General features: G+C 38.9%; 11 protein-coding genes and 1 long non-coding RNA gene across 23 annotated transcripts; 6 read left to right on the top strand and 6 right to left on the bottom strand.

Annotated features, from left to right (window-relative positions):
* Nucleotides 1-2,435: 2,435 nt before the first annotated feature.
* si:dkey-238c7.16 (uncharacterized protein LOC559078 homolog) lies at nt 2,436-6,474 on the top strand. Its single transcript, XM_036584937.1, has 2 exons — nt 2,436-2,936; nt 5,134-6,474. Exon 2 carries the CDS (start codon nt 5,144-5,146, stop codon nt 5,954-5,956), a length of 813 nt encoding a protein of 270 aa, XP_036440830.1. The 5' UTR covers nt 2,436-2,936; nt 5,134-5,143; the 3' UTR covers nt 5,957-6,474.
* A 1,007-nt stretch (nt 6,475-7,481) lies between these two features.
* terb1 (telomere repeat binding bouquet formation protein 1) lies at nt 7,482-24,517 on the bottom strand. The gene is given in 22 exon segments (XM_036584934.1): nt 7,482-7,554; nt 8,424-8,581; nt 8,755-8,825; nt 11,214-11,255; nt 11,571-11,720; nt 11,910-12,005; nt 12,158-12,222; nt 12,477-12,613; nt 12,615-12,785; nt 12,940-13,184; nt 13,266-13,391; nt 14,578-14,703; nt 14,827-14,958; nt 15,042-15,194; nt 15,942-16,070; nt 16,284-16,381; nt 16,999-17,059; nt 17,327-17,455; nt 17,663-17,791; nt 17,896-18,006; nt 18,590-18,642; nt 24,475-24,517. Coding segments are annotated over 21 exon segments (2,412 nt in total). The 5' UTR covers nt 18,600-18,642; nt 24,475-24,517.
* On the top strand, nt 19,494-22,044 carry pdp2 (putative pyruvate dehydrogenase phosphatase isoenzyme 2). Its single transcript, XM_036584936.1, has 2 exons — nt 19,494-19,559; nt 20,208-22,044. The coding sequence occupies exon 2, from the start codon at nt 20,259-20,261 to the stop codon at nt 21,852-21,854; it is 1,596 nt and encodes a 531-aa protein (XP_036440829.1). The 5' UTR covers nt 19,494-19,559; nt 20,208-20,258; the 3' UTR covers nt 21,855-22,044.
* A 109-nt stretch (nt 24,518-24,626) lies between the features above and the next one.
* On the top strand, nt 24,627-34,942 carry si:dkey-30c15.10 (uncharacterized protein LOC559353 homolog). Of its 3 annotated transcripts, none has more exons than XM_036585622.1 (23): nt 24,627-24,706; nt 25,108-25,193; nt 25,511-25,693; nt 26,727-26,813; nt 27,448-27,620; nt 27,788-27,880; nt 28,366-28,507; nt 28,652-29,112; nt 29,237-29,331; nt 29,561-29,690; nt 29,854-29,989; nt 30,070-30,234; nt 30,340-30,466; nt 30,798-30,846; nt 30,975-31,040; nt 31,123-31,155; nt 31,256-31,277; nt 31,364-31,473; nt 31,594-31,647; nt 31,955-32,041; nt 32,941-33,048; nt 33,187-33,323; nt 33,438-34,942. In XM_036585622.1, exons 2-23 carry the CDS (start codon nt 25,115-25,117, stop codon nt 33,601-33,603), a joined length of 2,703 nt encoding a protein of 900 aa, XP_036441515.1. In that variant the 5' UTR covers nt 24,627-24,706; nt 25,108-25,114; the 3' UTR covers nt 33,604-34,942. The 3 variants fall into 3 exon arrangements, with proteins under 3 accessions (XP_036441515.1, XP_036441517.1, XP_036441516.1); XM_036585623.1 differs by having other exon boundaries at nt 24,657-24,759; XM_036585624.1 differs by lacking the exon at nt 31,594-31,647.
* A 962-nt stretch (nt 34,943-35,904) lies between these two features.
* Nucleotides 35,905-39,555, bottom strand: syt1b (synaptotagmin Ib). Its single transcript, XM_036584783.1, has 8 exons — nt 39,360-39,555; nt 38,527-38,702; nt 38,276-38,389; nt 37,990-38,157; nt 36,997-37,164; nt 36,553-36,670; nt 36,286-36,419; nt 35,905-36,112 (listed from the first exon to the last, which is right to left on the bottom strand). Exons 1-8 carry the CDS (start codon nt 39,553-39,555, stop codon nt 35,909-35,911), a joined length of 1,278 nt encoding a protein of 425 aa, XP_036440676.1. The 3' UTR covers nt 35,905-35,908.
* A 4,847-nt stretch (nt 39,556-44,402) lies between these two features.
* Nucleotides 44,403-47,979, top strand: bbs10 (Bardet-Biedl syndrome 10). Of its 2 annotated transcripts, none has more exons than XM_036585552.1 (3): nt 44,403-44,474; nt 45,414-45,610; nt 45,814-47,979. In XM_036585552.1, exons 2-3 carry the CDS (start codon nt 45,420-45,422, stop codon nt 47,468-47,470), a joined length of 1,848 nt encoding a protein of 615 aa, XP_036441445.1. In that variant the 5' UTR covers nt 44,403-44,474; nt 45,414-45,419; the 3' UTR covers nt 47,471-47,979. The 2 variants fall into 2 exon arrangements, with proteins under 2 accessions (XP_036441445.1, XP_036441444.1); XM_036585551.1 differs by having other exon boundaries at nt 44,421-44,611.
* A 1,193-nt stretch (nt 47,980-49,172) lies between these two features.
* Nucleotides 49,173-55,666, bottom strand: si:dkey-30c15.17 (cAMP-regulated D2 protein). Its single transcript, XM_036585550.1, has 8 exons — nt 54,272-55,666; nt 52,739-52,940; nt 52,188-52,321; nt 51,564-51,691; nt 51,360-51,478; nt 51,136-51,276; nt 50,449-50,621; nt 49,173-50,088 (listed from the first exon to the last, which is right to left on the bottom strand). Exons 1-8 carry the CDS (start codon nt 55,064-55,066, stop codon nt 49,636-49,638), a joined length of 2,145 nt encoding a protein of 714 aa, XP_036441443.1. The 5' UTR covers nt 55,067-55,666; the 3' UTR covers nt 49,173-49,635.
* A 789-nt stretch (nt 55,667-56,455) lies between these two features.
* On the bottom strand, nt 56,456-61,113 carry glipr1b (GLI pathogenesis-related 1b). Of its 2 annotated transcripts, XM_036585148.1 has the most exons (6): nt 60,763-61,113; nt 58,555-58,803; nt 58,265-58,380; nt 57,484-57,569; nt 57,293-57,319; nt 56,456-56,910 (listed from the first exon to the last, which is right to left on the bottom strand). In XM_036585148.1, exons 1-6 carry the CDS (start codon nt 60,937-60,939, stop codon nt 56,777-56,779), a joined length of 789 nt encoding a protein of 262 aa, XP_036441041.1. In that variant the 5' UTR covers nt 60,940-61,113; the 3' UTR covers nt 56,456-56,776. The 2 variants fall into 2 exon arrangements, with proteins under 2 accessions (XP_036441041.1, XP_036441042.1); XM_036585149.1 differs by lacking the exon at nt 57,293-57,319 and having other exon boundaries at nt 60,763-61,112.
* A 1,550-nt stretch (nt 61,114-62,663) lies between these two features.
* Nucleotides 62,664-71,164, top strand: caps2 (calcyphosine 2). Of its 3 annotated transcripts, none has more exons than XM_036585232.1 (16): nt 62,664-62,786; nt 62,893-62,933; nt 63,519-63,564; nt 63,643-63,732; nt 64,069-64,254; nt 64,571-64,638; nt 65,307-65,390; nt 65,540-65,614; nt 66,657-66,752; nt 66,860-66,938; nt 68,449-68,564; nt 69,121-69,197; nt 69,373-69,524; nt 69,674-69,793; nt 69,896-69,992; nt 70,341-71,164. In XM_036585232.1, exons 1-16 carry the CDS (start codon nt 62,715-62,717, stop codon nt 70,502-70,504), a joined length of 1,563 nt encoding a protein of 520 aa, XP_036441125.1. In that variant the 5' UTR covers nt 62,664-62,714; the 3' UTR covers nt 70,505-71,164. The 3 variants fall into 3 exon arrangements, with proteins under 3 accessions (XP_036441125.1, XP_036441126.1, XP_036441128.1); XM_036585233.1 differs by having other exon boundaries at nt 64,075-64,254; XM_036585235.1 differs by having other exon boundaries at nt 64,114-64,254.
* A 372-nt stretch (nt 71,165-71,536) lies between these two features.
* On the bottom strand, nt 71,537-81,053 carry cers3b (ceramide synthase 3b). 5 transcript variants are annotated; one of them, XM_036585237.1, is made up of 13 exons: nt 80,922-81,051; nt 80,646-80,761; nt 79,705-79,831; nt 78,657-78,824; nt 77,362-77,479; nt 77,150-77,268; nt 75,857-75,914; nt 75,451-75,501; nt 74,385-74,477; nt 73,495-73,623; nt 72,418-72,524; nt 72,175-72,328; nt 71,537-72,052 (listed from the first exon to the last, which is right to left on the bottom strand). In XM_036585237.1, exons 3-13 carry the CDS (start codon nt 79,734-79,736, stop codon nt 71,945-71,947), a joined length of 1,137 nt encoding a protein of 378 aa, XP_036441130.1. In that variant the 5' UTR covers nt 79,737-79,831; nt 80,646-80,761; nt 80,922-81,051; the 3' UTR covers nt 71,537-71,944. The 5 variants fall into 5 exon arrangements, with proteins under 5 accessions (XP_036441130.1, XP_036441129.1, XP_036441131.1 ...); XM_036585236.1 differs by lacking the exon at nt 80,646-80,761; XM_036585238.1 differs by lacking the exon at nt 79,705-79,831 and having other exon boundaries at nt 80,922-81,050.
* LOC118818106 lies at nt 71,730-74,230 on the top strand. The gene is made up of 3 exons (XR_005008063.1): nt 71,730-71,770; nt 72,421-72,486; nt 73,501-74,230. It is a non-coding gene; the product is annotated as an uncharacterized LOC118818106 (long non-coding RNA).
* A 4,204-nt stretch (nt 81,054-85,257) lies between the features above and the next one.
* LOC118818200 (anoctamin-1) lies at nt 85,258-112,581 on the bottom strand. Of its 2 annotated transcripts, XM_036585395.1 has the most exons (27): nt 112,423-112,581; nt 110,723-111,028; nt 106,705-106,797; nt 103,823-103,974; nt 103,658-103,712; nt 103,454-103,505; nt 103,254-103,309; nt 102,047-102,094; nt 101,584-101,648; nt 101,295-101,429; nt 100,094-100,254; nt 98,818-98,900; nt 98,694-98,717; nt 96,892-96,903; nt 95,450-95,527; nt 93,859-93,924; nt 92,003-92,077; nt 91,700-91,901; nt 91,372-91,483; nt 91,113-91,170; nt 90,932-91,032; nt 90,625-90,776; nt 88,918-89,070; nt 88,285-88,337; nt 87,732-87,913; nt 87,009-87,114; nt 85,258-86,874 (listed from the first exon to the last, which is right to left on the bottom strand). In XM_036585395.1, exons 1-27 carry the CDS (start codon nt 112,558-112,560, stop codon nt 85,600-85,602), a joined length of 3,993 nt encoding a protein of 1,330 aa, XP_036441288.1. In that variant the 5' UTR covers nt 112,561-112,581; the 3' UTR covers nt 85,258-85,599. The 2 variants fall into 2 exon arrangements, with proteins under 2 accessions (XP_036441288.1, XP_036441289.1); XM_036585396.1 differs by lacking the exon at nt 98,694-98,717.
* Between the last annotated feature and the right edge of the window lie 3,607 nt (nt 112,582-116,188).

Below are 116,188 nucleotides of genomic sequence, written 5' to 3' on the forward strand. Positions count from 1 at the left end.
GACTGTGATTTTTTGTCTCTTGGTATCATATCATACTACTAATTTTAAAGAGAGGTATATGTGCAAATGAGAGACAAAGCTGTTGATTATTAGGTAGGTCAGTGGTTCTCAAACCGGTTCTCAGGACTCCCCAGATGGTCAGTACTTTTGCTCTGCCCCAGCTCCCATCATGTAGGAATAGCGCAAAAATGAGGACCATCTGGGAGGCCTCGAGGAATGGTCTGAGAACCACTGATGTAGGCTACACCATTATTAGCAGTACCAAAAGCAGTAGTGGCTACAGCACATATGTGATGTGCCAGGACACAAACTGTCCACAGTAGGCCACAAGTCCCTCACTTTCAATCATTTACTTTTTCAAATTCCTTTATTATCTTATCCTCATCAGTGGAATATTCTGTTAAATAAGACACGGTGTCATGGATACTGTAATTAAAACACAGCGTGTTTATTTTAAACGAAAGATTTTGAAGTAGCACCGAGAGTGTTTTTTTTTTAGGTTTCTCTAATTTAGCATTCACTCAGAACTCTGCAGTCTGTTAAGGTCAGCTCAGTCACACAACTGAGAGAGAGAGAGAGAGAGAGAGAGAGAGAGAGAGAGAGAGAGAGAGAGAGAGAGAGAGAGAGACCTTTGCTGCTGTCTCAAATTCACCCTCCCTTCCTCTTGACACAGATGTTTCCAATCATCCCTGGGTATTTACTCTCTCTGCCAAAACCTCCTCCTAAAACAACACAGAGAGATGGGGAGAGAGAGATGGGGGAGAGAGAGAGAGATGAAGGGATGTAGAGTGTTAGGACTGATCTGAGCCTCATCTCTCCCAATCACTCTCATTACACAACCACACACATCCTCTCTGCTCTGGAGTTACAGCCTCACAAACCAGCAGAATCAACAGAGAGATTAAGCAGGAAACAGGGGGAAAAGAGTAGTTTGGAAGAAAAAAGGCACAAAAGCAAACCAATCAAACATGGGAATTGTTGAAATCCAACAAGTGGGGATTTTTGTTCTGCAGTATTGAGAAAAAGCTCCATATCTCCACCTGGTGGACACTCTAATCATGCTGCAGCAGTCAGTGCAGAGTAAACACATAAGGAAGTGAAAGATGATGTGCATCGATTTTGCACATTTAAAGAATTTCTACAATCTATTACAATTTAAAAACAAAATAAGGAGAAATTACACTATCTCACAGTGCTGGGTGGTTTTAAAGAAATAAGATGATGAAATAATGATTTTGCATTAACAAAGTTAATGAACCCATGGTTGCTGGGTGCTGGTAGTATCTTACAAGCCTCACATAACTTGCTTTGATTGGACCATTTCATTATTTAGAAACATCATCTCATATTCTTTTCACACCAAAGGGAAGATTATAATACAATGTGTTAACTAGGCACAATCCACATTTACAGAATTTACAGTATTTTAGTTTTCAAGTATTTTGACATTCTTTCAAAGAAATATGACACCCTTCGGTTGTGGTTACCTTAAAGCAGTGGTCATCAGCCCTTCTCCTGGATATCTACGTTCCTGCAGAGTTTAGTTCCATCCTACATCAAAAATGCTGCCTCCTTCTTACTAATGCATCTGATCCAGCCGATCAGGGACTTCTGATGAAGGTATACTTAGCTGGAGCAGGTGTGGCAGACTGTGGTTGGAATCAGACTCTGCAGGACAGTAGATCTCCAGGACCAGGGTTGGTGAGTGCTGCCTTAAAGAGATACTTAGCTGAACCATCACTACATCTGTTGTAAACATCCCTACTCACCTCCTACAGTGGTGCTGCAGTAGTCTCTAGAATGAGATTTCCAGGTGCAAAAACTAAGAAAACTCCCTTCTGATGATGCATCTTGAAGGTGGAACTTTTAAAATACTACGATTTCTTTGGAGTGAATAATTGAGGGGAAGGCTGAATCCCCCTACCCCCACACAAGAGCTGTCTAATGAGGAAGAAAGCCAGAAAGTCAGATATAATATCTGTATAGCTTTATTGGAGGATATTTGTTGTACGGTGTATTTTCGTAATGCACGCTGGGTATTGTAGTGACAGAACATTGATAGACGAAAGCATAAAAAATCATGAATTCTGTGAAACCGATGAGGCTGAAGGATGCTTACTGTGTCATTATATTACAAAAAACATTGAATGTTAGTTTAAGGTTTGGATGTCCCTTTATTAAAGTGGACAACATAGAAAAAAAGAAAGGAAAAGAACACAAGAACATCGCCATTTTATAGGGATTAGGCTATATTATGATTGACCAATTTTCCTAAAATATCAGTAAAACTGAAAAAGCAGCGTGAATATCACGGTATACTCAACAGATCATCCTGCACTGCTATCATATAACTAAGGCTGAAAGTTTTGCGCCCGTCTGCTCGCAGCATTATGGGCGTGCAGCTGTAGCACGCAGTGCTGAGCATGACTGTACTGTCAGCGGTCATCTGGTATGAAGTCTTTGCCTACTTCTGCAATGACAGCAGCAAAGTGGAAAACCACAGTCTCAGACTCACCCAAAAAAATGGGCTCCCGGGCGCTTCTGGTTCAGCTGGAATATTGGAAGTAATGGAAGGGAAAAACTCCATTTTCAGAAACAGCTCCAGTCTGTCTCCCCAAACGCTGAAGTGCATTAGCAGTAATTCAGCCTGACACTTTACCAAGGGTTGAACTTCAAGTTAACGCAGTTAGAGAGTTTGCTTGCAATCAGTTAAGCACTTAATGATAAATAGGGGTTAGAAAACGATAAAAAAGCAAGAAGTTGGTCTTGTTTAAAGGGCAGGGCTGGTGGAGCCTATAAAACGCGCACTCTTGGACAGGACCGCAAGGAGGGAGGGGCAGCTGGACTCAACTCATCTCATCTCGGACAGTCAGTCAGTCTGTTAGTCTGTCGAGAGAAGCCACGGAGCAGCAGTTCCTTCAGCGTTCAGCAAAAAAGGTGGGTAACATTTAAACACATTTACTCAGTTTATATGTAGCTGTTTAAGTACCAATGTGACAGAATTATGCTTTTCTGTTTTCAAACGCTATCACTTCTACTAAAGTATATTTGTGAGCAAAGTAATGATAACTGAGAAAACATTTTATTCCTTTTTCTTTAGCTTTTTTTCATATGGACTGATGTGCTGTTAAGAGCTTTAGCCTTTTTTCATCCCAAAAGTTTGAGCCTTTATCTCACTTAAGTTACAAATCTTTGAGAATTGCTTTCAGACTTGTTTTAAATACGTGTGTGTTTATCGTGTCCGTCTGTCCAGAAGTGCGAATGCTAAAAAGAGTGTGGTTGGCAAAAACACTAACAGTAGCTCAGCCTCTGTTCTCACCGCTCTTCTGCCTCACTGATCACACCCGCAGCAGTTCAGCGCTGTCTGTCCAGTCTAACGAACAGTCAGTCAGCTGACGGGCGTCTCTGTGATAGATGTGTAAAAACCGCTTAACGCATTTAGTATCTGCCTTGTTTACCTTAACTTAAGCGGAATAATTAATAATCGGCTTTAGGCTAAAGCACTCCTGAGAACAGTGCTCTCTAACGGCACTCCTGTTCAGCGCGCTGGAAGAAGGCGTGGTTCACTGCTCTGCTTTGTCTCTTTAACTCAGCCTCGAAGAAGCAAGAAGTCTGTCTTGGTATCAGAGTTTGAAGATCTTTTTCTATCCTTAAAATTACTAAACACTTTACCTTAAAAAACTCAACACAGTATACACACAACGTGCACGAAAGACACATTTTTTATTTTATCTGCACATAATACGATATTATCGAACACCAGAGTAAATACCTTGATACTTTGAACAGAGCATAAATATCGATACATCCGATCCTGATCCAATTGCTGATTCTAAGTGGTTTCTTTAAGAAATAAACTGTATATCTCCATTTTTACATCATTTAAGCACAGCAGATGTCCATTAACATTGTGTAAATCTTTCATGATGAACTGACCAAAAGAAATGTTCAAATCACTTGGAATAAAAGCTTACATTAAAAGTGAAGTTTTTGCTTTTTCCTGTAAAGTTAACATTTTGGACATTTTTGTTTGTTTTGTTTTGTCTTATCTTGGAATTATTTAACTCCACTAAACAGCCTGTTTGCACTTTGCATATTAAAGCAAAGACTTTCAAATATTTTTTTGTGCTGTCCACTTTTACAGGTTTGCACTGTAGAAATACAAAGATTTCTCCTTTTTATGTGCACAAGAACAGTTTTAAAAGTGTCAGTATTGGGATATTAGCCTTGGCATTACTTGATATGGTACCAAGAAGAAAATGATTGGTATTGCCCATTCATAGAGAAAAAGCAACTCCATTAACTCTAGGAATTTTATCCTGTGTCTAACATCTCAGTAAAACTCGCTTACTACTGACCATGGCAGGCACCTAGTGCAAGATTACATGACAGTGATAAAAAGAGAGCAGTTCTAATTAAATATAATGAAAACATTTAGCTTGACTTGGTAGATTGTAATTTATGCTAAGTCGTCTTAATCAGAGACTGCGGCAGCAGATGAAGTTTGTCGGAAATGTTAGGCCTATGCAGTGACTAACTGTATAATCACATAGCCTTTCATATATAATAGGCCTCTCTTTTACCTGTCAAAAAATCTACATGCTTTGTGTCTGTCCTGTGCTCTACTTGGGCAGTGTTGTAAATGCTTTGAAATGAAACATGCCAGAGTCTTGCACATGGAGATTCTCACACACAGTGTATTTCCCTAACTGGCATGCAGAAAGCTTACGGATGTTTTCTTTCTATCTGGTCTGGTCCTTCCTGCTGAGGCCACTTCCTGTTGCCCGCTTCTTACGATGTCATACTCATTCCAGCACAAAATGGTGCTGGTGCCTAAAACATTTTCCCCCCTTTTTTCTTCTTAATGTCTAGTTCCATTTGGGAAACTGTTGTAGTTGATCACTTTGTCAACGTGTGCTCCCAAGTCTTGTTTCGGGTCTTGGGTCACTATTCTGCCATTAGCAGGGAATGTATATATTTTGTAATTCTGAAGTCATAGCAGTTTTATTGTGTTTTAAGGCCAAGTGCTGAGTCTTCATATTAGTGAGGGAGTTCAAACATTGGACTGTACCTTGTTTTGCACTGCCTTGAATGAAGAAACAAGTTCTCTAAAAGATGTCCTGCATGTTTTATAGTGAGAAGAATGGGAGCAAAGTTGAGTCGGAGAAAGAGTGAATGTGCTCCAGCAGCAGAGGGAGTGGTAGCGGAGAGCACAGCCACAGAGCAGCCTGAAACAGCAGAGGCTCTAGCCACGACTGAGACCAATGAGCAGAAGCCTGATGAAGCTGAGAATGCAGCTGAGCCCAAGGCCTCAGAAAAGGCTCCTGCTGTGGATACAGCATCCAGTGAGCAATCCTCTAATCTTGGAGCTGTGGAGACCATCACACAAGCTGTAGAGGAAATAGTGAGCTCTGTTAGCGAACAAATTGCTGTCCCGGTTGACGATATGGTAAACAAGGGCATGGGAGCAGTAGAAGCCATGATGGCAGCAGTCAGTGTGAAGGATGACCCCACAGAGCCAGCTACAGAACCCAAAGCTGAGCCCCTGGTAGATCTTTCAGAGGAGGCCACACCCAAAATTGATCTCTCCATCCCTGAACCTCCGGAAGAACCTGCACACTTGCCATCCGAACCTTCAACCTTGGATGAGCTGCTATTGTCGCAGCCTAATGCAGAGAGCCTCCTTCCAGATCATGTTTCTGCAGCAGTGGCTAAAGACGTTTCACTTGTGGCAGTGGAGGATGAAGGCATCCCCATTCAAAATGAAGCTCAGGCACCATCTGAAAGTGAGGAACCACTGGTGTGCATGAAACAGGATGCAGCACCAGCAGAAGACCTTCTGAACTGTGAAGCAAGCGCTGACCCCGCAACTCTGAACTCTGATTCACTGGTTGACTTGGGAGACATGGAGCAGGCGCTGAGCAAGGCTGTCAACACTGTCAATGACCTTATATAAAACACATGGACATGCTTTGAGTAAATGACTGTTACAGGGACAAGCACTTCATACCTAGACAACAATCTAGATAGTGAGGAAGTGTGCCTGAATAATAAAGTGAGGTTTTTTGTTTTGGGTTTAAGAGAATATATTCTCTAAACCACTGATAATGTAACAGAAATGAAATGTATTAACTACATACGCTAGCTCCAGCATCAACCACCTCAGAAGCATAATGAATAGTTAGTCATATAAACAAGAGACAAACCCATATTTTAAAATGTTAGCTGAAAGGTTGTGGTAACATGTCTTTCTATTCTGAGTATGTAACAATCAAGTGGCCTTAAATGTGACCTGTCACAAGACAGAAAAGAATATCATGCTAAAGCAATGAGAGCAAATGGAGAAAATAAAGTAAGATGAATCACAAAACCTTCACTAGTAATCTCTTTTATAACCTACAATGCCTTTATGATATTTTAGCCTGAAACTAGTTTGAAACAGTTGTCATACTTCATTAAACTGATCAGAATGAATCATTGTCCTCGCTGTAATTTCTGAATATAATGTTTGACAATCTCACATTTGCGTTTGTAGGAATACTGTGGAAGAAAGCCAAGAACTAAACATCTGGGAAGTATGTGGAGTGTCCCAGTGCTCAAAGACTTGCTCATGTAGTACTCAGATTTCCATCTACTATACTGGGAGCTCACCATTTCTTTGTTAGAACAGTTCGAACATTTTACACACTCACACATACTTGAGCTTTCAAAGATGGACATGAAGGGGGAAGGGCAGCATTCTTTCCAGAGGAAAGGGGTTTCAGGGGCCACAGAGGGGGACTCCAAAATCCGGGACCTAGCCTGAGAAGCCTCCGTCCCACATAAATAAATCTGTCTCTCATTCCTCTACGTCTAGTAAAGAATGTGAGTACCAGATGAGGTTCTCACAGTCATAGATTCTCATGTGTTCCAGACATACTAACCAGACAACATCCAGTTATTATTATTATCCACACTATTATAAATTATAAATAAAATTAATTTGTTCTTTTTTTATCCTTCTTCTCATTTAGTCTCTTTGAGGATGTGTGGTAACAACAGTCATAACAGTTTTGTATACTACTGAAATACAAGGAACCCCATTTGTAGGAGCCTATGTGGACCACATAACCAGCAGTGGGGACTTGTTTTTGCTGCTGCACAGGGCCTTTTCTCACAATCATAGTCACAGAAATCTAAAGCCCTGTACTGGTTAGGCAAAATAATTTCCTGGCATAATTAAGTCAACTAGAAAAAACTTTAATTCAACCAAAGTTCAACAAATGATTCCTTTGAATTATAAGCACTACTGTGTTTAAATTAACATCTCACTTCTCTTTCCATATGAAGACAACCATCACCTATTTTAGTGAGCACTAACAAATAATTGTTTGTAAATATTCCATTCTACTTTTAACAGTAAAGAGTTACACACTGTGACACCTCTCCAACAGTCTGACGGCCAACTCAAGTGCTGAAACGGTGTAGACCATGTCGCCTGTTTAATGAACTCTTTGTTCAGCAGAATCCAGTGTGAGATGGTCTGGTGCCTGAGCTAAGCCCTGCTTTAGCTTTCTGCGAATGAGAGAGAGAGGGGGGGGGAGAGGGTTCAACAGAGAGGCAGCACACAGAAATATGATGGAATGGAAGAGATAATTATACATGTTCTCCTTTTTGACTGAGCTTTGGTGGACTTCAATAAAAACCACTGTTGCACCAATAATACTAATTGCTGACCTGTCAAATTAGTAGTTGGAAAGGATTACAGGGGTCTGATTCTATAAAGCAGTAAAGGCTTTCCACAGTACAACATAGCTGCAGACCATTTACTGTGTTTACAGCTATATATATATATATATATATATATATATATATATATATCACTCATGCTACTGTGTTCATGACTTATAGCTTTTTTATCTATGGGCAGTAATATGATCTAATATGTATTAGTGCATATGTGCGTGAAACTGCTTGCACACAATGATTTGACTGGAAAACTAAATCAGCCTCAGGTAAAGGTGTGTATGCTTCAGCACAGTGTGAAGACAAACTGGTTAGGATTTGTGCAAATCTCAACAATCAATTCATAGATGCAGATTCCACGAATGGGGTGCCATTTTTATCCCAATGATTTTACATTTACAAATATCTATGTAAAAGTTAAAGACATTTTAAACATAGGTAAAGGTTTCTTTACAACAAGCAGTAACTTAAAATATTAATAAAACCTATCTACAGCACTTCAAAAACAATATTTTTGTCTGTCCCAGCCAACTATCCCTACACTTTACCTTGAAATATAATCATTAAAATACTTCAAAAATCTTATTTAGAGAATTTAGAGAAAGTAAAAGATAAGCAATAAAATGACAGATTACTCTACAAGTGCACTGTTAGACTGCAGGTAATACTTTGAATATTTGATGCTCTCTGTGTCTTGCCTATATTTCTTGGCCAGATCTATGTTAGTGCGTCCATGCTGGAAGGGGTAGGCCCAAAGTATAGAGTTCCAGGAGTTACCAAAACGCCTTACACCCTCATTGAGGAAGGCCAGCTCATCTGCAGAGTAGTTCTTCCTTATCTTGTGACTGCCTGAGGACTGAAGGGTCAGGTAGTTACACGTAGAGTGCTGTGCAGAAAAAGAAAACATGATGAAATGAAAGCTAACTGTATGGCATGAATGATAAGTTAAGCCATTAATATATTTTCTTAGGCGTACCTCAACTCAACCACTAAAATAATAAAATTCATATAATGGTAATAAAATCTTACAGTCTTTTTGCCATGCCCAAGGCTCGTTTTATACTGAAGACTGGAAACATTTCTCTTTTCCATATTTGAGCCTAAGAAGGAAAGAACAAAAAGAGAGAGGTGGCGCAATGAAACTAAACAGAACTCTCATTTGCATTCAGCATTGTCCCTCCTCTTGATATGAATGCCAGCGAAGCATATGTGTTGTGTTACAGCCATATTTACGCAGAGCAGATGTGGCAATATCTTTAGAATAACAGACTGCAAACTGAGAAAATGTAGTCAACACACAGTAGCAATATATAGAATCCTGTCTTTATAGTACCCTGCCTAATATATTCTCTATGCCGCAATTTCCTATAGCAGAGCATTACACTCCATATGGAGAGCTTTTGTACAGTATAATAGAGCTGCCTGACCAACTCTAAGAAAAAAAATTAATTGTTTACTGTGTGCATATATATATATATATATATATATATATATATATATATATATACTATATATATATATATATATATATAAATTCACACACACACACATGTGAATTTGTGTCTGCACATAATGATTTGACTGGAAAAACCTAAAACAGCCCCAGATAAAGGCATGCATATTCTAGCAGAACCACACTGGATAACTGAAGCAAATCTCAATAATCAGTCCACAGATGAATATGGGATGCCATTAAATGAAACATTAAATATGTCAACTAAAAGACGTTTTAAACATATATCCATCTTTTAGATACATAACTTAAAACATTAATAAAACCTATTTACAGCACATAAAAAACAGTATTTGCCTGTCCCAGCTCAGTATACGTACACTTTACCCTGAAATCTAATCATTAAAATATCATTTAAAAATCTTTAGAAATTTTTGCATCAAAGCGTGAATCCATTTAACAGTAGATTATGAAGAATGTATTTTAGTTGTGTCCCTCACTATTCATTCAACCCTGTTAACTGAACACATTCACCTCTGTGAAATACCTGAAAGTAACATATTCAACGGCATTTTGCATTATCTAAATCACCCAAAAATAAGTACGTTTTCTCTTTCCTTTTTCTTTATGTTCAGTGATACTGTGATTAAAAATGACAAGATTACTCTGAAAGTTCAACCCTATTCCTCTAATTATTGACTAAAAGTAAATTATTCATTAAAAAAAAAAAAACAGTTCAAGTAAAAATCAGAAGAATATCCTTCAGGTCCTTGTGCCATTAGCATGGATGCCAGTTATCAGTCTTTGCTAATTCTTTGCTAATAAAAAAAGCCCTAGATCTTGTAAAAATTGATACATTGCTCGAAATTGGTTAAATGTTTTGAACTGTTAAATGTATGCTTTCTTAGACCGAACACGACAAAAAGCTAAAAAAAATAAGAATATTTTGATTTTAAGAGTTACGAGGGCCAAATGTTATCATGAAATTACCAAGAGATTCTTTATATTTTGCAGAAAATAAAGAGATGTGTTCACAAAGTGTGTATGAGAATATGAGTATGGGTCATGGCATGTCATGTCTGGTCATTTCCTGTGTCCTAATGAATGTGTGTCCATAGTAACTGCTCACTGAGCAGAGGTCAGATCCAACTGGGACACAGTTAATTTAACAAAACCTACACTTCCTTTCTCCCGTTTCTCAAAAACACACAATTTCCCTCCAATGTTCTTCCTTATCTCACCAGCAATTCAATGCATTACATCTTCCTTGTTTCCCCATAATTTACACTATAGATGCTTATTAATCACAAATGTGTTATATTCATTCTCTATCCCCCTTTACCCTCCCTTCCTGCCATTCCTAGACACAAATATCTGTCTGTCCATAGACGGATTTACATCACTGGTTACACTTGTTCAGCTACCAAGTGCCAACTGACAGGATAATTAAGGGCACACCAAAATACATTAACCTCTTCATATGAAAAAAGGAGAGTAGGATAGAATGACTTCGAACAAACCATAGACAACTCAATAAAGTGTAATGGTGGACTTCAAAGGATAAAAAGGAGTGGAGATAAGCTAGAGAACAATCATAACTGTGATAAATAACATCATATTACATCACAATTTGTGTTTCTGAGAATATCATGGATATTGTCAATACTGCATGTTTCACTACAAAGTGAGCATGATTATTCCCTTTATAATATACTATCATTTTGAGCATTTTATACTATGAATTAGCATTTTTATGCAGCCTTTTTCATCTGTTCCAATGTGTCAAACTTCTGAAAAACTAAACACTGCGATGCATACTGAGTATCATGAAGTCTTGAAATATCATAATGCTATATTTTTGCCATATTGCCCTAGCAATGGTGACATAAAGTAAAGTAAGGGACAGATGTTATATTTTTGCCATACTGCCCAAGCAATAGTGACAAAAAGTATAGTAAGGGACAGATACTTCAATTTTTTTTTTTATAGCAATTTATAAATAGAAATGACTAACTTCCAAAAAAACATCTCTTACCCTCTGCTTCACATGGCCTCTTCAGTGGGGTGAGATTTATGACTGGAAAGTGACAGAGTGAGAGGGAGAAGGAAATTTCAGGGAGAAAAGAAAACATGAGTGTGGGGGGAAATCTTTAGGCTGAACTGGACAAGAAAATAAGGAAATGGTTCAATCTTCAATCCAAAGGCTTAATTCCAATTTCCCTAAGTATCAACACTCATATTACTTCTTGCTAAACAATTCCCCTCCTTCATGGTCTCTTACATTTCATAGCGTCCCAATGGTTCGGCCTGTTTGTGTACCCCAATCTCATTTTCTTTTCCATGCTGCCATGTTTGGAGGTGCTCTCAAATGCACAAGCATCTCTGGCCCTGCCTGTGTGCATGGAATGCTCATGTTTCAGGCTTCTCTTGAAACGATCCTCCGCCTGCTGCAACACCTGGTGAAACTCGCAAAGACATCTGCAGCTATGCAGCATAGCACCAACAGAACGGCTGTTCACCTCATCCACTCCACTCATGCAACCTGAAACACAGAACCAGCAACAAAAAAGTTGCATTATACTGGGAGTAAAATGAGCATGGATAACTAACACAAGGAAGCAACAATGGGAACTTTAAGGATTTTGCATGAATTAGTTAATGAATAAATGTCTTTGTTTAGACATCGATTATCATTCTCTTGGAGGTAAAAGCATGCATTAACCCAACATACCTACGCAGCGTAGCTTGCTGGGTTTGGATACAACTGGAGTGATGAGGATCCTCTCAATCTCACTCTCCAATATCTCAGAGCACAGAGACAGCTCATCTAAGCAGAGAGCACAACATACAAGGCTACAGGGTGCAATGACAGGGAAATGATTTCATTACATAAGACAACTTTAAAGAGATTTATGCTTATGCTTTTTAGACCGTGTTCTCAGCACTGAGGACAGAGAAGCTTTAGACAGTGTTTTGTACCATCAGAGGGAGGCTGTCTCTGCTGGCGTCGCTTCATGGGAGCAGGATATCTGAAAATATCTGGGCTGAAACCCAACAAAAACACAACACAGAAAAAATGTCACTGTAGTGACAAGGCAAACCCTACCAACTGTGATGGAGAGTCACATAAGCTTGATATGTTCAAAGCTGTTTTTAACATATTTTGGAACTGAATTATTATATACTGTAGGTTGGTCTGTAAGTTACTGGACTGTAAGGACGGAACAAAATTATCTTGCATGGTAGCTGTGTTTTTACGACTGAGAAATGGATTTTTCAATGTTATGTCATATGTTACCGCTGCATGCCTCTGTCGCCTTCTGCTGGTGGCTTACTGCAAGTGGCTTTGTCTGGGTTTCCATTAGTCCAGTCAACAGTGTCTGTGCTTCGGCTGAGGTGTGCTTTCATTTTTACCATCCCTTCCCTTTCATCTCTATCCATTTTCTCCACATCTCTGTTTTCTCATCTCCTCTCTTCTCATTTGTGGCTCACTTTTTTCTGTTACCTCCCTCTTTTTCATATTCTCTCTGTCCTCTGGTTCCTCTCTCATTTGGGAAGGATTCAGTGACTTATCAAAGTCTCTAAAGATCTGTCTCCGAACATGAGGCTGCAAACACACATCTACCGTGAAATGCATATTTTTTTAACAGCCTGTCATATAACCACATCAGACTGTCAGCAGACCTCAATGTAAGACTGTTGCTCTAACTAGCATTTAAACTTGTCACACTAATTTACATTTTAAATATATAGATTATCACCATTGGCTCAAAGTTTTTCATTCTCTGGGTTGTGACTGGCTGAGCCTGAGGTTGTGTAGGGGTCATGTACATGTGCAGAATGTTCTCTCTGTCCAACTCCTCCTCATATACCCAGCTTTGACCTTTCACCTTTCGCACCACTGAGCCCTCCCACAATTCCTCTCTGCATTCCACAGGCCTTAACAAAACTGGCTGTGTGTGCCGAGGTGGGGAATTTTCCGTATCCTTTACCCACTGCTTTTCGTCTATCTGAGAAAAACAAACAAGTTCACCATTTTCTCTAACAATCACAGAAAACATAAAAGTTGTCAATGTCACAAGATCACATAGACAAACCAGCTGTCGTTTTTCTAGGCGCTGGATTCTCTGTAGTATTTCCTGGGCTGACTGCCAGTGTCTCTGCAAGTCACACTCCTCGCTCTGACCCGATACATCACCACCCAGTGCCTCTGCTAGAATACGGAAAGAAAAAGGGACAAAAAAGGGAGACAGAGAAAATAAATGTTTATTGAAAGCCCTGTTGTAATTACACCTAACACAAAGGTAAATCATCAATATGTTATTTGAAAGGACAGTTAAAAAGACACTCTAGCCAAACTGAAAAATTTAACTAGCGCTACACCTATTGCAAACATGCTTATTTGCATCTTACAGCAGAGCTGTAGAGTTTTCTAGAGTGACATTTTCTGGTTTGAAGACTAAGAAAGCTCCCTTCTGATGAAGTATGGAAGTAGAAAGAACTTTTGAATATCTACAACTGCTTTGGGAGGGAATTTTGAGGGTAGGCTGTTTTGAAATCATGAACTGTTCGTGCAAGTGAACATTTAAAGGTCAGAAGGTGTTTCCAAATGGACGATGTGTATTTTTTTCGGGGGGTTTGGGTTAGCAGATGAATGCACATTGCTAATGTTATTGCTAGGAAGCTAAATATCTTGTTCCAGCCACATGTTTGTGTTACTGCGTTTATGGATGTATACATTGCCTTTGATGCAGGCAGACAGTGTTCTGATGATGATAGTAGCAATTTTACAGACCCCAGCATTGGCTTTGCAGTGTAACCAGTCCTCCAATTATAAAAAGATCCTGAGCAAATGCTGCAGGAAAAACTAAAACTGACACTTATTATTATTTTGCAATAACCTTACCATCTGTGTATTGGCCTCTTGGAAACACCTACTGCAAATGACATTCCTGAGCATCTAATGAATTTATTATTTTTAGAATAACAGCTGATGAATGCTGACAGCTAATGTTATTGCTAGGAAGCTGAATATCTTCTTTCAGTTATGTAACTGTAGTAACTGCCTCAAATGATCATTACCACTGAGAGAATTCATCAGTTGAGAGGAGTGCACCAAGTTAAAAAGTACCTGGCAATCTATACCTAACCTTATACCTTCCCTTGAGTAATGCATACTGGGTATTGTAGTTAGAGAACACTGATGAACAAAAATTAAAACATGAAAAAATATAAATGTAAATCGCAACATAACGCTGCAAGACAGAATATCGAATCACATGACAAATAACACACTCAACTCAATTTTAGGCCAGAATACCCCCTAAAAGTTACTGATGACAACTTTGTATCTTATAATGATATGCATTACAAATCATAGGACAGGGTATGTAACTCACTTATCTTTTTACAGGTTTGTAGCACAAAAATAGCTGCTTTTCTGACTTCCTCATCATTCGCATCTGTCAGTAGAGAGATCATCAGAGGCAGTCCTCCACCAAGCATCAACTCTGACTGATGCTCCACTAGAGAGAGAGAGAGAGAGAGAGAGAGAGAGAGAGAGCCAGACGATTAAAATGTTAGTTTGCTCAATTTCTTTACAAAATTCAACAAATAAAACATGCACATATCAATTTATCCACACTCACCACATGCATCCGTACAGTGCCCAAGTGTCAACACCACAGCCAGCTGGTCTTGTGGACTAAGGTTTGGGCTGGAGAGCAAGAGGAGGAGGTCTGGTACCACCCGCAGCTCAGACAGAACAGGTGCTAAAGCCTCTGGGTAAGAGAATGAAAGACGCCCCTTGTATCACTGTGTTTACACTCATGTTTCACTGTGTTTGTGCATGTGTATATTTTACCATTGTCTGCGATGCAGGCAGACAGTGTTCTGGTGATCATAACAGCAATTTTACAGGCCACAGAACTGTCTTTGCACTGAGGCACCACACTTGCTAAAGTGCCAGTGAGCGTAACCAGTCCTCCAACCAATGCGAAATACTCCTGAACACATGCTGAAGGACAAACAAATACAGACATTTAGCATTATGTTGCAATAACCTCGCCATCTGTTTATCGGCCATTTGGAAGTACCTGCTGCCCTTTACATTATGTAAACATTTTCAATTACTTGGGGAAAAAATCCTGCTATGTTAATATACATTAAAGAGTTCATATCCTTATTCTTACATTTTTATTTTTTCCCTGATATCCACTCATAATGTTTCGTGAGGTTTTATGTATCTAAGACAGTTCATTTTCCCATGACCTTTTTTCAATCTCTCTTTACCCCTTAGAATTAAAAAAGCTGTTTTGGTTACTCTGTCTTAATGAGCTTTGTTCTGATTGGCTTTTCTGCATTTTGATTAATTCAAAAAAGCAATCCGAAAAAGCAAAACTTCTGTATGAATGGGCTAAAATGCTAAAGGCTGAACAGGTGGATATATGTGAAATCACAAAAACAGTGAACTTAGTTTTCATATATGGATTGTATGGACTGGGGAATGTTTTGAAAATGTAACAATGTTGACATACTACATTAAACTCTGATTTAAAAAAAAGTGAATTTTTATTCATTATATATCCTTCAAAGTTAAGAATGTTTATTTTTTTCTGCTCTTAAAATAACCATTGTAAACTTGTTGGATACAAGTTTTTTCTATGACAACGAAATACACTTGAAAAATCACATTCAATAGGTATAACTACAGCATGCACCTCTACTACATTGTTTCATGCTCAATTCAGGAATTTGTACTCACTGTTATTGGCCACAGCCATGCCAATGAAAGAGCAGATGGGTTGTGCCAACTCTGCCTTGGATACAGATACCTGCTGCAGCCATGTTTTTACTCGGGGAAACATGCACATGCATGCATTCTGGTTCTCCTCTGGTACAGAAATATAAAACAGGAAAATAAACGTGTGCCCAGTATGTTTGGTACCTTAACTCTGTTTCAATGATGTCAACTGTTTTACTGCAACTGGTTACAAATTTGATGAGAGGGCTTCAGTCTGAGTTAATGACCCTGCTTCTTATCCTACTGCACTGATTAGGTTCCATTACATCAGCAGTTCTGATGCATAACAGTGTGTGCATGTACCATTCTGAGGGTTGTTGACACAGCCACAAAGAGCACTGGACACTGAAGCCCACAGTGGGAGCATCTCATTAGGCCCATCAGAGACTGGAAAGCTATCCCTGACAACAGATACAGAGAACAGTCCTAAACATTCAGAACGCTAAACGTGTGTATTTATGAGTCCTTAATTTTACACAGACACCTCTGTATTATTTAATCAGCAAGCTGTCAGTGTTAGATATGCTTACAAATTAGTTTTGCCATGCCTCTACTTTTTGTCTTCCTCATGTCCTTTAAAATACAAGTATCTCAGACCTGGTCTCTTTATTTAAAGGGGAGCTCTAGCCAAAATGAAAAAGTAACTATTGCTGCATCTGTTGTAAACATGTCTACTTGCCTCCAACAATGGCACCACAACAGTTTTGAGAGTACGATTTTTGGTTTAAAGACTAGGAAACCCCTCTTCTAATGATGCAGGGGCATAGCCTCGGGGGTGGGAGGAACATAATTGCAGTACTGCAGTTATTATATAATATGACTAATTAGCACACGAAGTGTTAGTTTTGGGCCAGAATACCCCTTTGACAGTCATATTTTATTCTCAAATATGGATTCAAACCATACAGAATCTTTTAAGCCACCATGCAATTCTGATACTGTAACCTGAATCATTTTCAACAACTACGATTATGAATAAGAGCAAGAGACAGAGAAAAACACTGAAAAGTTAGTGTACCTGAATAATGTGAGTAGAATATCAATGCATCCAGACGCCTTTGCAAGGCCTTGCCCCCGTCCTAAAACACAAAAGTAAACTTAAAACAATCTATTTGGGTCTAGTAGGATATTGGAATTAATTAGAGAGAGAAGTCAGTGAGGATTAGAATCCTCAGAACTTTGGAATTATTGGAATGTCTGGTGTGCAAACTCTGAAGCAGCAGCGTACAAAACAAAGGCCATCTATGGATGATTAGCTCTCATTCTGTCTGATTACAAGACCAATGACTACTTGAAATGCTTAGTACCATGTGACTGGGTATGATGCAACTAGCAGCAAGTCTTACTGTTGTTGGAAACCAATACACAGAGCATATATACTGCCACCCTCTTCTGTGTGTGGGACACTCTGTGTTTCATGCACTCTGCCAAGTCACTGAATGTCTCCTCCCTACAGAGGGCCTGCTTACAGTTCTCTACAAAGAAAGAGGTAATCATCTTTCAGCCTTATGACTGCAGAGGTATTGGAGTTACAGTGGAGAGAAGTAAATTCAAAATTAAAACGTTTCTTCCATTAAAAATTGTAATCATAGTCTGTTATTCTGGACCATCATAAAAATAAAACCTTCCTATCTCTATAAAATGCAAACAGAAAGTTTGCAAAGACATTCACAGACACGCACCATTAAATTCAGCCAAGGACCCAAGTGTGAAAAGAGCTGTCTCTTTAACCTCAGGGTAATGGCTCGACCTGGAGAGGTTATAAATGAACCTCATGCCTCCTATTTCTTTGAAGAACTCTGTGTTGTGCTCTGTGGAATGAAAAAGAAACATACAACACTACATAAGACAGACACTTTGTGTCTCTGAATAAGTGATACATTCTGGCGATGTGTGAATATGATGTGAAACTGACCATTCTGTTGACAGATTGAAACTATAGTAAGTAGAGCTTGTTTCTGAGAGTCCGGACATTTCATCTGGTACTTCAGACACTCAAGTAATAAGTGGAGATCTGTTTTGATTGCTGGGAAAAAAAATGTTTATCACACATAATTCATCACACTGTACATCACTTTTATTGCCTATTATTGTACCCGCATTAATCCTGCCCATGTGATTTTTACTGAGAAAGCTTTGGCTACACCTGTGCAGATATATGATTTGGTAGAATAACTGTCAGACATTTTTTCCTTATAGAGATATCTCAGTCTTTAAAAAAAAACAAGTTGTCTGAACAATTTTTTTAAGTAGGCTAGTATTTAAAATTCATCCATCTGCACAAAAAGTTCAAACAGAATATCATATTAGTCATTCCAAGCATTTAAAGTATTCTTACCTAGCAAGATGGATTTCAATTTATTCAAATCTACTTTTGGTTAGTCTTAAAAAAGATTAACAAATGGTGCTTGTAAATTAAACGAAAAACCATAGTCAGGCACTTGGCATAATCTGTTTGGAACAACAGTCTTACATGATCTGATATGGCTGAGCATTAAGAGGGGCAAAAGAAAAGAAAAAAGTATTACTGCCTCGTAGAGGGGTATGTAACCTACATTATTAGTACCTGATACATGCAAAGTCTCTCTTTGACATCATGACTGACTTACCATGTAACATTTTTAACAGGGACTCTACGTATTTCCTTGTTCTGTGTCACCAACTGCAGAGATCAAGATCACAGTAACATTATTTGCTGACCCAAGTGTCATAAAAATTAAGACAAAACTAAACTTGATTTACCCTAAAGCTGGAAAGCTATTCTCTGTGAACAGCAGCAGCTAGCTAGCTAGCGTTAAGTAGCTAACAGATTCTGCACCAAAGGATAATTACTGACATACTAACGTTAACTTGCCTAGTAAGTTTACTTGTTATTTTGTTTGTTATCGCGAAATGCTTAACTAATATAATTTGTTACAGAAAACGAACAAAACAACAACTAAAATTACATTTATGCATGATTTCTCTGTCTAGCTGTTAGCTAACCTAGCTAGCTAGCTAGCGTAAGTTAACATCACGCGCTAGCTAGCCAGATAACTTAAAATTTAAAATAAACGAAAACAAAACTAACAGCAAATGATCAGTCACAGGAGTCTGGACTAATATCAACAAGACAAAAGGCGCTGCTACTATTTCGGTCAGATAAACGTGAGCCAACTATTCTAAAAACATTTTGGGCAAAATCTGCCATCGGAGTCACAGTCACAGATCGTGTTTAACAGCATTATTTGCTAGTGAAATATTCCCGCCGCCACTCTGGTTGCGTGACTTAAGGCATTTTCTTTGCGTTGAATATAAACTGCTCCGTAAAAGGATATCTTACAGAAAACAGTGTCTGTCTGGTCACTGAATATCACCTTAATGCATTACTGGTCCCTAAAACAACCTAACTAAATGTTGGCCATTTAGCTTGCAGGTTTTAATAAATTCACCTAAGGCCTCCAAAACTACACTTCCCGGCGTGCACTTTTGAGGACACGTCACTGACTACGCATGTCCGTTTGGACCATTAACCCGTAAACGAAATGTAGAGCGAGAGACGCTAGACCCGGGGCGGAAATCATTCATTGATTTTGACAGGTGTTCTGTGTTTTCCACTTGTTTGCTTGTTTTTCTGACCTGTTTTATTTAGAGAGCAAGCGATTTAGTCTACAGTAATACTATTCGATAGAGTTGAACACTGTATTTGTTGAGTTTTAAAGCTGCGGTTAAGTGTAGCAACTTTAGCTAGCTAGCTGGCGAACGTTTGCTGACTTGATAATCGTTAACCAGATAGGTTAGCTAACTTACAGAAGTAGTATATAGAAATCGGCAGCTTCATATTGGAATTTTTTATTACTAGTTTTCTAGGCCGCATCAAATCAAGGCTATGAAGATAACGAGTTCTGTGCAAGACGTGAATTGAGTTAATACAGTTTGCAGTAGGGATAGAAACACTGAAAGCATCACGTCACTAGGCTTAAATTATAACTACTACTAAGTTAGACGTTAACATCAGCTAACTTAGCTCTTGATTTCACAGGCTGAATTCCATGTAAACAAACCAGTATAGTATAATATTAATTCTCTTACTGACTAGTGTACAGAGACGATGCATAAGAAATGAATAAGACCTCTTTAATTGTAATTCTAATCAAAATGTCAGTAAACTCTAATTGTCCTGAAAGACTTGTTGTAAGAGAATGGTCATTAACGGTTTGTGCATGTTTCTTTGTGTATTTTTTCCAGGATTTCCAGATGAAGGAGCTCCAGACTTGCTTTCTGTAAATACAGGCAGTGATGTCTTCTAACATGTGCACAAGACTTTTGTGCCATGTTGGCAGTGGCAGACTGTCTGTCTGTTTCTCAGCTGGCTGGTATGCTCTTTCTTCCTTGTCCTGCCATTCTAAAGTCTTGCACTCCCAGGCCCGGGCCAGCTCCTCTCATGGTAGAAGGTCAGATGGTGACTCAAGCCAAGGCAGAGTGCAGGGACTGTCTACTCCTATACGAGAACTGGACTTCCAGTTGAGCAGGCTGCAGATTGATGGAGTACTGCGTGCTAATGAGCAATCTGTGCGTATTCCAGAGTTTGACAGGCGTGGTGGTCCAAGCCCTGTGCTGAAGTTTGAGAGTAATCAGCTTGCAGCCAATTCTCCATTAGAGGACAGGCGCAGCACTGCCACTTGCTTGCAAACTCGGGGCATATTATTTGGTGTGTTTGATGGTCATGGTGGTCATGCATGTGCTCAGGTTGTTAGTGAGCGGCTGCATTATTATATTGCTGTGGCGATGATGTCTGAGTCTGGCTTGGAAGACCTGGAAGCTGCAATGGAGACCCTACGCCCTGTGCCCCCGATCCTGCAGTGGTACAAACACCACAATGACTATAACTACCGCGAATCTGCTTCTCTGTATGTCAATCACTTGCGCGTTTACTGGCAGGAACTGCTTGCAAGTGAAGAACACGGTGATGGAATGAGCCCAAGTGAAGCCCTTAGTTATGCTTTTCAGCGCTTGGACACGGATCTCTCCTTGGAAGCTCAGGTTCCACTGGCGAGTGATCTTATGCGTAACACGGCTGTCCAGGCTGCTTTTGCAGGCTGCACAGCATGTGTTGCTCACGTGGGACCCGAGGGCATATATGTGGCGAATGCTGGAGACTGCCGGGCTGTGTTGGGGGTGCAAGAGAGTGATGGGAGTTGGAGTGCTCTGCCTCTTTCACAGGACCACAATGCTGCCAACACAGCTGAACTACAGCGGGTACGTTCACAGCACCCATCGAGTGAGCACCAAACGGTCATCGTAGATGATAGGCTGCTGGGGGTACTGATGCCATTGCGTGCATTTGGGGACGTTCGCTTTAAGTGGTGTCGTGAGCTGCAGCAGAGCGTGCTGGAGAGTGGAGGCTGTGACTTGGAGGCACTGAACCTCTATCAGTACGCTCCGCCGAACTACCTCACACCACCTTACCTAGAGGCCACACCAGAGGTCACCTATCATCGTCTCCGGCCACAGGACCGTTTTATGATCCTGGCGTCGGACGGTTTGTGGGATGAACTGGACAACGAGGAGGCAGTCAGGCTGGTGGCAGAACACTTGACAGGCATTCACCTGCAGGCACCGGTCTCTGCCAGCCAGCGGCAAATCAGTCTGGGACAGATGCACCAGTTGTTGCTACGCCGACGGGCACGTGCGACGCCGGCCCTTGACGTGAATGCAGCCACTCATCTGATTCGCCATGCTCTTAGCACCAATGAGTACGGAGAGATGGACCAGGAGAGGCTGGCAGCCATGCTCACACTGCCAGATGACCTGGCACGCATGTATCGAGATGATATTACAGTCACTGTTGTATATTTTAACTCCAGTCTAAACAAACCATCCCGGAATAATTAGTACATTTATGAAGTCCACTGATTAACATTAATCATGTCAGTTTATTTATAGAAGCTAATGTAACCTAAGTAGTGTTTATTAAAATATAAGTATATGTTTCCTGTTATGTCATTTACTGGTATGTTCAGTGTTTCTCTGTGATCTGTTGTGAGCGTTTAGGTTGCTGTTTTATCACACACACGCACGCACATACATACATATATATATATATATATATATATATATATATATATATATATATATATATATATATGAGTCATAATACATGCCATGGGTTTGTTTGAGCCAATTGTTCCTTTTCATACACATTCCTTATGTAAACTCTGACTGAAAGGGGTTGGATTTGCCCTGAACAACGGCTGTCACTTTAAAACCTTGTTTTTTTTCTGTCTCTCTTTATATATAGATACTTCCCTTATTGGACACAATATTATTGTGGTGATCTGATGAGTTGTTTAATTTGTTGTCTGTGATATTGAGACCTTCTCAAGCAACATTTCTAGAAGATGGAAGATGTATATTCTTACAGCATATGTGTTTAATTTGTGAGTGTTACATGGTCTATATAACCTTAAAGCAGGTCTTTCTGATTTTTTTTTTTCAGCAACCTAATTCTGTTTACTTTACTGGACTTTTTCCAAGAAGTTGTTTTCACTTTGCACTTTAGTGAAAGCTCACTGTATGATACTGTGTCCATGCAGCCAAAACAAAACGCTAATTATCAGTTGGTAATCTGATAGTGGTCATAGTTATTATCATCTTTATTGGTACAAGTCATATTTGATGCTGTGAACTTGTGACATTCTTTACAGTTTGCTAATAGTAGAATGGTATTATGTTGTTTATGAATTTGCACAACTCATAAGAGCTTCATTAAAGTTTTTTTAAGAAGTAAATCACTCATATAGCACTTAGAAGAAAATTCTTTATTTTCAGTGAAGGTATTTGTTGAGTTAATTTTTGAACTAATTTCAAGTGTGTCCATTCTTTTATATGCTATCTTTCTTTTTTTGTTTCCTTAACCCTCAACTGTTTTAAACCCATATACATATTCATGCAAGATTTGCCTTTCTGGTTATTAAAGAGTTTTTATTATCAAATATATATATATATTGTTGTTGTTGTTCTCTCTCTGTCATACATTTAAAACTAAATCAGCCACAAGGCTACTGAACTACATTTAGGTGTTTGAATAGTTCAGTCTTGCATGGCTTTGCTAGACTTTATTTTTTATTTTTATTTTTTATTTTACCTTTATTTAACCAGGGAAATCACATTGAGATTACAAATCTCTTACAAATGAGCCCTGGCCAGAAGGCTGCACACAAAACAATCAACAAAGGAACAACATGACCACAACCAACAGAATCAAATCAGGGACAAAACCTAATTAAAAACAAAAACAAACAGAATGATAGTTCTTTAACAATTATCTTAAATTCACTTAAGGAAATAAACAGCTCCAGTTTCAAATGTTTCTGCAGATCATTCTATGCAGATGGAGCACTGTAACTAAAAGCTGCCTTGCCACATTCAGACCGTACTATAGGAACATCCAACTGAATATAACTACTAGAACATAAATTGTATCGAGACTTGTTTGTTGATATGAATGCAGGCAAATATGAAGGAAGCTGACCAAATTATTGCTTCACAGACAAAAATTAACCAATGAATTTGTCTTCGCACTGAAAGTGAAGGCCATCCAACCATTTCATAAAGTTCACAGTGATGAGTTGAAAATCTAGCGCCTGTTATAAATCTTAATATTGAATAATAAATAGAATCCAGTGAGTGCAGTGTTGTCTTTGAAGAATACCTCTAAACAATATCACCATAATCTAAAATAGGAAAAAAGGTAACTTCAACTAGCTTTTTTCGTGCCTGTTGATTAAAGCAAAAACTGTTCCTAAAATAAAATCACAACTTCAACTTTATTTTAAGATGAAACTAATTCTATTCGTCTGCCCTGCAGTGTGTAAATTCGTGGCAAAGATAATCTCTGTATCAAGTTTTTAGAAAATAACATCTATTTTGTTTTTTGATCATTAAGAACAAGCCTTAGAGAGCTAAGATTGTGCTGAACAGTCACGCATACTTCCTGTAAATTTGAAAGAGCCTCTGCTGGTGATGAAGCAGAACAATAGATAATAGTATCATCTGCATAAAAATACATATCAGCGTTTAAACTTGATATCTGAATTCCTTATATTCATCTCGCACTGCCCTGAGGTGAGCAGTTACTAGTTACACTTACTCAGTTACATGTATTCAAGGAAACAGTTGATGGATTTGTAGCATTTAGTAAAGGAGTCTGCTTTTGAATTACATTATAGTCATTGACATTTTGTTGCTAATTCCTATTGGGGTTTATTTTATGAGGCTAACATTTGATGTTTTTCATTTTATTTTATATCATCACAGGTACATCAAAATGGTATAGTGGCACCTAACAAGCATTTTCTATGCTGAGAGGTGCTGGATGTTTTAAGCTTTACTGCAGTTCTATAAGTTTGTCATTACTTAGGTTTTTTAACTTTTATACTTCTGTACACCTTTCAAAAACCGTCAAAAGTAGCAATATTTTTCCTTGAACATGGGATTAGGTTACTCTACTCACCTCTGCCCTTTTACCTATTTTAAAGAGCCGCTGTGAACGATCGATCGTTATCAGTCACAGATGCAGTTTTGGCAACAGTATTATAATCTCAACAGGAGTCACCAGAGGGCCTTGTTAAGCCAGGGTGGCGTAGTACGCATGCGCCCAACGCGCTGAAATTCAAATGTTTGAAGCAGCTTCGCGGAAAACAGCCGTCTGTTAGCCTGTAAGCTATATCTGTGAAATCGCGGAGGTAAGCCAAAACAAGACGGAAATTCGCTAGTCTTCCAACAAGACATTAGTAAAGTAAACGAGTTTATTTCATAATTTTCCATGGTCATTTTCGTGTATGAAACTTGCCAGCTTAGCCATATTAGTTACGTTAACTACGCTAAAGTAAACATCCAACTGACAAACGACCGGACTGTCGATAGCTTGAATCATTTCGGTTTAATAGAAGCGCAGCAAGAGAAATCAAAAAGTAGGCGTTTGTATTACTTTGTATTAGTTTAAACGCAGTTTACAGAGTAAAGTTATTCTAGGGTCCAGCTAAATGTGTATAAAGTTAGCTACGAAAATACCACAGTTGTGGTTGAGCGCAGTAGCTTAGGTAGTTAAACCTAAATGTTGGCTAATGTTCTTCTGTGTTGCCAGTAAGAGAATGGACAACGACGGGCCGTCGGACAAAACCCAAAAGAGGCAGAGAGAACCCTTGGAGGAGAATGTGTTGGCCTCGAATGGTGTGTATATTTGTCGCCAAATATATTTCACACTGGTCTCTATTTTTGCTTTTCACTTACGTCATAGACTTGTGTAACTGTTAGAGTTAACAATGTCTTCCTTGTCTTCAAATGAAGCATGATCTTTAACCTATTGATTTTGTGACCTTTACTGAATAAACGTTTACTGTTATTAACGTTCATGAGAAACCTTTAGACTTCTTTTTGATTGAGATAAAAATGTGAGCCCTTTACCCCTGGTGTTTTCTTTTTTAAGATGCAAAATGGTAATATCATGAAAACTGTGGTAGGTGACAGTGTTGGTGTAAATTTTACAGAGCTTGAGAATGTGCTGAAGAGGAGGCGATTGGCTGCAGAAGGAGTTGAGAATCAGAACCCTGTGCAGCCACTGGCAGGTTCCCCAGCCAGATCTCGACGGCTTGAGTTAGAGGTGAAGCCAGATACACCGGCCATAGCATCCATTCGTCTCAGGGTGCAGCAGCTCACGCAGAGACGAGATGGTGAGTCAGGTCTGACCTCTGCTATACTTACTGAGTTTGTATTTTGATGATGTAAACCTCAGTTCCAAAGAAATTTGGACAGTATGTGAAATGCAAATTTAGTGGTTTGCAAAAAAGACTAGTATTTAAACAAAGACAATAAATATACAATGCATTGGGAACTAGTCAAGCAGTTTAAGACAATGTTCCTCAACAAGCATTTGCAAAGATTTTGGGTATTTCACCTTCTACAGTGCATAATACCATCAATAAAATCAGGAAATCCAGACAAATCTCTACACTAAAGGGCAAGGCTGAAAGCACAACTGCATACAACCTTTGATCCAATAGACGACACTGCATTAAACAAGTCTTGCTTCTGGGTTTGAGAATATTTTGATGAAGCATTGTCAATAAGTGGTGTTCGTTGCTGTACTATGCAGGGCGGAAGCTATATGTCAACAACGCCCAGAAACGCCTCGACCTCTCCGGGCTCAAACCTGTTTGAATTGGGCTGTGTTATAGTCTGATAAGTCAACCTTTCAGATTGTTTATGGAAATAATGGACATCATGTTCTCTAGGCCAAAGTAAAAAAGGACTGTCTGCATTGTTACTAGTGTGAAGTATAAAAGTGTTTTCTTGTATGGGGTTATAATATTGCTTATGGCATGGGTAACTTGCACATTTGTGAAGGCAACATTTAACACTGAAACATACACACACATCTTAGAGCAATATGCATGCTTTTGCTGAAGAGTTATAACGAAAGAAATTCTGTTTTCAGTTTGCAAATGATCATTAAGTGTTGTTAAACTGACGAGTAACTAGCACAGTGATAAACGTGCTTCTTTCCCAACTTAAACAGAAAAGTATTGCAGTTTCTAAATTAAAATACTAATATTGTGTTTTTGTACTGTTTTCAAGTTCATACATGAAACTGAGTTTACTATTCACTGCTTTCTTTTTCTTATAAGCATTTCACATACTGTCCCAAACTTCTTTGGAATTAAGGTTTGTAATTGTTAACCCAAAGGATTGCTTTTGTATAAACAGGTGTGGCTGCATTGGTTCAGCGCTGTATGTCAGACCCAGGGGCAGAGAGTCCCTCCAGCAGCTTACTTAGCGATGTCTGTCACATTGGTAAGTTTTCACACAGGTCTGCATCATCCTACATCTTTATTCTTACTTCACATAACTAGTGGTGAAGATGCCTAAGGGCTGAAAGATTAATTGTTTTTATATCGCAGTCACATGGGAAAATTTAACTTAACATGGAGACATTGCAAACTGCTTCTAGGTGAATTAGACCATTCAGAAGAAACAATACAGCTATGTTCTGTATATGTGACATCACAGCCATCAAACTACCTGGTAGTCTGATGCACTTCATGAAGCGTTCAAGCTTCATGCCAGAAAAAGTGGATATTCTGGTCTTGGCCAAAAAACATGTCTGGAAGTTAATTTATAGAAAATAATTGCATTTAAATTGCAATCACAATATTGGTGAGGAAAAATGAGATTTTCCTCAAATCGTTCAGCCCTACGCTGTACCAGCCTTCAGTCTTAGTTGTGCTGAAACTGTCCTTTGAAACCCAATTACTTGCTTCCACTATATCTAATTTGAATTAGGATGCTGAAGCAGTACAGATAGATATTTTTTAGATATTTACAGAGAAGATGTACCTACACATGCTTTTTGCAGAGAGGTCTGACAAGATAAACAATGGTTAAATGGTCTCTATATTTTTGACCTGTGTGTGTGTCTGTGTTTAAGGTGAGGGTGAGTTTACCTCTCGGTTGGAACGCTTTAAGACTCCCACCCCAGACAGCAGTCCAGTCCCCTCCACGCCTTGCGCGCGCCAACTTTCCAGCTTTGTGCACAATATGCAGCAGCAGCTTAATACCACAGTGACCCCCAGCACTAAGGAGGCAACCCGTATCCGTCAGGTAGGGTTTGTGTTCTACACCACCAAAATGATCTGTATTTATTGTCTGAAACTGTTAATGGAGTTGAATAAAACTTAACAGTAATCACATGCCCTAATAAGCACTTATTGCTCCATTGCTAAGGCTGCCTCTGGCCTGGCTGACGTGTATGTGTGTGATCTGTTCAGGCTAGAGAGGATGAACTGAAGTTGCTGAGAGTTCAGCCCCTCACAGAGAACATGTGGCTCAAAAGGAGCTTGTCTGACTCTTCTCTTGCCGAGGTAAGTTTTTTTTTTTTAAACTAGGAGATCTATGCGGAGATTTTGATCAATATGCATCTGCTAAACTAAAAACTAAAAGCTGTTTCCTCATTCTGTTGATGTGTAACTTGTGTAATGTGGCTAGATCATGTCAGTTTGAATTATGCACATTTTGCCAGAGGGCTACTTCCCCAACCAGCTCTACTTGTGTTTGCAAGAGGACAAGAAAAATCCCTTGGCCTTCATTGCAATTTGGGAAAGTGAGCATATATCTGAGATTACAAATACGCACTGGGTGTTTTGGTTCCTCTTCTTTTTCTTTTCTGAGTAAGGTTCACATGTTTAACTGCCTTTCTGTAACCAGTGACTTTAGGGGTCGGTGTCGCAACAGTGTATTATTTGCCATCTTTCATATCGTGTGTGTGTGTGTGTGTTAGTTAGTGAAAGAAAGAGATGTGAAAGAGTGCGAGTGAGAGAGTATAAACCTTTTCTTATTTACTTTCTAGGATGACTCAAACATTGACTCGAAGGAGGCTGAATGCAGCACAAGCTTCAGTGGTGTAAATGAAGTGATAGGAGACAGCCTCAGTGACACATCTGCCTTAGCTGGAGACCTACAGTCCCGTTGCAAAGAGTTTTGTCTTTCAGGTAAACCCACTGGCAGTCTGTACACCAGCTGTTTTTGTCACCTGAAGCAGGCTAATAACAAAAAGGAGCAACAAGCCTTGCAGAACAGTTGTAACTGGTCATAAGAGTTCTTCAAACACTGACTTTTTATTCTGTGTGTTTTAGAATCTATGATGCACCCTAATGAAGAAATAAGCACGTCTGCATTAATAGACAAGATGTTTGAAGATGTCTTGCAAGCTGCTGACAAAGAAGAAGAAGGGGAGAAAGGGACGGAGACAGTGAATGAGGAAAGTCTTTCCAAGCCCAAAAAAAGAGAGAATGCTGACATGGAGGTAGCTGAAACTGAGCAGAAAGAGAAATCTTCTAGTTTTCTATTTTCTTGTTTTGGGGAGGATGGCATGAGCAAAGAATCAGCTCATCGCTGTGCTGAATGGGAAGAGGAGGACGGTGTAAATTCTACTGAAGGACAGGAAATTGATGAAGAGAATGTCTGCAGTAAGAGAGAGGAGGAAATTAAGGAAGAAAGTACTCCAATGTCTAATGAGGAGGACTTCCTAACTCTCCCACCTACATGTGTCCTCTCTCCTCTCAGCAAATCGGTGGAGGCTGTTGTTACACCATTGGTAAGACTATGTGACTGGCAGAGTTCATGTCCCACCAGCACATAATTAGTAAAAATTGTAAATTTACCTATATAATGTCATCCCTTATCTGTTATTTCTGACCAAGATGTTTCTTGAAATGTAGAGGCTTGTAGCCACTGTGCCTACACACACAGTGCAGTGTCCCTCTCCAGAGGAGGTAACCACACCTTCTTCTGACAGTGCTCCACCTCTTTACAGGTAAGACCCTCCTGACCCACCCAGGAATACTAGAGCTATCTGCTGGATCAGATGTGATCTCCAGTGGCCTGTGATTACTTTTTTATTGAGTTCTAACTGTTTGCTAAGCCTTTTGGTTAGTTTAACATTGACATCTTGGAGTGGTGGTTTGAGTATTCTGACATTTGACTATTGCCAGCTGATGATTCATTGGATTGTGGTTAATTACAGTCATGTTCATTGTCCACAGCATTGATGCTTACCGCTCTCAGAGAAAGAACAGTCATCTAGCCTCTCAGTGTGTAACTCCTGGGATACAGAAACAGGCTCCTTTGAAGTCTTATATCAAGCCAACTATCAATACTAAGGAGACTATCAAGGTTTGTCACTATGATTACTAAAATAATGCCTGGCTTGTTCTTGTATAACTATAATGATGGTATTCAGAAGAAAAAAGAAAATGCATAGGTGACTGTAAAACTAGAGATGTGTAGTTTTTGAAAGATACTTTTCACTAAATGTCTGTTTTGTGTTGCTGCACAGGCACTGAGTGAAGAGGCTGCCAAACTGCAGACTGTTATTAACCAAACTCTGCAGGCTCTGAGCTGTTGCAGTGATGAAGAACATGGCAAAGGATCCCTGCAAGAGGCAGAAGCTGAAAAACTCCTGCTTGTTTCCAGTGAGTACAGCCTATATTCTATCAGTACAAAACAAATACGGAGGTTTAATGTGCTATTAGTAGATGTTACTGTGATTCAGGTGAGAAGCATGCTGCCCTGCTGGCGGAGATCAGCAGACTGAGAGAGGGAGCGGGAGCAGAGTTGGACTCCAGCACGGTCTCTCTGCAGCCCTGCAGGGGAACTGTCAGCATCAGCAGTGTCCAACTGCCCCTCAAAGTGGAGTTTGTGTGCTCTGCCCGCACAGGTGAGCTTAGTCCATGAGTTCATTGCACTATTCTGGTAGTCTTACAACTATAAGACAGTCTCCCTGTGTATCATCATTATACCTAACATCTGTGTCTCCTTGCAGGTCGTCCTACTCACTACTTTTTCATCCTGATCCGTTATGGTCCATGTAACATTGTGGCCACCCCATTGGCTACAGCTGCTGATGCCGAGAATGGAGACACTATCACCTTTCCCACCTCCATCACCTTGTGAGTACATTCAGTTTTGTTAAAATCTTCTTGTTTTTTAAATTAAAAAGGAAAGGAGAGTAATTAAAAGAAGACATTTCAGGAGAATTTTGGAAGTTCAAGGTGATGTTAACTGTTTAACTCACTCAGTACTGTGGAATTTAGCATTAAAGCCTTGGTATATATTATCTTATACCTGTATTGCCCAGGCTCTTTTCATTGACATGTTATCTGTCTGGCATTATATCAGTTGCACAGTAATATCTACACCATTTTTTGTGAAGAAGAAAGCAGAATTCTAATTTACAAAAATTTTTGATATCCTGTTTGCTGTGTGTAAATTCTGCTGTAGACAGGACATACGCTCCAATTTTGAGATTGATATAGAAGTTTACAGCCTGGTAAGCAAAGTTTTAATGTGCATGCCTTTTATTCCTGAAAATGCAATAGTTTTTTTTTTTTAAAACCAGATCTGTTTGTGAAAGCAGAAAGTTCATTTTTTTCTGTCTTTTACCTGTATGTTTTCTAGTCCAGTAATGCAGGTCATACCTGTGCTGCTAATCTGCAGCAGCTCCGCAGCTCTACTAAATCACGAGTAAGTATACATTCACATTGCTAACATAAAGTATGTTGTATGTGGTAGTCATCACCTTTTTTTGTCTCTTTTTCCTGTGTAGGTAACACCAAGGAAGCTACTCAGCAGCATTACGGTATTCTTTTCATTAATTTAAAATGATTATTAATTATTTACTAATTACTAGTTATTAGGTTTGGGTAACTCATCAGCATTTTACTTTTTTCTTCCTGTAGAAATCCAACCCAGGTTTGACCTGTAAGTCCTTTTATTCCCTCTTGTTGAGCCTGATTATGATCCTGTAGGTAGTAGGGTTTTTTATGTCATGCTGCTCTTCACCACAGCTGGAGCGCTGCCTGTTCTTGGCTCTCGTCGGACCAGTAACTTCAGTTTAGTGGGCTCTCACAAAATCACCCTGGCCTCCCTTGGACAGAGCAAGTTCACACTAGATAAGGTGCGGTGTCTTTTAAAAATGTTGCTATTCAGGTTTATACTGGGTGTGTTGCACTGTGGTGGGGTCTCTGGTGTTGTAACTGTGCCTGTTCTTTCCTTGTCTGTCTTTCTCTTTTCTCAGATGAAGTTTGAGGGCAAAATCAGGCGACTCCTTGGAGATGAGTTTCAGGAAAAGGTTTCACCCTGCTTCTCTTCCACCTTCCTTTCTTTTCTGCATGGTGATTGGTGTTTGTCAACAAATGTGTCTTGAGTTCTTGCATACATATTTTTATTGGTGACCTTTTTTTATTCATGGCCTGTAGAATAGGCAAGTACATGAGTGTATCTTTAACTTAAAGCAAACATTTGAATACAGATGTTGAATGCAAACGTTTTTGTTAAATTAATCTGTCTGTAGACTGAGATTTTTTATTTTTTTTTTACCCACATGTTCATCTTTGTGGTGACACCTTTTCTAATCACTCTCTTTAATTGTGTTTTAGGTGCCCTTTCTGTCTCCTCTGGAGGGTCACATCTACCTGAGACTGCACAGTGAGAGCCACTCCAATGTACAACACCAAGGCTTTCTGGTGTGTGTTTTTTTTAGAGAGGCAGCATTCAGCAGCAGTCTTTCGATAAAGTTCTTATGTACTGCATAGTTGTCACTACTCTAAACAATTTGCCGAACATTAAATGTTTTTCCCAGAAAGTCTTTCATGCATACAATGGCCTGCATTCATCAAAGTTGTGTAGAAATGAGCGGAGATTTGACCACCCTGTGTGCCGTAGAAACTACTGTGTCTGATTCAGGAAACTGAATTGCAAAATTGAACTACAATGACAAACAAGTGGTGATTTGAGCAGAATTGATGAATTAGTTTCAGTGCATGAAAATGACTGCACACAAGTACCTTAACTACATATAATTTGGAACAGACATGTCCCAATTTGCTTATGATTATATATATATATGTGTGTGTGTGTGTGTGTGTGTGTGTGTGTGTGTGTGTGTGTGTGTGTGTGTGTGTGTGTGTGTGTGTATTTTTAGGGAGATAATTATTCACTGTATCAGTAGTATAGCCAAAGTCTTTAAATGGAGCAGCATGTGTTTTTTAGTGTGAGTGTAAAAATAAATAATACATCCAGTTTAGTACAAGGATAGCTGTGTGCAAACTTAAAAGTATTATCACTGTTATTATCTGTTTCTGTTGTTATTGCTGATATTATTGATGTTGATGACAATTTTATTTAACTGCAAATAAGGAAATTTTCTGGTTGTAAAAATACTACGCTTATATTTACCCACACTTCTACCAGATGTAAATTTGATCATACAGATACACCAAAGATAAACTGGGTAAATAACAAAACTGTTGGTAAAATTTGCATGCACTCATTTTACAATTAGATTTGGCCATACACTACTTTGCTGAGTAAGGGTCAATATGTTTATTGCTCCTCACGTGTGCTGCACACTCTTGTCACACAGACCATGTTTGAGGATGTCAGTGGGTTTGGAGCATGGCAGCGCCTCTTCTTTAAGCTAGAAGGAGGATTCTTCTTCTATTGGAACCATCCCAATGAGATGGCCGACAAGGTGGGGGAACAGCTTTTGTAACCCACAGTCATGTTCAACACGGTCCTTGCACCCAGATTATCCTTCTGTGTGAAATGTGTACATCTAGTGTTATTTCTTGTCTCTTTTTGTTCCTTATATTTTTCATTGTCCTCTCAGCCAGCAGAGGGTAGCATATCTCTGTGTGGCTTTGACTGTGTGAGACCCGTAGAGAGAGACTCCTGTGCACGGCCTCATACCTTTGAACTGGTGAACTCTAGGACCCTGCAACAAGACAACAGCCACATTTTGACCAAGTAAGATGGTTTGGGGACTCCTGCACACTTGATTGTCTCTCAGGCCAATTAAGGCATTGATTGGTCTGTTACTGTGTTTGAATTTGGTCCTTATTGATGTATTTTCCTGTGAAGGAGCTGGTTCTCAGCAGACACTCGGGAGGAGCGTGTTGACTGGATAGAGAAACTTAGCCAGGTGCTGTTGGATCTTCACACGTGGTGTCGACAACCTAGTGCCAGTGAGACTGATCCAGCTAACACCTCCTCTAACACTGCGGCATCTCGTGAGAGCATCCTGTAACATGTTATTGTTACATTCCCTGAAAACTAAAATCTCTAAAGAAATCTGAAGGTATTTTCTGCTTTTACACTACATGAAGGGCAGAAAAGCATGGTCTACTAGACATCAGAGGGTAAACCAAGCACTGTAGGCCAAGAGCTGGCGGGCAATGTTAGGTGTGTAAATAGATACGCTTTTTAAATCTCAGAAGGTGTAAGAATGACATTCTTTTCCAGTGTAATTATAAACATGGAGGAAGTACCATTGATTATACAGATAAAATACAACCTGCTTTATGTGAATCCCAGGGAATTCTAAGTGCCTCTGTCATTGATTTATGTGCTGCCCTGTTTGAGCACCGCTGATTTTGATTGCCAAGTCTCAGTGGAGGATTTTCTCAGGCTGATGTAAAGCGAAAGCGATCATTTGCAGCCAGATAAGTTAACTGTTTTTTATGTCAACAGAATATTTGTTGAATAGGTTAATGCTACTATGGATCTTTTTCAACTCTAGAAGGACACTACAAATGTCATAGGTGTTTTTGCCTCCCCACCCCCCACCCAACAACCACCCCACCCCCCCACCCAACAACCACCCCACCCCCCCCAAGCACTTCTTAATGGATGGCCTTAAGATACAGACCATCAAGGGAGCATCAGTTTTATTTGCATTTTTTTGTGCTTAATCTGTCCTAAACGTTATTATAAGAGTAGCATTTATCATTTTATTGTCCTTTACAGTGAGTGACATCTGATTGTGAATGGGTTTGATCAGTGGTTAGATTATATATCAAGGATTTGTTTGGGAGTTCTGTCATATGCCTTGTATTCTGTCAATTGTAGCATATTGGGAGTAAATCTAGAACCTTTTAAGGTTTTCTGTAACATACTGAAGCATGTTTCGGTGTATGGTGAAGTAGTTGTATCGAAGACATCAAACTGTAGATTACACGTCTGCTACACTGAGCATTCTGCAGGCTAGGGTGGAGTGGCATATGTGCTTGACACTGAGGATGTGTTCTGTCTTGTACGCTATATTACAGAGATTTAAAACAAATAACTAAAATTGTGGTTTACTGCTTGTCTTTGTTGGTGACAGCTGTATTTCTGGATTGGTCTAACTCTCTTGACTGGATTAGACCCTCAGGTTGGATACTGCAATGATTAATGAAACAAACTGCATAAAACATCTTGTTGAACAGATTATTATCTATGTATTGTGTTTCTTGTCTGTATGTATTCTTCAAGGTCTTTTCATATTCTGTCTGTATGTTATTCTTCCTTTGTTAACCATCTCTATGCAATACAGTATTCATACGGTATGGGTACTACAGAATAAATATGGTTATGATGACCTAGAAGTATGGCCTGTTTCTTTTTTTTATTTTTTATTCTAATTTTTTTTTTACTGTAAATAAGAGTTTGATGTACTATTTGCAATACCATTTACCCCCCCCTCCATATTGGCCAGATATAGATAATTAATTATAAAATTATATAAATTAAAAATAAATTAATTATTCAAAAACAACTCAATTTGAATGGATAACTTTATGATGTCTCAAGAACCAATGCATTTACATAAATCTACCTATTCACCCTACAGCAGTTTAACATGCACATCAATGTTGAAGTGTTTCAGCCCAGACTGCTTTTTGAATAAGGCACAATACAGGGCAGCCAATCAAAACAGAGGTCATTGACATCATTCATAAAGGCACAATAACAAAAATGTTTCAGATCTATCAGTTTTCATTCTTTAGTTTTGTAATCACTGGTAGTTAAACAAACTGATGATGTAACCGATTGGGCATGTGGTACTGTTCCCACCAGTTATTACAAAATCCAGAACTGGAAACTGGATTCAAAGTCATAAAGAGACCACACAAATTTCTAATAACAATCTAAGATAATAGCCCATTGAAAAACATGCCTTGTCTACATCTCCAAGCTATGTCAGTTTAGTTTACTGTATGTCTGAATAGGACTGCTCAGGGCCATGGGTTTCTCACAGCGGTTGTACCGAAAAAGTGGTATGGAAAATGTTTTTTTTTTTTCAGATTAAATAGAATTATTTAATCTGGAGCGGATTTTTTAAAATTACATTTCTTACTGGAATCGGTTTATAAGCCCTTGCATGGTACACAATTTACAGTGACATGGATAAAACTAAAAGTAAGAAAGTAGAAAACAAAGTAGAGATATATGGATAAAATCTCAAGAATTGATGTCCCCACTGAAACACAGAACACTGCAATCAATAACTATGTATATGAAAGCAATACATACTGCATGGCTTTATATGAATACTCGTACACAAATGAAGTTCATTTCTTTGAGAGCTCTGCATCCACTTCTTCTTCAGGTTTAAGGGCGTGCCACTGAGCGATAGGTCTTCTTGGATTGGCCAACATGTCTGCCCAGTGTCGTTGTTCAGTCCCTGAGCTGTTCAGTCCCACAAAAACCTTCCCGATGGCGTCGTTCTTTCCAATCTTATCATAATCCAGTACTGTCACTACAACCTGCACCTTCTGTGGAAAAGCACAGCAGACTAGTGATTTACCATTAGCCTTGTCATCCATTTACCATGTTTAACTCTCTAACTGATGTGATATGTGTACAAGTTTTTCTTTCAGAAAAATTCTAGATTTAATTTAAAACATCATTTCTCAAAAAAACTCGTTTTAAGCTTAAAAAATTGTACCTGAATTTGTTCTGACGGAACTTCAAAGCTAAAAGATTCATTGTAATATGGGTTCAGTGTGTTTTTCTTAATTGTTGTTTTCTTCTTCTTCAACCTTTTGCCATTCTGCATTAGGTGGATCTTAACATAAGGGTCTGAGGAAAAAACAGAACAAATATTACTTAAAATTTTTTAAATTAAATTTTGATGTGAAACAGTTTCAAAATAGTAATGCACTGAACTGTAACTTATTACACACTAACATGCCACTAACCTGCCAGCACCCACCTGATAGTCCTCCCACATCCATTTTCTTGAGGTTTTTGGCCTCCAGAATGACTACTGTTAGTTTTCCAGCAGTGGGGACATAACGTAGGGACAGGCAAATATCCCCCAACTTCTCCTGCTGCAGAGAGCAAGTACAAGTCAACCTGGGATCAGCTGAGAGTTTTTCATAATTTAATTATAGTAGGAATAGCTCAGTGATGGACTGAGTAATGCTGTATTTATTGGACACTTTCTGAATCAGATTGCTAATCTAAGATTGATATTTAAAATATAATTAATAAATCATAAATATTATTAGGTGGACACAGTTCACTAATCCTAAATCAGTATCTGTATCTTCTGCTTGTTGTGCTGGCCCACACGACAACCTGAAATGCAACAGTATTTTAGGTGCGTGAAATTCATGTGAATTCAGTGAATTCATCATTCTCTCCATCCTCTTACCTCCTCTTTCTCTGCCTTTTGTAGGGCTCTCCATTCCTCAGTGACATGACTGAAATCAACTTTATTCATCTGCACTCTCACATCTCCAATGGCATCATGCTTGGAGAACCGGTCAAAGTCATAAACTGTCATGACTAGTGTCTTCCCACCCAGCTCTGTGTATGGAACCTGCAGAAAGTAATGCTGTCATGTCATTTCATAGTCACAAACACAGATCCTATTGCCAGGTACAGACTGGGGTATTCACAAAGAAAAAAAGATTCTTTGAAATGTCATTGTGCAGCATGCTGGTTTCACTGACTCACTGAACCAGTAGTTCTCAGTCCTGCTCTTGGTGTTCCCTTGACCTGTGCTTTCTAGCATTTTCTTGGCTCAAGCACATCTAATTCAACTCCTAATTCAACTACCTGAGTTCAAGTGTTAGAGTGTGTTAGAGCAGAGGAAAATACTAAACCATGCAGTATAGTGGTATTCCAGTATCATTATTGAGAACCACTGTAATAAACCATAAAACTATCAAGTGAAGCAGATGCACTCTCAGAAATAAGGTATGAAACCCGTCACTGGGGCAGTACATTCAAAGGTACATCTCAGTACCTTTAGTCAGGGAACATAATGCATTGAAATAATATTTTCTAAGTTGTATTGACTCCACACACCCCGTCCCGTCTCAGTGCATTATTCTGTTTTAAAACATTAGGTTATGAAAAGGTACAAATATGTAAAACTTGTGTAAAAACTTTTTTAAGGTGCAAAATTGGACCTTAAAACCACTGTTGTACCTTTGAAGGTACATTTACATTGTTTATACCTTTATGAACGAAAGATGCACCTGCATAGAACCTTTATTTCTAATAGTGTAGCTATGACTCATATCTGTCAAATTCAGTGCTTGGCTTTATTGTCTCGTGCATTGCTACTCGCATCTCCCTTGGGGGTTAATACAGTGTCTCTAAATCATTAACATGGAACGATTATTCAGAGTAATCCCACCTTAAACGTGAAATGCTCATTGAAAGTGGGGTTAAGGGTCTTTCTGTGGACTTTGGTCTCAAACTTTTTTTTCTTGTCTGGCAAGAGATACAGCTTGACATATGGGTCAGATGTTCCACTCATATCCATGGCAGCAAGGTCTTCTGCCTGGATCACACCTACAACAAGCTGACATACAGAAGAGAATAAAAGAAGGAAATAAAAAAGAGAGGAATTATGTGTTTTTGTAGCGTTTTTTTCTATAAACTCAGGTTATGCAATGTTAAAATTCATATCTGGTCCATACTGCGCCGTCAGTGAAGTTGTAGTCAAGACTAAACTGCAGTTTTCCCAGCTTTACTTCCTCTTTAGGATCCTCCTCTTTGTCCTGGGGTTCAGAGTCAGGCTTATGATGAAGAGTCTGGAACAACACATTCACTCTGCTGTTAGTGATCACATTATTCATACCAGTACATGCAAAGAAAAACTGCACAGAGACTTTATACATTTTCTAAAAGGCTTTCATAAGCAATTTCCGCAAACACACTGACACATGACCTGTGCAAAGCCCTCCTCTCTCATAGTTGACATGCTGATACTGTCCTTGCCACTCTTCTCTTTCCCAGTTTTTTCTTTTTTCTTCTTGAACACAAATTTCCTGAATATGCAGAAGCAGCAGCTGAGAATGAGGAGGACAATGATAAGGCCCAGAGTCGCCAAAGCCCATGAAGGCACTGAAACAATATGAAAATAATCAAATCACTTGGGGATAACTACACAAGAATATATATATATATATATATATGTATGTGTGTGTGTGTGCGCGCAATATGGGCAGCAAGCATGTATTAGCTTAGAAAGCAGTAATATTAGTTATTTTATTAAATTAAGTTTGGGTGCCATATTTTGCTTATTTTCTAAATAAAAATAAGTTAACACATCCTCTAGAAAGAACACACTTCTGTACATTATAATGCACATTTAGTGTTTATTTGCTGGATTAACACATTGGAGGAAAAATAAAACAAAATGTGGCTTGTGCAAAAGTTAAGGTACACTTTATATTTTGTTTTATTTTTTTCCAATATGTTAAACTCAGCAAATAATTAGAATTTGGACACTAAAATTAGCAGAAGTATGCCATATTCCATCCTGTAGAGGATATGGTAACTTATTTTCACTTAGAAAATCAACAGAACATGTAATTGGACTTGAGGGCATTCAAATATTTAGTGTTTTTACTGGCGAAAACATACTTACTCCCTAGATAAATGGATTTAAGCAATTCACTTAGGTGCACAGTGCTGTCTGTGAGTGCGGGAATGCATGTGTGTTCGTGTGAGAGAGAAAGAGACAGATAAAACAGAAATAGAGATTGCATGTTTTCTCACAGTGGACTTTGTGAAGCTCATTCAGAAATTTGCTCCTGATGCTGGAGATGAACGATTCTCCAGGTGCAGCCTGGGGCGGGTCTTCAGTGGGCAGAGTTTCGGTAGGTCTGTGTGCTTTAGGTCCATTCGGCTTCTGTGTAGGTGTGGTAGATCCAGGGAGTGGAGAGACCTGACCATTCATATTGTCCCCATGCATTCTGCATACGAATATTATATATAAACATAATTTATATATACAAGTAGAGGTGGACAACATTACAATATGTTATTGTTGGTTTTTTGATGTTGTTTGTACTCCTGGAAAACTGTATCACAAAGAAGATTTAGACCAGTTATAGAGAGCCTGTAAAAAAAACACTACCACCGTTCAGTTACTACAGAAACTGCATTTTTCTAATTGTTTAATTTTTCCTCTAGTTTGTTCTTAAATGATTTATTTTTGCAAATCGTTGCTGATGTCCTTTACATTGTGTGAAAATGTTATGATGAATGAACCAACAGAAATGCTCAAAAACTGCTTGGAGATGCTTGTTTTCTTAATGAATTTATTTGATATGGACTGTGACAAAAATTTAATAGGCGCTTATCATGGAAAACTGAATATTACTCACTTTTTTTGGAAAGAAAAGAGTTTAATGTAGTATATAAACATTAAAGTTTCAAAACATACTCTCCACTCCCCAGTTCATATAGTCCATAAATGGAAACTAATCTGCAAAATTCACTTTGTTTTGAATTCACTGCTTTTGCAATGTCAAAAAAAGAATATCCACCGATTCAGCCTACAGCAGTTTTTTTTACAATGAAGTTTACAAAAGATGTTATTTACATAGAACAGTCTTAATGGCATAGAAATAAAAATAGCCTATTTAATTCTAAGGCAGGGCCTTCCAGTCCTAGTCCTGGCAATCTAATCCTCTGCACATTTATGTGGTCTCAACACTCTAACACACCTCACTCAGTCCATGAGGAGCTTGGAGATGACAGAAACAAAAATGTGCATAGTGTGTGGTCCACAAAACGGAGATCGGGGACCCCTGTTCTAAGGGATAAAAAGAGGTACAAAAATGTCATGTAAGAGTGATTTAAGACTGTTGTTGGTACACGAAATCACCTAGAGGCCATTAGGGGGGAAAATTAAAAACAAGAAAAATGTAAGACATGGGCCCTTAAATAAAAAAATCCCTGTGCCCTTTGTTTTTCAGAACCTTTGTTAAATGTGACAATGTTTTGCTGGTCTGTTTTTTCTGTTCTAAATTTTAAACCTCATGATCATTTAATTAATAACATTCATAATTTAATATTCTGGTTCTAATCGTTTAGATGCACCCTGTGATGGCTGTAAGGTATATGATTTAGGACAAGATGGTTCTTATTTTGCACACACCGCACATGAACTGATACTGTTTAACCTTGAGATTATTTTGAGAAATGCAGAGTAAGGGAGTTAAAGACCTATTGATTTCCTCTCAATTTACAAGGAAATGAGACAGAGCGGCAGTGACACTGATATGGTTCACAACGTGCTGCTGATGCAAACTTATACCAGAACATTCAGTGCAAATATTTAGAAAATCACTCACCTATATATACACATTTATGTGTTCTATTCCTGTTTTCTTTGTCTCATCATTTATACACAGTATTTCTTCAAATCCCCCCAAAAAGTTATATATAGATATAGAAAAAAAACTACATTAAGAGCCAGTAATACGTGTTTGTACAGCAGACGGTATTCAGAACATCTCAAACAATTACTGATTTAAATAGAGAAGAACTTACCTGATCCGCTGTGATTGTCTCTGGAAGTCTTAATGGTAATCAGTGTCTGATAGTCAGTTTTATCTGCAGAGGAACAGATTACAGTGTGATGAGGCAGAGAGGTGAGGAGATGTGTGTAAGAGAAAGAGAGAGAGACTCACTGCTGTTCATCCCATTGGAGAGCTATATGCGGTAGGAGGACCCTAGCATAAGGACAGAAGGGCAGTAGAGAAGATCATCATACATTGGCTATTATCATCAGCTATGATGAGGACAACATAAATACAAAATAATCCATAAGACCATAGGCAAAATCTAACATTGAACTAAATGCATGTACCGAAAATAGTCAGTATTCACTGTGTTTACAAAGCTGTACATCTTATTCTTCGACAGTATTCATGTATGTTTAAAAAAATAGTCAACTGATTTTCTTTACTGTTCCTTGTTTTTTAAAATTCTGACTTGTAAAATAGCATACAGGGTACAAAAATGACCTCCCATAAGCTTTTATTTTGTAGGGCATAGCATGAGATAGACAATACTGGGGCTTTTTTTGTTTTCTTTTATGGATTCACATTTGTTTGAATGTTGTGGGTAGTTCTGCATTTCTAGGCATCATTCGTTCCCTCCCTCTCGAGTGAGGAACAAAGGTAACTGAAGCTACTACTGCAAGAATGCCAGCTTTCAGGCTAATTGGCAAATAAAGATTTGGTGCTATTTCTTGTGAATAGGACGAGATCAGTTACAGTGTTACAAGTAAGCTTCATGCTGCAATGCATTTTGAGTTACCAGAGCCAATCAACAGGAACGATTTATGGCATGGCCTTAATCAAACAATATAACAGTGTTACTGTAGTTACAGTGCCATTTTTGCTGAACCATTTTGGTATATTGTGATCATTTTTATCACACTTAAAAGAGCTAACATGTCATGACCACTACAGTATTTAATGGTTTTTAAGGTAATTGAAGTCAGAATTTTTCATAACTGTCCTAAATTTCTATTTGTACAGGTACCAGCATTACATCACTTATAATATTCTGCCTTATTAATGTCTTTGTGTGGTGTAGTAAAGAGAAGCCTGCAGGCATTGAGAATAGTAATGCATGATGATTTCAGAATCATATCAGAATCATCACTTATTTCAGTTAAATAGTTGTTTAAATCAGGCATCAGACAGATGTTTAGATTTGACTGATAGTTTAAGCTGATATTTGATAATGCATTTATTGCATTCTGGAAAAGCAGTACATTTAGGACGCTTGGCAAATGCGCAAAAATATCTGAATTTTATTCATGTACCTGTATTTACAACCCTACAGAAATGCTTGTTATAATTTTCTATAATGCTCTGTAATCCCAGTTTCTACATTTTATAAATGTGCATATGAACAATATGAGACATTGGCACAAGCCCACAGTTCCCATATCAGTGCATACCTAATTCACAATGAACAAGTGAGTATCATTATTGTTATGCCTTTATATTAAAAAGCTTTAATGTTAAAAATTTTAGCACTTTTAGCACCTAAACCATGGCTGACAGGAAAATGTAAAGATGACGGAGAGAGAAAAGACAACATAAAGGAATGGGAAAGGCTGAAAATCAGTCAGTGTAGAGAGGACAGAATAAAAGGAGTATGTAAGGATATTGAGAGCAGAATGCTGAATGAGAGAGGAAGCCTCAGGTACAGTTCATTGCCAGAGCTTGTTTTCAAAAATGCTAAGCCAGTTCAGTTACTGACTGTTAATCATTCAGCCAAATGTGATTGAATGTTTTGTCCTGAACTGTTCCAGGGTCTGTAATATCAAAGTAAAAACTATAGTAAATACAACTTACATTTACATGTAGGAGGCTTGTGACAACTCCACAACAAAAGATATGAGCAAAGCTTTTGAAAGCTTCCTCAAAGTTATTACATGAGATGGTTACAAATGTGCTGCTGATGCCAGAGACATTGTTTTACAATAGTTTTGAGATAAGGTTCTGGCCTAAAGTGTATTTTTAAAATTAACAGTGCACAGATTAAAAAAATACATGTAGGTTCACTGACCGTTTTGGATAGTAAATAAAATTGCTATATTTACGTTATAGGCACTGTGAAACGTGTTTTCTATCACTAACACTGTAAAGAACACCGAGTCCGCAATTCCCTACAATGAAACATCAAAACACTCGGAATTATTCGTTTACATCAACTAAATTATGCTGAAATGATGAAAAATCTGAGAAAATTCTCCTTTAAAACCTAAATAATACCTTGCTCACGCCTGTAATTGCACCTTTTCAGCGCTGGAGGGAGCACTCAACACATTTAAGACAGTGGGCGCTAAACCAGAATCTCATCAGAATAAACCAGCGAATTGGTGATGAGAATTGCCGCTCAGCAGTGTCTTCCGGGTTTATCAAACGCTACACGGCGCTTCTAAGCGAGTCCAAAATAAAGGAGGTAATATGGAGCTTTGAGCAAAACATACATTTTCAATCAACACCACTGTTATTTTTTTTTTAGCAATTATGAACCCCTGTTATAGGAGTTATAGGACATCAGTAAGCACAAACCGCTTCATTCAGCCAATGAGCTGATCAGCTCTCCCACCAATCAGCACAGGAAGTAGTAGGAATGCCAGCCAATCAGCACTCAGTAGCAGCAATGTAACCAATCAGCACTCAGTCGCAGTAATACTAACAACCAGCACACAGTTACAGTACCACAACCAATCAGCATTCAGTAGCCGTAAAACCAACCAATCAGCACTCAGTCACAGTAATACTAACAATCAGCACTCAGTAGCAGTACCACAACCAATCAGCACTCAGTAGCCGTAAAACCAACCAATCAGCCCTCAGTAGCAGTAATGCTAGTTCCCTACTGCAAAAAAAACAAAAAAAACAAACAAACAAACAAACAAAAAAAAACAAATTAAAATAAACGTTTGCTGTAGAAAAAGATAAACATACCGTTTTTTTTGCTTTTTTTAGTGAAACACATCCTTCTACTTTCCAAAATTAACAAAAGGGCCTGGACAAGTGGTTAAAACTATTTTAACTTTGCATTTTCATGCGTTTAGCTTAATTCACCCCCATTTATTTGGCACTCGCTCGCGGACGCCCTCTGGCGTTTTGCGGTCATGTTTTGAAATAATAACGGGAGAAATGGAAAATGGCCACGCTCCCCTCAAACCAGCTCTGACTAAACTCCCATATGATCCTCCAAACACAAACCGTGCTGCCCGATAGGGGGCAGTAATAACTTTCCTCACTAAACACTGGGACAGTGAAGAAGACGGTCTCCTGGAGACGATAAGCGGACGGAGAGGAGCGTTAGAGCCATGAGCGCTAGTCGTGGGTCGGTATTAATGAAGTGGGTTTACTGTTTGAGTAATATAAGAATAAAGCACAGAACCCCTCGTTTTGCGACCACAGAAATGTAAAGAAAGAACCTAGATTTAAGTATCTTAGCAGTCAAGTTGATAAATGGCTAAGGTAAGGAGCTAAGGAGGTTTATTTATAGGCTAACTAACTAAACTAATACTGCAGAAGTCTATTTGCTGCCTTTAAATACTATCATTATTATCAGTTTTAAGTATTATAAAAATAGCGAGTAAATAATGGAGTGCTGCATATTTTGCTTACTGACTTTATTTATACTGATTATTGTTAATACTTGAACCAATATTTGTGCAACAAACACGTTAAGAAAATGTTCAACATTTCTGCATAGTTAAATTGTTAAGATATATAAAATTGTCATTCAGAGTGATTTGATGTGAAATGTTCAGCTCTAGAGAAACCTGCCAAAGAGTGGTGGTGATAGTCTGAAGCGTTTAATGCCTTTAAAAGCTAACGTTACATCATAGAACGTTATTAAATGAAACAGTTATAAATACTCTGACTGATGTCTTGGACATTTTTGTATGATAGTTTTGAAATGGGATTTTGGTCTAAAACATATTTTTAAAATCTGTGCATGGCAGAGAGGTACATGTAGGGCATTATAAGGCAAAACAGTTCCCGAAGAATACTTTATTTTTCAGATATACCACTATTTAACCATTATCAACATTACATATAAACACTTGGGATAGTAAATAAAATGGCTATATTCTTGTTGTAGACATGCGTTTGTATCACCACCGCTGTAAAGGAATCTAAGTCAGTGAGTTTCTCTACAGTAAACTATTTCACATCAAACCACTGTGAATGACCACAGAGTACTGACGACAATCATTAACCCACCTCTTCAGACATCAATAGTGTGTGTGTGTGTGTGTGTGTGTCTCCGCAGAGAGACATGTGTGAAGCAGAGACTGTGTCCCTCCAGGCTTGCCTCAGTGTAGTTGGAGCCTTGGAGTGTGTGGTACGTCGCTGTGTTGGACCAGATGGTGGGAGTGTGCTCTTCACCAAAGACACTGGAGAGACTCTTATCACTAGACATGGACAGCGCATTCTCACTATGTTACATCTGGACCACCCTATGGCCAGGTATGCAACACACACACACTCTTACTTTTGTGTTTATAGGGCTAGATTACACATTTCAGCTCAGAGAGCGAATGGTATATTTTGAAACTTTATCAGTGTTTACTTCTTAAAATTAGTTTTTCCGTGATATGGGCCCTTTAATGTGGTCTCTGCTTTCTACTTCTACTCTTAATCCTACTGATTTGTTTTTGCCCGTATTTTAGAATGGTGCTGGAGTGCGTGTGTGCGCATGATCGTATCACAGCAGATGGTTCTAAGTCTTTTATCCTCCTGTTGGCTGCGTTGCTGCGAGGAATTCACGACTCTGCAAACAGACACCACAAAGCATCCTGGAGCCCCGCCACCAACCGAAAACTGGCCAATCAGCTTCTGGCCTTCTGCTGGAAGGAGCTGGATGATATCATAGCCCATGATGTTGTCCCTTATGCCTCATTTCTTTTTGGTTTCGGTGGATATAGACTGGAAGGTGGAGTCTTGCCTGCGTTGGTGGGAGGGTATGTCACAGGGAGAGTTGCTATTGGCCAGGCTGAGATTCTTACACCTCTGCTTTGTGAATTCTACAAAAAGGTTAGCCACAAACAGGACAGTACCACTGTGGAACCAATCACATTCCTTCACTCAAATTTTTCCCTGCTGCATGCAAAAGTGTCAGGACTTCCTACTGGGTGTTCACAAGTAGTGAAAGGACTTGTGCTTGCTTGTGATTGGTCAGTGTGGAGAGAGGCTGAAGGGCCAGTAAAAGCGCTGGTAATTTGTGAGAGTCTAGATAAATCCTTGGTTGCTATTGGCGACAGCGTGAGTATTTGTTTTCAGCAGGACTGGCTGCTTCGGTCTGAGAGCGCAATGAAGCAGAGGTTAGCGAGACTGCTCTGCCTCCAAGTGAGCGTGGTATTATCATCGGTGAAGCAGCCGGAGTGCGTGCTGGAGTGGGCTCGGCTGAACGGTGTCTCTGTCCTGGAGTGCTGTGACTCAGAACAACTGGACCTGCTGTGTGAACTCAATGCTGCTGAAATGCTCTCTATGCAGCCCATGCTGCGCGTCACTACACTAACCTTCCACAGCCGCCTGCAGCTAGGAGGGTGCAGGTATGCTCATCTAGGGATCTCTCCTAATGGATCAATACACATACACACGTTGGTGCTCTGTGCACCTGCTCCTGGACCACTCGAACAGAGCGTATGTGTGAGCCAAGGCGTCTTTACAATGCTCCAGCATCTGTGCCTGTCAGTTCTCAGAATGAGGGAACAGTCAAATGACACAGTTTCTCTCAGTGACTCACACCAATATCAGATAGAGAGAGATAGTGACTCTCTGACACATGATCAGCCTCACATGTCCACTACACTTCCTGACCAGTCACAAAGCTCTTCTTTGGACCAATCACGAGGTTCCATTAAGGACTTATGGGCTGGAATTTTAAAAGCTGGTGGAGTTCTTCCTGTGGGTGGAGCATTTGAAGTCCTATTACATCACTCCTTGTTGCATTGCAGTAACCATGGTGACTCGGAGAGCCGAAGCCTTCTCGCTAAGGCCATACTGAGCGTGCCCAGATCACTGCACTCCCACAGACCCAGATATTTTCTGCAACAGCAGGCACAATTGATGAGTAAGCTGCAGCTTCTCAAACAGGGCCATACGCTTAGTGAGCTAAGGTTAGGGTCAGAGTTAAGGTTTGGTTTAGGGCCAGCGGGATCAGGTTCCTTGTGTGTAGAGCCAATCTGTAGTAAACACCAGTTGGTGGTGTCTGTGCTGCAGTGTGTGAACAGGCTGTTGTGTGTGGGGACTATACTACACACGCGAACTCCTCTGCACAGATCACTCACAGCGTCCGCTGAAGACAGTGAAGAAGAGGGCATGTGACGCTGATTGACCACTCATGCTCTACCACTAAATTACCTCTTGTTAAGACCCAGCATAGCAAACTTCAATCAACTTCCACATTCTAACTTTTTTAGCCAGATGCAACACACGGTACTGTGCAGATATGACCTGCAGATTGCAGCCACTGACCTACAGCCAGGGGACAGTGGTCCTCAACTGGTGGGTTGTCACCCAAAAGTGGGTAGTCTAATATAATATATATACAAAAAACTATGTATATTATACATGTATTTTCTTACATTAAGAACAGAAGAGATAGCAAGAAACCCTACTGAGTTTTGTGAGGAAAGGCAAGTAATGATGGGCATTTCAGTCAAATTCGACATTCCAAAAACTAAAAATTCTAAGGCTATAGGATATTATGTACCAGAAACCATCAGAGACAGAGACTATTACTGTACTATATTAACCTCCTTTGCAGGCCCCCTAGTGGCCATTCCACCAGCTGAACGGAAATCAACTCAGATATTTTTAATTATTATAATCAAACAAAATATTTTTCCCTTAACTATTTTATCACACTAACTAGGACACTGTTACCTTTCTTTGTGTGAAATATTGTGACTCTGTGTTGAGCTGCTAGTGTGCAAAAAGGAGTGAAAGGGAAGAACTGTCTGCTGTGAAAACAATTACCCTCTCTCCACAAAGACGGCCATGACGAGATAAAAACAACTGCAGCTTTCTGTATTTCAAAAAAATCTTGTACTGCTGCCACAATATAAACTAGCATTTAAACCCAATAAAAACACTTTTATAAATGTTAACTAGCTTATTCATCTGTGAAGATGAAGCCTGTATTTCACCATATTTCGTACCTTTTAGCTCAAAAACAGCAAGTTTATGAAGAGTTAGTTAGCTGACACCAAATATAATAAATTCACTAAATGACACTCACAGTTGTATTCTGTTAAATCTATACAAGTTCAGACATCTCATGGGTCTTCAATGTGGGAATATATAGTGTCAGGGATGAGCTAATTTGCATGTTCTAATTCTAAATTCTAATTTACTATTTGATTTTTTTTTACTTTTATGACGCTTCAAATATTCAAATGTAATGACTCTATAATGATCCCTGTTTAGCAAACATGTTGAATTGCTTTTTGGTCATGACTTAATGACAAGGACAAATATGGGTCCTAGGCAAGACCAGTTAAGAACCAATGCACTAGGAAATGGGTTAAAATGTGTTTTGTCCATACTCAGACACACTACTTTAACTTTTTCATTAATTATCAAAGCTATTATGAGTTGCACCTTGTGTGTTTGAGTAGGGAAAAACATTAGCTTATTCCACTGATCCTTCAGGACTGGGCATGGTTCACTGTTGCAGGTCTTGGACACTGTTACAGGACTGGGCTTGGTTCACTGTTACAGGGCTTGGACACTTTTACAAGACTGGGCCTGGTCACTATTACAGGGCTTGGACACTATTACAAGACTGGGCCTGGTTCACTATTACAGGTCTTGGACACTATTACAGGACTGGGCTTGGTTCACTGTTACAGGTCTTGGACACTATTGCAGGACTGGGCCTGGTTCACTATTACAGGGCTTGGACACAGTTACAGGACTAGACTTGGTTCACTATTACAGGTCTTGGACACTATTACAGGACTGGGCTTGGTTCACTGTTACAGGCCTTGGACACTATTACAGGACTGGGCCTGGTTCACTATTACAGGGCGTGGACACAGTTACAGGACTAGACTTGGTTCACTATTACAGGTCTTGGACACTATTACAGGACTGGGCTTGGTTCACTGTTGCAGGCCTTGGACACTGTTGCAATTACTTAATAAAAGGCCTTATTTTTTACCATCTGTCCAAATGTTGACTGAATTGAAATGACTATATTCTTTTAGTATGTAATTTTTTGCTTCTTAAGCCCATCTGAATTAGTTGTTAAAAATGGTAAGTAACTATCAGCAGTGGAGTAGGTTATTCACTAAAAGATCGTTTACTGGCCTGTACACTCACCAAAAAAGTATATAAAGATTAGAATTAGGCCTGAAAGTAGAAATGATGAGTACAAAATTCAAACATTGTTCTCTCAGAATACATGAAAACTGCTGTGAGTAACATTAATAGTTTTGCAGTGAATTTTCCAGCCTTTTAGCACAGAATACATTTTATACATTCCATCAGTAAATGTCCAGCTGATCCCAGAAGTCACAGAAGTGGTCCCTGTTGCCATGTTGAGGGTGAGACGGCAGCGTTAAATTCAGAATTGGCCAGCTCTCTGTGGATGTATACCGAGGCCAGGCAGGGAGCCTCTGCTGTCTGCAGAAAGGTGTTTGCTCACTGCGAGCGTTCGGGTCTCCTGTGTGGGCGAAAGCGCCCCAGTAACACACCATCCGATTGGCCAGGAGAGTCTCCTGAGCTGTGAGTGTTAAATTTGTTACAGGGGCAGAGTCGAACAGGAAGGGAAGCTCTGCCCCATGACAGGCGTGGTCATAACAGAAAGTAAGCCCTGCCCATATGCTATGATCAGATGGGGAGTGGTCAAATACATACATCCAGACAGCTCCACTGAGACTCACTGCAGAGTGGGCAGAACGTCGAGCCGGACACAGGAACACATAATCTGTTACAATCTGAAAGATAAGAAGAGCGAAATCAGATTCAGACTAAACTGGGTTTAGAAGGCCCATGTCCTATAATTTTCTTGTATTTTTTCTGAGGTCATTTGTTTGTGTCATAATACATTTTTAGATGACCATCTTTATCCTTTAAACAGACTGTTTTTGTTACTGTGACTTTATAGGTGACCTATAAGGCTGATATTAGATGTAAATGACCTGATCGGTGGCCCCATATTATGCCTCATTCCAAAAGCAGTCAAGATTGAAACACTTCTTACAAGAAAGCTGAATTGCTGTTTCAGTATTTTCCAGCATTCTACATATTAAACCTTTTTCAGAGTTGTTTGAGCATTTAGTGGCATGGTGTCTAACCTGTGAGAGCATGATACGTCTGTCCTGGTTGTGGTAGAGAGGAACATATTTGTAGAGGATGCTGAGAGCATGCTGTTTGAAGATGGCTGTGGTGTAAACGATGCATTCCAGCACAGACACTGACTTGGTGAATACTCCATATACAAAGATCACACCTTCTTCAGATGTAGTGCCTACATGGATACAAAATACTTAAGCTTATCATTGTTAGGGTGATTGATACTCCATGCTAATCAAGCAGACCATCAAGCAGAGTTATGCAAATTACAAAAATTACATACATTTAAGTAAAATTAGTCCTTAAATTCCTAATCTTCCTAATTTCAGGGTTCTGTTTGTCAAGGCTAGTGAACTTCTTACTTTTGAGCTTTAGCCTTTAATATTTGACCAAAAAGTTCCCAGAATGATTACTGTGACGAACTTCAGTTTCTATACTGATAGGTGCTGGATGTACCGATACGTTTCACTGCAGTTCTATGAGAAACCCAGTACATGAAGAGATTTTGACCTGGTACTTTTTTACTCTTGGTTATGTTGGTCTTTTTACACATTGTTTCATTAGCGCTACTTTTACTTCAGGATATTGGCTACTGTACCCACCTCTGCTGAAGAATGGCTAAACCAGCAGGGTTACATGTTAACTCACATAGCAGATCAAAGTAAACAGATCAGTGAAGTGTTACAGACCTAATATGACAGGCTTGTAGCTTTGCCAGTGTCCCTTTTGAAAGGCCATGATTGGCTGCTCCTTGATCAGCTGTCCATCAATATATGGACCCCAGGTCTCGAACATCTCCAAGAAGCGGAAGGGATTGATGATTTTAGAACCTGCAAATGGATAGATCAAATGAGACAAGATATTTGCCAGTTCTTTTGTAGTGTTCATGAATCTACATTATGTGTATTTGTACCTGCTTTAACTTGAGCATTGAGGATGGCATGTGAGCTGAGGGAGCGAAGGCATTTCAGGTCAGACGCTGAGCAATTAGTCAGTTTCACAAAGTCCCTGCCCAGCTTCAGAGCATCCCACCTACAATATCACAGTCACCACCACCATAATTATCATTACTGTCATCAGAACTGATGTAATAGGGTGAAAGCTGTGTGTATAGTACCTGCTTTTGAGTGGGATGGAGAATGGCTGGCTCTGTATGGCAGCATGACTGAAAAGAGGCTCACTGAACTGCATCATCAGGTGCAGAGAAACTGACTGTGCTCCAGCACTCTCACCAAACAGAGTCACCTACACACACATAAATATACATACTTAGTTGCAGTTACCTTACCAACACCACTGCCTGAGGGTGGATGATACAGCAGCATTAAAACACTTTCCATGAAGGAAATGAATTTTTCTAAGGTTTGCAAACAAGTTGAAATGGACATTCTGCACACAGGAGTGCCACTTTTAAAAAAGAGTACATTTTTTTTCCTGAAAATAACTAATTTAACAAGAACAAGAGGAAAAACTGGTGAAATTAGTTCAGATTGGTCAAAATAAATTAGTAAAATAAAACAATGGTGTAATGAGGTCCAATTAGCTACTTTTTACTATGCAGCGCTACCTATAATTGGTCTCAATGTGTCTGTTTTATGATAAAAAATAGTTCAGTGTTCTAGACATACTGACAATCTTTACGATTATGCTCACAAAAATGCAGTGATGTAATTTATAACAATAACAAAAACATTTTTTAATTGCCTACTCCTACCACCACCCTTGGACTGCCTATACACACCTTGGCTGGGTCTCCTCCAAAGGCAGCAATGTTTTGTTGGACCCACTGCAGCGCTGCCTGCTGGTCCAGAATTCCATAATTTCCCACTGCAGAACTCTGAGGATCTTTCCCAGTCACAAGAAACCCAAATGCTCCTGTATAACAACCACACAGTCCGCTGAGACATACATCTACATATGGATCATACTGCCATACCACATAGAGTTCCAGTCTAAGTTTGAACACACCTGACTGAATGTATGTTTTCATAATCTTAAAGATATTTTGATCTAAATACTCACACATAAATGCTTGAAATTAGGCAAATGTATTGGGCAAATATAAATAATACCTATATATTCGCTTCAGTGTTTACCTGTATGGCAGTGGATATACAGGAACATATTGGCCCATTCCATCTGCTGTGATTTTATATCAGTAGAACTGTTACATTCATATAAAATATTTTACATGCCTGTTCTTCCTCTCGGTTATTACATTATAAACAGTATAAACATTTGTGGGTGTCTGCTACTGTACATTCATATAGTTCTGTGTACTGTGCCGCTCACCTAAGCGATACTCAATATTTACAACCACAGTGTTGCTGTAGTTACTGATGAATCGTCCATCATACAGTGGTTTAGAGGCTGAGCCAGCAATGAAGTCACCTCCATGAATCCACACCATGACAGGCAGGGCTGTGACAGTTGGCTTTGATAGATCCACACTCACAGGAACAAACACGTTCAGATACAGGCAGTCCTCACTCGTCTGAACACACATAGGCATAAATCCATATTACTTTAAAAGCAGTGCAGTTGATGCATTTTTTTTCTTCCTTCAGCATTATTCTCCAGGATCCACTATTTCCAAATGATTTTCCATTAATTTTGACCATTTTCCAACCCTTCTCAATCTCTTAGAATTAAACAGGCTTTTTTGTTACTGTGCCTTTAATCTGATACATGCAAATAACCGCTGTTCTGATTGGCTACTGTGCATTGTGTCTTATTCAAAAGCAGTCTGGGCTGGAATTCACATAACACATTGTTAAATTTGGACTAGTGGTGTAGTCCTGAGAAAAGAATGGGTACGCTATAAATCTGTGCCAGCCTAGAACGCACAGTCAACAAATTAACGTTTTCAATGGCCACGACATATAAAACTAAGTACATAAATAAATAAATGAACATAAATAAACAGTTATACTTGAGAATTCGTTGTTTACAAACTTTTTTAGTCCTCACATCAGTCACAGTCCATTGTTTATAAACGTTTCTGAATGTTTTAGCCTTTTTTTTAAGCCATTGTTTATCTTTTACAAATTGCCAATAGCCTACTTAACTGCTAAAACGCTACTAGTTTCACAGAGCTGATGTTAGCAAACCTCACCCAAGTCAGTTAACATGTTGTGATACTAGCATGTTAGACTAGCACATCACTCTAATATTTACCAGGATCAACATTCACAGGCGTTTTCAATCACAATGTGTCTGTTTTTGTATCTGAAATCATATCAGCATGTCTGTGACTGCAGAAGGCTCGAACTTGGTATCCTTTGGTAATATTCGAAAATTAACCAATCAAAATTGTGTATTTATCATGCAATTGACCAATCACAATGTGTTTCATGAAACTCGCATGATGACTTGTGAAGCATCTTAGAATAAGTGGATAGACACAAGTATAAGGAAACAACCTGTCAGTATATGGTGTATATGTGCATTCACACTCAACTGTTTTCTGTGCGTATTGTCCTGAGAAATTTGGATTGAAGTCCTCAGGACAATCCACTTCAGCCCCTTGTTTCAGATGTCTCGATCTGACAGAAGGCTCTGACTTCTTAAACATGATGCATTCAAAAGGGGCTATTTTTGCAGCTTAGTTTCCATATATGGATCGTAAGTGGAGAGTGAACAGCATGTTTTGTGCAATATTTACAATGCTTAAATTTCAGAAATACAAGGAAAAATAAATGGGCCCTTTAAATTTGAATTATGGTGAAACAGTGACAGAAATAATCAATAATCACTGAAACACTTAGCGTTCTCATCAGTGAATGGGTTTAGATAATGCCATGTGATTGGTTCAAGAAAAATTACCTTAGGGGGACACATTTGAGAGAACTCTCCAGCACAAGCCTGCATACATGCTGGTCGAGGAAAAGTGGCATCATACAGCTGTGTCCATGGTGACACGGGGTCAGGAGCACTCCAGCGTTTTGGGCCTACAGGAGGGGCTGCGTACGGAATGCCGTAAAACACATGAGCTTTGTCCAAGGTGAGTCCACAGACAGGCCCAGACTGCGTGAGCACAACAGGACCCTTACTGGACTGTGCCTCTTTTCTGTCATGCATCATAACGTTGTCCAGTGTATCATCAGTGCGCTTTTTATTCCACACAACTCTGTTCATCCCAGCATCAGTTATGCTGTTATGTTTCATCTCAGTATTACCATATATTTTCTTATCCTTACAATCAGCTTCATTACATTCGTCATCAGCTAGGCCAAAGTATTCACCATTCAATTCAATAGCATTATTTCTGACATTAGAATAAGCAGACGCCTCAGACCGAATGCCAGACTGACACTCTAGTTTATTTTCCTGTCCAGTATATGGGTCCACTAATTTAGCATCATCAGTGTTGACATTGTAATCACTATCCTCAGCTATGCCATCACTCTGAAATATGTCAGAACGTACTGTCCTTTGGATGTGGTTGAAAGTCGTGCTCCGTGCTCCTCCAGTCTGAGGCGTGTAATGCTGCTGAGTATGTGTGAGATGAGTGTGTGTGAGTCGTGAGTCCTCGCCTCCCTCTTGTCCCCCACACACCAAGTCTGGTGTCACCATGGAAACCAGCACGACCAAGGTTACTCCAGCGACCAGCGAGACCATGATGATGATGATCACTCAGCTCCAGCTGATCACACACCAAGGAAACACGTCCCAGAGATGAGGTCTGCTTGCTCACACATACACACACACACACACACCTACACACCAGCTCCTGTAATTTTGGTCCTCTCAGACGTGCTTGTTTATTCCAGGTTTGAAACTCCACATTCCGAATGTTCTCAAAACCTTTATTCCATCAGTGTCACATCTCTGAAGCACCGCTTACTTCTCTGCAGCCCTCAAACGGGAACAGTAAGTGTGGTGAAACTGGACTCTGTCCCATTGAATTTCTCGTGACTTCAATGAGCTTGGTTGACCCACATACACACACTCTCTCTCTCTCTCTCTCTTTCTCTCTCTCTCTCTTACAGAGACACATACAATTACACAAGGACGCCTTTGTGATACAAATCAGATTACAGATCTGCACACAGCTGCTGAAACTACTTACATGTGCGCACTACATTTCAACACAGTATCCACATCCACACAATAGACTGAGGCTACACAATATGAAAGATAGTGAATGTACAACCAGGCCTAGTGTCAGGGGCTCATATAATGTATCACTACCCAACCAGCAAATCATTACGCTCCACTAAACTCGCTACATGCTTCTATGGCAGCAGGCGGCAAAAAACAAAGTGAAACTAAACTGTATGCGTGCTGCTTCCTAGTAGGATTTGAATGCATCACTTTGTATTGATACATTACGGCATGTGAATATGATGCATGACCCCAACCCCACTCCACACTGGCCCCTCTGTGATTTTTGGATGCCACACTTAAGATTTGATTCTGACGCTTGTCTTTTATCTTTAATTGCATTTGCATGTGCATTCGTGAGTTTGTCTCAAAAACTTGTCATATGACCTTGGATAACCTTGTTAGCTGGTCTGGAAAATGCATGCTCTGGACTATACCAAACTTGGCTTCGCATGAACAGTTCTATTTTGTGTGTGAGACAGTGATTATGATTGCTTTTTAAAATATCCCTGCTTTCATATTGAGATATAATAAGTATAAGGTCTGGTTGTACAGAGCGGCTGTGAAAAACATTATGTCCCAAACACAAAGAAACATGATGTAAGTCTGGTATCGTTAGTGTTCTGAAAACACTGGATTGTTGAGTGATTGCTCAGAAGTACTAACAGGCAGCTTTTTAAGATCATGACTCATCTGTGTACACGCTGTTCACACTGCCTACAGAATGCTATACGTACAACCGTCTCCATGGAGACAGTGAAACCTTTGGGGAGGCATAGATGAGGCAAATGAAGCAATTAATTAATTTCTCAAACAGTGATACACAGATCACAGACATTAGCAAGTAAGAAGTCATCAAGCATCTTCACCTGTGGTACATAGAGTCAACACTGACACATGAGGAAATATACTGATCTTTGTTTATTTTTACATGTCAGAATATGAAAATTCAAAAGTTTCATACACTTTTATATGTTCTATGAATAAGATAGATATTGATATGTGATTTACAATGAAAGGGATAGAGAACAAAGTCAGATTGTTCTGTGGGGAGTCACTGAGAAGGACGGTGATGCATCAGTCCTTTACAGCAGGGAAGATGCCACACATATGACTCAGCGTAGTGCTATGCCTTCATAACATTCCCCTGTTAATAGATGGCGTGAAGTTCGAAAGCACTGACATAAGGCTTAAACAGCTTGGAACTGGGTTTACTCTGTGATTTCAATGTGTTGCATAAAAGTAGAGAAGCCAGCACATTCCAGTTGGTAGCAGCAATCCAACGCTGGTCAGCCAGTTGAGAAGCCTGTGAGCTGAAGACTTTGGGACAAGATCCCAACCTGGTGACCAGTCATACCCTACAAGAAGACAGTTACTTATTAGCAAGATATATTAGCAAGAACAACTTAGTATGATTATTTAACTGACATAATAATTTAACTTTTATGCCATAACTTTAAGGCCATGGAAAACAATGCAAACTGTCTGAGTTATTCATAACTTTTAGAAGTGAAGAATGGAAGCCTGGACACACCAAGGCTCCTAGCCATTTAAGGTGTTAAAAAATGTAAAACGTTTAATCAGAACAAAGCAGAAATGTTATAACTGGCCAGAAGAAAAAGACAGAAATAGAATAAAGATATAAAAGCAGAGGTTATGTTAGGTCTGTGAGTGGTAGGAGAGTTGCATCACACTTAGTTTAGCAGTTCACTGGTACATGAATCAGTAGGCAATACATACTTTTATCACTGTCACGGATTGGATCAGCTGTTGAGAAGATGAGTGTACACATTTAATACATTTTTAAAATAATTAACAATGTCATGATCTAAGGAATTCTGCTTGTCCTTCATGGACAATTTGATAATGACAATAGTGAGCTAATTAGGTAGTGTTCTGTCATGGGAATGAAAATGCTTTGTGATTCTTACTGCAGAGTTTATCTTGGCATTTCTCTGTACCACAGCTACTGCAAGCCAGCCCCACTATATACGGAGGAAAGCCAAACACATTTCCACTGGGACAGAACAGATACATAATGTTAGTACTATCACAACAATAACAGCACAATAAAAATAAGCCACACTTATTCAGGACGACTGACTATTGAACATAAAGATCCTCAATAACTTAACGGCTATTTCAGACTTCCATAGAGTCAAAAAGGAAAGTAATTTAGCTTGTCTCTTCTGAAAGAACCTGTGGTAACACTTTATTTGGAAAGTACACTTTAGATGTTTTGCAGATCCTTAACTTACCTTTAACTTAGATTTAGATAAATATCAATTAAATGAATCTATTAATGTATTATTTTCCCTAACTCTAAACCTGGCCCTAATTTTAACCCAATAATTAAAACTAACCCCCATTGTGGTCCCAAACCTAATCCTAACCCTTATCTAAATCCTAACATTATTACTGTTGACAGTTTGTTTAGTTTCATCAGATAGTTTGCTAACCATTTGAACATCTGTAGATAATCTATAGGGGCCTATTGAGGACTATCCAAATAAAGACTGAACCTTGTAACCACTGAACTTTAGAATAACAAGTGCACACAGAAATGAACCAGTGGGAATTTTTTGACTAAAAAAATGAAAATATACATTTTATGTTGAGGTAACAAAGTCTATTGACCTTATTCAGTTTGATTGAATGCAAATATGTGGCATAAATAAATTCAGAGTGTAAAATCTTTAGTGGTTCACTTACGCATCACCATAGTCACACACAAAAATAGTTGACTCTGGATGACTGGAGAAGTTGTCAATCCCTCTAGAACAAACATGGACAGCGCAGCCAACCTTATAGCTTGTTGCCCACATCAACTGAAACACATAAATCACATTCAAATGAATAAGAAATGCCAAAAAAGTCAAAGTTTACTTCAACAGAATTTTCAAAACATTCACAAATGTGTTTAAGGTGACCATATACAGTTTAACACAGGTCCAAGATGCCATCAGGCATTTTTAAAGTTGCTCTAACACTCTAAAGCTAACCTGTGTGTAGTGGCCGCAGACCCTGGCACAGCTGTGGTTTCGGTGTGTGTAGTCGGCGCCCTCTTTATTCCAGCTCTGGACAGCTGACTCCACTGTGAAGGCTGAGTATGGAGTGCCCAGCCAGATGTTCTCCCCGACCCGCCGGAACTCAGGGTGGATGTGACCCACCCGCTGCAGCACAGGATTATGGGAAGCCTTGCAGTGTCTGGCCCAAGAGCGGGCACCTCTTGCCAGCGCATCATCCCAGGTCTGAATGTAGACATTCAGTGTGCATATTCATAACACAAAGCATGGTCAAACCATATATTACTCTCTAGATTTACAGAGCTGTGAAAAAGACAGAGACCTTAATTTATTCATCATTCATTATCTAAGCCTCCTGGTGCTGGAAGCTATCCCAGTGCTCTTTGGGTGGAAGGCAGGAAACACCCTAGACAGGTCACCAGTCCATCACAGGGCAGACACACAGATTCACACACACCTAGGGACAGTTTAGTATGACCAATTAGCCTGACTGCATGTCTTTGGACTGTAGGAGGTGACTCACACAGACACAAGGAGAACATGCAAACCCCACACAGAAAGGACCCTGGTGGCCCAGCTGGACAATCGAAAACAGGTCCTTCTTACTGTGAGGCGACAGTGCTACTCACTGTGCCACCATGCCACCTGTACCTTAAAGTCAAATGAAAAAACAGGAGTTTCCAAAATTGGAGTTCAAAAAATGACCAACCATGCAAGAACCTGAAACACATCCACAGGTCTTTCTGTCCATCCTTCCACTGTGAGAAGACAATTCAACGTTACGGGTCTGAAAGGATGTGTAGCCGTAAATAGACTGTCCACTCCAGATTCCAAACCTCTGAATCATTGAATGTCTTTGGGTTACTTGGATTATCAGAAACAGAAAATGTAACCAGCTTCTAAGGCTGGACTTTTTAGGTGTGGAAATATTTCCCTACAGATTTATTCATAAAAATTGAACGCAAGTCTCCTGAAAAAAAGAACTGAAGCTTCAGTTGTTGAGGCTTCTGTGTAATGTTCTCTTAAATATGTTTTCTACTTTTTCTGACACTGAAAAATAATTGACTTGCACCTAATAGCTTTTTTGACTGTAAATTAAATAAATTAAAAGGTGATTTCTGGCTTCTACACAGTGCTGTATATGAATTCACTTCATGCTTATTTTGAAAAAGAGTGATTCAGTGTTAGCTTTGTTAAAATGTGACTCAGTTTCAAAAATCAGTTCCCGATTCTCAGCCAGGATTTATTCTGAACTTTCCAAACTATGTGCAAGTCATCCGGTTTCAGGCTATTTCCTGCTATTAAACAGAAGTGGCTTTATGATAAGATATCTCGAAGGAGTTGTCTACTGAATTAAAGCTAAACCAACCACCAAAGATACTTCTCATCTCACAGTTCTCTTTAGAACTTCCGCCGTATCACCAAGTGCACTACTAATTTAACCTGTACTACAAAGAGTACAGGTTAAATTAGTAGTGCACTTGGTGACTAAAGTTAAACCCATCCTGAAAAAAGCTCTGACAGCTGTTAAACTTTGCAGTGCAGGAAGCCTCTCCCTCTAAATCCAGACAAGACCTTGTTTTTGAAAAGAATCCACCCTTCAACACAAGGGTACAATAGAGAAACTTTCCACTGCCCTTCAGAGGAGGAACACACATCTTTATTTTAAAACCTATTCATATTGCCATGACAACTCCAGGGGTCATTGTGTGTATTTATAGTCGTCTGGCATATAGGCACAAAGGAATAAATAAGCTATTTTGGCCTGTACTTCACTGTCGTACATTTAGAATGAACGGTTTAAGGATATAATTACAGTCAAATGACATATAAGTAGTTCAGCAGACTCCTAATTATAAACAATCAATCACCTTGTTAGGTGTTAAAAATAATGCATAGAATTTACTGGACATTTATTGGACTCAAATGTCTACATCATTTCCACATGAATAAAACACAATACATCATCACAGGCCTGTTTACTTACGTTTGGCACTAACTGTGTTGTTGTCATATATTTGAATTATGTGGAAATTTTAAATACAATTGCGTGAATTTGAATCACTGCATCACTTATTTTCAGTGTTCCAATAAGGCCACAGTGATGGTCTTCTCGTTCCCACGTAGAGATAGAGATGCTGATTATACCGTATGATAATCACTGATAGACTGATAAACACTCACCATCAGGCGCATGTTGGCCGCAGGTGGAGAGGCGCGCGAGCGGTGCGCGTTGTGCGCCTGGACGCACCTACGGATGAAGTCCGGCTCTGTGATGTCCGGCAACACGAGCGCGAGGACCCCTGCAGGACCCGCGAACAGAACCGAGATCCACAGCGCGAGAGAGCCGAGCAGGTCCATGGCGCTGCTGTGTGTGTGTGTTTGTGTGTGTGCGTGCGTGTGTGTGTGTGTGTGTGTGTGAGCGGTGCCTGCTGAGTGTGAGGAGTGATGCACTCACTGCACTGATGGAGCACTGATGAAGAGAAACAAACCCACCCACCACATCACGATCAAGAGGGAAATCTCTCTCTCTCTCTCTCTCTTTCTCTCTCTCTCTCTCTCTCTCTCTCTCTCTCTCTCTCTCTCTCTCTCTCTCAGGCATACACGCAAAAAATATATATTTATAAAGTTCAATATTGACACCAGCAATGCTGTAGTTTACTTTTTATGTTTATTTTTATTTATTTGTAGGAATCCCACATTAATACAAATGTAAACACAGCCAAAACAAAAACCAAATGAAAATAGACTTAAATTAATGAGAATTGAGTACAAGTGTTCGTTTAGGGCCACTGAGTCACAAGAGCCCCATGAGCACATTTCTTTTTTTTAGCTTAAATATCTTTTGGAAACGTCACTGATGTTGTTGTATCCACAAAAATCAATAAACACATTGTAGGCTTTATAGAGATAAAATCAAGCTCCACTGGTGCTTTACATTTAAAAAAATTCACAGGTGTTTCTGTCCACCCTTCCACTGTGAGAAGACCCCTGAGTCTGAAAACTGAACATTCTGACACTGAAAAATGAATAATTTGTACTTAATAGCCATTTTGTCTGTAAATTAAATAAATGAAAGGGTGACTTCTGGCTTCTGCACAGTGCTATATATGAATTCACTTCATGCTTGTTTTGAAAAAGAATGATTCAGTGTTAGCTTTGTTAAAATGTGACTCAGTTTCAAAAATAATTTCCTGATTATCAGTCAGGGTTCATTCTGAACTTTCCAAATTGTGTGGAACATTGCAAATCATCCAGTTTTAGGCTGTTTCCTGCTATTAAACAGAAATGAGTTTAACGATAAGATATACATTATTATTATTATTATTAGTGATTGTGCATTGCTTTGCAACACTATTGTTATCTGATTTATATTCTTCTTCTTTCTATTTTTCTGCCCCTAACTCTTTTGTTCTGACCTGCACTCGTTTCTCCCATAGACTCCCATTCATTGTGGCCCCCACACAAGCCTAATTATTTCTTTTCCCAACAGCTACCAAACTGCATGTACTCGCTCAGGTCAAGTCCCTAAGTTCTAGTCTACAGACACACTGACCTGCACTACTCTATGTGTGATTTTTTCATCTGTTGTTGCTCTCATAGATTCCCATTCATTTTCACCCCTAACCAAGCCCTATTACTTCCTTTGCAGGACTGTCACCACACTGCATGTACTCACTCAGGGCAGGTCCCCAAGCTCTAATCCACAGCCATGCTGACTTGCACTCCTCTATGTGTCGTTTTTTATCCCTCATTCCTCCCATAGAGTCTTATTCATTTTTCACAGCAACTACCACTTGGCAACCCCCTAACAACCTTTATTATTATTATTATTATTATTATTATTATTATTATTATTATTACCTATTTTTCGTGTTATGTTGTTTACTTTAGCTTTTATGATGCAAACTTGTCAGAACCATCAAAAACATGTCACAAATGCAGAAAAACAAAAGAAAAACTGACTGACTTCATTACCCAAAAACGTTTGCGGCGACTCTTCTAGTCACGTGTGCTTTGTTTACTGAATAAAGCCATAGCAACGCGAAGCTCCGGCTGAGCTTACAGGATCCTCAAATACGTTTAACGAGATTTTATCTAAACCGTGTAACCGAGCAGCGGCTAATAGAGTCGAAATGGACAGAGCTTTAAATGTTACAAGGACTTTCACACCACAAGGCGGAGTATCCTCTCAGAGACAGACACTGGTGAGTGTGCATATTCATAACAGCCTGTTCCTCTGTTTGATATGATGGCAAACAGATCATAGTTTGTGTATATAGTCGTGTATTCTGTTTTTTTCTTTTTATATAGAGCCAAAAAAATGCACCATCACGTGGACCTCGGCCCAAAGAGTAAGTCTGAGAAGTTTCACCACATATGCTTATTGAATGTGTTATTATTATTTATTTAGTGCCATCAAGTCGGTTCCTGGCGACCATATGGATAGTGTAACAGAATATCCTGTCTTCTGTTTGGGTCTTTAAACTCCTTCTACTTGTTCATGATATCTCTGATTGTATCAATCCATCGTCCTCTTCCTCTTTTACCTTCCGTTTCAAGCAGAATAGTCTTCTTATTTCATAATATGTCCAAAATAAGAGGGCTTCAGTGAGCTTCACGTGAGAAGTGAGGCTTGATATGGTCAAGAACCCGCTGATTTGTTTTCTTTGCCGTCCAAGATGTTCTCAAAAGTCTTCACCAGTACTAAAGTCCAAAGGCATCAGGATTTTCTTTGCCCAATTTTTTATTGTCCAGCTGTCACATTCCTAAAGAATCTGGACAATTCTGATCTTCGTTTGTAGAGACGCATCATTACATCCTTTCAAGCTCTTTTATCCTTGTTCTGCCGATTGCAGATCTGTGGCATATTTATTCAATGCTGGAATAGAGTATGCTAGTAGGTCAGTAATCATATCTCCATCGCTCTTCTTCTGCAGAGTTCCCATGCTGGAGTTGGAGAGACTGGGAGACAGGGAAGTGGAGGTGAGAAAATAAATAAATACAAAGAGAAGGAGAGAGAGAGTTAATGCATCCTCCAACGCATCTTCTTCTCTTCACAAGGATGGTGCTTTCATAACAGTAGCCGGAAATCCATCAAGCCTGCTGTCAGCCATGAGCTGGGGTACAGCAGCTTCAGCACACCAACCTCAGGTAATCGTCCACCAGAACTATTTAAGTACATTGTCTTGTCATCACTGTAAGAACAAAAACTAAATATAGATAGTATATATATATATAAATATATATACTAAAAAATATATATCTATTTATTTATTTTTTGTACACCATTTGAAAATGGCATGGTATTTACACACTGTGAATGTACCAAGATGAACTGATCAATGCAAATGGCCCAAAATTACTTGAATTAAAATATTATGTTACCGTATATGTGTTGTTGAGAATGTTTTTCATTCTCCTTTGGAGTTTCCATTTTGGAAATACAAGGTTATGTTGCCATGTGTTTTTTTGCATTCACATGGACAGCAACAGAATATGTCAGAAAGAAATCCCTCACTGTTTGGGTATCAGTCGCCACATTCCAGCTGCAGAGGCCAGCCACTGAGCAGACCACCTAGCAATCACCAACCAAACATGGAGACACTGTACATTGATGAGCACAGCCAAACCCAGACTTACACCATCCACACCAGAAGCAGGAAACTGGAGGCAGTGAGTGATTACTGCTTAGTCAAGACTAGCTGTTTTATAAACTGTTGTTGTGACTAATAGATTATGGCTGTGTGCATAACTGTACTATTACAGCCATATTACTGAGATGTGCAATCACATTAGTGAAACGTATAGTGAAACCAACATAATGTTGAAAGCATAGTGCTACTGAAGAGTAAGGTTCAATATTAAGGATAAAAACTGTGCATTATATGCAAATATGTTCATACATCAACATTTTGTGATTTCACATTTGTTGATCAGAGGATGTAATGTAATGGTTGTTTTGATGAGAATGGTTGTGGTACACTTGTAGGAGGGTCTAACTGTGGAGAAGAGAAAACAAGCCGTGATTGAACAGATGATGGTGGACCAGCTCTCCAGGTTAGTCGCTCATTCTCCCTCACATTCTCTAAAGGCTGTGTTTTTATAAGATAAGAGTCATTCCTACAAAATAGCCCAGACATTTTGCTTAAGTTAATACACCTCATGATACACTCCTTGTGAGTAATATGTAAAGGTCCCATATCATCGAAAAAGGAATTTTCCTTTTTTAAGTAAAGGAGTTTAGTGAACAATGTTAAAGTTTCAAAGTTTCAAATCCCAGTCCATTTGGTCCATATTTGGCTTCAAAAACAGCCTATTTTGCATGTATTGTTTTTGTGATGTCACAAAGAACATACATTTACATATATCTGCCTATTTAGTTTAGTTTAACCTGCCACGTTATGATGCCGTTAAAAGGAGTGTTTCAGCCCAGGCTACTTTTTGAATGAGGCACAATGCAGGGTCGTCATTCAGAACAGATGTCATTTACATGTCAGTCTTACAGGCACAGAAACAAGAACAGCCTGTTTAATTCTGAGGGATAAAGAGAGGCTGGGAAATGATTGTGTGATGTTGTGTGTCTTTTATTTTTTGATGCATAAAACCACACAAACATCATAAGTGGATTTCAGGAGAAAAAAAAATAAAATACAAGGAAAATGTAGGACATGGGCCCTTTAAAATTCCACTTCTCCAACAAATGTAATTAAATTTTAATCTTGCAGGGCTGTCATCAGTGACCCAGAGCAGAACACTGCTAACCAGTTTGATGTTTCAGCACGCCATAGACGGACTCTCCATCACACCATGTAAAACAGCCACACCACACACCACATCCCACCATCTCCCCACACACAAGACTCCCTGTTTCAAACAGACACACATGCACATTCACATAGTTACAAACTCATATTTAGTTTCCTTTTAGTGTCTTACATTAAGGTGTTTGTGTTCACAGGGTGAAAACTCAGAAATCTTTAACAGAGAACCTCTTATCCCACAAACTCTGTTTTCATGCCAGAATTTTATCAAGGTAAGTACATAGGTGTCAACCCATACAGTTTACCTGTATAAAATGTTTTTTTACACAGTTTTAGAGTTATACAGCCATTCCCCATAAACTCTGGCAAATAACCTTCAATAATTCTGTTGTTCTCAAATTTGTTTCTCCTGTTCTGTTTCATTAGCATTTCTGGCCCAAAAAGTGATCTGATCAGACTGTGGGTGGTGGGGTGGGGTTGGATTCAGGAAATACTGATACATGGGATGTTCTTTTTTTTTGTGCGATGCTGAACATGGACAAAACAGATATTACCTCATTTGAGAAACTGGCCAAGACATCCGTGCCTCATTCGCCAGCATTTAAAAAGTATTATGTTGTAACAGTCAGATTGTCAGTCAAGAAATTAGAGTTTAGTTTATGTGTCCCTTCTAGAACAAATCACTGTGAAATGGCTGGAGTGTAATTTACTTCAGTTTAAAAGTGCATTAGCATAGATAAACTTGCCCCTTGGTCTCACCTTGCAGATGATGCAACAGAAACTTTTTGTTCTATCGGCTCATGGCTGTAACTGTGAACGAGAGACTGTTTAGCTGTTTTGCTGTCAAATAAAGTAAAAATCAATTTCTGATTCAGTGTTAATTAGTATGGTTACCTCAATTTATTTCAGTAAAGAAAAAACATAACTATTGTTGCTAATGGATCTTGCATTAGAAATGTTCTAATAGATATTAGTGAATTTTGATTGGTATTGATTGATATTAGTGATTTTATTGTGCCAAGTAGTTGCACCCAAAAAAAAGTGTTACATCAACACAGCTGCTTTATTTAACCTTACTTGTTTTGGCAATTATTGTGTTCATGTAATACATTTATTCATGTGAAGCCTCTTGACGCATTTTAAACGTCAGTTCAAATCACCATTCTTGTCAGTAAGCATGGATTTTCACGTAAGCATGAATACTTTTCTCTTTACTGATATCTTGTATGTAAATGTATCAAGCAGAGTTAAAAACTGAATGTGTAGTAGTCAACGTTTCCTTTATATGTGTGCATGTGGATTATTGTTTGACAGATGTGGACGTGAGGCATGTCGAGAGCTCACTGGGTTTTTCTTTACATGTGATCACACCCTGACAGTGTATGAGTACCGCAGCTTTGGAAAAAACAGGTTTGTAGTTTTCTCTGAGATTTAAAATGAATGCTGTCTTTACACAGTGCTTGGATGTGTGGAGGTAAACGCTGGATTATGAAATGAGCTTTGTTTTAATTTTGCAGGTGCAGTGCATTGCCTTTTATTGCTCGAGGTGTCTACAGGACCCGAGGGAGGCCTTACTGTCTAGCAGATCTCTCACGGGTACCATAGACTTCTTATTAACATCATTATCATCATCATCATCATCGTTTCTTTCTCATCTTCTTTTCCTTTCTGTCTCTCCATCTCACACACACCCACTCAAACAGCACTGTGCAGAAGTCAGAGATCACCATTTGATTTGTTTAATTTCCAGTCAAAATGGCTACTTAGTAGCTGGTATTAATGTTTCAGCATCAGGAAAAAACATTTTTCTAGTATTAGAAAATTACACAGATACCTCAACAAGTAAATATAATATATAATATATAATATATAATATATTTTTAAAAAATATTTAGTGTGTCCACCCTTTGCCTTTTTTACTGCTTCAGTTGTTTTCTGGAAACTCATTTAAAAAAAAATCAGCTGGTATATTTTTCCACACCAAGGCTCAGTCTTAGATGTTGGTTGGATTTTCTGCTTCTCATCGCCCAGGTAATCACAAATACATTCAGTGATGTTGAGGTCTGGACTCTAGGGTGTCCAGTTCATTGTTCTGAAAACACCAGTAGCGTCTTTGTTTGGGGCTGTTATCTTGCTATGCTGTAGAATTAATTTCTTCCCAACCAAATGTTTTCCAGAGGGTATTGCATCATGTCACAGCACCTTCAATTAAAAACAATTCACCAACTCCTGATATTGTTATACATAGCCAAACTTGCACTGATCCTTCACCATGCTGACTAATGGTTGTAGACATGGTTAGAAACATGATTTTTTATTGCTTTGGTTGCCAACACACTGCCTTCAGTTATTTCCAAAGATCTTTAGACTCATCAGTCCATAAGACCTAACTTTATATTTCAGGTGTCCAGTTTCGGTGTTCTCGTGCAGATTTTCCTCTTTTTTGTCTATTCCCTTTTCTCACTTACAGCTTCTTGACAACTACACATCCTTTCAGACCAATAGTGTTGAATTGTCTTCTCACAGTGGAAGGGTGGACAGAAACACGTGAGGATGTTTTCTCATGTGAAGTAAGAGTGGAGCTTGATTTTCTTCTATCTTACAAAGGTGAAAGCTTTAAGTACTGCTTGTGGTAATGCAAGTGTCTTATATGTAATCTTCTCAAAAAAAAATCTCCTTTAACCATTTTAAATGTGCCTGAGAAAGAAATATGTGAGGCAGCTAAGGTGAGTTTGAGTAGTTGCTTGTGTGAATGGTAATGTCTGTTTGAAGCGGAACATAATGTCAGTAACACAGCTGTAACTCATTGGTTTAAAGACTGGAAGGATGGAAGAATTAAAGTGGCAGTAAGATAAAAGAGTGGACAAATTAAATATGGATAGATTTGATATGATTATTAAATGTTGGAGACTTTTTTGTCATTTTTAGTTAAATATATGTTTCCTGCATTTTTCTGATGCTGAAAAATGCATATCTTGTATTTAATGGCCGTTTCAGTGGGAAATTAAATAAGCGAAAGGGTGGTCTCTGCCTTCTGTACAGTATTGTTCAAAAACAAAAACACAGGCAGAATAACTCATGAAGTCCATCTGTGTACATTATGCAGGGTACGGATCTGCGGTTCAGCACAGATATGCCACATCTGCCCGAAAGCCTGAGACAGCGGCCATATCTGACCCTGAGAGTTACCGATGTGGATGAAGAGACCAAGGGAACACTACTGTATGCAAATACACACTCTCACATAAACAAAAACAAGCATATATAAATAAGACACCTAGTAATCTAGTGTTTCCTTTGAAACAAGGGTAGTTATAGGGAGTTTGTCTATTTGCTGCATTACGAGCCTCTACTCTTCTTCAAAGGCTTTACACTAGATGTTGGAACATTGCTGTGAGGATTTGATTGCATTCAGCTATAAGACAATTAGTGAGTTCAGGCACTTGTTGGATGATTAGTTCTGGGTTACAAATGCCACAAAAGTCATTGTATTGGTTTTGGATGGTTTTCCATCACTCCAGAAAATGCAATTCTGCTGTTCCAAAGTCTATTGCTGGGGGGATTATGCCCCTTGAGCCAACGCCTGGCTCCAGAGCATCCCATTCTATCAGCAGTGCATTTCTATGGTGATTATACAAGCTGTGAGTGTGCAGTTGTCTGTTTCAGAAATGGGTGCACCTTAAAGTAGCTGTATTCACTAATTATAAGCTTTGGACATATAATGTATTAGCTGAAAATACAACTGAATGTGCAACTGTACAATATTACTCTCTCACAGGGCCCAGTCTGGAGAAAGGGAATATTGTCTTTCTGAGGAGGAAATCAATGATCAGAAGACCTTAAGGGCAGTTCAAGGTTAATATTCTCTAATTTGCACACATAAATAATTTCTTTCAAGCACAAGAACATGAAAAGTCTTCTACGCTATCTACAGATTACTTTAGACAGGCTAATTTTCACTTCCTCCATAAATGAATGAGTAAATGAATTAATTGCTTTGAATAGTTGGTTTTTGCTGGATCTTTTGCAGTGGCTGTACGTGATAGACTGAGGGGTCGTGCCATCTCAACTCTGATTAGTCTTGGGAGAAGACTGAAGAGTTTAGATACAAAGAACAACAGTCTCATTGGCAAAGATGAGCTCAGAGAGTGTCTGATGGAGGAACTGAGTCTTACCAAGCAGGTGCAAACAAATACTAGCAAAATATTTAAACATACCAGCAACAAAAAAGCAGCCAGGAATCTCAATCAATATTCATTATTTTTTCAAAATAAAACATCGATACGCACATAATGCACTTGAACATAATGTTTATATTGTCTGTGTGCCAGGACTTTGATGCTGTATGGAGGATTGTGGGCCAGCAGGGAGGGCCACTGGTGGACTATGCTGAGATGATGCGTGCTGTTACCGGGGAGATGAGCGAGATCAGAAAAGCCATTTTTATAAAGGTAGCAGAGCAGATACTGCTGCTCCACATAAGCTTACCTTTTAGATGTGTGTGTTTGATAGATATAGTTCTGTTGTGAGTCTTTCTGTCCATCTTTTTCCAGGTTTATGTGAAACTTGACCCAAATAAAACTGGCTATGTTTCTCTGATTGACATTGAGAAATTCTACTCAGCCAAAGTGAACCTGCATTTGGAGCATGGTGAGACTCTGTCTGGTAAATTTCACACACAGTGTTCATACATAAATAAGGTGTAGGTGTAACATAGTCAGCATTGGTATTTTCATCAGAAAGACACATCTTCAAATGTTAATATGTTAATAAAAACACTTATGATGCCTTATTCGGGAAGGTGAATTGTTATTTAACTTTCAATGGATACAAAGAACACTGGGTTTTACCCATGATGACCACACTGGCTAAATTTGGTTAGTAAAGAACACTTTCGCTTACATTGTTATAAAGATTATTGAAGGGATTATTGAAGAAAGTTATAGAGTGACTAGTTGTTGGTACTCATGAGTCATTTTTATATTTGGCTGTTTATAGACATGGAGGCGAAAATAGACATCCTGTCTTGTATACAAGACACAGGAAGGGTCACTAAAGATGTGTCTTATGCTGAATTTGAGGACTATTATGAAGGACTGAGCATTGAAATCTCCAGTGACCAGGAGTACATCAACATTCTGAAGAGCACATGGAGCATCTGACCTGTGTGACCTGTGAGTGTGTTTGTATGTCTGTGTATCCATTAATGGTCATATGCAGGCTGAATTCCATGTTTTGTTGATTTTTTAAGTGACATTTAATAAGAACACACTTTACAGAGAACACACTTCAGCACATTTTAATATGCAATTACTGTTTATTTTCTGAATTTAATGTTTTGGAAAAAAACATAAAATTTATATAACATAACATTTTATATTTTATGTTGCATATTTTACCAGTATATTAAACTCAAAATATATTGGTAAAAATTATATATGTAATAAGAAAATAGAAAAAAATGACATTTTTTCTAAAATTTCTTTTTTGAAAATTTGCAGAAAATGTGGAATGGGAATTGTGGGTATACACTGATATCTGATATTTTTTTATTAACATATCTGCCTGTGCTAGTACATAAAAAATTAAAATGTAGATCCACCTGGATTAGCATTGCAGGATAATATAACATCTATTTCTGTAGATTAACAAATGCAGTAAAACGAAAAAAATGCTGATATTTTAGCGCAGTAGCCCTATATTTCATAAAACATTCTCTTCCCTCAGAGAACAATAAAAGCATCATCGTATGCTGGTTTGAAATATTGGTCAATTCTAAAAAACTGTCCAGTGTGAAATATCTGTTAATAAAATATGATTACAATAACCCTAATGATTATGTGCCCATTACAGCTAAATTTCGACAAAGTGCTGCAAGTGTGCTATAACATTACTTTATAAATTGTTAATTACATACCGTATTTAAGTTCTCATGAGTTTGTATTAAAGAAGAGCATTCTTTCTTACTGTGTCATTTGTAATACTGTGTACATTGTTATTATGAGGAAATATTTAAAATTGTTTGATTAAGCTTCAATTTAACTACATGAACATATTTAAAATATGTTTGCCTTTGACAAAATATGTCCTGTATAGTAATTGTACTCTTTTGTAAATCTTACTTTGTCCTGAACAAGTTTTCTCCCATTTGAGACAATAAAGTAACCTCAATCTTAAACACAGAGTCAAGAGGCAAGTTTTATATACTTTATTGAGCTAAAGGGACTTTGGCTTAGTCCACTTTCCTATATCAATTCTTACTGGCACTTTTATTGACAGTTTGATGAGAAAGTAATAATATATTCTAAAACTGTAACAGCACTCCTCCTCAGGGCCCAGTAGGAGGTGCTGTTTCATACTTGTGGGTGGTGAGAGACAGAGAAAAAGGGCAAAGAAGAGGTGGAAGAACATGGAGGCTGTAAGAGGAGGTAAAACCAGATGTTTTGAAAAGAAGGCATCTCACTAGTGCTTCTGTTCTCTAAACCAGTGTAATGTACATATACACACACCTTAAAATTAAAGGCTATGAATATACTGAGTCAGTTAATGGTGTAATTTGAGTGTCCAATATGGACAGTTATGTTGATGTTCCTGGCTGTGTATCAGTGACCGTTAGACAGGCCGTTGGCAGAGCCATCAAAGTGCTTATGGTTGTGATCTTCATCCAGACTATCTTCCTCTTCCTCATCACTTCTTTCATCTCCTTTCATCTGCAGAATGAAAGAATGAAAGTGACTGTTGAATAAGAAATGGTAATACTTTAATATGAATATTAATCTGTAATAAATGAGGTAGCTCACTCATTGGTTTGCATACTTCAGAACTCACTCACTTTGCCAAAGAGGAACTTTTTGACCATGCGAAGGATGAGGGAGGCCCAGAAAATGTGTAGCAGCAGCAGGACCACCAGCATCACGTTGAAGAAATAATACCCAAAAAATGGTTGAAACTGCTCCAGAGGATACACCCATGTGCAGTGGATCAACCTAAACCATTGGTTTCAGTGTTAGAACTGAAGAACTACCATTTCAGAACTTGCTTTTATACTGTTCAACCTTTTCTCCTTCATGCTTACCAGAAAGGGAAGATGACTAGCCTGGTTACCATGAATACAACAGTGAAGAGGACGAAGATGGTGTTGCAGGTACGCTCCCATCTTGCATAATTAAACATCTTACCAGACTGACAAAGAGGAACACAGACCAGTTAAATCAGTTAACCCCCTAAACTGTAAGCCTATTTATTGATCTTAAATGTTATTATTCCTATGAAGCTAAAAAAAGAAAAATATAATTTTTGGCTTGTTTTTATTAAATAAAATAATCATGCTTTTATTTAAACTCTGCAAGTTTTGTAGTACTACTCTTATTGTTGAGTTTTACTTGGAAACAAAAGGTTTATTTGCTAAACCACCAAACAAAAAATTATCCAGTCAGGATTTTCTTTACATTGTATCTAGGTGGATATAGCCAAACTACCTCGCTCATTGGTTAGGCCTTCAGTTCAGCTCCTGAAGGCCTACTAAAGGTGTCAGATTAATTACAAACGTAATTAAAAACTGACAGTACAATCAGACAGTTTAAGCTTTGATTTCCAGGGGGTGGGATAAGTTTTGTTAAAAAAATAGGAAGGCCATCTGGAAGTCCTAGAAGACTGACTTTAAGTTTGTGGTATTCGGCCCTAATGTGCTTCAGTCAGTTGTTACAAATGGTAAATAGCAGCAAGAGCTCTATGCCAGGGCTCTTTACTGAAAGAGTCACTACTACTGTCATAGTAAAACTACTACAAGGTAAAATATGTGTTAAAATGTCTGTTACAAGCTTTAAATAATACATGGAATGTCTTTTACAAGTTTCAGATGTTTACAGTTGATCTAGAATGGCCAAAAAATATTCATATGAATTCATATGAACTCATATTTGGCATTTATGCTAGTAGTTTTATTTGGCACTTGCTAATAGTCAGTTTACCACAAGAAACCAATATACCAATATATTAAGTTATGTAATGATCATGAAGGACTGAAATTTGTGCCACATACAGGCCTATAGAATTTTAGGGGTTAAATGAAAATGAAACTTTGAGCGAACACATGAAGCATCTCTCCATCTCTCTCTCTCTCGCCCTCTCTCTGTCTCTGTGTCTCTCGTACCTCTAGTAAAACGTCGGAGGCATCATGGACCAGCATGACTAGAGTACCAATTCGGATGTAGTTTGCACACCAGGAGAATGACAGCAGTGTCAGAGTGGCCCAGTGATGCACCAGCTGCTCTTTAAAGTCCTACAGGCAGACAGACAGAGACTTTGATCTGTAACAGGCAAGACAGCATATCAGTGCTGTATGATAATACATTAAGAGCAGTTTTATGACCTCAGGCACACAGAAAGGTGATAAAAGAGCAGAGATAACTCAAAGCTTCCTTTGTCACAGAAAAACACAGACATTCATACCAGGACTGTCATATCAAAATTTTGCAACCTTATATATTTTTCTTTTTTCCCCTCCCTTGTAGCTATGCTGCAAGTACATGTTTAAATTCATTGTTTTTGAGATGTCACAAAAAGCAATATATTTACATATATCCACCTATTCACACTGAAGTTATAAGCAGTCTTTCAGCCCAGACTGCTTTTTGACTGAGGCACAACAAAGGGCAGACAATCAGAACAGAGCTCATTTACATGTATAAGTCTTAAAGGCACATTAGCAAAAAGTAGGCTGTTTAATTCCAAATATATAAGGAGAGGCTGGCAAATGGTCATGTAAAAGTGAATTATGACTATTTTTGGTTAATAAAACCACACAAATGTCATAAGTTGACCACAAGGGAAAAAAATAAAACTTGTGTGAATACAACTTTGTGACATACAAAAGCGATATATATATGATAGAATATTTTATAATTCAGATAAAATCTTTTTACATATTTTCCTTTTCATGTAAGGTTTTGTTCCAACTGTGACGATATGTATGTATAAGTTTACTGAGAACTGAATACGTGTGCTTAAGTGTGATAAGAAGGTGACAGGATGAACTCTCACCTTGCGTTTGACGTCTGCTGCCACACTGAACAAGAGGGAGCCATAAAAACTCATCTCAATCATGTAATACCAGTACTGAGAGTCCAGCAGGGTCTACACACAGACACACCAACAGGCATTTAAAAACCGAATCTCATGCATGCACACACACATACACACAACTCACATGCAAAAACCAGCAGGCCTCTCCCATGAAAAAAATGTATGTAAAAAAAACACACTCAAAAACAACATCTTGACACACACAGAAAGCCCTCCCGACTCTGCATGCAAATACAGATACTAAATATCATCCCAACACCCGTACACACACATTCACTGCGACTAGAGCACACAGTGTTGTTTGTAATAAACTCAGTGAAATCTATGCTGAGAAATTTGATATCACAGGCACAGTTTATTAAATCAAACAGCATATGCTTAACTTTGAGGTTGTAAATAAGTCAATTCTAATATATTGATGGGAAATCTCTGCTTAGGAGGCAACTTTTTCACTTTTTTCACTTTTTCACGTTTTTGTGTTTCAAGTTTTCTTCTTTTTTAATTTAATTAGCAGGAGTGATAGTGTGGATTCGCTCATATCAGCTCCAGCTCCAACCTGGCTCTGCCCACTCATCACTCACCTGCAGCTAGTTCAAGGACTTATTAAGACACACTTAAACGCTTTGGTTTGTGTTTGCAGTTGGCAAAGTCTTGCCCTCTTAACTGAGCTTAGTTTCCTTGTGTTTTCAACCCTTGCTTTGTTTTCTGGTTTATGATCATCCCTCTTCTCTTCACTCTCCTGTCTGCCTTGACTATGAGTATTATGGAAGAGTAATAAACCTACTATGCACATGCATGCTACCTACTCATCTTTGCACGTTTTAGTATAATATTTCTGCATCACTGTTGCATATAATATTTCTTCAAATTTATTTAGATCATGAATCATAGGTGTTCAGGCATAAGCAAAACTTCAAATCTAAGCACCTGAGAAGGATTTGAGTCCAATATGTCTGACTCACACCTATACCTCTGTGTGAAGCAAATGTGTCATAAAATATATATATACTCTATTAATACTTACCTGCTTAGGAAATCCTGCCCACACTTCCCGTAAATCATAAAACCAGGGTTTCTGTAACAAAGGAAAACAACTACACATCATACAAATGTTCTGTAAATTCATTTGAATATGTGAATGTGTGTGTGTGTGTGTGTGTGAGTGTGAGAGTGTGTAACAGGAGCTTGTCCATGCCTGTTATGGAGCATTGCCTTGCTGTGAATGACAGGATTTGGCTGGAGCCTTGTGGGAATATATTACTTATTATCCTTGAGGCACATCACACACATGCTTGTGCATGCACATGTAAACTCCTAAACACACTTATACACCATGATTCAAGGTCATTTTGAGACCTTCTGCCTGAAATAGGCTCAGATTGAGTGGCTTAATAGTACACTTTCAGTCTATTCAGTGCTTGAGTACTCACATCACGTAGAGCCAGCAGGCCTCCCAGGAAAGCGCAAAGGTAAAACACAAACCTCCAACTGCACAGAACAGCAGATATTTCACATAGATAAAAGAGCTATTGATATCATATAGTCTAGTAGACCACCAAAAGACAGAATGCATAGCAGGGATGGGATGCCTAAGAAAAATTCCTGTCATGATATCAGTGTCCAAAATGATCACAGCATTGCTGTAATATACTGAAAATATTTAGAAAACACTAATAAACATGTACATTGAGAATATTTCACCATAGGTATTGTCAGAGGTGCAAATTTGATCTGACAAGTAGGAAACCAACACCGAGAGGCTATAGCCTACATACAATGCTAGCACCACATAATAGTTGCAGGTTTCATATATATAACTGGGTAAAAACAAGTACGCACTCCCATATGGTAAAGGTAGTGAAGTTATCTGTTAGGCTACCCGCTTAATTGAGCGCTGCTGCACACTGACAGATACACTGACAGCGGCTCTTTTTGGCAGAATGTGCGTGTGGTGCATTTTTACTACTGCAGTCGCCCTCTGTTTAAGCTTGCAGTGGCAAGGCAGTATGATTGGTAAGGGAGATTTAATGGAAAATATGATCAGTAATATAAGCTATGTAGTTTTTTGATGACATAATGCTGCCCTACAAAAATTATCTTGCATAATTTCAAAAAGTGTGGGACATGCTTCCCATCATAATTTGCACCAGTGGGTATAGTATAGACTGCATATAGCATGTGACCAAAAGTCTGGTATATTAAACAAAAACATCATATTTCACACAAAAAACTCATGTTTTACACCAAATATGTTGAAAAAGTATATATGTATATACTCTTCAAAAGTTGTTACATTGAAAATTCTGTATTTTACACCAAAAATTTACTACAATGTATAAATATAAAATTATTACTACTCTTTACTGTTCAGATTATAAATGTTAATACACACAATATATACATATTTAAGCAGTCCTGGTGCATGCTTTGATGGAAAATGGCTTTTTAAAATGAAGGTAATTAATCAAATTTGAGACAATATGAATATTGTTGGATTCTATTCTGCAGTATATTAAAACCTGTCGCCAGTTCATACTAAACAGTATATAAATCCTGGCTCACAGTGTATGAATATTTTTAGTAAGTTATCCATGTTATTACAGTGCTCATGTTTTGCTTATCCATTAGGGTTAGCTAAGCTGTGTGAGTATGTGTATGTGTGTGTGTGTGTGTGTGTGTGTGTGTGTGTGTGTGTGTGTGTGTGTGTGTTTGTGTGTGTGTACCTAGCTTCTCTGAATTTCTTCAGCACTCCTGGTCTGTCCTGGTTTCTCCTTCTGCGAAACCAGTTTTCAACCTGCCGCTCCGTCCAGCTCACCTTCTTACTGAGGCCTCTTACATCTGCCTACACATACGCACAGTTACAGTGTAGGCATATTTTCAGTGAGTGTCTGTGTGCATGTTTCTGTGAAACAGTAGAGTCTGTGTGTGGGTTTACCTGTGAGGGCTGTTTAGACCGTGTTCTGTAGAACTGCTCCAGTGTGGGGTTATGTGACGCTTTGGGATGGACTTTGTCTTTCACTCCAAGGGTTGCAGCGATATGTGGGGCAATCAGTCTGTCAGGAATATGAACAGGTCAGCACACTGCACAGACCTCCACCTTCTACACAACTCAGCTCAACTTCCATTCCCTTTCTGTTTCATTTCACACACATGTAAAGGCATGTCCACTGCCACAGTTATGCTGTCTGGCCAAACAATTTGTTCATCACACCTCATAGTGGGTGTGGCTTGAATGTCTGCACATGTGTGTTTATTTTCATGCATTTTGTGGACAAACGAAATGTATCACTCGTTGTATTAATACATTTTATTGTTTTACATGCAGTGCGGATTTAAATATGTTAAACTACACAAGAAATTATATTTTTTCATTTTTATTCAATTATTTTATTCAATGTTTCAATAATGTTGAAAACAACATGAAGTTTTAATTAAATGATTAATAATAATGTACTATCATTTTTTATTTACAGTTTTTTTATGATGTTATCTGCTTCAAGACTTGATCACCACTTTTCAAAGACGAGGATAAACTGTAAGCATTTTATTATAACTTTGCGATGTTCTACAGCTTTCTCAGTCATTACAGAATTATCTACAGCTCTGTTCATTATTCTGGGTACATCAATCTTTTTTGAACTTAAAAGCCCGCTACTAACTATTTAAAATCTATGAAGTAGCACAGGACTAGCATATTAGGAGTATTTTTTCACATTTAGCAGCACATAAGTAGGTACATATTGCAGTGGCGCTCGAAAGAAGAGTCAGTTGAAACCATTTTCTCTTGTCACACTTTAGCTCTGTATTGAGAACAAGTGGAAAATTAAATGTGTCTGCACTGAACTCTTGGGATAAGTTACCACTAACCAAAGTTTTCACACCACCAGTGACCCCACCACTCCCAGGACACAAAACACCCACTAACCCACATACCCAAATACAAAATAACATCAATAATACATGACACATCCTTAATTTAAAGAACAACAGCATAAACACACAATTAGTCCTGTCTTTAGGGGCTATGCATGCATTTCCCATGAGCCTTATTTGTAGAACACCAAAACGCCCATGGCAGCCCAGTATTAAACGTAGATATCATCTAATACCTGGTTTGGCTTATTCATTACATCAAGTGTGGTGGTTGTGCAATATAACATATGTATGATTCCACATCCTGACATTGTATAAAATATGTGTCTCAGTGTGTGTGTGTGTGTGCTTGTGTACCTCTCATACAGGACTCTGAGGCCCAACAGTAGCACTGCTATAGGTAAAGTGATGTATAGGTGAGACACATGAGCGTACACCTGCCCCTCTTTATCCTGCAGGTCCGCCCATGTTACATTCACAGGCAACCATAGACGATCCCACCAAAACCACTCACTGAGCATCGCCCTGGAAAAACACACACACACACAGATTAAAGCAGCCTCCAGCGATCTGACCACAGTGATTCAGTCACCCTGCATCACTACCCTGTCACACACACACCTCCAACTACATACATACATAGACGTCTAAATCATAACTGAGTCAAACCTTCTGCAGTGAGAAAATAATCTGATTTTGCTTATACAGACCAGCCATTAACTCAATGGTTATCAAATTATGAATGTGTTCTCTAAAAAAAATAATCGAAATATGACACGTGGTATTTGTCTAAGCAAAGAAATACAGGTCCTTGTCTGTTGTTGACACATCCACACACATTCTAACTGCCTGCATTACTACTCAAATAGTGAGAAAGCTTCTCTTCGTCAAAGTAAACATTGACATTCTGATGAGTTTAGACAGTTATAGGTCTGTAAAGGAACACCTCAAGGCAAACTGTGCTCTAATGAAGAGATAATGTTCACTACTACACTCACTAACACACAGGAAATCTAGTCTAGTCAGACAAAGATCTTAAATCTCTTTCTGCAAGCCTTGTGGCAATTCTGCTGGCAGAGAGGAAATCAAATCGAATTTTTATATAATTATATATTTTATATAATTATAACAAGTTATATAGTAAGTAATATGATCAAATAAAAGATTTGTCCCTGAAACTCCAATATCTGTGTAACTAGGACACTGTTGGCTCTCATTGTGTGAAATATTGTGACTCTGTGTTGAGTAGTCTCACGGGACCAGATGAGTTCACCTAACAAGATCATCTGGGGACAACCATGAGGAACTTTGGGCTAAATGTGGGTGGGAATATAGATTTAACCTGGGTGGAAACAAACTGAATTGGATATTTTCAAACTAATCCAATGGCAACATGAATGCACACCTCAAAGTAGGGGGCGATGGTGTACTTGTCATCACTGTCTGATGAACAAGACTAGTGTAAGGCCCTGGATGTAATGTGGGTTATCATAGCTGAAAAGTCCTTCCAAAAACCTGGTGAGTTTGTGGATCTGTGTCGTGTGTGAGAAAACATAAAAAAAAGCAGTAAAAATAAACATCACCTCATGTAAGAGAAAAACAGTTCCATTAGCTAAGGATAGCATTAAGCTAGGTAGCTTGTTTGGCTTGTGTTATCATTGTATTCTGGATGTTAAAAAAGCACAGACTACAGGAATTTTTTTGGGGGGGGTGGTTAGATGGGGCATACTCTTGTTAGCATTAGATTTCACTGCAATCAGGCACCAAAGGTTTAACAGATGGTCCCCAAATATGTGTTCTCGTTGCAGGATCACATCTGGCTCAGCGAAACTATGTATTGAGCTGGTAGCGAGCAATAAGAGGTGAAAGGAAAGAAGTGAGAACCCCCTGCTGTGAAAACAATTAAACTGCAGCTTCTTAGTATCATATCATTGTGTACTACAACAATAAAAAATAGTATTTAAACACAATAAAAAAACATTTTATTTAATTTTTGCCCAAGAAGACAACAATTAAGCTTGCTTCTGGTTTTGTAAGTCAAATAATTTACATTGAAATTTATTTCATCAAAGTTAGTGAAGAAAAAAAAAAGGCATAGTTCGACTGAGGGCCCTCCAAATTGCATTTTATAGCAATAGCTACATTTGTGTTTGTGTGTGTGTGTGTGTGTGAGAGAGAGAGAGAGAGAAAGAGAGAGAGAGAGAGAGAGAGAGAGAGAGAGAGAGAGAGAGAGACAGAAAGAGAGGGACAGAGCAGGTTGAAAGCATGTTAGAACAGCTCTGAAAGGAGCCTGTTAGTGCACTTTATATAATGACTTGCGTGTTTAAGAAGGATAAACTACCTCACCCTCTCATTCTGATAAAGTTAAAACAGCTCATTGTCCTCTGTTAGTCACACAAGCTCTATTAGATCTTCTGAAAAGTCTTGAATTACACAAAGGAGTTCACCTCAGGAATGCCCATCTAAGGGTTCAGATAGCAGCACAAGGCTAGGATGAGTTTGTGCACTAAAAAACACTGGTTTGAGTTTGTGGCCATGGAGCACATACTCAGTTACATTTATTTTAGCCCAAACTCAAACAATCACAACTCACAAGCAAAAAAAAGCCAGAAAGAGCCCTACCTGCCTTTTCCCCGCTCTCTCTTCTCTGCCTGGTTGAAACAGGTAAGCCCTCCCTCTGCCTGTTTCTCACACACTCCCTCTCTCCTGTAACAGCCCTCCCTCCACCTTCTATGTTTTTCACACACCACACACACACAGACAAGACACACCCTTAGTCAGTGATCCTTAAAAGTCCTGCCCAGAATAATGACTCCACACACATTTTCTCAGCATACTTTAACCCCCACCCCACCACCACCACAAAGAGCCCACTGAATAATAGTCTGTGTGTGCTGTAAGGAGGCCAATGAAAAGGATAGCCTATGAGTTTTGGGTTGTAAAAGGGAGCGAGAACCCTAGAGACACTAGATTGATTGAGAGAGAGATAGACAGAGAGATAGAGAGAGAGATAGATAGAGAGAGAGAGAGAGAGAGAGAGAGAGAGAGAGAGGGAGGGAGGGAGAGAGAGACGTGGAGATCTTTTTTTTCAGGAATAAAATAAATGCCTTCGAATGCACAGAGTACCCTTAATGAGCAACCACCTGGAATACCATAGAAACCACTTTGCAAAACCAGCAGCCACTTTGTGTACCATAGCAATCACTTAGCAACACCTTAGCAACCACCTGAGATACCTTAGCAACCACCCAGGATATCACCTTACAACACCCATGCAATACTGGGGAGTTGCTTAAGCTGTGCAGTCACTCTGAATTTCTTCAGGAAATGCATTTTTGTTGTTTTCTCATAACATCTTTAAATGCTTTTGTTATAATAACATCTATGAAGTATCAAGCACACTCCTGATATACAGTGGGGTTTTAACTAATGGAAACATTTTAACCAGCTCAGGCTGAGACCACTTGTTAGAATGCTTTCATTTTGCCTTCTTTTCTAAGTTTTTCATCACCAATGGCATCATTAGCATAACAGTTGGAGTGAATTTTTGAAATATTTATATAATATTTACATGAATTTTAAAATGTATTAGTATTTGGTATGTCCTCCTTTTGCTTTTATGACAGCGTGCACTTGAGCTGATATGGACAAATTTGTGCTAAGGCTTCATTGGAAGAGATAAGACTTAAAAATGGTAATTTGTGACATGGTCAGAAATTTGGTTAAATATTTCATTTTACTTGTCATTTCCAGGTTTAAATGAAAAAACCTGATTTTCAATGTGGTCTCAGAAGTTTGGACCCTAATGTAGATTATTCCATATATTACTTAGCATATTTACAAAATATACAAAAGTAGCCGACATAGTAAGATATTTAATCATGAAGCTAATAATTTCACAACTATTATGTTCAGAAATGCAAATGAGCAGTTAAAAATATGACAAGTTAAGAAATCAACCCCCTCTAGGGGAGTTCAGAGGCTTGGTTCCCTAGGAGAAAATGTTTGTGATTTAATCATAAAAATTCAGCATTCTGGTGAAAATTAAGCATTCTGGGGAATAATTGGGAAAATGCTGTAGAGTGGGTTAGTTCACTGAGCTCAACAGCTATGCAAATACAAGTCATGTCAAAGATTGCACTGCTTTCCACGTATTTTGACTTATTAATTGAATACCTGTTGCTTACCTACCAAAGTCAAAAGGTCAGTGTTTTAACTTTGGCAGACGTTTCCTTTGGAAGTTATCCCTCCACAACTATTATAAACAGAAGCTATTCTAAAACTTCAGCTAATCATTTGTGTTCTTGTCTTCTAAAAGACCTATATTGGCTCCATAATGCATGTTGTGCTTGAACTTTGTCCTTTTATACAAATGTTCCATTTATCAGTATCTTTAAAGCACCAAATTTCTGTCATTTTAGCGAAGTTAATGTTATCCAGTCCTAACAGCAGCCCTGAGAGCTCTCAACTTATAAACCTTTATCACATACAAATAAAGTATTACATCTATATTTAAATCTGCTGCTGGGGAAGAGAGTTCTTCTTCAGAATTCTCATTGCTAAAAGCAGGAGTAAGTGACAGGAGAAGAGCAATTACAGGGCCAATCAGATTTTTACTGGGTCCAGTGCCCTTTCTGCCCCACCCCTGAGAGAGAACAGTTTAATATTTCACAGTATACAAAGGAAACAAAATCTCATTATGTCACCAATTACTTGTTCAACACTGAACATCAGGAACACAGTGCAGCGAGTAAAACAGCAGCAGATTGGAGATTCAGCATGGTTGAAAGTGGTGTGACCTCGGTGAACAGAGAACACATACACACACTCATGACCTCACAGGTATACTGGTCCTTAATGTAGGTGAAGGTGCTCTTACTCTCTCTAGTGGTCATTTAGAATGCTACAGTCAAGCATAATGCAATGAATTGACCTGGCAAATGCCTCAGTTGAAAGAAGAGTGCCTTGTAAACACAAAAGGAAGAAACAGAGACCTCATTCATTCAGATTTTTATTATGAACAGTCATAATATTTTTTTCTTTATATTATCAAAATATTGTTGCAGTTTCTCAAGATCTCTAGAAGTAACATGGAACTGTTCTACATCGTAAATGCTGGCTCATATTTGTGCTTAGTTAACTTAACCCAGGCTAAAGCACCATGCATATCATACACATATCGCCACTCAGCAAAGAGCAAGTCTACATTCACACTCTGTGCTCTCTTCTGGAGGAGGAGGCATCGTGTTCCTCTACCTGAACAATTTCATTGTCTGTTCTGAAACAGTTATATAACAGTTCACTTTGTGAAGACAATGACTGCACAGTGTTATTTTTGACATAAGGTAGTAATACCCTGTACTAAATGCTCTAAAATATCACTTAAAACGTTGGCTATGGTTTATCACAACATAGCAAAACTTTTTTGTCAACATATAAATAGTTTAGTTTAGGTGCACTTGAAGTTCTGTGGATGTAATGGGGAATCGCTAGAAAAGTGATCATTGTTAATATTGTATATTTAGATTCCCTTTCTTCCTCTACTGTTCAGAGCAGAATTTTTTTACTTTGTTTAGATAATAGAGATACACAAATGGAATAAGCCAAGATCGAAATTGGCAGATTTTGGCTTAAAACATTGACCAATTTATTGTTTTTGTTTTGGCAGATCTGTGTTGCATTTACATTATATAAATAACATGAGCCAGGTAAGTGCACTCGTGCTGTATCTAAATGCAGATGATACATGTATACCAAAATGTTGTAGCATAATTGTGCATTATGCATTGTGCTAAATAGCCAGCTGCCTCCTTTATTTGATTCATGTTATTTAAATAGGACACTGATTTAAAATGGAAACATTTTAAGCGCCAGTTTGGCCCATTAAAGAGCAAATAATGTTGTTTATATTGCAAGTTTGGCTATTAAAGTCCTGGAAATGTTCTCCATTTACTCCACACAGTGTTAGTCCCGGATTAAAAAATAGGCTCATAAAAATCGGCCAAAACATCGGCCATCAACCAATTTGGCTGTAAAGAATTCAGAATTGCCCATAAAAAAATCATTATCAGTACAACCTTTTTAATAATGATGTGGCATCCTTCATAATTGTGACATTTATTACCACTAGAGAATAATATTGGTTTAACTTACAGCCAGTATGTTTTAGTGATAGTGGAGTTGCTGGAGTTGAATCACTGTAAAACCAAACAATAAGACTGCTCAGTTGATTTATGTATTATAAAATGCAATATTTTCTATCTATATCTATACCTATATCTATACCTATACCTATATCTATATCTATATCTATATCTATATATCTGTTTCTACTATGAATCTAAACGTAAATTGAGTCCCAGGATTTCCCTCCATTGAACACCTCATCTTATCTGTAAACACTGTCTAAAAATAAAACCCACAAGCTGGGTTCCTTTAAGATAGTTTAGGCTAACCAACTGCCTTGACTGCAACTTGAAATAATAAGCGCACAAATACACAACGAATTGAAGAAAAGACAATAATTCTCCATTGAAGTTACACTTGACACATTACACATTAAGGACGATTCAGCTGAGCCAAGGCAATTGGTGGCCTTAAAGATTAAAGGTTCAGGAGGCATGTCTCATGAATAGAAATTTCCTCAGGCATTTTTTCCTAGAAACACTTGTGTTTGATGCTTTTTACAGTTCCACAACACTTAAATTATTTGAGCAGCTTATTTTCAGGTTTTACGATGTGAATTACGTCCCCTATGTACAGGCAATTTTTTTTAAATGAACAGGTGCCAACACGTGTCCCTGAACAAAACCTCTGGATGTTCACCCAACTGATTATGGCAACCACACAGCCCTTGTTAAAAGGGAGTTCACCTTTCTCTCACTTCTCATCCAGCCAGATTCAAAAAGGAAGAGAGAGTCTTTGTAAAGTGAATGGAATGTATATTCGTACTACTGGAATGTGTCAAACTTTTATTAAATCAACTGATTTAGTTCCAGTGAAGCACAAAAACCCCTGGAGTGCACCTCTTGGCACACAAGAATACGGACGTTGCATCCCAACACCACATCACAACTTACAGAACAGTGCCCAAAATAGCAACCAAAAAAAATCTGACCATCATCTAACCACAAACATGATGGAATAGACCTCAACATACAGACAAACAGTTACTGTGGGCCTTCTCAGTGGGCCCTCCAATGAGTCGACGATGAGTTGACTGGGCTGCCTGGCACTGAAGAGGTGATTGGTTGAGAGCTGTTGGAGGAGTGGAGCAGAACTCTGCTTTGTCCACTTACGCTTACACGGGGGTGTTGCGTGTCAGCTCACTGGGCGAAGGAGGGACCTTCTGGCTGAGATGTGTGAAGCTGGTGGAGTGACTGGCTCTGGGGGTTGAGCTTTCCACAGCATCAGGTCCTCTTTGCCTAGGGGGGAGAGTCTGACAACGGGACTTGGCTCTTGTGCTTGGGTCCTGCAGGGGAAGTCCTTTTGCAATGCTAGCCATCAGCTCAGGCTTGGATGGTGGTCTTGGCAATGCAGTTGACTGACTGCTCGACAACTCTAGTCTGGACGGAGGTCGTGGCAGTGCTGTTGGTTGGCTGCCTGTAAACTCTGGCTTGGATGGCGAACGAACCATTGCTGCTTGGCTGCTTGTGATTTCCTGTTTAGATGGAGGTCGCGGCAGTGCTGTAGATTGGCTGCTTGTGAACTCTGGCTTGGATGGCGAACGCACCACTGCTGCTTGGCTGCTTGTGATTTCCTGTTTAGATGGAGGGCGGGGCAATACTCCTGATTGGCTGTTTGAAAGCTCTGTTTTGGATGGGGGGCGTGACAGCGCAGAAGATTGGCTGCTGGAAAGCTCCGTTTTAGAGGGAGGTCGGGACAATGTAGAGTGCTGGCTGCTGGAGAGATCTTTTTTACATGGGAGTTGTGATGGTACTTTGGGGGTGCTACGTAAGAGCTCGCTGGGTGATGGAGGAATCTTTTGGCTGAGTTGTACATAGCTTGTAGAATGACTGGCTTTGCTTGAGCGGTCTCCTGCTTCATTGCCTCTGTGCCTGGGAGGAAGGGTTCGGCAGCGGCTCCTGGGCCTGGAGCTGGGATCTCGAGGTGAAGGCCCATCCAGGTCAAACTCTCGAGAGTGGGCTTCTGTTTTTGCCTGACTTGGATTCAAAGGAGGATCTGATGTGATATGAGGATTGGAAGGTGACTGTGGGCTGCCAGGGGTCTCAGTGGGTGAACCAGGTTCAGGCTGACTGGTGGTGGTAACAGGTTCCTCTGCTACCAGCTCAAGCTTAGTCTCTCTGACTGCATTCTGAAGCTCGTTCAGGTCTTCAGCCGATTGGCTCTGAGGCACTGTGACACACTCTGGCCCAACAGGCTCCTCCTCTTCTGGGCTCTTGATGGTGATGTCGATGTTGGCAGGGCGCTGGGAGTGCCGACGCTGCTTCTCTGCCTCCTCACTGAGGAGAAGATCCATCAGCAGGACTTTTTCCCGCTTCACCCGCTCCTTCAGAGAGCGCGGCACATCAGGAATCAACCATGCCACTAGCATACTGAGGAACATTGCCAGGTTCTGAAATACACAATGTAAAATGCTGAAAAATGAGATAATATACAGATGAGATAATTGACAGTTTGATGAAGATCTACATTATAATACCATACCAAATGAAACCATGACTAGAAAATAAAAGTCGTTCCACTGACCTGGAAGAAGATGACAAAGGCCAGTCGGGCAGCTAGCACAGACCAGTACTGCTTAGAGAGCTGATATAACTCAGGTGACCAAGGGGGATCTCGATAGTCTTTATACCTGAAAGAGAAAGAGAGAGATAATGAATGAGAGGAAGAGTCAGGCGTAGAGACACTGCTTATGATAATATTAGAAGGCCCATATCTTACATTTTTTGTCTTTCTCTGAGGCACACTTCTGTGTTTTCTGTGGTTTTCTGTACCAAACATAGTCAAATGGCCACTTTCCTACATCTATTTATCCCTTAGAATTGAACAGGCTGTTTTTTCTCTGTTTTGCCCTTTTCTGATTGGCTGCCATGTTTTTGTGCCTTATTCAAAAAGCACTTAGAGGTGAAACACTCTATAGAACTTCAGTATGAATGGGAGGAGACAAACTTTTGTAGGCTGAATATGTGGATATAAATGAATTCAAAACTAACTGTTTTTGCAGAATAGTGTCTAGATGTGGACTGTATGAGCTGGATAGTGAACAATGTTTGCATATAACTCCTTTGTTTCAAAAAAGCAAGGCACATTCATTTTTCTGTGATATAGGTTCTTTAGAGAAAGGCACACTCACTAATTTAGATGAGGGTTTGTGTGTGTGTGTGTGTGTGTGTGTGTGTGTGTGTGTGTGTGTGTGTGTGTGTGTATGTGTGTGTAGCCATGTGTGTATATTTGGGTCCTCAAGCACACCTGCAGATACGGAGCTCCCTGTCAAAGCGTGTGCTGTTGGGTGCTGTTCCAGGTTTGAAGTTGCTGGTGTTGAAGTATGCCAGTGTGTGGTCTGTAAAGCCATGCATGGTCCCTGTGTCGCTATACAGATACTGATATACCATCCGAGGAATAAACTCTGATGTGAAGGAAATAACAAATGCCTGAGATAGAGAGAGAGAGAGAGAGAGAGAGAGAGAGAGAGAGAGAGAGAGAGAGAGAGAGAGAGAGACAAAGAAAGAAAGAAAGAAAAAAGAAAGAAGGGGAGAGAGTTGTTGTTTCAGAGTCCTTGTGTTTAAACTTTGGCATAAACCTGGCATAATGCAGACATCATTTACTGTTTTAAATCTCTAAGGTGCTAAAAGTCTTTATACAGTGCATGTCTATGTTTTATACAGTATATGGCTAACACTGACTAACACTGGATAAAAAAATGGCTGCTTTTGCCCAACCACACATTTTTAAATCATTAATCAGTGTCTCATTCGACATGCACATAGTGTAGCATAAACAAAAAAGTTGCTTTGTTACATACATTGGTGATAACAGCAAACTTGCTTATCCCACTCAGGATGTTGTACCATATGCCTAAGGAAAAAACAGCAAAGAGAATCTAAGTACACTGAGCAGAAAAGACATAGCACAAATTGAACAGTGAAACCGACTTTGTATGTCTGAGGCACAAAATGTAATGTAATTTCCAGTCAAAATGGTAATTAATAATTCCAAGTTATTTGTTTTGGGGATTTCTAAAGGGATTATATATAAGAACATTAAACAAAAAAATCAGATAAAGAAGCTGCTGGTGTTTTCAGAACACTGTACTGTCCACTTCAGAGTCCAGAAATCAATATCATTGAATATATTTGGGATTATTTGGCTCATGAGAAGCAGAAAATGGAACCAACTTCTAAGACTGAACTTTAGAAGTGTGGAAAAATATCCCTTTCTTTGAAACACTGAAAGCAAGTGTGAAAAACTGGAAACTGTAATAAAGGCAAAGCGTGAACACACTGAATGCTGAATCGATATATTATTTAGTAATTAAACCTTGTGTGTCATTTTTAATTACTTAATTATTTAAAGAACATTTTGACTGGAAATTAAATAAATGAACGGTGGTCTCTGACTTTTGCATAGAAATGTATGTCTATAAATAGATTCATACCGATCTCCTTTGCTCTGACAGCATCAGGTCGCCGTATTTCAGTGACAAATTTTGCAGCATCAAGGCGAATCTCAATGACATTATTGAGCAGAGCAAAGACAGGAGCCAACGGGAAAGATGCCACAAACAGTGTAACAAATCCGTATTGAATAACTGTGGAAAACAAACATAAATGATTACGTTATCAGTACCATAGGTTGTGATTTTTCTTACAGTTCTGGTTCTTTACCAAACAACAGGCTCTGTGCCTTCTTAAACACTAGGAACATGTTATTTGACCTTACGCAATCTGGCATGTTTCCAGACCCCTGCACACTAACGCCAGTAAGGATTAAACATCTCACAAACTGACAACCTAAACAACAGATCCCATGACCGCTGTGCCCTGGTTGGAAATAACAGTATTTAATTTAATTATACCAACTGCTGCTGTGGCAGTAAATTTTAGCAACATAACTCACACTCTTTGTGTGAGACTCAAATCTCCAATTACTGCACTAAGAATAAGGGGAGAGGACAGCTTAACTAAGGTTCATTTAGAAATGGCAACACTGCAACTGAAGGACCCTAAATCTCTTATGAATATGCTCGCAGTTTGATACAATGCACTATGCTAATTCACCTGCAATGCACAAGAACAGATCTACACAGCTCCTTCACTCACAGTCAAGATCAGTTTTCACTAGACCTTCAATTCCAATGTTCTGTCAATTTACTATTCTTTATATAATGTTACTATGCTTGTGTCTATCTGTGAGAGCTACTGCCATGACAAATACCTTAATTATTTCTAAGTGATTGTTTCTGATTCTGATTCCGATGTACCACCAAATTTAAAGTCACCATGAAATACAAACAAAATAAACCTTTTTACTTTGCTAGTTCATCTCCCTGCTCTTATTAAGCATGATTCATTATATTTTCGCTGTCAAAAAACACATGTATCTCCAAAATGGTAACTTTCCAGGCAAGCAGGCAAAACATTTTTAAGTTAAATGCAAGTAAAAGCTACTCTATTTAAGATTTGGGGATTTGGAGACTTCTCTACTGGAACGTGTTAATTATATGCAACATGGGGAAAAACATTTTGTAACATCAGTTGTGCTTCAGACCCCAACAAGTGGATGAATCTTATGATTGTGAGTGCGTTGAAAAAGTAGTCAAAGAGAGCTCAGTCAAAACTGTAAGTGAATCATATCAGCAGTATAATGTTGATTTTGCATTTGAGACCTATGAGCTGGACCTTCTTTTGAGCGTGTGTACGTAACATTAATATCTAAAGACATATGACGTGGTCCAAAAATACTACTTTGAATGCTACTTCTTTCAATTTTAACAACAAAACATCTTACATACTGCAGCTTGAATGTAAAGAGATTTCATTTCTGAAAACATTGTCGCACTGTAAAGGGCTCAAATGATGTACAAACATGGAGATACATGGTTTTGCTGTTACAGTAACAATATCATATCATTTAAAAGTGAAATGTTTTGTTTTCCCATTATATTCTATCCGAATTAAATGACTTGCCTGCCTCTAAAACATCTTCTGATTTTTGTTTACATCACTATGTGTACTGTGACTCCTCTGTAATGTGTTTCACTCAGAATTATGTCATGGTGCAGAAGAAAAATGCATTATGATTTCAATCTCACATTTCAACATCAATCTCAATAAACAATCTTGGGATCCAAATTGATACTCACTCATTTCCATATACTCAGGACTTAAGCCCTCATATGGCTCCAGCTCATAATCTAAATCCCACCGGTGCCGCGGGCGATTTGGATCCTTGCTTTTCTTTTTCTCCCCTCCTTCCTTCTCCTCCTTATATGTACGATACATCTTCTTTAGCTTTCTAGAGAAGGAGAGAGAAGGGTTGGCTGAACACTGAAGTTCTTCTAGAGCTCGTATTGTCAAAGAATTTATGGAACATATATGAAAGTCCTCAGGATGCATAGAAAAATTGGTTAAATAAAAACACATGGCAGCATTTGTGTGCATAAAACTCACGGAATAGCAATCTCAAACACATTATTTTGAATAAGCTGCTTCCCCAGCATGATCATTCCAAGCTGTATGCAGACTTCAATAAGACAGCCTGCTGGAGCACACTGTAACACACAAGTAATTGACCATTACACAAGTGGAAAACTGCACAAACGCAATCATAGGTAACAGTTTGAGTTCATACCTCCTCCATGCGGAAGTCTTTAAAGACGTACACATAGTCACCTGGACGACCTGCAAACCTTAATGACCCGACAGGGTTTAGGGTTAGATAAATGCAGTGCTTCATACTGCCTGCTACACTACACATTACACAACACATTGTACTTCCACCATCCACGCTGCTCAAGAGCACTGCCTATTAATCCATGTACACATATCATGCTCCAAATCTGTGTGCATATGAATATCTACAGCACTGTGCATGTGTGGTCACGACTAACCTGCCCTTAAAGAAGGCCACATAGAAGACAGGTGCAAAAGCATTCATGCTCTTGAGCAGAAAAGCCTTCAGGATCAGGTGTTCCTCAAATGCTGCCTCAGTCCTTGGGATCTCTGAAAACAGCAGTGAGTGTGTCATCATCATTGACCATTTAGCAACATTAGGGTCATGGCATCACTGTCATAACATTATGGAATAATTACATCTCAGTGCTGAATTGCCTGTCATGATTAATCAGCAATAGGCAATAAACTCTCTCTCTCTCTCTCTCTCCTCTCTCTCTCTCTCTCTCTCTCTCTCTCTACACATAAACATGCACACTGACTGACCCAGTTCTGTGATCCAGACTGCCACAGCCCCGTAGATCTCATCCAGCACCAAAACCACCAGAAGGTTGATGATGACAGCAGTGGTTGTCACAGTAACACGCACATTGGCTTTGGCCTCATGGTCAGGGTTCATAGACATCACTGCGAAAACAATGATCCGGTACAGAATGACACCGAGGACTGCAGAGAACGTCACCCCCACCTGAAACAAATGCAGAAAGGAGGGGAGAAAGAGAGTAAAGGGATGCCAATTATGCATATATGCATAAATTAGCATTAACAAATATAGACAAAAATACCAACCATAAGAAGTATAGAGGATACATTGACACAGTATCCTGGCAACCGGTCCTTCCATGTAAGAGATTCTGAAGCAATCTACAAAAAAATGATATATTACTCAATATATGCATCATCTCCCACATATTCAAAAAAGTTACTACATCAAACCTTAACACTTACGGATATATGAATTCAAAAGAATATTTTTACCTTATTTTATTTAGTGCATTTTAATAATACAATTTAGTATAAACACTATATAGGATTTATACAGTACTGAGGAAAAGTCAAAGTCCACCCATCATTTATTCAATTTCTACTAAATATAATAACGTCAGTATTTCATGTGTCCACCCTTTTCCATACCGGACACTTGCTTTCAGTTTTTCAAAGAAATGTGCAGGGATATTTTTTACACCACCAAAGGTCTTAGAAATTGGCTGCTTATTTTTTTTTGTGCTTCTCATGATCCAAGTAATCCTAAACACATTAAACAATGCTGAGATCTGGACATTGGGGTGGTCAGTCCATTTATCTGAGAACACCAGAAGCATCTTTGAGTTGCAAACGTTCTTCATTGTCTATTTCTTTGTCTCAGTCAGGGCTTCTTGACAGCTACACATCCTTTCAGGCTTATAGTGTTGAGTTAGAAGGATGTGTTGAGTTGGAAGGATTGAGTTGGAAGCACAGTGGAAAGATGGACACCCGTGGATTTTCTCCTCTCTCTCAAAGGTGAATGGTTTAAGTACTGTTTGTCTGATAGTGACAGTTTTGGTGGTGATCTTTTAATAATTTCCCAGTTCTGGAAACTCCTGTTTTTTCCACTTATTCTCATTTGACTCTCCCCTTTCTTATGCAAGTGGATTATTTTATTTCTAATCTCCTCAGAAACATCGCTTGAAAAATGAATAACTAGTCATTTTGACTAATAACTAAAGAAATGAAGGGTGGTCTTTGACTTTGGCACAGTACTGTACATTCTATACAAAAAAATGGATATAATGTGTAAAAATGTACTAATACTTCATACCAAAGTAGTAGATGGAATAGTTAATGTGGATCAGTAAGTGGAAGCAGTCTGAAGTATGTGATGACTTTATTGAAAGAAAGTTCTGGTGGGGAAACACTTAAAACAGACACACTCCCAGGTTCTCTCTCACCACACACTCCCACACCCCCCACACACAAATATACCAAGCATGTGTCTTTGATTAGAGGAAGGGCACCACTTTAACTTGTGTGTTTTAATCCAGCTCTGACTCTAATCCCACATAATCTACTGTGTGGAATACCCAGGAGGGGTAATCTGCTTTCAGCACTTTCAGTGTGTATGTGTGCAGTGTGTGTCTGTGTGGAGGCAGGCCTTTGTATGTGTGTGCATGCGTGTGTGTTGAAACCAGATAGACTTAGAAGGGCACAAAAGCAGTAATAAAAATCCGTAAAATCTCATAAGCAGAAATTGCTACCATCTCTAATGTCTCATTTAGTTCATATAATCATGTGTGGCATGCATGAAAAACAGCACTCAAATACATACACATAGCCTCACCCACTCATTATCTAATTAGACAGGAAGTGAGAGAGGCACGAGAGGAAGAGCAGGTGGGACCTGTCTGCGAGGTCAGTACAGAGTGCACTGACCACTCCACATCTGACTGACAGCTGACTGACATCTAATAACATTATCCCCAAAGCCCCACCTCTCTCTCTGATAAGTTGATTAGCTCTCTCTCTCTCTCTCCCCACCCCTCTCCCTTTCTCTCACTCCACTACTCTCTCTCTCACTCTCTCTCTTTCAATCCGTTCCTCCTCAGTGAGTCACATACAAACACAAACTGTTTCTGACTCTCTCCACCCCCCACCCTGAGCACTCTCACCGGTGGTTGTCCTCCTTTAGCAGACAGCAGCTTCTCTCTACCTATGTCATCTGTTCTCCCATCCGGCTGCAAAACAGTGGAGATTAATCACGAATGTCCGCACGCACACACACACTCACACACACACACACACACACGCACACACAACCACAAATACACAAATAGTAAATAGAGAGTGCAAACAAACCCTTACTAAAGCACACATACCTTAATCCTCTATCTTTAAAACAATATTTCAGCAAAAATCAGTTACATTAAATTTCCCCTTTCCCTAAACTGCTTCTGAAGCTAAGATGCTAATAGCCAATAGGTAATAGAAGCTTATATCTTACCAATTAGCAGTATACAAAATGGCCAAAACAACAAAAGAACAGACAAAATTCAGGCTTCAAGCTGCTACCACTACTTTTTAATGTACTTTTGTCTATTTTTATAGATAATAGTATGTCGTACAGTGTCAGAAAGCACATAAGCAAGTCAATTTGAGATTTCTCAACAACACAACACAGTTGTGGTAAGTATGTCATGGTTTAAGTACACAGTTTGCACAGTGCTAATTGTTTAGTTATAAATTCTCAATATATCTTATCTACATTAGGCTTGTAACTCCAGTGAAGAATGTACTTATGTTTCCACAGCTGTACATTCCCTTAGCTCTTTAAATAAAACATCAAACTTCAGTATGATACATTAATAAGACCTATGAAACGGTTCCTTAGTCTCAGTAAGCTATTTAGCTACACTCTTAGAAATAAAGGTATGAAACTGTCACTAGGGCAGTACCCCTCTTGTCCCTGGGGTGGTACCCTCAATGGTACATCTCAGTACCTTTAGTCAGGGAACATAATTGTACCAAAATCCACTGAAATTATATTTACTAAGTTGTATTGACACCACACACCCCGTCTCATCTCCAGGATATTTAGTTTATTTTATTAAACATGTACTGTTTTAAACACAAACACAGGTTATGAAAAGGTACAAATATGTATTTTTCCAGTGGGAAAAACTTATTCAAGGTGCACAACTAAACCTTAAAACCACTGTTGTACTTTTGAAGGTACATTTACATTGTTCGTACCTTGATGATTGAAAAAAGTACCTGCACAGTACCTTTATTTCTAACAGTGTAGCTATGCAAACTTTGCAGTGCAAACTGTTTTTTGAAAAGTCAGAATGTAGTATACATATGTAATATGCATGAGATCCTGGGAACATAGGACTCTGAGAACATAGGACCCTGAGAACATAGGACCCTGAGAACATAGGACTCTGAGAACATAGGACCCTGAGAACATAGGACCCTGAGAATATAGGACGCTGGAACATAGGACCCTGACAACATAGGACCCTGAGAACATAGGACCCTGAGAATATAGGACGCTGGGAACATAGGACCCTGACAACAGAGGACCCTGAGAACATAGGACCCTGAGAATATAGGATGCTGGGAACATAGGACTCTGGTAGCATAGGAAACTTTGGACACCAAACATAGCTTGGCTAACTGAATACATTTGGAGCAAGAGGAAAATTGTTTCAAATATGAAAGGAATTTATTAACGTAAAGATTACTATTCATCGTCCCTACCTCTTCTTTCTTTTTGTCCTTGCCTTTCTTCTGTCGCTTATGAAGGAGAAAATCTTCATAGGCTGGACGGAGCTCATCCTGTGCAAACAGAAAGAAAAACAGAGCACAGTTGTATTACTCAAGGACAAGAGAAAATAATAGCAATAGCAGCAATTCAAAGTATTTCATAATCTACAAAATGCTACAAAAAATTTGTTTGACATAACAATGCGTTTTTAAAGTCAGTTTATCGTGGAAAATAGGGTTGGTGACTCATTTCTTTAATTAACGTAGTTTTGCAGGGAATATCCGGCTTCACCTTAATGATACTTAAGGCCAAGCCAGTGTAAGTAACATTAATGCCAAGCTTCTAAAATGACCTGAGACTAAACACAATCACTTTAAAGACATGGTTAAAAAGTTAAAATGACTGATCTCACATAAAAGCCACAGTTGAGGCACTGATTTCAGATGGAAACTCAAGCTTTTTTATCCACTTTTGGAATACATGTGCATAAACATAAAGATTTTAGAGTCTATGAAACAAAAGCAACAAAAGATAATGAGTACTCAGAAAGAGTAGTTTAAACTGTGCACATCAAAAGAATTTGGGACACACTGACAAAAGGAGAAAGAGGCTTTAATACATAGTACTTGGCAAGAGCCACACTGACTAAAGAAAATCAATTCAGATAGAAGATAAAAGATTTGAAAATCACAAAAGCTGTGAAAAAAAAATACTGTTCAAACTGCCTGTGCTATTCTTTGGTTATAGGGGTGTGGAATGGAAGCCAAGACCTGCCAGCAGGTCCTGTGCCTCTGAAGATTTAAAGTGTGAAGAAATTAAAAAATCCAAAAAGAATGCTACATCATCTATGAAACATGGTAGTGTCATAGTTTAAGTATATGAAGCTGCTATAACCCAGCTTAGTTACTTTCTTTGTAGTATAACTAAAGATTGACATTGTCAGATACCTTCAGAAATGTATGAGGATCTATTCACAACAAATATAATAGACAAGTTCTATTTACTTAACAAAGACAATGACTGAAAATGCAATTCCAAGTAAACTTATCATCAAATGACAAAAGGAATGCCTTTATTTTAATATGACACTTACACAACTCTTATGAAATGAGAGCATGACATCAGTGTCTGATGTAGGGGTCGGGATTAACACACATGAGTCAGCATTCAGTGAATAGTTTACATTAAAGCAGAAGGGCTGATGACACTTACTGTAAAGCACATTATCATGGATAAGATCAGTGTTAGTGGTCTGACCTTAGGGTTAAGGATACAGCAGCCATTGATACACAGACTTCTTCAAAGTTAATCCTTAGTGAGCTTGTCTAACCAACCTCAGACTGGAATCATACATCTAACACTGAGCACATTCACTGCAGGGACCAGAAAGCAAAAAAAATTCATAAATAATCCATGAAAGAGAAAATAAACTCACCTCAGCTCCATCCTATAATTATCGGCATTCACAGAAGGAACATCCAAAAAAACAAAAACAAAATTAATCCAGTGCATCAGTAATTGACTGCATTCTGATTGCAAGCTGGAAATAGAATGTAATTGCAAGAAAATAGGAGACAAGTGAAAAGAAAGGAAGAGAGAGGCAGGTTCAAAACCTCCTCATATCTGGGTGTTTGTGTTGATCTCTCAGTGGATCATCAACTCAAAGGACATTTCCGGCAAAATATTAATGTTTAATATGTTTTATGTGTACAATATGCGTTTATGAACACAAAGTCATTGTAGAAAGCTAGTATACAAAGATAACAACTGAAATTCCAAAAAGTTAGGATAGTATGTGAAATACAAAAATAAGCAGTGATTTGAAATCTGCTTTGATATTAAATGTTTGCCTTTTTGTAAATATAAGTTCATTCTGAAATTAATGCATGCTACACCTTCCAGAAAAGCTCAGAGAGGAGCAATTTTATATTAGGAATGTTGTGAAATGTTCAAAAAACATTTTAATCAAGTGACACAATCATGCTTGGGTATAAAGGGAGCATGCAGGAAAGACCTAGTCCTTTATGAGCAAGGATGAGCCAGGGCTCTCCACTTGAATGCATGAATGTATAATTCTACAGTCTAAGAACAACATTCCTAAATGACCCATTGCAAAGATTTTAGGCATTTCACCCTCTACGGTGCATAATGTCATCAAAAGATTCAAGGAATCCAAAGAAATGTTTGTGCATAAAGGGTAAGGCTGAAAACCACAACTAAATGGCTGTAACATCTGATCCCTCAGATGGCACTACATTAAAAACCGGTATGCTTCTGTGATGGATATCACCGCATGGGCTCGGGAACTCTTTGACAAATCATTGTCAATAAACACTGTTTGTCGCTGCATCCACAAATGCAGTACTATGCACAGTGGAAAACGTGTCAACATCCAAAAACAATGCCAACTCCTTTGGGCTGAACCTCATCTAAAATGGACTGATGCACACTTGAAACGTGTGCTGTGGTCTGATGGGTCAATCTTTGACCCATCTGTGAAGGCACAATTAATGCTGAAAGGTATATACATATTTTGGAGCAACATATGTTGCCTTCCAGAATATCAGTTTTTCCCGCTTTGGTGTGGAACTCGGTTCCTGGGTATTTGGATTATAAGAACGCTAAGGCTAAAGCAGCAATATTTCATCTGTTACGCTACCTACTGGGAGATCCCGAGAAAAGAATGATGCCTGCAATGCAAATGGGTCAATTCAAATTTGTGTTTACACTGATATTCGAGCAAGTAAACAGCTTAACTGATAAAAGAAAAGGTGAAGACAACAACCAAGCCATGCTTTCACTGAACTTACAGTGGCCACAAAAGGTATTTAGACATTTGTGCCTTACTAAAAATGTACTAAGTTCAATGTGTTAGGAAACAAAATGTTAAACTAAGTGTGATTTATATTAAACATTCCAAGATCTTTCAGAATGCAGCTTGTGTGTTTTTTATCCTCCTGAAGGGCTTTCTCCACAGAAAGAGTCTACCATCAGTTTAATGTTTTACTAAAAATGTTTCTCTAAAATAAATATTATTTTTGTTGTATAACATTCTCTGAAGTAAACTAAAGAACCTGACAAAAATTCACCCATGGTTAAAGTGTCCAAATACTTTTTTGGGCCACTGTAATGGGGCTGAGGTTCAGCAGTAAATGCAGGAACACTAGGTGTGGTTTCAGAATGCATGTTAGAATGTGTGTAAACACTTTTTAAATGCCCTTTAGGCAGAACACAAACCTTTTTGCCACGCATGAAACACATCTATAAAAACAGACACACACACGTTTTGGGCTGGAGTCAAACTGGTGTTTAGTGGGCTTCAGTCTGGGAGGTTGGGGGTTGTGTTAAATAGGGTCCCTACCTCCTCCTCCTCCATGTCTGTCAGATCCCACCTGTGCTGCAGACACCTCTGTCTCCTCTTCCAGTGTTCCAGAAACACAGCAGCTGTGTACATATGGACCACAAACACATAGCACATACGGTTACATATGTAACAGTAACTGTCTGCAATACTGACCACTCCTAAAAATAGATCTACACTCAGTGCAGCGAGAACCAGCAATTAAACTAATTTCACCCCAACCATCTGTCTGCTTTAAATGTCTGTGTACTGGCACTGCTCTGGTAAACATGCACTGGCCATTAGAGATGCTCCACTATGAGAACTGTGGGCTGATGCTGATATCTGATATTTTTCATGTCAATATCTGTTGATATTGATAAAGATTTATAAAATGTAGAATTAATATTACATCTGTCTAGATTAGCATTATGGAGAAAAATAGTACTTATTTATAAAGGATTACAAATGCAGTAACATCGATAAAATGCAGCTTTTCTGGAATAAAATAAATACATGATCAAATATCAGGGTAAATCTAAACACCTGTCTAATATTTGTTTGGATACAAATGGACAATGTTTGGATGCAATTTTCAAAATATTTTAATAAATAAGCATTTTTTCTTTGCCAGTTTCCAACCATTTAAAATATCAGACAAAAAGCTTTTTAGATCAAGCTGTCTTTCTTAGCAAAACTGCAGAACTTCAGGAACAAATGACAGAAGCAATAACTTGGGAATACTAACATCCCACATGCATTTTATCTAATGATGTCAGCAGTCAAACCCTTCAGGTGTTCAAACCACATTTTGGGCAATTGATTATGATGTGCCTTTAACAATAATTTGAAAAATAAAAAAATATATATATATAAATTAGCAAAACCTGCTATTTACACCAAATAAGACACTCTGGTAACCGAGGCTGAGTGTTACAAAATAAACTCTATTGTATTGGTGAAAAGCTGTTTTATGTTAATGAATCTTTGCAGGTATTTTTCTTACTTAATTGAAAAGTAACTGTAAAAATCCAACTCCAAATTTCAACAGAAAGACACTCTTGATGAGCTGTGTATGTACAGCACTTCTCATTCACAGAGTATATACAGTACACCTATGCATATCAATCTGACATTAGATGCACAGAGAAACACTTGCATGTTGTTTAACGCTGCACTGTCACACACACACACACACACACACACACACATACAGTGATACTCTATCCACCCAGCTCTCAACAGAATGTTTACAAACAGATTTCTGCCAGTACCCACTCACACTGAGAGTACTTACCCCACAGAGACATAAAGATGGCAAAGGCTACAGTGGCATGGTTGTCAAACAGATAGCTGGCACGCGCTGTGCTGCACATACTGCTCAGCTGCCAGTAATCACACACTCGATCGCACAGGGGACACATGGTGAAATTCAGGCGCTCATCACACATCTCCTGACTGAGAGAGGGATAGATAGATAGATAGATAGATAGATAGATAGATAGATAGATAGATAGATACAGAGTAACAGGTACTACAGAAAGAGAAATTATTCATTTACATACAGTACTGTGGAAAAGTCAGAGACCACCCCTCATTTACTTAATTTCCAATCAAAATGGCCATTATACACAAGACATTTCAGATGAGGTTAAAGATAAGATAATCTGCATGAAGAATAAGAATGAGGAAAGTCAAAGGAAAAAAGAGTTTCCAAAGCTGTTCAAAATATTATAAGATACAGAGAAAATGGGACTCCTAACCACCATGCAAGAACTAGTACACCACCAAAACTGTCACATCTGTCACTGTCATCTGAAAGTAATTAAAGCTTTCATCTTTGAGAAATAGGAGAAAATCAAGCTCCACTCTTGCTTCAGATCCTGAAATAATCCACAGATGTTTCAGTCCATCCCTCCACTGTGAAAAGACAACTTAATGCTCTGAGTCTGAAGGGATATGTAGCTGTCAAGAAGCCCTTGCTGAGAAAAGGAAAATAGAAAACTGACCACCCTGAAGTCCAGACTTCAATATCATTGAATGTGTTTTTGTAACATGGATCATTGCAACCAACTTCTAAGACTGAACTTCAAAGGTGTGAAAAAAATATCCCGCAGATTTCTTTGTAAAACTGAAAGCAAGTCTCCTGAAAAGAATGGAAGTTGTGATATGAAGCTGGGGATAGGTTAACACGGGAGGACATGGCACACGTGGTGGGTGGACAAACACAAACCCTCCACAAATACATTTTAACTACCCAAATGCAACACATTAACACACATGAACAACAACAACAGCAACAGCTATAATAAACACCCTTCTTCTACTGAGAGCCATTTTGCATGGTCATATTTAGATATTTAGTTGTTGAAGCTTCTGTGTAATTTTTTTTTAAAAAAGTTTTTTTTTACTTTTTTCTGACCCTGAAAAAAAGAATGGTCTCTGAATTCCGCAGAGTACTGCGTAATCTTATAATATGCTCTTTGCACAGTGCATACCTGGGCACATTGGTATCTACAGTCAGCCATCCATAGAGGAACACTACAATGCCCATAGCCGAGGCTGGAATTAACAACTGTGTATACACTCCCAACCAGGCAAAATACAGACCGATCTTCTCCCCAAAGTACTTCCTAAAGAGCAGAAGACAACCAGCCAATCAGAAAACAAATACACACACCTTAAATGGTGAAAAATACTGAGTATACAGTCTCCTAATGGTGAGCAAAAATAACTACAAGCATTGTAATGTATCTTTTAGGGCACTTTTTAAGTCCATGGTGGTACCTGATAAGGTCAGCTGGTTGATATTTGAAGAAAACTCCATAGTTGGCCCACTCTTCATGTAACATCTGATGAATATACAAAATGTGCTTCTTAACCCCTTAAACTCCCAGACAGTGGTATGTCTGTCTACACTTCTATTCCTCATTCATAACTACATAACGTACATATCAGCTTCAAAGTAGTTACTAAACAGTTTATTGAGGTTAGTTAATTAAATAAATATTAGGCTTGCAGTTAAAGGAGTTAACAAATACACAGGGAAACATGTCACCATTGCTTAATATCAATTACAGAAATATGTACTCAACTACAAACACCCAGACACAATTACACATCCACACACTTCTAATGACACTAAACAGCTTATTGTATCTTTATCAATCGAGTAATTGATAGCTTATCAAGCTTATCTTAAACTCCATCATGTGACATCTGTTCTACCATAGCAAACTGAAGAGCTTACCTGTCTGTCATTGCGATGCTCTTTATCATCTGAGCTAGTAAAGTCCCCCTGAACCAATGAGAGCAGACACATTTACATTCTACACTGTACACATGTACATCCTTAACTGTACCCATTATCCACACAATACAGAATATACATTTGTGCAATTATGCCTAACACATAGTCCATCTCTATGGATCTATGTGACAACGGCCTGTTCTGGATATGCCCAAAGATAACTGCTATATTATTCATCAGTTGGAAACATGTTTACATGCACTCTTAAAAAAATGGTTCTTCGAGGGTTCTTTAGTAAAGAAAATGGTTCTATATAGAATCATCAACACTCAAAGAACCATTGGTATGATCAAATAATAATAATATCGTAACAACAGAAAAACCTGTTTTTGGTGCATATAGAACCCTTTTCAAAAAAGTTCTATGTAGTACCACATACAACACATTTTCCATCAATTTAAAGAATGCTTTCACAATACAAAGTACCCTTTAATCATGTAAAGGGTTCTTTGAGTGTTCATGGTTGTATATAGAGCCATTTTCTTTACTAAAGAACCCTTGAAGAACCAAAGAGTGTAGGAAAAAGCCATTTGAACATTCCGAAAAATGTACATTACACTGCAAAAGCTTCAAGCACAAAAGCTTCAAGCACAAGTAAAAGCTATTTCTCTGGGTAATAATAGTTTTTTGGTCAAAAAACATTATCATTAGACCAAATACAAATGACATTAATACAATATGTAGTGATTTTTATGTATATGAATATGTGTCTGCTTCACCCCTGTCCAAACCTCTCCTCATGGCATAATTTGTATATTTATAGTTATCATCCAATATCTGGTTTGGCTCAATCAATACTTCATTATGGTAAATTGGGTGTTCTAGTGGTTGAATTTCACCAATACACACAATGGCTGGGGGCATCAAGGAGAAGACAGGAACCAAATTTGTTCTTCTAATTAGCTCACAACATCTAGGCTACTTTTTAAAAGGGAGAAACTCGTTTTGCTTGTTACTGCATTCATGTTTGTTTGCATTTGTTCTGATATTACATGGTGTTTTTACAAGCAAAAACACACTTATTGTCCAGAGAACCTGCTTAAACATTTTGCTTAGGTGCCTAAGGCTACTGCAATGTACTGCATGTTATTTGTAACTCATTTAATAGAATGAATTGATCACTGTTACTCATTTCAGTGCAACTTACATCATGTAGGGGAAAGGCTGAATCATAGACACCCTTAGCCAGTAATGACGTGATGCCTGTATAATAAAAAAGTGATATTTATTTATATAGAAAATGAGAAAGCTAGATTATAAATACATGTTTAGAATGACAATTGAACCTCGAGTCTAATCGGTAGAATATTAAAGAGAATTCTAAAACTTGTGTCTCAAAGTTCGTACCCATTGTCTGACAAGTCTGTGTGCAGGCCGTGCGCCTAAGGATCTCAAGCACCTTCAAAGGCAAGTTCACACAGAAATACAAGTACACAAAATTATATGAAATAAACATAAAAAAGATTTTCAGATTATGCAAAATATAAGGCTCAGAGAAAATACTCGATCATAAAATGGCCTTTAAGCTCCATACAAAACAAAGAAACTCACAATTCGTCCTCGTGTTGCACTGTCAAACAGGGTGTTTTTCGACTTGATGTCAAATCTGGAAAAAAATAAAACAATTAGGATGGGGAATGGATGGGGAAATTGCTCATATCTTACATAATGTAGACATGGGTGTGCCTCTTTGTGCATTTGTTTGTGCCCACTCACAGATGTAGCTTCTTTCTGTTGAATGGCAATGAAAGGACACATGTACGTGGATTTTGGGGTTCTGGGACCCCCGGTTGGAATGGCTGATTGAGCTTCTCCCAAAGTGAGCTTATTGCTCCAGCAAGCCCAGTTTTCTCTTTCAACTCGTATGTCTGTAAAGCCAGACAGGAAGGATTAGTAACTGGAACACAGAACACAAACACTGAGGGTGAGGTCAGAGTGAGGTCAGGCCCGGAGCTGGCACTCTTTAGGGGTCAGTTGATTTGTGATAGGGCAGAGGGTAAACACATGTAGACTGCTGATGTTTATAAGCCTCAGACAGATTTCCACATTTTCCACAGAGAATTCGACCCTTTACTTAGACAAGTCTCTGTAATCTGAAGCACACTGTAGTCAAAGACACAATATATGACAGCAATCGTCTGAGATCTATCACACCAATAAATCACTCCATCACATTCCTTTTAAGAATTGTAACATTTTCTGGTTAATCAGTTTGCCTCTGCATAATCAGCTGTGTTTTTTCCCTACAGTGTTGAAACTTGTATTGCCTTTTGACAGTAAAATAGCCCTCATCAACTTCCCAAAGCACTTACAAAATTATTTTTTTTATTATGGATCCCAATCTCTGAAAACTAAAAACAAGACATTGTGACTGTGTTGCAAACTCACGGCAGCCTGCAGAGATAAACTATGATTATCCTAATTATTCAGTTCAGGTGTTTCAGCTTGCCAACAGGTGTATAAAATCAAGCACATAGCCAATCTCCATAGATAGACATTGGCAGCAGAATGGGTTGTACTAAAGAACTAAGTGACTTAAAAAGAATGCCACATTTGCCAAGTCAATTTTGGCCTGCTAGATCTGCCCTGGTCAACTGTAAGTACTATTATTGTGAAATGGAAATGTCTAGGAGCAATAACAGGTCAGCCACAAAGCGGTAGACCACGCAAACTCACAGATCGGGGCCACCTATGCTGCAGTGCTATAGTGTGTAAAAATTGCCTGTACTTTATCCACTTACTACAGAGTTCCAAACTACCTCTGGAAGCAATATCAGCACATGAACTGTTCATTAGAAACTTCATGAAATGGGTTTTGTGGCACACACAAAGCCTAAGATCACTATGCACAATGCCAAGTGTCAGTAGGAGTAGTGTAAAGTACATTGCCACTGGACTCTGGAGAAGTGGAGGCTGTTATAGCTGCAAAAAGAAAGGGCAACTCAAAATTAATGCCGATGGTTTTGGAATAGGATTTCCAACAAGCTCATATAGGTGTGATGCTCAAATGTCTACTTACTTTTGGCCATATAGTGTATGTCTGTATTGTAACTGTAACTACCCCCCGATTACTGTTAGTTCAATAATCTGTCTTTGTATATTGTCACTGGGTCTCTAGTCGCTGGGTCTCTAGTCACTGGGTCTCTAGTCTCTAGTGTTTTATTTGTTCTAACCCTGGATTTCAACTATAAAGTTGCCTCTATAAACCCTCTGTACTTGTTAGTTTGACTTATTAGTTTGAAAATCCTCTTCTCAAGACAAAATTTATCCTACTGAAAAATAACTTGATATGAAAAGCATCACCCTTTAAAACAAGTTTTAAAATACCTCAGTAACTATGAGGTATCAACAATTTCTTAAGCAGCTGTACCTGTTGACATCCTTATTCAAAGTAATTACACTCTTTTGGAATGAAAAAATGGAGAAGATTGTTACATGTTTATTAGTTGGTTATAATAATATAACATACAAATTCTATGTAGTCAGTAGGCTTGCATGATAATGTAGATTTAGGCAGGTTATCATGGTCTGCAGAATTATCACAACAATCAATATGATAGTGCTCCAAATTGAGTAACGAAGTACCACATGTGATCGTTACCAAGCCTTGGATTTTCCATGATGGTAACATATTTATTATTTAATTTCCAACTGGGCTATCCTCTAATATTACTTAATGTTAGAATGATACCTATATTCGTTACATAAGGCATGTAACACTGTTAACATTTCATAGTTTTCTGCATTTGTTTGGTTGGAAACCAAAATACTCCAAACTGGAACTTTGGTACCCTTCTTCTGGACAAACTCATCCATTTTACTCTCTTTCAGGGAGTGGTTGCGTTCAAAATAAGTATGCATATAATTAAGTGCAATTTTTCTGTGTATCCATTTTAGTTAAATATATATTAGAGTCATTGTATGAAGGAAATGCTTAAATAAAGGCAAAACAATAAAAAGAGGCATGTGGCATGTGAAAGAATAATAATTTGCATAATATCAATCAAAATATCTGATAATATCAATTATTGGCCCACAGCCGGTGCTCCACAGCAGTAATATATCATTCCTGTTGGAACATCTCCAAAATGGTAACTTTACAGGAGCAGAAAAAAGCATTCTAACATGTAATGGGAGTTAATGTAACAAGATTTTTAGACAGGTAATTAAGTAATTATATCATTTTACACCAGTAGTGTTGGTCCATTCATCATGATAATTTAACAAAATGGTAACTCAAGTTTTTCAAATGGTTTTCAAATTGTGCAAAATAGTAAAAAATGACAGAATTTAAATACGAGGTTTGTGTATGACAGCAATGATGTACTGTTATACTGCATTAATTTTGTGATTCACTTCAGTCAGTTAATCATAGTAAATGTTAATTATCACTTGGTATAATTTTTAGTAGATGTTCCAAAGATTCTCCTGTCTGGATTCACTCTGATGTGCAGTCACTGAATAAGTCCAAAACCCAGAAAGACTTAATGCAGTACCCATCATTTTTGAGTCTTAATGCTGAATCCTCTACTAATGTATCCCCTCCTGAGTGTGACTGAGGGATTTTGTGAATCGTGGGTGGAACGAGTGAAACTCACTCTCTTGGTTGGAACTTTGATCTTCAAAAGCTCTGCCTCGCGGCTAAGCACAGACCAGGGAACATGCAGACGGGTAAAGCGCACTGTCTTCATCTGAGAGAGAGAGAGAGAGAGATAGAGAGAGAACCTTTGATTAGGACAGAGTGAGAGAGCAAGAACAGCAAAATCTGACATTTCATCTTTAAGGCTGCCTAACATCCCCAAGATTACACATGCAGTTATTGATTTTTGTCAAATATTTTAATTGTTGTCCGTAGTGTGTTACCAAGAGGACTGAGGTAAATTTGCTCAAGCAGAATCAGAACTGAGAGTGAGACTGTGATATTTTTGTCACAAACAGAGGCCGTCCAGCTGCCTTGATTAACACCACAGGAGGTGCACGCACACAGACATACACACTTAGTGGAGCATCTGTTCAGCTATTGTGGTCTGCTTTAAACTGTGGATGGATTGGTGATGGATCATTGAACCTCACTCTGTCTACTTACACATGCACATTGACTCGCACCCGATATCTCTCACACACCTCCAGCCATGAGGATCAGCAGTAATCTGCCTTTTGGCTGGAGACAACAGCACTCCATATTAATCCATCACAACACAACACAACTGGAGAGTGATCTACCATCTCTTCTACCACCTCCCCTCCCCCCACCCCTCACCATGCACAACCTTAGAGTATGTGCAAAAATAGTAGTTCAGCAGATCTCCTCAAGACTATGTGCTACAATCTTAAAAATAAAGGTGCCAAAAATATTTTTAATATCTTTGGAGAAATGCCACAGAAGAATCTGTTTTGTTTCCCTTCAGTAACCTGACAATGGATGGTTCTTTAAAGAATCTTTTTTGGTTGATGCCATAAAAAATGGTTTGAAGAAGCTTAATTCTTAATTGATCTTCATGTCCCCTTTAACAAAATAGTACATAAATAAAAATGGAAGAGAAAAAAAGAAAAGTTCTTAAAAGCTTCTTCATGAATACCTAATTAGTTCTTTAAGAACCAAAACCATAAGGTTCTTCAGCTTCAGGTGGCCATAGCATAGCTGTTATGAAACCAAAACTAGAGCTTTTTTGTCTTTATAAGCTCAAAGGTCAAAGTTCAGGGTCATCACATGTTAACTAGTTACTGCACTAACCACCACAAGGCTGCCAACTCGCAAGCCTTGGCCGTGTGACTCACTGGCCCAATCTCACACTCACTCGATATTTCTCACGCATTTTTACCAAACAATGTACCGATGAATCTGAACGCTCATTAAGTTTTCTACCACTGCTTAGTAACTGGCAACAGCAGTTTAGTTGAAAACAAGAAAAAGAGATCATGCTGGCCAGTCAGTCACTGCCGGTCCATGTGTGTTGTTGATCAGTGGGGGCGGAACCGGTTTCCACAGCAACAGGGAACCAAAGAGGGTGAAATGATCGTAGCGCATGCATGTCAGAGAGCAGAGAAAACCTTCACTAAACACACGCCAAAAAGACAAAAATAAAGGAAAATTAAATGGTAAACAACTTGGTCAGTAAACTAAACATGATCAATAACAAGAGCAACGTTCATGACTACACAGTTTATTCTCTAAAATAAACGCGGCTCTGTCTTACTCACAAGCTAAACAGTAAGCAGTGCTAAAGGCAGGCTATCCTTACCTATATTCACTGTATAGGTGTTAGCTTTGAAATCCATGCCTATCAAGTGTAGCCAGGGGAAGAATTCGACAGAGCTACACCCGGTAGCATCAGTGCCAGGACTGCTGTGTTGGGTGGGCATGACAAATTTGGGGGTGGGCCGAACCTTGTGCAGCTTCACTAGCAGACAAACTTTCACCATGTCTAGGGCATCTCTCTCGCATCTGGACCTTCAATCTCTTTCGCATATTAAACGATCATTCCTCCTCGCATTTCCTCGCATGTCTTTTGTCATATTTGGCCCCTCATATATAGAATGTAGCACTTTATGGAGGCATTTGCTAAGCATTGTTCAAATGCTGCAGTTAAAAAACCTATATCTTGTATTGCAACAGGAGCAATAACAACCAACATAATATTAATATGATTAACGATTTCTAGCACTTACACATATCCATTGTAGTTACTGTGTTTGTTTATCTCTTTTTAATGAGTCTATATTCTGTATTCTCTGTAATTGGATTGTATTTTGCCCACATTAGAACAAGCTGGCCAGTTCAGCACAGGGCTAATGAATTATCAATGCTGCACAAAAACAGAACTTGCTTTAAGTGTTTGCTCCTCTAAAGGTTTAAAAGTTGTCACTCATTATCAAGTTAATGTGACGGAATATTATGTTATGGGTAGATTAAATTTAAAAAATTGTATTTGTATAAAATATCAAATTATATTTTATATATTAAAATATGTTAAAATTCTTGCTTCTATATTATATTAATATATATAGTGTTGATGCAGAAACAGATCAAAGATACAACTTACAACTTTTTTAGTAATATTTGAGATGGAATGTCAGTGGCTGTGTATACAGACATTTAAACATAGTTACTCCAAAAAAAATATCAATTGCTGTGGACCAAACACCTTCCAACCCAACACCATCCCACCCATGACTGCCATCCCCAACCCCCAAAGCCTCCATCTCCAATATCCAACCTCCAACTCAACCCACTGAAATCTCATTCTAACAAAAATGTCAAAGCAGGCCTGCTACCATGTGCATGACATTTGTAACTAACTACCCAGCTAGCAGCAGTATTTCAAGCTTTAGCTCATTAAGCTAGTGGGTTAACTCACTAAGCTAACTCTTTTTTATCTTCGATGTTTGTGCTAGCAACTTACATTATGATATATGCTTGTTAAACAGTAGTTTATGAATCTTCACTTATCAGACTTTCTTTTCATCTAACGTTCACCAAAGTCCCTTCACGCTCAGATGAAGTAGGCAGAAGATTCACAGAAATGGACACAATGTTCCCAGCTTGCACACATCAAGGAGAAGATAAAGACTAAGTGCTCTCCTTCGCTCTCTCCATATATTTCAGACTATATTGCTATGAATTCAAGGTTAGCTTTAAAGGGGAACTTCACCTTTTTACATTACAGCATAATTCAGGCATTGAGGTGTAAGCAAAGTCATTTAGAGTGGTTTGATGTGAGATGCTGCATTGTAAGGAGACTTTCCAGTTCAGATTTCTATACAATATTTGTGATAGGAACCAGGGGTCATGAGGTTTACAATGCAAATATAGCCATTTTCTTTACTATGTAAAACAACCAATGTGATAGGGCACACTGTCTTGAGAGGTTTATTTGTAATGTTGATAATGGACAAATAACGGCAAATCCAAAAAAATGTAATAAAAAAGGTCAATCTAAAATGAGCTTTCTTTTGCAACTATTTTTCCTTACAACACCCTGCATGTACCTCTCAGCCATGAATGAATAAAAGAAAACAAAATAAAACATGCAAAACCCTCAAAAGCTTATCTCAAAACTATTGTAAAACATAATAACCTTCTGTGTGGTAACAATTGTGACACTTTATGTTTCTCTAGAACAGAACATTTCACATCAAACCACTCTAAATGACTGTTTACATCTTAATGAATTTGAAAAAAAATCGGTATAATTTCATTTTCTGAGGTGATTAGCAAAAAAAGGAAGATCAATTTGATTATATGTACTTTACTAAGAGAAAGAGATTACTGTAGGATAGAGCCTAGATCAAGTATTATTTTATTTTACCTCACTTTATTCATAAGAAATACTAAGAAACTGAAGAGTATATACACATGACATAGATGAGATATGCAAGTATGAAGAACAGTTAAAAGAACCTGTTTTGCACTACAATAGAATCTTCCACATTATGTAACGGTTCTGTACCAGTGAAATGCTCTTCCTAGAACCAAGTATATGCATTGGGTACACAGCTTTAAGAAAAACCTTTAAGAGTGTAAAAAAAGTGAAGATATAACTTTTGTTGAAATGTTATTACCACTAGTGGTTACTAAGCTAACTCTGCCACAAACACACACACATTCCAACATACCTCTTTGTCCCGTTCAATCTCCAGACCCTCCTCCTGCAGCCCCCTTTCAAACTCCTCTCTGATTAAGGCCTTCTCTCCTTCTCCAGGCCCCGACGCCAGGCCTGCCTCCAGCTCCACCTCTGCCAGCTCTGGCTGAGTGTTCCTGCGTGAAGGGGTGGGGCTCAGGGAGGGTAGGTTGCCATTGGAAATGATGGAGTGGCGGGACTGTGAGTGCCGTCTTTTGCAGTGATAGACGAGCACATAGTCCACTCTCCTGCGGCCATCTGCAAAACACAGTCCTCCTCTGGGACAGGGGATGGACTCGTCCTGTTCACACATAAACATATGCTCTTATTATACCTTACATGACAACTGTGCATTCATGTATCAAAAAGAGTAGCTGAAATAAGAGTTTTAAATGAACTCTACATTCACTATGAGAGGGAAAAGGGCCGTATTTGTGCACAATACCTTGTGCATCACATTAGTTTTACATTACTGAAAACAGTGGTTCCAAATATTTGAACAACTTTTTCCAACTGTTTCAGTTACTGTGCCTTTAAGACTAATATATGTAAATCGTCTCTCTTTTGATTGGCTGCCCTGTATTGTGCATCACTCAAAAAGCAGTCCAGGCTGAAACACTCCTTATAACTTCAACATGAATGGGCTGCGCTAAACTGCTTTAGACTGAATAGGTGTAATTAGTTGATTTTCATAATAGCACAAAAACAGTTAATTTAAAATGGGCTGTTTTTGCAGTTTAGTTTTCATTTATGGACTATATGGAATGGGAAGTGAATAGTACACTCTGACAGTGCTTATCTTTTATATCAAACTCTTTTATTTCTTAGAAAATTAAGTTTTTCATGAAATGGATCCTTTAATATGTTTAATTTTTAAAAATAATATAGGGCATTGCATTGACCTGCAAAGGGGGGTGAATGTTAGTGACAGCTTCTTTGATGTTTTGATGTTGCTCCTACGTCTCACTTTTGGGCTTTAACATTTGATTTTAAACCAAAAGGATCCCAAAAAGAGAATAATAGCCTCTAGTTATCTATATATCAGTTTAAATGCCTTTAAATGCTGAATGAGCAATGAAGTTCCACTTTAGTTCTAGGGGGAATTCAGTGCATTTCAATCTAACTATTTTACTCCTACTAAAATCATTCTACATTCTCAGAAATGAAGGTACTAAACTGTCACTGGGGCAGTACCCCTCTTGTCACTGGGGTGGTACCCTCAAGGGGAATCCCTTACATACATAGACTCCACACACCCCGTCTCGTCTCCAGGCTTTATTTTATTGTTCTGTTTTAAAACACTAGGTTATATCTCATAAGGTACAAATATATACTTTTCACCTGGAAAAAACTTATTTAAAGTACATAATTGGACCTTAAAACCTCTGTTGTACCTTAGAGGGTACATTTACATTGTTTGTACCTTGATGAATGAAAAATGTACCTTTATTTCTAAGTGTGTAATAGCTAATTTCAGTGTGTTTGTCTACTCTACCCACCCCTGCCTGTGATATGAAGGAAAAAAAGCTGCTGAATTGCTGTCTTATTGAATTCTTGTCTAAGCTCTAACCTCTATGATAGTCAAGTCTGCTCAGGTGGCAGTACTTTGTTAGTGTAAAGTGAAAGCCTTTAGTGATCTCTTTAATTATGTTAGTTCTCATGACCTTGATGAACAGAGTAAACAAAAACACGCACAGCTTCCTCTGCAGGCTCCCCTGCATCATGTCTGCTGTTGGCTGAGTCCTGGCCAATTTCAGATATGTCACGTGCGAGACTGCGGAGTTTTTCACTGTGAATGGATGAAGATTCACTCATCGCTGTGGCTACGCGCATGCGCTCAGGGGCTCCGTTCCATGTCTCTGTTAAAAAAAATTAAAAACAGATGTGACAGACAGGGAGAGAGAGAGAGAGAGAGAGAGAGAGAGAGAGGGACAGAAAGAGATGAAGTGGCAAAAACAGAGGACGCAATTGACAAAGAGAAAGAGTGAGAAATGATGTGACAGAGAGAAAGAGGATTTGGCAAACAAAGCGACAAAGCAAGAGAGAGAGTTGAAGAGATACAGAGAGAAGAAATATATATGTGCAGAAAAAGAGAAAGAGAGAGAGACAGTGTCACCACGAGAGAGAGAGAGAGAGAGACAGAGTTGAAGAGACAGAGAATGTGACAGAGAGATTGTGACAGAGAGAAAGAGAATGTAAGAGAGAGAATATGACAGAAAAAGAAAATGACAGAGAGAGAGCGAAGGAAAGAAAGAACGAAAGAACGAAAGAAAGAAAGAAAGAAAAAGATGATGTGACAGATACAAACACAGAGAGAATTAGACAGAAAAGAGAGAGATAGAAAGAGGGAGTTAAGGTGACAGAGACTCAGAGGATGTAAATGGAGAGAGACAGAGGATGTGAAAGATGAAGTGAAAGACAGAGGATTTGACAAACAAAGATAGAGACAGAAAGAGAGAGAGAGAGAACAAAGCTATACAGAGAGACAGGGAGAAAGAGATGATGCGACAGAGAAAAGAAAGCGAGAGGAGCAGAGAAGCACAAAGAGACAGGGAGAGAGACAGATAAAGAGAGAGAGAGAGAATCAAAGAGACACAAGGAGAGAGAGAGAGAGTGTGTGACACATACACACAGAATCAAAAAGACAAAAGGAGAGAGAGAGAGACGGTGTGATAGAGAGAGAGCATCAAAGAGACACAAGGAGCGAGAGACGGTGTGATAGAGAGAGAGAGAGAGAGAGAGAGAGAGAGAGAGAGAGAGAGAGAGAGAGAGAGAGAAAGAAAGAAAGAGAGAGAGAAGGAGACAAGGAGAGAGAGACAGTGTGATACACAGAGAGAGAGAGAGACAAGAAGACAATGAGAGAGAGACGGTGTGTGTGTGTGTGTGTGTGAGAGAGAGAGAGAGAGAGAGAGAGAGAGAGAGGGAGAGAGGGAGAGAGAAGACGGTGTGACACGAAGAGAAATAGGGGGGCTAATAACGGCCGTTTCAATTCAGCACCATGGACAGGTCCACAGGGTAATACGTCAAAACAGATCACATGCTCTTCTCCTCATTTACATATCTCATTCCATTACACACACGCACACACACACGAGCACGGGGACACACTCGGACACACACCTGCCTCGCGCACGCACTCTTTAAATATGTCACTCGCGCTGGTAAACAAACGCGGATATGTGACTGTAAGCGCCTTTGCTTCACCTGACAGCGCTCATCACAAACACGCAGCCCGCGCGCACACAGAGCGCCCTGAACCCCTCAGGGGGGAGATACAGTAGAGCGCAGAGAGAAATGGCTGTTTTGCAATACACGATGACTAAAGAGGGGAAAACATGAGCCCCTTTAGCCTGTAACGCTCCTCGCCGCGAGCTGCAGGTCCTGAAATAGCCCAGCTTATAGCGCGCGCTAATTACACCCAGACCCGTTCAGCAGCACTCGGTGAGAGACTCCAGAGTCCACAGATCAGCGCCAACGGACCGGAGTGACCAACAGTCCGGTAAAAGCACCCCAACAAGAGCGCCCTTTTGACGCGCGTGCATAATTCAGACTAAATTAGATGCACTTAGAGCCAATTAGATACAGTTATGACGCGTTCAAACGTATAACGATATTAACGCACCGCTGCTATCAGCTCAGCGCCTCGCGCGCTATAAATAAACCATCTCATTAAAGACGCCGTGCACGCGCAACAGTTGCCCTCGCGCGTGATAAACAAAACGAGCCAATTTGACGGACGTGTGGACGAACGCACGTGACGCCGCCGTCTCCGCTCTTTGCCGAGTAAATAAACAAAGCTGCACTCACCCGAGCTGGACGGAGACCTGTGCAGGGCCATATGTCCGCGCGGACAGAGCGCGAGCCCGGTTAGAGGACGCGCGGCACTGAGCTGCTGGACAATCCGCTCGCGCCCCGCGCAGGCTTAACCCGCTCTGCTGTTACCCATAAATCCGTGGAGGCTCGAGAGGAGGCTTACAGAGCACAGCGCGAGAGGGAGAGAGCAGGGAGAGCGCGAGACTGCTACACCTTCTGGATACACACTCACACACACACTCAGAGAGACGGGCGCGCGCCCGCGAGTACACACACATTCAGTCAGCGACAAAACTATTCACAGAGAGATACACACACACACTCAGAGACACACACACACGTTTTTCTTGCTATACATGTGAGGACGTCCATAGGTTTCTATTGATTTTTATGTTACTGTAGCTAAATAACATTACTCCTAAACCTAAACCTAACCCCAACCTTAACCTCGGTATCCAAAAGGCAATTTTTGTGCTCTTTTAGTTTTCAAATAAAAAAGTAATTGTAGTGAAAACAACACATGCTCAAGTGAGGACCAGCAAAATGTCCTCCAAAAACTTCACTCACAAACAGAAAGACACACACACACATGTTCATATAGAAAACTATTCACTCACAAACAGAAAGACACACACACACATGTTCATATAGAAAACTATTCACTCACAAACAGAAAGGCACACATAAACGCAGACACACACACACACACACATGTTCATATAGAAAACTATTCACTCACAAACAGAAAGACACACACACACATGTTCATATAGAAAACTATTCACTCACAAACAGAAAGGCACACATAAATGCAGACACACACATGCACATACATGTTCATATAGAAAACTATTCACTCACAAACAGAAAGGCACACATAAATGCAGACACACACATGCACATACATGTTCATATAGAAAACTATTCACTCACAAACAGAAAGGCACACATAAATGCAGACACACACATGCACATACATGTTCATATAGAAAACTATTCACTCACAAACAGAAAGACACACACACACACACACACACACACACACATGGGGTCCTCACCAGTATAGCAATACAAGATCAGACACACGTTCGTATAGAAAACTTTTCACTCACAAACAGAAAGACACACACACACACACACACATGTTCATATAGAAATCTATTCACTCACAAACAGAAAAACACACACGCACATGTTCATAGAGAAAACTATTCACACACAAACAGAAAGATGCACACACACAGTCACACACCCACACACACATTCATAGAGAAAACACACAGACACAGACACACACACTCAAAAGCAGACATGCAATACTGTGTAAAAGACCACCTTTTATTTATTTCATTTCCAGTCAAAACAGCCATTAAGTATGACTTATTCATTCTTCAGGAGATATTTCTATACAGATTAGATATAAAATAATCCACATAAGGAAGGGAGGGAAAATAAGTGAAACAAACAGGAGTCTCTAAAACTGGAGTTCAAAAAGTTACTAAAAGATTAAGAGAAAACGGGACTCCAAACAATCATGCAAGACCTGGTAGACCACCAAAACTGTCATCATCAGATAAACAGCACTTAAATCTTTCATCTTTGAGAGATTTGAGAAAAGTAAGCTCCACTCTTGCTTTAGATCTGAAAA

The sequence above is a fragment of the Colossoma macropomum genome, unplaced genomic scaffold (assembly GCF_904425465.1).
Source record: "Colossoma macropomum unplaced genomic scaffold, Colossoma_macropomum, whole genome shotgun sequence".
Lineage (NCBI taxonomy): Eukaryota > Metazoa > Chordata > Actinopteri > Characiformes > Serrasalmidae > Colossoma > Colossoma macropomum.

What these genes read in the sequence shown, in the direction of transcription:
- si:dkey-238c7.16 (XM_036584937.1), top strand. Translation starts at nt 5,144, where the DNA reads ATGGGAGCAAAGTTGAGTCGGAGAAAGAGTGAATGTGCTCCAGCAGCA.
- pdp2 (XM_036584936.1), top strand. Translation starts at nt 20,259, where the DNA reads ATGTCTTCTAACATGTGCACAAGACTTTTGTGCCATGTTGGCAGTGGC.
- si:dkey-30c15.10 (XM_036585622.1), top strand. Translation starts at nt 25,115, where the DNA reads ATGGACAACGACGGGCCGTCGGACAAAACCCAAAAGAGGCAGAGAGAA. An exon ending in TTTCCCACCTCCATCACCTT is followed by an intron (nt 30,467 to 30,797) that starts GTGAGTACATTC and finishes ATTCTGCTGTAG; the next exon opens with ACAGGACATACGCTCCAATT. An exon ending in AGCTACTCAGCAGCATTACG is followed by an intron (nt 31,156 to 31,255) that starts GTATTCTTTTCA and finishes TTCTTCCTGTAG; the next exon opens with AAATCCAACCCAGGTTTGAC.
- syt1b (XM_036584783.1), bottom strand. Translation starts at nt 39,555, where the DNA reads ATGCATGGGGACAATATGAATGGTCAGGTCTCTCCACTCCCTGGATCT. An exon ending in ATGAGCATTTCACGTTTAAG is followed by an intron (nt 37,165 to 37,989) that starts GTGGGATTACTC and finishes TACTTTCTGCAG; the next exon opens with GTTCCATACACAGAGCTGGG. An exon ending in GGATGTGGGAGGACTATCAG is followed by an intron (nt 36,420 to 36,552) that starts GTGGGTGCTGGC and finishes TTTTTTCCTCAG; the next exon opens with ACCCTTATGTTAAGATCCAC.
- bbs10 (XM_036585551.1), top strand. An exon ending in CTGGACCACCCTATGGCCAG is followed by an intron (nt 45,611 to 45,813) that starts GTATGCAACACA and finishes CCCGTATTTTAG; the next exon opens with AATGGTGCTGGAGTGCGTGT.
- si:dkey-30c15.17 (XM_036585550.1), bottom strand. Translation starts at nt 55,066, where the DNA reads ATGGTCTCGCTGGTCGCTGGAGTAACCTTGGTCGTGCTGGTTTCCATG. An exon ending in CAATGCTCAAGTTAAAGCAG is followed by an intron (nt 51,277 to 51,359) that starts GTACAAATACAC and finishes ATCCATTTGCAG; the next exon opens with GTTCTAAAATCATCAATCCC. An exon ending in CTACAAGCCTGTCATATTAG is followed by an intron (nt 50,622 to 51,135) that starts GTCTGTAACACT and finishes GTATCCATGTAG; the next exon opens with GCACTACATCTGAAGAAGGT.
- glipr1b (XM_036585148.1), bottom strand. Translation starts at nt 60,939, where the DNA reads ATGGACCTGCTCGGCTCTCTCGCGCTGTGGATCTCGGTTCTGTTCGCG. An exon ending in TCTGCGGCCACTACACACAG is followed by an intron (nt 58,381 to 58,554) that starts GTTAGCTTTAGA and finishes TATGTGTTTCAG; the next exon opens with TTGATGTGGGCAACAAGCTA. An exon ending in ATGCCAAGATAAACTCTGCA is followed by an intron (nt 57,320 to 57,483) that starts GTAAGAATCACA and finishes TCTTCTCAACAG; the next exon opens with CTGATCCAATCCGTGACAGT.
- caps2 (XM_036585232.1), top strand. Translation starts at nt 62,715, where the DNA reads ATGGACAGAGCTTTAAATGTTACAAGGACTTTCACACCACAAGGCGGA. An exon ending in TGGGAGACAGGGAAGTGGAG is followed by an intron (nt 63,565 to 63,642) that starts GTGAGAAAATAA and finishes TCTCTTCACAAG; the next exon opens with GATGGTGCTTTCATAACAGT. An exon ending in CGGACTCTCCATCACACCAT is followed by an intron (nt 65,391 to 65,539) that starts GTAAAACAGCCA and finishes TTGTGTTCACAG; the next exon opens with GGTGAAAACTCAGAAATCTT.
- cers3b (XM_036585236.1), bottom strand. Translation starts at nt 79,736, where the DNA reads ATGACAAGTACACCATCGCCCCCTACTTTGAG. An exon ending in CCTCCGACGTTTTACTAGAG is followed by an intron (nt 72,525 to 73,494) that starts GTACGAGAGACA and finishes CCTCTTTGTCAG; the next exon opens with TCTGGTAAGATGTTTAATTA. An exon ending in AAAAGTTCCTCTTTGGCAAA is followed by an intron (nt 72,053 to 72,174) that starts GTGAGTGAGTTC and finishes TTCATTCTGCAG; the next exon opens with ATGAAAGGAGATGAAAGAAG.
- LOC118818200 (XM_036585395.1), bottom strand. Translation starts at nt 112,560, where the DNA reads ATGCGCGTAGCCACAGCGATGAGTGAATCTTCATCCATTCACAGTGAA. An exon ending in CAGACATGGAGGAGGAGGAG is followed by an intron (nt 98,718 to 98,817) that starts GTAGGGACCCTA and finishes CTGTTTTTATAG; the next exon opens with ATGTGTTTCATGCGTGGCAA. An exon ending in GTGGCCTTCTTTAAGGGCAG is followed by an intron (nt 91,171 to 91,371) that starts GTTAGTCGTGAC and finishes CGGGTCATTAAG; the next exon opens with GTTTGCAGGTCGTCCAGGTG.